The sequence below is a fragment of the Chiroxiphia lanceolata genome, chromosome 6 (assembly GCF_009829145.1).
Source record: "Chiroxiphia lanceolata isolate bChiLan1 chromosome 6, bChiLan1.pri, whole genome shotgun sequence".
Taxonomy (NCBI): Eukaryota; Metazoa; Chordata; class Aves; order Passeriformes; family Pipridae; genus Chiroxiphia; species Chiroxiphia lanceolata.
Window position 1 is genome coordinate 64,803,616 of NC_045642.1, and position 138,546 is coordinate 64,942,161.

At 51.6% G+C, this 138,546-nt stretch overlaps 6 protein-coding genes and 1 non-coding gene across 24 annotated transcripts; 3 read left to right on the forward strand and 4 right to left on the reverse strand.

Moving 5' to 3' along the window:
• Positions 1-473: 473 nt before the first annotated feature.
• On the reverse strand, positions 474-52,386 carry FANCM (FA complementation group M). 10 transcript variants are annotated; one of them, XM_032691838.1, is made up of 23 exons: positions 51,866-52,386; positions 50,725-50,897; positions 49,767-49,844; positions 49,344-49,502; positions 31,277-31,408; positions 30,334-30,466; positions 29,995-30,123; positions 29,437-29,538; positions 28,451-28,635; positions 27,569-27,775; positions 24,484-24,718; positions 21,519-21,676; positions 20,911-21,057; positions 10,017-11,940; positions 8,843-8,922; positions 8,687-8,758; positions 7,826-7,975; positions 6,311-6,467; positions 5,333-5,439; positions 4,196-4,744; positions 3,053-3,464; positions 1,688-1,979; positions 474-730 (listed from the first exon to the last, which is right to left on the reverse strand). In XM_032691838.1, exons 1-23 carry the CDS (start codon positions 52,293-52,295, stop codon positions 583-585), a joined length of 6,159 nt encoding a protein of 2,052 aa, XP_032547729.1. In that variant the 5' UTR covers positions 52,296-52,386; the 3' UTR covers positions 474-582. The 10 variants fall into 10 exon arrangements, 8 of the variants coding, with proteins under 8 accessions (XP_032547729.1, XP_032547730.1, XP_032547728.1 ...); XM_032691839.1 differs by having other exon boundaries at positions 3,053-3,446; positions 20,911-21,060; XM_032691837.1 differs by having other exon boundaries at positions 20,911-21,060.
• On the forward strand, positions 38,413-47,957 carry LOC116788764 (heme-binding protein 2-like). Its single transcript, XM_032691850.1, has 5 exons — positions 38,413-38,627; positions 42,004-42,095; positions 43,624-43,765; positions 44,212-44,395; positions 44,962-47,957. The coding sequence occupies exons 1-5, from the start codon at positions 38,432-38,434 to the stop codon at positions 45,131-45,133; spliced, it is 786 nt and encodes a 261-aa protein (XP_032547741.1). The 5' UTR covers positions 38,413-38,431; the 3' UTR covers positions 45,134-47,957.
• A 32-nt stretch (positions 52,387-52,418) lies between the features above and the next one.
• On the forward strand, positions 52,419-57,007 carry FKBP3 (FKBP prolyl isomerase 3). Its single transcript, XM_032691852.1, has 7 exons — positions 52,419-52,840; positions 52,939-53,040; positions 53,131-53,238; positions 53,744-53,879; positions 54,802-54,869; positions 55,619-55,716; positions 56,452-57,007. The coding sequence occupies exons 1-7, from the start codon at positions 52,730-52,732 to the stop codon at positions 56,504-56,506; spliced, it is 678 nt and encodes a 225-aa protein (XP_032547743.1). The 5' UTR covers positions 52,419-52,729; the 3' UTR covers positions 56,507-57,007.
• Positions 56,897-72,332, reverse strand: PRPF39 (pre-mRNA processing factor 39). 4 transcript variants are annotated; one of them, XM_032691846.1, is made up of 14 exons: positions 72,284-72,332; positions 68,650-69,002; positions 68,150-68,275; positions 67,439-67,557; positions 66,536-66,703; positions 65,645-65,807; positions 64,405-64,512; positions 62,298-62,462; positions 61,863-61,989; positions 61,504-61,772; positions 60,757-60,941; positions 59,398-59,472; positions 58,399-58,519; positions 56,897-57,550 (listed from the first exon to the last, which is right to left on the reverse strand). In XM_032691846.1, the coding sequence occupies exons 2-14, from the start codon at positions 68,977-68,979 to the stop codon at positions 57,500-57,502; spliced, it is 2,007 nt and encodes a 668-aa protein (XP_032547737.1). In that variant the 5' UTR covers positions 68,980-69,002; positions 72,284-72,332; the 3' UTR covers positions 56,897-57,499. The 4 variants fall into 4 exon arrangements, with proteins under 4 accessions (XP_032547737.1, XP_032547739.1, XP_032547740.1 ...); XM_032691848.1 differs by lacking the exons at positions 68,650-69,002; positions 72,284-72,332 and adding an exon at positions 67,685-67,847 and having other exon boundaries at positions 68,150-68,258; XM_032691849.1 differs by lacking the exons at positions 68,150-68,275; positions 68,650-69,002; positions 72,284-72,332 and adding exons at positions 67,685-67,847; positions 67,951-67,974.
• Positions 61,335-61,420, reverse strand: LOC116789117. The gene has a single exon (XR_004357900.1). It is a non-coding gene; the product is annotated as a small nucleolar RNA SNORD127 (small nucleolar RNA).
• Positions 72,333-73,150: 818 nt separating the features above from the next.
• TOGARAM1 (TOG array regulator of axonemal microtubules 1) lies at positions 73,151-102,939 on the reverse strand. Of its 5 annotated transcripts, none has more exons than XM_032691169.1 (21): positions 101,443-102,939; positions 94,823-94,979; positions 94,205-94,339; positions 93,257-93,553; positions 91,565-91,785; positions 90,299-90,516; positions 88,271-88,344; positions 87,000-87,083; positions 86,561-86,727; positions 85,601-85,787; positions 85,351-85,485; positions 84,439-84,658; positions 83,597-83,702; positions 83,029-83,264; positions 80,394-80,552; positions 78,975-79,101; positions 78,713-78,831; positions 77,857-78,046; positions 76,523-76,742; positions 75,939-76,025; positions 73,151-74,055 (listed from the first exon to the last, which is right to left on the reverse strand). In XM_032691169.1, exons 1-21 carry the CDS (start codon positions 102,910-102,912, stop codon positions 73,802-73,804), a joined length of 4,863 nt encoding a protein of 1,620 aa, XP_032547060.1. In that variant the 5' UTR covers positions 102,913-102,939; the 3' UTR covers positions 73,151-73,801. The 5 variants fall into 5 exon arrangements, with proteins under 5 accessions (XP_032547060.1, XP_032547063.1, XP_032547059.1 ...); XM_032691172.1 differs by having other exon boundaries at positions 84,439-84,583; positions 85,613-85,787; positions 88,244-88,344; XM_032691168.1 differs by having other exon boundaries at positions 85,613-85,787; positions 88,244-88,344.
• A 321-nt stretch (positions 102,940-103,260) lies between these two features.
• Positions 103,261-118,495, forward strand: KLHL28 (kelch like family member 28). Of its 2 annotated transcripts, none has more exons than XM_032691730.1 (5): positions 103,261-103,351; positions 106,805-107,703; positions 111,995-112,438; positions 113,846-114,054; positions 115,082-118,495. In XM_032691730.1, the coding sequence occupies exons 2-5, from the start codon at positions 106,805-106,807 to the stop codon at positions 115,243-115,245; spliced, it is 1,716 nt and encodes a 571-aa protein (XP_032547621.1). In that variant the 5' UTR covers positions 103,261-103,351; the 3' UTR covers positions 115,246-118,495. The 2 variants fall into 2 exon arrangements, with proteins under 2 accessions (XP_032547621.1, XP_032547622.1); XM_032691731.1 differs by having other exon boundaries at positions 103,327-103,410.
• Positions 118,496-138,546: the final 20,051 nt, after the last annotated feature.

The following is a 138,546-nucleotide window of genomic DNA, read 5'->3' on the forward strand; positions in this document are numbered from 1 at the left end:
GCAACCTGGGCCAGGGCCTCCCCACCCTCCCAGCCAGCAATCCCTTCCCACTATCCCATCTCTCCCTGCCCTCTGGCAGTGGGAAGCTGTTCCAGGAAAGTGGAACTCCCTGCAAAGAGCTGTGAGCGGGAAGGGATGGGAATGAAGATCCCGGTCCTTTTCCAGGTAGCCACAGTGTGGCAGCAGAGGCCGCGCGGGCGGTGCCGGGAAAGGATCCCCGAGCTCCTGCAGCCGGGGCAGAGGGAGCAGGACGGGAACGTGAGGCCCCCCAGGACCAGGGGACCTGCCCCGGGCCCACCCAGCAGTGCCCCGGTGTCCCGGGCACGAGGAACACCGGGCAATTCCCTTTCTTCCCAGGAAACGCGGGGCTCAGCGCTGCAGCCAAGGGCAGGAGCTGCCGGGGGGCTCCTTCCCCTGACCCCCCAAGGCTTTGCTTTGCCGAAGCACCGGAGCCACCGTGTTTTGCAAAGGAATCTCGGGGTGCTCCCAGCCCGGCCGGTGCCTCCCAAGCCCGGTGCTTGTGAGGGTTTATTGGGTTGGACACCAATCCCAGTAAAGTGCAGAGCAGGGCCCCCAGTCCCCTCAGCTCCGGGGGGCCGCGGGGCCCTTCCCGCCGGCGCGGGGGGGCTGCGGCAGCAGCTGAGGGTCGAAGCTGTGGCGCAGGTACCGCTGGATCTCCTCGGCACAGTCCCGGCTCAGCCGCGCGGCCGCGGCCACCGCGCTGGGGGAGCTGCAAGAGAGGGCAGGGGGTGAGCAGGGCCCTGGATACTCTGGATACAGCACCGGGAACACCCCGGGCTGCCCCGAGCACACCCCGGCAAGGCTGGGGAAGTGCAGGGAAAACAGGGAACGGCAAAGGGAAAGACGCGGTGGGGCGGCAGGAGGGAGGGTGAAGCAGAGCCCGTGTCAGTGCCCGGGGCTGCTCAGTGGGAGAGACGGGAAGGCATGAAGAGCAGGGATGAGACTGGGACAGGAAAGCTCCTGGGAGCCTTGGCAGGGACAGAAGGGATCTCTCCAAGCAGCTCTCCCAGCAGGAAAGGCACAGCAGGAAGGATCTCCCTGAACAGCTAACCCAGCAGGAAAGGTGGGGGGAAAGATCTCCCCAGTTACTACAGCCAGAAAGGTGCAGGAAGGATGGCCCTGGGAATCGATCCCAGCAGGAAAGGTGATGAAAGGAATCCTGTGAGCAGGTCCCCCAGCAGGAATGGGGCAGGCAGGCTCTGTGCCCCAGGAATGGGCAGGCAGGCTCTGTGCCCCAGGAATGGGGCAGGCAGGCTCTGTGCCCCAGGAATGGGGCAGGCAGGCTCTGTCCCCCCAGAAGGTGCAGGCAGGCTCTGTCCCCCCAGAAGGTGCAGGCAGGCTCTGTCCCCCCAGAAGGTGCAGGCAGGCTCTGTCCCCCCAGAAGGTGCAGGCAGGCTCTGTCCCCCCAGAAGGTGCAGGCAGGCTCTGTCCCCCCAGAAGGTGCAGGCAGGCTCTATCCCCCCAGAAGGTGCAGGCAGGCTCTGTCCCCCCAGAAGGTGCAGGCAGGCTCTGTCCCCCCAGAAGGTGCAGGCAGGCTCTGTCCCCCCAGAAGGTGCAGGCAGGCTCTGTCCCCCCAGAAGGTGCAGGCAGGCTCTGTCCCCCCAGAAGGTGCAGGCAGGCTCTCCCAGGCAGAGCCCAGGCCCAGGCAGCCCCGGGGTGTTGTTACCTGTTGGCCAGGTCACGGGGGCAGCCGAGGCAGTGGCAGAGCTGCAGGGCCCCCACGTAGCTGAGGGGGGGGATGCTCAGGTAGAAGCCCAGCAGGTCCCGCCGGGGCCCCTCCAGCTCCGTGGGAACATCGATGGCAGCTCCCTTCCTGTGCTCCAGCAGGGCCAGGTCCCTGAGCAGAACAGCAGTCTCCTGCTGGCAGGAGCTGAAGAGGAGGTGGATGCCAGCCTGGACCAGGGCCGAGAGCACTCCATCGTAGTACTGAGTCCGCTGGAAACAACGGGACGTTTCTCCTGTAGAGGGAAGGACAGGAAGCTCGGTGAAAATCCAGTGGGAGGACTCACAAAGCAAACCAGCTCCAGGATCCCTCACCCTGAGAACTCACAACCAGACACACAGAGAGGGAACACATCCCGGGCTGGACAGAGCTTGGAGCAACCTGGGATAGTGGGAGGTGTCCCTGCCCATGGCAGGGGGTGGAACAAGAGGAGTTTTAAAGTCCCTTCCAACCAAACCATTCTGGGATTCCATGAAATCAGGAGCGGTTTGGTAGAGCCACACAAGTACAAATGCACCTGAACACTGTTCCATGAGGGACCAGCAGCACCCTGGAACTGGTGTCATGAGAAAAACTGGACAAAGAGGATGGAAACAAGTGACACCCTCAACAGTGGGATAAAGAAGCAGTTCCAACTCAGCCCACTTCCTACAGCCCCCTCGGAGCAGCTGCATCTCCAGGGACCAATTCTAGCAGTGTTCCCATATGGGAACTATCAACAAGTGAGATCTGCCATGAAACCAAAGCTGCACCCTCAACAACTGGATTGCAGTGGTGGAGTTTCATAGCCCAGAACATCTGTAATGGAATCAAGGATCTGAGCTCCAGTTCTTCTGCAGAGCAGGTGCAGCAAGAGCTCTCAGTTACTGTCTAGATGGCCCTGGGAACAGACAGGGGAACCATCTGACTGTGTCATTTGGATTAGAACAAAGGTCTCTGCGTGGATAAGATTGTTGCTTGTTCCTTTATCATATGATCCCAGACTGGTCTAGGTGGGAAGGGACCTTAAAGCCCATCCCATCCCATCCCATCCCATCCCATCCCATCCCATCCCATCCCATCCCATCCCATCCCATCCCATCCCATCCCATCCCATCCCCTGCCATGGGCACCTTCCACTGGCCCAGGTTGCTCCAACCTGGCCTTGGACACTCCCAGGGATCCAGGGGCAGCCACAGTTTCTCTGGGCAACCTGGGCCAGGGCCTCCCCACCCTCCCAGGGAGGAATTCCTTCCCAGTATCCCATCTACCCCTCTGCTCTGGCAGTGGGAATCCATTCCCTTGTGCTGCCCCCCTGGGAACACCCACCTGGTTTGGCCCTGTCTGTCTCCAGGATCACACAGACCCTCTGGAACAGGCCCTGCAGGCGCTGCAGCCGCTGGCTCAGTCTGTTCCTGTTCCCAGGGCCCTGCAATTCCGACTGGAAGGTCCTTTCCACGGCCAGGCGGGTGCTGACGATGTAGTCGGAGGTGCCCAGGGAACAGACCCGCACGTGGAGCCCGTGCACTGCCCGCAGGGAGGAGATCACCTCTGCCCCACAGCTGATCTCCCTGCTGTCTGCCAGGATGCTCAGGGAAGGGCCCTTCCCCAGAGGGTCCCGGGAGAGCCTGGCTGAGGCCGAGGAGGGCTCTGTGGCTGCGGGACACGCTGGATCTGAGGCGCTCCCACGGGGGTTCTTCCCAGAGCTCTTCACCTGTGAGGGCTGGAGATCACACAGGGACTGTAACAGACCATGGAGGAGTTCACTCAAATTAATAAAAGGATGCTTTGCAATATTAACACTTTCAGAGTGACACTTTAATCCCCTGTATCCCCCTCCCAAATGAGCTGATCTGATTGTCCAGGAGTCAGAATGACAAAAGCAGCAGCTTTCACCAACAATTTGAGCAGAAGCTGGACCACGTACAGGACAGAAGTCAGGCTGGGAAGTGAGAGAGATCAGGAATCCAACCTCAGGCTGGAGGGAGTTAACTGAGGATGGTGAACAAGTATTTCACAAGCACAAACCCCACAGAATGGGTGGACACTGCTGTTCCACACAGATCCATGCTCCTCCATGGCTGTCAGTCCCAAGAGACCATCTAATCCCAAGTTTTTATTTACTGACTGCTGAGATACTCCAGGATACCCTGGGAGTACAAAAGCTGTAACAGCAAAGGGAAGGCAGCACCAGGAATGGTTCTGCTCCTGTGTCACCACAAGCTGTGGCTGCCCCTGGATCCCTGGAAGTGTCCAAGGCCAGGTTGGAGCAACCTGGAATAGTGGAAGGTGTCCCTGCCCACGGCAGGGGCTGGAATGAGATGGTTTTAAGGTCCTTTCCCACTCAGACCATTTCAGGTTTCCCTGACTCCTGCTGCTGTGCTGTAACAGCCCCCAGAACAGCCCCACCCCAGGAATCCCTTCCCAGCACGTGGGGTGAGAGGAAGGTCCCTGCTGTGACTGGACACTGACCTCACTGGGAGCCTGGACAGAGCCAGGGGCAGCTGGTGGGAAGGACGTGCTCCTGCTGGGATGGTCTGGGTGCAAATCCAGCCTCTCAGAGCCCGAAGCCTGCAGGCCAAGCAGCATGTCCCTGTCGTGCCCCCCGGGCCGAGGGGCTGGCACTGCCCTGGCACCGTGGCCGTGCCGTGCAGGGGGCACCGAGGGCCGGGGGCACTCTGTGCTCCCCTGTCCTGCCCTGGAACAGCCTGCTGTCATGGACTGCTCCCTGCTGACAGCCGTCTCCTCCTCGCTGGAGTCACTGAGGACAACGATCCGGGATGGTTTCCTCCTGTGCCCCGGGGCAGGCGGGCTCTGCTCCAGCCCGGCCTGGTTCAGTCTCCTCCTGCGCCGGGTCAGGTACCGGCCCGGGGCACCGGGGACACTGTCCCTGGTGAGGAGACCCCAGTTCACACACTCCTCCTCCTCCTCCTCGCTGGGCCCACTCTGTCTGCAGGCTTCCTCCTCCTCATCCCCCACACAGAAACTGTCCTCCACGTACTCCGCGTCCTGCTCGGGAATCTGCGGGAAAAACAATCCCAGTCAGCTGTGGAGCAGTGGAATGATGGTGCTGCTGCTCCCCATGGAGGCACTTGGCTCATCCAACCCTGGTGTAGGGACAGCAGGGGCTGAGGGGCTTCTCACACATGGAATGGTTCGGGTGGGAAGGGAACTTAAAGCCCACCCAGTGCCACCCCTGCCATCCACCTTCCACCAGCCCAGGTTGCTCCAACCTGGCCTTGGACACTTCCAGGGATCCAGGGGCAGCCACAGCTTCTCTGGGTAACCTGTGCCAGGGCCTCCCCACCCTCCCAGCCAGGAATTCCTTCCCAATATCCCATCTAACCCTGCCCCCTGGCCAGTGGGAAGCCATTCCCTATGTTCTGCCCCTCCATCCCTTGTCCCCAGTCCCTCTCCAGCTCTCCTGGAGCCCCTTTAGGCCCTGCAAGGGGCTCTCAGCTCTCCCTGGAGCCTTCTCTTCTCCAGGCTCAAGTCTTGTGTTAGAATTTGTTATTTACCAGAAAATGCCAACTACACCTCAGAGCAGGACTGGAACCTACCCATGGTCCCAGCCCAGGGCAATTCCCAAGGACAGAGGTCAGTGCACACCTGTGAGAAGATGGCTGAGCTGTTGAACTCCCGATGGACCATCCTGTACCTGCTGCCCAGGGCGGGGCTGCGCACGGACTCCAGGTACACTGCCCTCATCTCCGTGTCTGACCCGCAGGAACAGCAAAGGGAACACAGGGTTACTGCACAGACAACCCTCCAGTCACTCTTGTTACACTGTGTTTTCCATATTCAGTCATTCCTTTATAGCCTCCCAAAAACCTGTATTTCCCCAAGCAAAAATCTGCAATTCTCCAGCCACCTCTGGAAATCCCAAAGTACAACCCAAGGGCTCTGAGATGAAGGAGGGCAGGGAGAGATGGGATATTGGGAAGGAATTCCTGGCTGAGAGGGTGGAGAGGCCCAGGAATAGAATTCCTAGAGAAGCTGTGGCTGCCCCTGGATCCCTGGGAGTGTCCAAGGCCAGGTTGGAGCAACCTGGGCTGGTGGAAGGTGTCCCTGCCCAGGGCAGGGGGTGGCACTGGATGGGCTTTACGGTCCCTTCCCACCCAAACCAGTCTGGGATTCTAAATGTCCCCAGCTTGCTGTCATGAAAACTGCCATGGAATCCCAGGATATCCTGAGCTGGAAGGGACCCACCAGGATCACCCAATCCAACCCCTGTCCCTGCCCAGGACACCTCAACAATCCCCCCCTGTCCCTCAGAGCGTTGTCCAAACCCTCCTGGAGCTCTGGCAGCCTTGGGGCCGTGCCCACTGCCCTGGGGAGCCTGGGCAGTGCCAACCACCCTCTGGGGGAAGAGCCTTTCCCTGAGATCCACCCTGACCCTGCCCTGGCACAGCTCCAGCAGCTCCTCAGGCTGCAGAAGGTTTGCCCAGCTGGCAGAGCTCTGGGTGCCATGGCAGGAGCAGCCCCTCAGCCCAGGTGAAGGGGTCGCTGCTCATTTCCCCCTGGCCATGCCCATCCCACCCCATCCATCCCCCAAGGATGTGGAGTCCCACAGAGCCCCTCCCTCACCATTCAGGGCCTGTGTGACGTCCCCCTCATCGTTGAGGAACTGGGCCATGGAGGAGCTCAGCTCGTCCTCGGCGCCGTCGCTCTCGTCCGACGACAGCCCCTGTGCCCCGTGCTGGGACAGCTCTGCCTCCTCCTCCAGGAACTGCCTGGCTGTGGCCTGGGAAAACAGGGGGCCTTGCAGGGGGTTCTGATGCACTAATGCTGCCCTGAGACCCCCGAGTCACTGCAGGCCAGCATCTGGGTCACCACAGGCACCGGGCTCCTGGCTTGGGCAGGAGAATCCCGTGGCCTGTGTGCCCCTGGACAGGGAACAGCCCAGGCAGAGCCACCAACACGGGGGGCTGAGCTGCCCAACACCATCCAGGGGCTTTGCAGCTCATACACCCAGTGTGACTTTTTATTTGCTGTCAGAAACCTGGGTTCCTTTTGAAGGGCTGGATTCCCCCAAACCCAAATCAGTGGGAACTTCAGAGCCCGACCCCACCTGGGTTCACCCTTTTCTGCTCAGGTGCCAGCTCCTTAAATGATTGACTGGCTCCAGTGCCAGGGGCTGCTCTGGTCAGTCTGTGTTGATCTCATTGCAGGTCTCTCCTGACAGGGCTCCCTGACTGATAGTGGACTGGTCACAGTGGTTTTAATGCCTGGGATCTCCTGGGGATGTGGAATTCTGGCCTGTCCATCACTATGGATGTTTAGGCAAGGTCAGTGTGAAGGCACAGTAGGATTTCCTAAGCAGATACAACTCTTTTTCTAAGATCCTTTTGGTCTCACCTTAAAAAAAAATGTTTAAATCTAACTGAAAAATGGATTTTAATCCACCTCATTCTTTGTATCCCAGAATGTAAAACACTGATACTGTAGGGAAGGTTTGACAATGAAGATTATTTTTCAAACATCAAAAATATCCAATGTATTGTGCCCTGGAGCCCTGATTATGGCAATTGCTGCCCAGTGGAACCACAGCCACAAATATTTAAGAGCTCTTTACTTAGGATGATTCTTGGCCCTGCTTCCTCTCCTGCTGCAGTGATGGACCAAAGTATCAAATACTGAAATAAGATTTAAGATTTGGGGTAGAGGGACCACTGCTGCCTTAAATGTTCAAAGTTGAAGCCCTCAGAGTAGGGAGTAAATTCATATGATCAAGTATCCCAATGGAAATAATAATAATAATAATATTAATTTCTGGGCAAGACCCTGAGCTCCCAGAGATGACTAACCCTTGAATATTTCTGAAGATTGTAAAATGGACATTGTTATTTGGCTTCAGAACTGTGTCACCAGGGCCCTGCAGACTCTGACAGGCAGGAAGGGATGGCAGGACTCAGATCCAGTTCCAAGATTTCAGCTCCAGTGTTTGCAGAGCACTGGTGTGGAACAGCTGAGCCTCAGCCCTCCTGGACAGTGTCCTAACACCACAGACTGCCCAGCCCCGTGCCCACACCCCAACTCCAGTGCCAGCTGCTCCAAACACGACCTTCCACAGCCAGGAGACACGGGGGGTCACACACACACCTGGGCTGTGGAACTGCTCCGGAGCCGTTTGCCTCGTCCTGGCCGGGCTTTGTTCTGGGCTGTGGAGCTGCTCCTCGTGGTCCTGCTCCAGTTCTGGGCAAAATCCCCACTGTCATCACTGGACTCTGACTGGGAACAGGGAACACAGCCCTCAGAGAGTCAGGGGAAAGCAAGGAATGTTTAATTACAGTCATAAATCCCAGACTGGTTTGAGTTGGAAAGACCATAAAGCCCATCCAGTGCCACCCCTGCCATGGGCAGGGACACCTTCCACCAGCCCAGGTTGATCCAACCTGGCCTTGGACACTTCCAGGGATCCAGGGGCAGCCACAGCTTCTCTGGGCAACCTGGGCCAGGGCCTCCCCACCCTCCCAACCAGCAATCCCTTCCCACTATCCCATCTCTCCCTGCCCTCTGGCAGTGGGAAGCCATTCCCTGTGTCCTGTCCCTCCATGCCTTGTCCCCAGTCCCTCTCCAGCTCTCCTGGAGCCCCTTTAGGCCCTGCAAGGGGCTCTCAGCTCTCCCTGGAGCCTTCTCTCCTCCAGGGAACCCCCCCAGCTCTCCCAGCCTGGCTCCAGAGCAGAGGGGCTCCAGCCCTGGGATAACTCAGTCACCCTTCAACATTTGCTTTTGAAGGAACACCTGATTTCCTGTGGTTGATATTCTGTGGTTTGGAGCAGCCTGGGCTGGTGGAAGGTGTCCCTGCCCGGGGCAGGGGTGGTATTGGATGGGCATTAAGGTCCCTTCCCACCCAAACCCTTCTGGGATTCTGTGATCTTTGGAGACCTGGGGGAAGAACTGAGGCAGGGAAGCAAGGATGAGTTCCCATTATCTCCCCCCTTTCCCAAGGCACTCACTGACCATGTCCAGGGGGTGCCGACGTTTCCTGGGGACGCGAGGCCGTGGGTACTCAAAGTCACTCTCGTCCATCCCCTGTGGGAACAGGAATAACCATCATTGCTCACAGCATTTGTGCTTGGCTGCTTGAATTGCCTATTTTCTTTTTCTAAGACTCACATCAGGAGACTTCAAAACGTTCTTTTTTATCCTGTTTTTTCTCTGGAAAACGATCTCTTCCTCACTCTCACTGCTGGTTCCTGCAGCAAAAAGAGTAAACAACATTCACTGGGAATTGCAGAGTTCACAACACAATATTGCTATAACTGAGCAATCAAAACCTGCCTCTCTCACAAAAGTACCTCCAAAGGAGATTATTTATTGATCCGCAGGACAAATATTGTTCTCTTTAGCCTTGTTAATCAAAATAGATAATCTCCAGCTGGGATGTACAATAAATCCTGATTCCCTGGAGACTCTCGGGATGGGAGTGATTACCCTGGGCAGCACAGAGATGGAAAAAGGGAGGGGAAACATCAAACCAAGAGAAAAAGCCCTTGAAAGTTGAGTAAGAGTTACCCTTGTGGCAGCATTTTGTGACACAAATCCCTCTGGGTGCATGGAATGGAGCCAAGGAACGGTGTTTGTGAGTCCAGAGGAGGCACAAAGATGCTGCCAGGGCTGGAGCCCCTCTGGAGCCAGGCTGGGAGAGCTGGGGGGGTTCCCCTGGAGAAGAGAAGGCTCCAGGGAGAGCTGAGAGCCCCTTGCAGGGCCTAAAGGGGCTCCAGGAGAGCTGGAGAGGGACTGGGGACAAGGCATGGAAGGTGTCCCTGCCCAGGGCAGGGGTGGGACACCATGAGATTTGGAGTCCCTTCCATCCCAAACCATTCTGGGATTCTATAAGAGATCCCAGGCTTGTGCTGAAGTTGTGATCAGAAAATTTTAAATAGAAGTCAATTTTCATGTGAGGAAATGGAAAGAAATCCATCAGTAGAGTTTTCATTCCTCAGGAACAGTGACAGGAAAACATGAAGGCAGGGATTCAGGGATCAGCAGATCCAGAGGAGCACCAGTCAGATCCTGAGATTAAGAAAGGGCTTTGAAGGGCTTTGAACTCACACAATCACATCTCCCACGCCTTTAACACTTGTGAGGAGGTTCAGGTTTAATTCCCAGTCCTTCCTTGTGTGTGGGGTGAAGTCTCCTCATCCACCCAATTCCAGTATTGCAGCCATTATTCCTTCTCCTTTCAGCCCTCCCACCTCACTCACAAGACCAAACTGAGGATCCAAAAGGCACTGGATCCTGTTGACTAAACATGAAGGTATCCAAACTGTCCCACCAAAACCCCTACCTGCAGCAGGACACGCTCGGGATCCACGGAGGGTGGTGTCTTCCAGGTCTGCAGTTCTTCCTAAAGGGGAATCCGCAGCTGAACTCCCAAAGTTCTGCCCACGTGGGCTTTTATGGACTTTATCTCCAGGAGGCACCTCTGGAGTCTCCTCCCTGGCACTGGAGAAGACTTTCCTAGGAATCCTTTTGATAGCTTGGACATTCCCACCCTTCCTGCTTACTGGGGTGGAAAGTGCCGAAGGCAAAGGTTCAGGTGATGCCCTTCCCATTCTCCTGCCTCCTGATTTCAGGGAAGGCACTGCAGCAGGAGCAGCCTCTGGCCCTTCCCTGTCATTCACACCCCTGCTCTGGAATGACAACGGTGTGGAAACGTCTCTTCTCTCCAGACCTCTGCAATCCCATTCTGGCGAGGTTTCCAGCCTGGACCCACCCCTCAGGAATACCTTTCCATCCTCAGTGGATTTTGCCCCTGCACCACTCCCCGAGGCACCGTTTGCTTTGCTGGTGTTCCCAGTATTCCCGTTTTCCTCGGGGGTTTCACTGTCACTGTCTGTGATGGAAAAGCCCAGGTCGAAGGTGACTGAGAACAGCTCCTGGGAACAGTCGTAGAGATCCTCATTCTCCAGGCCCTGCTCGGGCACTCCCGCTGTTTCCATGGATTTACTGCTCTGGGGCTGCTCCCTGCAGGTGCTGGTGTTCACACAGGGCCCCTCAGAGGGAACCCCCTTGGATCCTCGCTCTCCATCTGTCCCGACGACGTTCCCACCTGGATCTGGCCTGGCTGGAGGCTCCCTGCTCACGGAGAACCTGCTGTCCCCGGTGTCATCCACAGGCTCATCCTCAAACAAATGGATGCTCTGCTCTCCAGCAGCCAGCACCTTCTCGTGGTCGGTGGCAGCACCTGCAGTGTGTCTGTGAACAAAGTGCCTGTTGGAAGGGCCGTTTGTCAGGCTGTGGTTTGTGGCTGGAGCGTTCCCTCGGACGGCAGGGAATTCCTCGCTGTCAAACAGCCCATCAAAGCTGTCATTCCAGGTGTGCTCCTCTTCAACAACAGCAGCCTTGGAAGATGAGGCAGTTTTGGACAAACAGGGACTTCTTGGAGCACAGAATTCCCTGGGGATGTTCGGTTTGGGATTTTCCATGAGCAGCAGTGAAGGATCAGCTCCCAAGGATGTGGAGAAGGCATTGCCCCGTGGTCCTGCAGAGTGACCCTCAGGGATAACCTCTGGGACAGGACATATTGTTTCCTCATTCCTCACCACGTTCTCCAAGTCCTCGAGTTCATTCCAGGAGGGAATGGGGGGAGGGGACTGTGACAAAAGCCTCTGCACACGGGACAATGTTTGTTCTAAGCCAGGAGGCTCCTGGGAGGGTCTCCCGAGTGACTCCCCGTAGGATTCAGGGAGATAGAACAAGTCTGAGGACAGTGGTGATGTCTCGTACCCCGAATCCCCGGGGAGCATCCCCAGGGATCCAGGAGCTTTGCCTGCAGGTTTGTCTCCCTTTGCTGCTGGACTGTCAGGAAGGTCAGTGCTGTCACTGCTGTCACACAGGTCAATAACTGCATTTAAGTCAAATGTCACCTCCAGCTCCTTGTCCCTCTCACTGCCCTGGTCGGGCTGTTCATCCAGAGCAAACGTTCCCAAGGGAGATGCCGAAGGATCCACCTCCACACTGGATCCAGGAGTTCTTTTGGGAGGCTTTGGCTTGGTTATTTTAAAGGTGGTGAAGAGCTCACTCTCGTCATCACCTCTGTCAGGCAGGAATGGCTTCATTTGGGATGTGTGTGCCAGGCCTTTCCTGGAGGATCGTGCTCTCTGATCCCAGCTGGACTTGGCCATGAGGAGATGCCTCTTATTCCTTGGAATATTTACGTCTTCCACACATAAGTGGGGCTGGAGCTCCCGTCCATAGCTGCAGTCTCCCTGGGCCAAACACAGGGCAATATTTACTGGACACACCCCCTCAACACACAGGGGCTCCCCAGCACGGGGGGATTCAAACAAGTGCCAAAGGTCTCGTTCTCCTGCAGAAATTCTCACTCACAGACTCTCAACTTCTTTTTTCCCCTGTGCTATTAATCCTCTGTTCCAAAGGGAACCAGCTCTTCTAAACACACCCCTGGAAAAAGCACCACGGACTTGGACACCACCCCCAGTGAGGGATCCACACAGGGACTGCCTGGGTGGAAAAGCTGGTTATTTACTGCCCTTCTCACCCTCTCTCTTAAATTAAGGTTTCAAAATTAAGGTCTGCAAAGGAGCAGCAAGGGCCCAAAGGGGCTCTGCAGGCAATGGTTTAGAATGTTCCTTCCAGGTTCCAACCTGTTTCACTAATTACAATAAAAATAAGGATGTAAGAGCTAAACAAAAGGAACAATCATTATATTATTATATTTTGGCAGTTCAGTAAGATGAATCCCTGGACTCCTCAAGCCCTGAAACGAAACAAGGTCCCTTGGGTGATAAAACTGACTTTTACAATAAGAGATTCCCTGGATTATCTGCCTCCTGACAGTCCCCAAAAGTTCTGTCATACATCACATACATGTGTGTGTGGGTATCCAGATATACACACACATATGACATATTTATTCCTTGGCAGACCAGGAGAGCCCCAGACTACACCCCTGACTTCTGAGAAGTGTTCATTCCAAAACAGTGAAGAAAAGAACTGCTGTGAAAGGGTTAAAGGAACATTTTGATAGGGCAGGTTCTAAATAATTCGTTCCCTCAAGCTCAGTCAGAACACAGACTCAAGGTTTGGAATTCTCTGTGTGAAATCCCAGAAGGTAACGGGGTTGATAATGGTGTGGGCACACTGAGCTGAGGAACAGGCACCTCCAGCCCTGAGGCATCACACAAACCAGACCTGCACTACAGGGATCAAGGATTAATGAGCTGCCAAACCACTAAAAATCAGGGAAAGAGGAGTAGGTGCTGCTCCTGCCCACCCACACACTCCTGACAGTGCCCAACACATCAGCCTTGGCCTTAGATTGTTCTGCAATACAAAATGAGTCAAACTGTAACCCCCAAACCTACAAACCCAAAACTAATCAAAGGACAGACCCCAAACCTACAAACCCCCAACTAACCCAACTACAAACCCCAAACCTATAAATAAAAAACTAATCAAAGTACAAACCCCAAACTAATCAAACTACAGACCCCAAACCTACAAACCTATAAACCCAAAATTAACCCAATTACAAACAGCAAACCTTCAAACCCAAAACTAACCCAACTACAAATCCCAAATCTACAAACCCAAAACTAATCAAAGTACAGACCGAGACCTATAAACCCAAAACCAATCAAACTGCAAATCCCAAACCTATAAACCCCAAACTAATCAAACTCCAAACCCCAAACCTACAAACGCCAAACCTATAAACCCAAACCAAACCCAACTACAAATGCCAAATATATAAACCCCAAACTAATCAAACTGCAAACCCCAAACCTAAAACCCCCAAACCTACAAACCCCAAACTAATCAAACTACAAACCCTGAACCTACAAACCGAAACCAAACCCAGTTACAAACCCTAAACCTACAAACCTGAACCCAGTCAAACTACAAGCCCCAAACCTACAAACCCCAAACTAATCAAGTTGCCCAGAGAAGCTGTGGCTGCCCCTGGATCCCTGGAAGTGTCCAAGGCCAGGTTGGAGCACTCTGGGCTGGTGGAAGGTGTCCCTGCCCATGGTAGGAGTGGCACTGGATGGGCTTTGAGGTCCTTCCATCCCAACCCAGTCTGGACTGTGGGATTCTCACAGGGCAGGAGGGAGCAGTGAGGGGTGACCACACTGAGAACCCCCCAGCCCCTGCACAGCCCATGGCCGTGTCCTGCCTTGGCACACCCAACTCCCGGAGCCTGGCAGTGCCATGGCCAAATTTAGCATGTAGGGCAGAGCTGAGTGCCCTGATTGCAGCTGACACGGCCTTATGTAACTGCTCCACTTCCAGGAGCATTCCAAGCTCTGCCTCCCAAGGGAGCACCGTGCCAGCCAGTGCTGCTGCAGGGAAAGGGCACACTGGGAATGACCACACTGGAGCCCCGACGGGCACGAGGGGTGGGACCTTAAATCACCTGCTCAGCCCCCCGGGCAGCCTGGCAGCTCCAGGGTGTACCAGCCACCCTGCAAATAGGTCAGGCAGGAGCAGCAAAACATCTGAGATTATTGGGCTAAATCGATGGCCCCGAGTCAGGTTAACAAGCAAGGCAGGTTTTAATAGAGAAAATAAAAAGGGGAAAAAAAAACTTTAGTACCTGAAATGTTTCATGTTTGAGATAGAAATCTATGTGTGATTATACACATCCTGTTTCCCAGCACTTAAATGTAAGGCAGCGACTCCCAAACCTCAAGTTCCCCTCTCTGTCCCCATAAGCTGCTCTGGGTGGACATTTGCTAATTCAGCTCCCTGCCAAGACCCCGGGGGTTTGGTATTTGGAAATTAAAAGATAAGTCTGGGGGCAGATACAATGCAGGTTTGAACAACTAAAACTTCTTTAGTGGAGAGCTGGAGGGAAACCATCTGGGGTTTCCACCCCTTGGTGTGTTCTGGGCAAGCATCTGCTGCAGCTCAAACACCCCCACCCCATTCCCAAAACCAGGTTTTAAGGGAATCCTGGAACTCCAGTGGAAGGTGTCCCTGCCCAAGGAACTTGGAGGTCCCTTCCATCCAAACCAGTCCATGATTCCATGAATTCTTTATGATCAGCCTGCACTCCCTTCCCCACAGGTCCTGTTTTCCCACTGTCCCAATGCTCCCTGGTCCAGCCCGGTCACATCCAGGTTGGACACTTTGGTGCCCTGGGATTCACCTCCCTCACAACAGGCCAGCAGTTATTTACACCTGCCAGGAGCTGCTTAATGAGCACAATAATCAATCCCTGGTCCAGCATTGCTTCATTTCCACAAGACACCCTAGGGGAAGAAACGCTGTCAAAAGCTGTTTTTTGGAAGTTTAAGTACATTACATAAGATGATCTTTAAAAATATATTTAGCTGAGTTATGGAAGAAGCCTGAGGGGCACAGAACCCCCAGTTTCCTTCCACGAAAGCTGGGATAATTCTCCTCCTGATGGTATCACATCATTGGTGTATCTACTAATTCTGTTGCTTTTTGCTTTCAGCTACACAATAAAAACACTCAAAGATCCGTAAAAGAAAAATTATTAGCAAAATACAGGGTATGTACCCTGCAAACAGGGGAACAGGCATCACTGAAGCAAGAGTGAATGTTCCAGCACATCAGGAAATAAATGAGGTTGCCCAGAGAAGCTGTGGCTGCCCCTGGATCCCTGGAAGTGTCCAAGGCCAGGTTGGAGCCACCTGGGCTGGTGGAAGGTGTCCCTGCCCAGGGCAGGGGTAGCACTGGATGGGCTTTGAGGTCCCTTCCCACCCAAACTATTCCAGGATTCCACTCCCTGAGCTTACAGTGCTGCCAGGCCAATACTAAAACCATCAGGAGAACAGGAATATCCAGGCAGGGGCAGTTCAATATTCTACATAAATGTGATTATCATCATGGAATCATGGACAGTTTGGGTGGGAAGGGACCTCAGAGCCCATCCAGTGCCACCCCCCACCATGGGCAGGGACACCTTCCACTAGCATAGGTTGCTCCAACCTGGCCTTGGACACTTCCAGGGATCCAGGGGCAGCCACAGTTTCTCTGGCCAACCTGGGCCAGGGCCTCCCCACCCTCACAGCCAGGAATTCCTTCCCAAGATCCCACCTATCCCTGCCCTCTGGCAGTGGGAAGCCATTCCCTGTGTCCTGTCCCTCCATACCTTGTCCAAAGTCCCTCTCCCTGTCAAAACATAAATACTCTTCCCAAAGCCATTTGTTTTACAGCAGCTCCTGCCAGAGTCCCAGGACTGTCCTGGAATTGCCAGCTCCCACTTGGCACATTTCCTGTCAAAGCCCTGCAAATCAATCTGCTCTAAAAGCTTAAGGAACAACCAACCAATTATTCACATTTATAAACATTTTGACAGTTGGAAAAACAACAGAGAAGGATTTTAAACCCAGCAACTGAAATGCAAAGTTACTGTACCCACCCAGCCATCCCTAAACCCACCAAATAACAATGGGACAAACTCCAAAGGCAACAGCAGGAGAACCAACACCTGCTGTGCCACAGAACACCTGCAATCCAAGGCCTGAACAACCCAATCCAGGTCTCCATTAATGCTCAGACTGAAATAATTTGGCAGCCAGGTCAGAAGAACCAATATAGAGAAACTCTCTGGACTGGAGAGCTGAGATTTTGGGGCTCACAGGTTCTCCCAGCTCACCCTCCAAACACAAACCAAACCCCCTCCCACCTTGTCTGAAATTATTTCTGCCTGGGGCAGAATCCTTTCCCTCCCTCAGAAGAGGATTTTAGCCAAACTAGTGGCAAGGAGGTCTTTAAAAACCAGGTGAAACTATTTCATTGTCCTTATTTGAACCGTTTTTAACTCTGCATTTGGGGGCTCCTGAGAAGTGAAGTCCCAGCTGGCTGGAAATGTTGTGTTTTCCCCCCAAAACCCGTCGGATTCAGAGCTCCCAGAGCATGGGAAGCCTTTCCAGGTTCAGTGGGGTTTTGGGGTCTCCTGGGAATGTTTTCCCTGCTCTCAGCTGGAGAACCCTGGGGCAGCCCAGGACTGATGACAAACAACACATGACTCCAGTGGCAGCTGTTCCAGGTTCATCCTGGGCTTGGAAGAAGTTTCCCAAGGGGTTTTTGAAGTGGCAAACAGAGACAAACCTCTGATGGGAGAATCTGGGATCATTTGGTCACTGAGCTCCCACTGCCAGCTTTGGACTGGGAAAGATCCAGTCACTCTCCCACTGTAAATTAGAATTAATGACCAACACAATGCAGTATTACCTGTCTCCCAGGAAAAACCACAGCTCTCCACTTCCCTATTCCCCGTCCCTCATCCTCAGGAGTTCAGACAAACACCACTGCCATAAAAAGGATTACTCTGCCCCAGCCTTGTTTCCAAACAGCACGGTTTAATTTTCAAAAAATGCTTAAAAGAGACTGAATTATTTTGCAGAAGGACAACTTGATTGGTTCCCTTGTCACACCAAAAATCCCCCTGGGAGTAAATCCCCCCCACCTGCCCCTGTGCTGCTGCAGGAACAAAGCCCACGGGCATTAAAGGCTTTGCTGCAGTGCATGTCCCTTTTCCAGGGATCATATTTGGGGTTTCTTTGACTTTTTTATTTTTTCACTGGGCCAACATCTTCTCTAAGTTTTTAAGAGCACATAAATACAATGTAATTTTTTCCCAACCATTTTTACTTCATCTATTTTAAAAACAAGCCATTAAATTGACTTTTTTTTTTTTGATCTGTTGTGCAAAAAACTGTTTCTTGAATCATTGAACGAGAACAAGGAAAGGAAAGCCAAACATCAGTAAATTTCTGACTGAATTTCTTCTCTAACAGAAAAAAACCCACCCAAAACCCCCCACAAATACCTCCTGAGCTGGCTCCTGTTGTGACTAATCTCTGACTGAGATTCTGCCCAAGAGATAATTTCATCAGAACCATCCCGATCATTTGGTCACTCACAGGAACATTTAGTGCCTCATTAAATAAATAATCAATAGACCTGTTTGAGGTTCACTATCTCAGGTATTTAAGGAAACAGCTTTGACCTTATTGGTGTTTATCCCTCTGCTATTAAGCACCACAAATAAACAGCAGCCAGGTCAGCTGGGTATGTTTAGCCAGGGAATATTTATAGCAGGAAAACCTGGATGTACAGCACATCCACACCAACCCTTCAGCCACACAGCCCTGGAATGCTTTGGGTTGGGAAAGGACCTTAAAGATGATCCCATTCCACCCCCTGCTATGGGCAGGGGCACCTTCCACCAGCCCAGGTTGCTCCAACCTGGCCTTGGACACTTCCAGGGATCCAGGGGCAGCCACAGCTTCTCTGGGCAACCTGGGCCAGGGCCTCCCCACCCTCACAGGGAGGAATTCCTTCCCAATATCCCACCTATCCCTGCCCTCTGGCAGTGGGAAGCCATTCCCTGTGTCCTGTCCCTCCATCCCTTGTCCACAGTCTCTCCCCATGTTTCTTGTAGCTCCTTCAGGTCCTGCAAGGCCACAATGAGGTCACCCCAGAGCTTCTCCTCTCCAGGCTGAACAATCCCAACTCTCCCAGCCTTTCACTAAATCCCTGCTAAACCAGTTGTTTTTCCATCCACTTTCCACAGATGGACTAACATATTGGGTAGATTTCTTTTTTTTTCAGGCTTCATTCCTGCTCGAGGGAGATGTCCCAGAGGCTGGAGGAACATCCCTTCCTGCTGCTCAGGTGATGGAATTTCTCCCACCCAACAGAGTCAGGAATGCAGCCAGGACAGACCAACCATAGGAAGATGCCTTGTGTGCAGAAAATCAAACATTGCCTACAAATCCCTAAATTTCTTTAATTTTGCCCTTCTTCTGCAGTTTTAATTAATACTTTTTTTCTAAGAACAAGCCCTCTAGGAAAAAAAAGAAAGAATATAGTAGTCATCATGGCTCCCCATGGGGCTGGCCATGGGCTCTGTGCCAGAACCAGCTTTGGGAAAACCTTCCTTCATTCTTTTAAGATACTGATGGGAACAACTTTATCTGTAACCCAGGAGCAGTGTGGGTGCCCACAGGCAGGAGCCACAGCAGGACAGTCCCCAGGGACAGGACTGTTCTCCTCCCTCCATCCCCTGTGACACACCCTGGGCACAGCTGGGTCTGGTTCTGGGCCCCCAGGACAAGGAATATTCTGGGACTGGAGCAAGTCCAGCAGAGGCAGCCAGAAGGGTCACAGGGCTGGAGCACGAGGAGGGAGGAGAGACAAGGGAGCTCTGTTCAGTCCTGCAGGGATCTGCTCCCCAGCTGTGCCAGGCTGGGAGCAGGGAACACAGAGCCCGCTCCATGGAGGGGTGTGGGGGCACCTGATGGGCACAGCAGCATGGAATCCTGGAATGGGCTGGATGGGAAGGGACCTCAAAGCCCATCCAGTGCCACCCCTGCCATGGGCAGGGACACCTTCCACCAGCCCAGGTTGCTCCAACCCGGCCTTGGACACTTCCAGGGATCCAGGGGCAGCCACAACTTCTCTGGGCAACCTGGGCCAGGGCCTCCCCACCCTCCCAGCCAGCAATTCCTTCTCAAGATCCCACTCAAATCTCCCCTTTTCCAGTGGGAAGCCATTCCCTATGTCCTGTCCCTCCATGCCTTGTCCCCAGTCCCTCTCCAGCTCTCCTGGAGCCCCTTTAGGCTCTGGAAGGGGCTCTCAGCTCTCCCTGGAGCCTTCTCTTTTCCAGGTTGGCCAGCCCCTCCCCTTTGGTGAATTCCAGTGGGAAGACTGTCAGTGCCTTTCAGAGAAGTCAAGGATTAATCCAACCTGCATCAAGAAGTCCCTGTGGGTGCTGACAGAGCAGATGAAGACCTGCTGCACGTTCCCTTTCTGTGGGGCACTTTTGGTGTCCCTGACCCTGGACAGTTGGGTTCAGACCCAAGAAAGCACCCAACAACTTGTGCAGTGCCAAACCTGGGTGTCAGTGTGATTCCAGGAGCTGCCTTTTCCCCCAGCCCTGCCAGGACCCTGTTTTTCCCTAGAAGGATCCAGCAGGGTGGAGTGATGGTCCTGCAGTAACCTCTCATGTCCCAGGGAGGCATTTTGGGCACACCAGGAACATCCAGCCAGGGATCCTCCTCTCACTGATGAGAGAGCTCAGCGTCTCCACCTCAGGACAGCTCAGCCAAAGCTGGCTGGGAGTCAATCCAGATAATGCCTGGAGCTCTCACTGTGGAGCAGTAGGAGAGGCTGAGGGAGCTGTGGAGGCTCAGCCTGGAGAAAAGGAGGCTCAGGGGGGACCTTCTAATTTCTGAACCATTTCTTTGCCTCCTGACTCCCTTCTCCTCTCTGTCCCTGACCTCTCCCTGAGCCCTCTCTCTCTGCAGCACATCCTTGACCCCAGCTGGAACAGGAACTCTCAGAGAAGTCAGGAATGTCACTGTTGTGTGAAGGAGCAGCTTATCTGAGCTCAGAAAGTCTATTTACAGCCTCCCTTTCATGCTCTTTCCTAGCAGGGAGTACAACTACAATGTTTCCATTCTCTTCCTCGATTAGTCCTGTTATTCAGGAAACTCTGGCAGCTTAGCAACACACGCTGATGACCCAAAAAACTTCCACACACTAAAAGGCAATATTTGGGGAACAGAGAAGAGCTCAAGTGGAGGAGACAATAGTGTGGGAACTGAAGTGTCCACCCACCTCCACACCCTTTTCCTTGGCTTTCATCCTGAAGGACATTTGCTATCCATACCAGTCAGCAAACAAAACTCCCATCTCCCAAATGGCTGTCACCCATGTTTGTTTGGCTGCTCTCCCCTCACCCTTTAATTCTTAGGAGCAATTAGGTTTTTGGTTAAAGCTTTCACAGAAAACGACCCAAAAATCCTCAAAACAATCCCCTTAGAACATGAACACATTCCTGCATCACTTTTGTGAGATGATTTTGATGTACCTACATGATACAGAGTTACTTCCAATCCTTATTACACTGGAATAGCTCTGATATCCCTCTTGGTGGCTTGGCTCCCTGGCATATATAGTTCTAGTATGTAATGTTATTCTGTAATAAACTGATACTTGGATCCATTAAAAAAAAAGACTGATTTAAGGGTGGGGGTGTTTTCTCCTCTGTAGGGAAACACCAACTGTTTTGAAACCACCTCTGTGGCAAAGATTAGGAATCACAGAATACCAGGGGGAGACACTTTGGAACGAGATCAAACACACAGAATTCATTTCGCCATTTCCTTTTTTTCCTAAGTTTTCATTATTTTTTAACTCCTCCGATTGTGCAGGTTCCCAGCCAGCCTTACCTGCTCCTGCCTCATGTGCTCCATCATTTCCATGGCACTGATGAAGTGGTGACAGGGCTCTGAGTGCCCCACCAGGGCCGTGGGGAAGGGCCGGCTCTGCCAGAGGCTCCACTCGCACAGGGACAGCTCCCGAGCCACCCCCTCCTGCTGCTGGGGGGGAAGGAAGGTGGGAAGAGACTGGGATCAAGGCACTGTCCAGCAGAACTCATGTGCTACCCATGTCAAGTGCTCTGTCAGCACTTGAAATGCAGAGAAGTATTTAAACATCATCACAAAGGTGTAAGTCTGGTCTAAAGTTAAAACTCCACGAGCAACCTGGGCTAGTGGGAGGTGTCCCTGCCCATGGCAGGGGGTGGGTGAGATGGGCTTTAAGGTCCCTTCCCACCCAAACCATCCTGGGACTCTATGAACACAGCATCCTGCAGAGACTTCTCAGGATATTTTTAATTTACAGACCCACTTCAAACATTCTTAACCTCAAAACCTACATGTCAATCTCAAAATGGCATTTTTAATACAGACCTCCTTCCAACTCAGAGTTATCTCTGTTATTTACAGTATCCTTTAGGCCTCGTGCAAAGGAAATATTACATTAAAGTCAAACTCACTGGTATTTCTTCCAGGTTTTCTAAGGTTTCAAACTGAGTTCGAGGCAATACTGGTTCCTTTATTCCATCACTCTCCTTAATCCTGTAGAGTCTGTCCCACGTTTCATATTCCTCAGGTGACAGGAACCAGTTCTCATGAGAGAAACTTTGCTTCTGGCCTAGGGGAGGAAAAACAAGAGCAGGAAAACGTTACCTGCTTTGGGAAAAGGGATGCACAGAATAAAAGGACACCAGTGAACAGAACAAACACCTTCCCTGTGCCACGAGCAACACCAGGAGCACAGGGTGGGACATCAGGGACAGTCCAACAGTGTCCATGTGTTATATGGACAAAGCTGTCTGGTAAAGAATCACCCAAGGACACAGGGAGACAGACAGACAGACAGAAATCACTGCCCAAAATAATGCCACATCCCCCAAAACAGCCGTGGGTGGGGATGGCAAAGGAACCTCCACAGAAGCAGTGCTGAGCGTGGGGCTGCTGTCAGGGCACGTGTGTGAAGCTTGGAGAGGAACAACGAAGTTAATTTGCCAGGGTCTCTGCAGACAGGATTTGGGATGAATGTGCAGCCCAGGCTCTGCTGGGAATTAATTCTGGATAAGAGGAATCAGCCTGTGTCTCTCAATCCTCTCAAGTTACAGTTGCCAGAGTCTGTGTCTGCACAGGATGAGACTCAAACCCAGATCCCGGAGAGTCCAGAGTCCTGCTCAGAAAAAGCTGGAAAAATGAACAAACACCAAAGTTTTTTAAAGCCATCACTAGAAGTCCCAGAAGATCAACACTGCTATGAAGTATTTTTTACTCCAGTGTAGGAGATGTTACACTCCTTTAAGATAACACCCAGTTCAAGGACCTGGGAGAGGAGGAGAAAAGAGACAGGCCTGAAGGAAAAGCAAATTAGGAACACTTTTCAGAGAAGTATAGAGAATCATGGAATGCCCTGAGCTGGAAGGGACCACAAGGACCATCCAGTCCAAGCCCTGGCCCTGCCCAGGACACCCCAACAATTCCCCCCATCCCTCAGAGCATTGTCCAAACCCTCCTGGAGCTCTGGCAGCCTTGGGGCCGTGCCCACTGCCCTGGGGAGCCTGTTCCTGGTGAATTGTTGCCATCCAGACACATCCAGGGAAACACTGGGAACAACAGATGACTTCAGCTCCCTGTGTTACAGCTCCAGCTCTGTGTGTCAAAGACAAGATGAGCCTGTGATACCATCAGCCCAGATAACACATGCTGCAACACTACCAAGAAGGCCTCCAGGGGCTGGCAAAATTCGGGAACAGATGCTTCCCAAAGCTCTGGGCTTCCTGCTTCTGAGCAGAGTAAGGATTTTGGCTGTCAAGAACAGTCCTAAGCATTTTCCTGGAAAGAAAGAAGGCGACACAGACACAAGGAGAACATTCCCATTCTGACTGAGACTGATAATGCTGTTTGGGTACATAGTTGGGAATTACCAAGTTCTGTGGCATTTAGTCCCTGGCAAAGCCTCTGACCCTCATGTGAGGCAGCACATGCTCATTATCTTCCAGAACATTTTATGTTATGGATGCAATGTCCTACCAAACACAAACATATCACTCAATCATCCCTGTTATTGTCCTGGTTCTTCCCCAGAATCAAAACATTTTCATTCTCCTTGAACGGGGAGCAGAGTAAGAACCAGCCTAGAGGGGGACAAGCAGGTGGATTCAGCCTGTGGCCAGCAGGGAATTTGTCAGTTCTCAGAATCACAGTCACAGAATCCCTGAGGCTGGAAAAGCCCTCCCAGCCCATGGATCCCCCCTGTGCCCAGTGCCCACCTTGTCCCCCAGCCCAGAGCACTGAGTGCCACGGCCAGGCCTTCCTGGGACACCTCCGGGGCTGGGCACTCCAAACCTCCCTGGGCAGCCCCTGCCAAGGCCTCACCACCCTTTCCAGGGAGCCTTTCCACCTTTGGAACCTCAATCCTGGCCACCTTTGGCAAATCAACTCACCCCTGGCCACCTCTGGTGCCTCTCAGCCCCCACCCCATGTGCCTCACCTGGTTGCCACAACAGGAATGTGGCAGCCCCAGCCCTGCCATGCTGCTCCCTGGGCAGGAACACGCTCAGCATCACCATCTGTATGCCCTCACTGCCTCACTGCTCTGTTCTAAAACAGACCTACAAACACTCTGAAATGATGATTTTCATTCCATGTTGTGCTCTGCTTATTTCCTTCCAGTTGTGTCCATTTAATCAGGTACTGGAATATGAAGTTCCCCAAGGCTTTAAGGAGTTGCTGTTGGTCTTTACAGAAAGCACTAACAAGCACTACAGAAAGCACAACAACTGCCAAGTATTTATAAAAAAGTAGGTTTTTTCTCCTGTCTTATAACCGTGTTCACCTTCCTGAGCATTTCGGTGCCATGTAACTGCACCAGCTGAAGAGTCATTCCTCCTTTTAGATTAATTTTCCTCCAAGGGTGTTCACAATTCATGAACACCCTGCCCTTGATTTCTCCTTTTCCTCCCTTTGCAATCCTCCTGATTTCAAGCACTGTTGTTTTATTGTCATTTATGAAGCCATAACGCCCAGAGAAGCTGTGGCTGCCCCTGGATCCCTGGAAGTGTCCAAGGCCAGGCTGGATGGGGCTTAGAGCAACCTGGGCTAGTGGAAGGTGTCCCTGCCCAACCCAAATTATTCTGGGATTCTTTGATTAACATTTGCCTCTTCTGTTCACAGCTGGAGCTCCTGACCTGCAGTCAGAGATTCCATGGAGTCAGTGAACCAAATGCCTGACTCAGGGTAGGGATATTTCAGGCCAGAGCTGTGGGACATCCAAGGAAAGGCTGAGGACCAGGCAGCAGTGGCAGCACAGTGTCCCAGGTGGCAGGAGTGGCCCTGCAGAGCCCAGAGCCCTGCGAGAGGCGGGTGGGATGTGTGTGACACAAACAGCCCGTGGCAGCTTACGCGGCGCTCAGAGCAGCACCATAATCCTCTTACCAGTGACACAGGAAAAGGGAGCAGATTTGTGCTGCAGGGAACTGCATCTTCTCTCCTTGCAGAGCCCTCTGGAGCTGCCTGGCTCGTATTTCTCAGCAGTGATAAACATTTTATGCACCCGGGGGTTGATGCCTTCTGGAACCATCCGTGGGCTGCGCTGGTAGAAACGCAGGGTTTTGTTCCCCGAAATGGCTTTGTGGATGCTCCTCTTGTTACACTGGCTCTGGTTGTAAGTCTGGAAGGAGAAGATAAAGAGAGAAATCATGTGTTGACTGCTTGTTTTGTCACAGGACTTGATCAAAACTCAAAGAGCACCTGAGTGTCTGTGGGGTTTCTCGTTATTTTCTGTTCTCTTGTCGAGGTGGTTTTTGGTTTGGGGTTTTTAACCAGAGCAGGAACAGGCACAGCACTGGGGAGAAAAAGGAGCACAGCCCTGGGCTGGGGGAGGTTCCAAGGTGCCATTGATACAGGGGTGATGGAAATGAGATTACATCAGAAACTGAGAAAGGAGGCCAAGCAGGAGAAAGGTAGAAGATGATTTGTTGATGTCATACATGATCTGAGTCCTTTAATTACACCCCACTTTATTGTGCAACAGAGAAACCAAGACAAGGCTGGAGAAGGCAAGGGAAGAAAGCAGTGACTCTGAGACTGTCCTGTGCTCTCCTCTGGGTCCCTGGGACAGGCCACTGCTGGGGACCAATGCCCTGAGTGGGACAGTGTGGCAGCTACGACCTGGCAGAGATCTCTGGGGGCAGGACCAGAGGAGACAACCCAAAGCCAAGCCCTCTGAACACACCAGAGGAGACAAACAGCCAGCTCTGATGAACAGCCCCTCAGGCACTACAACAAACAGCCTTTTCATCCTAGGGCATCTCAGGAAATCCTGGGACAATCCTAGAAAGAAAAGGTCTTTTTATGGCAAAAAAATCGTGCTAGCAAATTCCTTCAGAGCATTGTCACCGTGCTGCTGTTCCCCTTCCCTGCTCCCGGGGCAGCTCCGAGCTCTGCACCCCATCCCAGCAGCTCCAAGTCCAGCCAGGCTGAGCTGCTGTCCCAGGACACCAGGAAACCCCAATCCAAGCCCATTCCATCCCAGTTCAGGGCCCAGGACACACGTGATGTGACAGGTGACCCGGGAAACAGGGATCCCTGCCAGCCTCACACTGCCAGGCCTCCACAAACACCCTGCTCTTCAAAAGCTGGGTAATGGAATTCAAGTGGTTTGACAACAAAACCCAACAAACTAAACCAAGCAAAAAAACCCCAAACTCAAACAAACAAAAAAACTCCCCCAAAACACAAAGAAACAAAAAAACCCACAAATCTCCAACATTCCCATGAATTTTGAGGAGTCATAACATGACCATTCATTATTCAGCTGCAAGTTATGTGATGGGAAACAATCTCCACATTAACAGAACTGGAAGGAGACTCAATCTTAAAAAATCCCACAACTACCCCAAAATACACCCCCCAGCAAAAACAACAAACAAACCAAACCAATATTGTTCAGCAATTAAATTTATTTCCTGATCTCAAAATAAAAAAATTATCTACAATTACTGTTCTACCTGGGGAAGGTTCTGCTGTAGAGATTTCTGAGAAAATCTGGAGAACACAGTAATCCAGCTACTTAAGTGAAGCTCCAAGGAATTTAAAGGACTATTCTAGATCCCATTACAGAGCTCTCAGTAGTATCCAGCCTGGATAAGTAGCATGAGAAAACATCTATTCACAAACACCATTCAGGTTTATAATTTTTAACCCTCATCTCTTCAAAGCTGCTTTTTTCCCCCCTCAGGCAACATCCTCTGCAGTCTCACTTAGAATTAAATCCCTGCCACCTACAAATACAAACCAGAGTGACAACATCGACTGGAATACATGAAATAACACCAAGATTCGGAAATTTCGGGTTTACACTTGGTTTACACAGATCTTGCACTTAGGAGCCTGCATCCTCTCCCACCAGAGAGGTGGCAGCAGGGGCTGCCTGGCCTGGCCTGCCCAAATCCTGCCCTTTCCCACCCCTTGGCTGAGCCCAGGCTCTGCAGGGCCGTGGGATGCAGCTGGCACAGCTGCTGGAGGGCTCCCTGGCTCACAGCTGGGGTTTGCCGTGTCCCATGGCATTCCCAAGGGACAGCCTGTACTCAGGGATGATTAACCATGCTCCAGTTGAGTGCTGAGGTTCAGGAACTCGGCCAAAGTGGATTTCCCCTAAGCTGATCTGCTCAGACCTCACACGCAAGAGCAGCCACTGAGCACTGCTCTGAGCTCACAGTGTCGGCACCAGGTCAGAGCCAGTGCTCCCAGTGCTCCCAGTGCTCCCAGTGTCAGCATCTGATGACATGACAGGCTGGGAGAGCTGGGGGGGTTCACCTGGAGGAGAGAAGGATCCAGGGAGAGCTGAGAGTCCCTTCCAGGGCCTGAAGGGGCTCCAGGAGAGCTGGAGAGGGACTGGGGACAAGGGATGGAGGGACAGGACACAGGGAATGGCTTTAAGCTTGAAAAGGGGAGATTTAGGTGGGAGATTGGGAAGCAATTCCTGACTGGGAGGGTGGGGAGGCCCTGGCACAGGTTGCCCAGAGAAGCTGTGGATGCTCCATCTCTGGAAGTGTCCAAGGCCAGGTTGGAGCAACCTGGGCTAGTGGAAGGTGTCCCTGCCCATGGCAGGGGGTGGAATTGGATGAGCTTTAAGGTCCCTTCCAACCTAAACCAGTCTGGGATTCTGTGACAGTTTCCCAGGACAAACTGAACAAGGAGACTGAGGGCAGAGCTCAGGGGTCTGCAGCTTGTCCCAAGGGGCAGCTCTGATCTCTGCTACCTGTGACAGGGACAGCACCCAGGGAAGGGCTGGAGCTGTGCCAGGGCAGGGTCAGGTTGGATCTCAGGGAAAGGTTCTTCCCCCAGAGGGTGGTTGGCACTGCCCAGGCTCCCCAGGGCAGTGGGCACAGCCCCAAGGCTGCCAGAGCTCCAGGAAGGTTTGGACAATGCTCTGAGGGACAGGGGGGATTGCTGGGGTGCCCTGGGCAGGGTCAGGAGTCTGTCCCTCCCAGCTCAGCCCCCCCCAGGCCCCACTCACCCTCTCCTCGCGGCCCTGGGCCAGGATGACGACGATGCGGCCGTGGCGGCGCCGCCCAGTCCGGCCCATGCGCTGCACCAGGCGCACGGGGCTGCGCTGGGCGTCGAAGCAGACGATGAGATCCACCTCCCCGATGTCCAGGCCCTCCTCCCCCACGCACGTGGACACCAGGGTGTTGTACCCGCCCTCCCGGAACCGCCTCACCACCTGCAGGGAGAATTCAAATCCCAGTCACCAGGGCAGCACAAACGGCCCCGCGGGTTTTCTACGCTGGACAAATTAATTTAACACTTTCAAACGACAAAACTTAGTCTTTCTAAATCGACTACTACCTCCTGATCAAATCCCACCCACCAACGTGACCAACATCAGCACTTCAACTGTTCAATTCTAAAATGAAGGAAAACCACACCTTACTCTGACTCCACCCATGGCATTCTTCTAAAACTGATCTTCCCAACTGTGCAATTAAATATCTTTGGGGTTGTCTTATTTTTTTTTTTTTAACTTTGCTAGGTCAAAATTTAAGGACAGATCTTATCTTTCCTGCCTACGAGAAAAAAGAATTCCCTAAGCACATGTTTGAATATTCCCCCGGATTTTTAATACATGCGAGTCAAGAGTTGTTAATACAGAAAGAAATAGAATGCAAATATATATATAGTATATATATACACTATATAAATATATATATATATATAAATAGTTTATATTTACATATTCTGCTCAGTGAGTATAATTTTGGATACTCTGACAGGCACTGGACTCCACCAATGACAGTAGAAGTTCAGCCGCTTCCACACAGTGTGTACTCCTGGAGTTGTGCACACAACCAATGCTTTTCTATCACTATTTCCTGGTACAGTCTCCTCTTTTCTGTACCTCCAGCTGTTCCTTCTGGGTGAAGCCCTTGGTGCTCTTCCCTGTGGAGTGTCCCACAAATGTCATGGCGCGGACAGCCGGGCTGAGGCGGGACAGCATCTCCGCGATCTCCTGCACACTGTCCCGGAAGGAGGAGAAGATCATCACCCTGGTGTCCCCACAGGGGCCTTCACTCCCCTCCTGATCTGTTGGATCAGAAGAAGAAGCAGGATTTTAGCAGAATTAGTAATGAAAAAGGACAGGGCATCAGACGAGTTACACATTCACAGCTCCCGTCTCATTCCATGGGAAAACGGACGGAAAACGCTTAAACACACATCTCCCAGAAAAATTCCCTTTGGAATCAAAGCAGTGCTCTAATTTTGGAGAACTGACACCAACTACAGTAAGACTGTCCTACATCTGAGGTACCATCACTAAGGTTACTTGGGAAAGCTCAGGTTGGAGAGCAAGTGTGTTGGAATGAAGTTCAAGATTCCCTGTTCCTCTGGCCAGGCTCTGGAACAGGCTGCCTGGGGAAGGCTGGAATCACCACCCCTGGAAGGGTTCAAAAGGCCTGTGGATGGGGCACTTGGGGACATGTAATTCTTGGCCTCAGGCTGGATATCACAACTTCTATCCTCAAGCTCCTTAAATATGTTCATCTTAACTCTGCAGGAGGCAATGGCAGCAGAGCCCTGAGGGAAGGGTCCAGCACAAACCCTGTGAGCAGGGCAAGCAGGAGACAGGGAAACACCAGGAGAGAGTTTGCTATCTCTGTTTTACTCAGCTGTTGGAGTATTTTACATCAAATTAACAATGAGAACTCCTAGAACATTTTATCTCACAGAAATCTTATGGTAAAGTCCTTCTAGAGAGGACTTGTCCACACAGAGGATACACAAACACACAAATTAGCACAAATCAGGAGATGAATCAGTAGGATATTACTTGTTTCCACCCCCAGGTTCAACTGGTGGGGTACTTTTTGAGTTGTTGGTACTTACCAGAGCATCCCTTTTTCCAGGATTTGAAGTGTTCTATTACGATTTCCTCCAATTTCCTTAATTTTGGATGGCTGTAGATAAATTCCTTTTTCTTTCCCAGCACTGGAAAGGCAATAAAGCAGTGAAAGACATCAGTAAACCTGCAACAAGCACGAAGGTTTAGTGAACTTCATCTCCTCCCACTGTAACTATCCGAGCCAGACACCCAAATTCCTGACACTAATTCTAATTGCATCGACCCACAGCAATTAATAAACTCATGACAGAAGCACATTTGTAAAGCCCAGGTTTCTGAGAAAGTGCTGTTACTGTTGTTACAGTCACACTGGAAAAGACATTGAGTCAAACAGTAATATTATAACCTTCATTTTAAATCAAATTAAAACCTTCAAACACAGACAACTGGTTTGGAAGTAGCTAAAACCACCAAGGGAAGAGAGAGAGGGAGTGAGAGAGGGAGGGGACTGCTGGGAAGACAATCTGGAGTGAAGAAGAGCAGCCAAGTGCAGCACAAGTTTTAAACAGGATTAACTGTGTCCCCGAGAGGGAAATCCTGACCTGTGTCACTCCCACAGACACCTCCAGTCTCTGGAGCCACGGCTGTGTCTGAGAACATGGCCCGGAGGTGCTGGTAGAGCTTCAGGAAGTCCTCGTTACGCCCCAGCTCGTTCTTCGTGCGGGTCAACCCTTTGGGAAGAGTTGGAATACCTCAGGATTCAGTCTGCTTTCCCAAATGTACTCTGTCTTTAACACTGCTAATGTATTTCCAGTTGGGAGGAAGGGAATCAAACACCAATTCCATTTGCAACCCACTTATTCTATAAGTTGCCATACAGACGAGGTAAATGAAACGGAGGGGGTGGAATGAAAGGAAGGATGTCCCTGAGGACATTTCACCTTTGGCTCCATCCATAATTCCCCAAAGGTAGATGAACAGGGAGCGGACTCCCATCTGCAGCAGCAGCTCATACCCGTGGTACAAACTGATACAAAGGGCAAAGTCCCCTTCGATGATGCCTTGGTGGATTCCCTGTGGAACAAAACAGACTCATCACTGAGCAGGAAGTGACTGAGGAGCAGGAATCACACTGCATCTCCTGACCAGAACCAGACTGGGGGCTGGGAAGCAGAGCCAAAGCCCCAGCTGATGCCCAGTGAGCAGTTTGTCTATCCCAGCCCTCAGGGAACAGATTTCACACAGCCCAGTGGAGGCAATCCTTTTCCACCTCCAAAATACCTGTATTATCCTCCAGGATTAACTCATCTCCCCTCATCCTCTGACAGCTGAACCACCCACCCATCTGGATGTGGCAAAACAAGGGATTTCTGGCACATCTACCCAGGCTATGAAATGAAAGCAGGAAAGTTGCCTTGCTTACTGTGAAAGGGATTTCCCAATGTTCTTTCTAAGGTACACAGTGGTTTTTTAGGCAATGTTCTTTAAGATTACAAAATTTGACCACTCCCTGACAAGTTACAGAAAAATAGGAGCAGGAATGTAGCTTTGAGGGGAAAGTGTGAACTTTGCTGTGAGTAAGTACAATCTAAGTCCTCAAAACAATTTCACTTTGGAAATGGAGTCCTTAATCTTTTCCTTAACTTTACTATATTGGTATCAAGAAACATGGAACAGTTAAGTATATTTTACAGATTTCACAGATGATCTTTCAGGTCCCTTCCAACCCAACCCATGCTATGATTCTATGATAATTTATTTCAGGGCTAAAACCAGAAATCAAACCCAGAAATCTACTTAAAATGTCTCAGGAAATTTGGTACCTATGGATAATTACTATTTACCCCCGATTTTAATGACATGACATCAATAAAAGACACTTACCACATGCTGTGGAGAGGGGTTTTTCCTATACTGATCCCTTGCCAGGATGATCTGGTACTTGGTGAGGCTGGGAATGTCCCTCCTGGCCAAAACTCCCATTCGGATCAGGCGGCCGGCGAACGCCTCGAGCACCTGCAACCCCAACACAGCCCCTTGAACCTGCTGCCCTGAGGATCTGTGCCTCCACTGCACACACAGACACCTCCTGCCCCCAGGAGAACCCTGTATCCACCCTGTAACTGGGATGGGGAAACACCCTGAGAGCTGCAAGGGCACAGAGAGGGAAGGGAACGGGATGGACAGCCAGGCCTGGAGCTCAGGCTGCAGCTCCTTCTCTCACTGCTCACATCAACTTCAGGGGCAGTTTGGGCCCAGAACACTCGTGTTTCTCTTCCACAAGGCCAGATTAGGTGAAGGGCTGGCCAGGAGGTCAGACCCTGTGTGTGGGAGGGATGGGAGATGTGAGCCCAGAGGACCGAGCACCAGCAGCGTGTCCCGTTTCCCCTGGAATCCACCCCAAAACACAGTTAGTTTTCACCCCTCACATGTACCTGCTTTCCACATCGGTGTGACAAGCAGAATAACCTGCACTAATGCATCCTAATCCTGTTTTTCCTCTTTGTTTGCCAGCCTTAGGTGGTCAGGATTTTTGCACAGACTTAGTTTTGCATGAGCGCTAACTCGGCCGTAATCGCAGTAATCAGATTTGTCCCACAAACGCTGTTTACAACCTGTTGGTCCCTTGGCCAACGGCCCCAAAAACATCTCAGGGCACAACAACGGGCTCTCCAAAGGCAGTTCCCTGTGCCTGCATCCATGCACAATGTATTTCCCAAGTTTTCCAGCCACTCCAGCACGAGCACAGCTGCCCTGCACTAAGAGGGCTATAACGTAGCAAATGCCTGATCCCTGTAGTGTCCCTTCAGCCCCCTGAAAATCATCCAACTAAACCAATAAAACCAGGCCTAAGTCAGGCCTCCAACACTGATCCAGGCACGCCTGGAGCTTGTGAGGAGAGACTCAAACCAGAATCCCAGAATGGTTTGGGTTGAAAGGGACCTTAAAGCTCCTCTCGTTCCAATCACCTGCCATGAGCAGAGAGACCTTCACAGAATCACGGAATACCCCGAGCTGGAGGGGACCCACAAGGACCATCCAGTCCAGCTCCTGGTCCTGCCCAGGACACCCCAACAATCCCCCCCTGTGCCCCAGAGGATCATCCAAACCCTCCTGGAGCTCTGGCAGCCTTGGGGCCGTGCCCACTGCCCTGGGGAGCCTGGGCAGTGCCCAACCAGCCTTTGGGGGAAGAACCTTGTCCTGAGATCCAACCTGACCCTCCCTGTCCCAGCTCCAGCCCTTCCCTGGGTGCTGTCCCTGCTCACAGAGAGATCACTGCCTCCCACTACCCCAGGTTGCTCTAAGCCCCGTCCAACCTGGCCTTGGACACTTCCAGGGATCCAGGGGCAGCCACAGCTTCTCTGGGCAACCTGTGCCAGGGCCTCCCCACCCTCACAGTAACCAATTTCTTCCCAATATCTAATCTAAACATAATCTAAAATCCCAAGAAAAGGAGTGGGGATAATTGCCAGCATCAACAACAGCTGCTTTAATCCCCCAAGGAATCAGAAACGCAGGAGAACTTTGGAAGAGTGATGGAAAACTTGTGCCAGCAGCAGCAGCAGCAGCTGACCTGGGGAGCACCCATTGAGCTGGGGAATTTCCACCCTGCCCGCTCCATCCCAGGGGTCCTTCCCAACCAGCACTCTGGAGCCAGCAGGATAAGCTGCTTACAGCAGATAAGGGCTGCTGATAAAGGGAAATCATGGAAATGGAGCCAGAATTCTCAGTGTTTTGGTGCATCTCAGGTTGCTCCTCTTTCCTCTGAGGGTGGTGAGGCCCTGGCCCAGGTTGCCCAGAGAAGCTGTGGCTGCCCCTGGATCCCTGGAAGTGTCCAAGGCCAGGTTGGACGGGGCTTGGAGCAACCTGGGCTGGTGGGAGGTGTCCCTTCCCATGGCAGGGGTGGCACTGGGTGGGCTTTAAAGTCCCTTCCCACCCAAACCATTCCATGGCTTTACTCTGGCCTTGGCACAGCTCCCCACTGCCCATTCCATGTCTCCTGGGCAGTTGGACTCAGACCAGCTGCGGGCACCAAACCCCCACCTGAGGCCAAAGGGCTCCCAGGCACTTCCCAATCCCATGTCCAGGTTCTCCTGTATCCCCAGGGAACCTCGGTCATGGCCTCCCACAGCTCCCAGGGAAAGCAAAGCAAGGCACTCCATCCCGAGGCATTCCTTCTAATTAAGGCTAATGGATTAATTAGACCAAATAAACCACTAACACCAACAACAGGCAAACACAACTGGAAGTTACAGTAGTGCCAGGAATTTCTGAAGGAAAGGGGAAAAAAACCAAAGAAATCAAATGATGTTTTCTTAAAATACAGTCAAAACCATTCACTGAGGCACAGGGAAGGCTCAGTGCACAGGGGTCTCTTCTCATATTAATGAGAACAAAACTAAAGACATGGTTTGGTTCTAATAGTTTAAAACTCAGAACTTTGTGTTTACCAAAGAGTTTGTTATTGTTCTGTTGTTTTTCGAGCCAGGCTGTACCTGACAGTCCCTTTAAAAGGACAGAGGCAGAAATGTCTGTGCCAGCTTATAGAAAAAGACATTTATAAAATAAACAGAAATGTTGACCATGCAAGGAATAACTCAGTGCTTTTTACTTGAATGGATACCCCTGGAACAGCTCATTATCCTTCCATTAAACCCTGAACAGCTGGACATGAGGACACTTGAAATGCTGAGGATGAAGCTTAAACTATGTCTGAAGAAGTGGAAATGGAGTCTGAACACAAATGGTCCTCTAGAAAAGCAATTAATGCTTTAATTAAAGAGCAATGCCCAACAAGTATAATATTTCAGCTCTGGTTTGTCATTTCCTACACTTGTTGCAGAGTTGTTTTCCGAACAGACATTTTCATTAGAGGTACTTCTGTGTTTTATCCCTTGACCCAGTTAAAAGGTATAAGAAAATGATATTGTCCCTGTTTGCTCAATGTACACCCCTGTCTGATTTAATCACCTTCTGCAAAACAAACCCAGGCTGACTGTTATGAAAGACAGCGGGATCCAGTCACCTGGAGCTTCAAAACTACCCGGGAACAGTAAACATAACCTACTTAGGAGAGACACAGGACAGGCTCTGCTCACTCACTGCACTTATCTTGCCTCCCTACCTTCATTTCTAATTACAAACATAATACTTCTGAAAAAGTCCCCTCAACCTTTCCAAAACACTGCAGTGTCATGTTCCCCGTTTCACAAACACGTTGCAGAATTAATTCCAATTAATAGCTCGGGAGGACTCGTGGCTTTCTGCAGCTCCCTGAATGGAGGCCGGGGCTGACAGATTTACAGCCAGCACATCAGACACGACTGGCTGAGCTATCCCACCCTGCACTCAACTTGCCAAGAACACAAAGACATTTCTGTTCTGAGCTATCTCCCACAGCAAACCACAAGTTCTTGGAGCTTGTACCCGAGATGAGCTTAGAACCTGCTTTTGGAGCCGAGGACTTGTGTTACCAGACAAAGAACTGTTACTGTGCCAGCTACACCTCACTAAAAACTGCTTTTAATCTGTTTTCTGTTGGCACAATAAAAAACAAAGGCTCTAAACTAATGCCCTGGCCTAACTATTTTACTGCAGATTTGAAGGGTTCTTTACCAGAGAAAAACACATAAAAAGCTGGGTTTGTAGCACTTCTTTCCCAGTAGAGAAGGAGGGCTGGGAGAAACCAGCTGCTATGGAGGTTGTACCTTCCCAGATCGAGGACTCCAAGGGTTTCCAGCACTCCCAGGCTTCACTGACAGACCTGGCTGGGTTTTAAAAATCTTTCTGGTCTTAAATAGAGCTGCCCCTCCCTTCAGCCCCTTCCCCTGCACTTCCAACTCCCACAGCTCCAGCATTTTCAGTGCCCAGCATGGAATCCCAGACTGGTTTGGGTTGGCAGAGACATCAAAGCCCACCCAGTGCCACCCCTGCTGTGGGCAGGGACACCTTCCACCAGCCCAGGTTGCTCCAACCTGGCCTTGGACACTTCCCCAGACCCTCCCCAGCACACTGGGGCAGGTGCTGAACTGGTGTGAAGGAAATGAGTCCATACTGGGTGTCCATGAGGTCCCACCACCCCCCCAGTTCTGTGGGAATGTCCACATGGCCCCAACACTCTGCTCTGCCTTAGTGGGGTCACTCAGCCCAGGAGCAGGGAATTAGCACAAGCAGCTCCAGAACAAATCCAGAGCTCAGTTTTAGTTCTTCTCCCCGTAAAACTTCAGTTGTGACAACCAAACTGAGGGAGAAAAGTGCTATTTTGTTCAAGCTTCCTCCTGACATTTCTCACCTTGCCAGGAAGGAAAGGAAAACAACAGGGACACAGCAGGACAGGCTGTTTTTAAGCTGATCTTGTCGTTCTCCAAACCCAATACTGATCAGCCCAGTAATGATCTTGGCACTGCTCAAAGTTTTGGGCTAAGTTCCCATTAACTGGTTCAGACCCTCCACAGTGTCCCAGGGATGTGTTACACCCTGAGTACACACTGTTCTTCCCTGGGAGCCGGGATCCATCAAAAACATCCAATACTTTGTCCTCTTCCACCATCTGACTTTTCTGCTGGTACAGCAGTTTTCAGTTCTTAAAGGTTATAAAACAAGAAGATCTACTTTTCAACCAATTTCACAAAGAACAATTTTACCCTGTCACTTAAGAAGTTATAAGAAAAAAGTGGCTTTTCTACGTCAACCTGCCACTCGGTGAGAGTGACTGTCAGCCCTTTGCCACGGGACAGAAGGGAGCATCCCACTGAGGATGTTTCAAATCCGTAGTTTTTAAGGCTGAATATTAGTTTTTCTGTTCTATTCAGAGGTGTAACTGCCAGGAATGCACAGAGAACACAGCACTACCAAACCCATGTTACCTCCAGAGTGGCTGTTTATTAGCCAGCAGTCATACACAGAATTAACAACTTTGGGGACAAAACAGCAAATACAGCAAAAATCAGCTTTGTTCATCTCTAGTAACAGTGAGTTACTCTGTTATCTGAGCAGTGTCCAGACAGATCATGACACTTCTTCAGTACTCTATCAAATGCAGTAATTACTAACTCATCAAAACCAAAGACAAATTGAATATAGAGATCTTTAAAACAGAATTTTAAACTCCTCCCAGCCTCTTTTCTCATAGCCAGTGTTCTGTGGCACGTCTCACATACAGGGAAATTTAGCTGTGATTTTAAACAATTTTTCAGGTTATTTTTTCATTTTCTTTTCTCTCATCTCCAGTAATGATGATTAACAATCCTCCAAACAGAAATAACTTAGCTTAAGCAACTAATTTTCATTATAACTTGAACAAACGAGTTGGGACTGTTTTCCCTGAGAAAGTGCTGGAATTACTTAGGCAGGACAGGCAGAGGAAAAACCTCCACACCTTGCCTCAAACAGTGCTGTCTTCTCAGGAAAAACAGTTTCCTGGAAAAAAAACCTCCCAGAGCCAGAATGCCCTAACTTGTTAGGAACAACCCAGCTTCCAGAATTCTGTGGAAAATTCCTTACCCACAGCACTGCAGCTGTGTGAGGTGGAGTTACCTGTGGATGGATGGATGGATGGATCCCACTGTGCCTCCCCTGGGGGTCCCTGCCCACAGCAGCTGCTCCCCACTGGAAGCTCAGCTGGATGTGAGAGGAGAACCTGGGCACTGCCACAAACCCCCTCCAGCACACGGTCAGTGAACCCTGTGCTCTGCACTGAACCCTGTGCTCTGCACTGACCGTGAAATCACATCAGCTCACAGCCAGACACTCAGACAAGCACCACATCCAACCCTCCTCAAGGATTTGCCTTCCCAGGGATTTCAGCTCCGTCTGTGAGGCTGATTCACTGCCCACAACCAAGAGATCAAACCCCCCCCCAGTGGGGCTGAGCTTCACTCACTGCAACCACTGCTCTGAAAAAACCCTCTCCCGGGATGTTCCCACCAGCAGCTGCTCCTCCCTTTGCAAATTCCCAAAGGAGAACTCCATAGGAACGGCAGGACTGTGGTCTGTGCTGTCAGGAGCACAGTCAGGACTTGCAGTCTGAGCTTCTGAAGCAATTCACAGTTCATTGTAACAGCAAGCTCAGCCCTGGGCTGGGGTAACCAAAGGCGAGCCTGGGGAAAGGTACTGACCAGAAATGGGGGAAAAAGGAGGGAGGTAGATTAAGCATCACATCAGAGTCAGCAGTCCCATCCCCACAGTCCCATCCCTAACCTCTGGCTTTTCCTGTAGGCACAACAGAGCACAGGAGAGGACTGTTTCCTACTGTTCTAAAACTCTAAATGCCCCGAGATTCCCCTTCCCTGCCTGCACACAAAGGGCCACAACACTCCTTTCACCTTCAATTTGGAATGAAAGGCAACTCAGAGCCACGTGCTGCACACAGACCCCCGACTGACACCCAGCTCCTGCCTTAATTGCCACAACCACCCCAGAGCGGGGCTGCTCATCCCCCTCGCTCTCAGCAAGGGCAACGTTGTGCAGCTGAAAACTTCCAGAGCTGGACTTCGGTAACAAAATATCCCGTGGCTTTTGCACTCCTAACTGGAATGAGTTTGGAATCGTTTTATTCGGTTCAGAGACCTCCTGAACAAAACGAGAGATCTGTCTTTAAAGCGCGGTTTGAAAGCAGTAAAATAAAATCACGACAGAGGAGGACAAACGGCACATGCAGAGCAGTGGGGAAAATAAACGATGAAGAGAATAGCTGGGAAAGAGGGAATGAGTGAAAAAACACACACGACACAAAGTTCTTTAAGTTCTGCACTGCTCAGACCCTACAGCACGTGGTGGGAGAAGCTACGGAGCCGCAGGGCCGCCGAGGAAAGCGGCCGTGCGCAGGGAGCGGGTGTCCACCCCTCCATCCATGTACCTATTCTCCATCCATCCATCCCTCCATCCCCGCACGGTCGGGGCGGCCCTGCCCCGGCGCTGGGCGGGCAGAGGCGGGTGCTCCCGCCCCCAAATCCCTGGGCAGGGCGATCCCCTGATAAAGCCGCGGGCGCTGTCAGCGGTGCCATCCCGGCTGAGGCCATGGAGACGGGCGGGTGCCGCATGGGCGGCGCGGGGCCCGCCGCGATCACGCTGGAGGAGCTGGACGGGCTGGAGGAGAGCCCCGACTCGGCGTACCACAGCCACGGCAGCTCCCTGGAGGAGGAGGCGGCCGAGCGCATGGACGACGAGGAGCAGGAGCGGCTGCTGAGCTACTGGCAGAGCGTGGGCAGGGGGCACCAGGTGGACGTGCCCCGCGGTAAGCGGGATAAGCCGCTTAGGGAGCGGGAGGGAGCCGGGCTGCTCCGGACCGGGCGGGCGGGACAGACAGCCCCCGCAGAACGGGCTGGGAGCGCGGAGACAGCACAGGGCACGGCCAGAGCACCCGGGGAACTTCTGCAGCTCTGGGACACCCCGAGTCTGGGACTAAGAGAGCTAAAGCTTCGCCCGGGGCGATGCAGAGGTTCCCAGAACTCAGAGGCGGCTGTAGCGGCACCGGGCTGACCTATTCTGCCCTATTCGTACTAGAACGCATCAAGGCGAGTTTGCAGTCCTAATTAAATATTGAATATTTGCTACCTGCAAAAGCATTCTTGTTTGTAATAGCTCCTGTCAGTGCTTCAAAAAAGATGGTTGTATTTAAAGATGGCACAGAGTAAACAAGTAAAAGGATCAACTTTGCTTTTTTGACAGCGAGCCTCCCAGGCTTATCTTAGTCACAAATCGCTCATTTTCAGTTTTAAGAAAGACTGGAGAATCTGAAAGACTGTAACAAGTCAGGTAACTCCAAACAAGCAGCAGAGTCACTGCAAATTCAGCTCAACCAGAAACTGTAATTGCTCAGAGAAGCAGAGAGATCTGAACCATCTCTGCTGTCCAGGTAACTCACCTTCCCCGAGGTGGGAACCAGAAAACCCTGAACAACAGACTGCTCTAGACACCACCAAAATGAAATTACTGCTATTTAAAAACTCTTCCTGTAATCCAGTGCAGCAAAGAGAGTCCAAGCTCCTTTTCAATTCATACCTTGAAGTCTCATCTTAACTTCGTAATGGTTTAACACTGAAAATTAACGTGCTAAAAGAAGGGTAAGATGAGCCTGAACAGTTCTCTGCCTTGCCTTGTTCTCAGTGCCCTCAGAGGGGTCTCTGGATGCCCTGTGCCAGCAGTGCCATCCCATAGTTTCAACACACACTCCAGCAGCCCCGGGGCTGTGTCTGGAATCAGCACATCAAATCCACAGGGCAGGAGGGAGGGGGAGAGGAGGGAGATCCCCATTTAACACCCCGAGTGCAGCATCAACAGCTGGAGGCCAAAGGGCAGCAGCAAACTCGATTCCTTCCCACAGAATTCCCTGGTGGTGTGATACATTGTGAAACCCTGCACTGAAATTCCTAAGGTCCACCAGGAAGGATACAGAGTCCAGGAAATACGTCCAAAGTAGCATTTGACCACATTTCAGTTACTGTGTCATAGAAGGGTTGCTCTGTGACACTCAGCAAATGTTATAAAAAGTAATCTAGAGTAATAGAAGGTCTTTGTTCAGGTCCTGCCCAGGGCCCTGTGGAGGCAATGGAGGTGACTTTCCAGGAGGAGGAATCCCCCTGGCACTGGGAGAGGCCACCTCTCTTCACTCTCTGCTCCCTGTGAGCAGGGACAGGACCCAGGGAAGGGCTGGAGCTGGGACAGGGCAGGGTCAGGTTGGATCTCAGGGAAAGGCTCTTCCCCCAGAGTGTGGTTGGCACTGCCCAGGCTCCCCAGGGCAGTGGGCACGGCCCCAAGGCTGCCAGAGCTCCAGGAGGGTTTGGATGATCCTCTGGGGCACAGGGGGGATTGTTGGGGTGTCCTGGGCAGGGCCAGGGGTTGGACTGGATGGTCCCTGGGGTCACTGCAGCCCTGACTGCAGCAAACCCAGCTTTCCTGTCCCACTGCTCCCTGCCAGCCTGGCCCCAGCAAACCCAGCTTTCCTGTCCCACTGCTGCCTGCCAGCCTGGCCCAGGGCAGGCAGAGCCCTCCACATCCAGGCAACAGGAGGCACAAATTCACCAGCTAAGGGAGAAAACTCCCAGAAGGACTTTAACTGTAATCCCTATCCTGTGCATTCATATGGAGGGAAAAAGTACAACCCACCCATTTATCAGTAAAGTGATCTAAAAATAGAGTTAACTTTTCTTGAGTCCTAAAATGCTTCCTAATTCTTGGAAAATTAAGTGCTGAAGGCTAATCTACTTTTTAGTTTTTCCTCAGCCTCCAAAGAGATCAATTTTATATGTCAGTTATTAGTTACATTTTCAATGTTTCTCAATTACATACTTTAAAAAAAATGTTTCACATTATCTCTAATGTAGCTTCCTCACCTTTATTTTTTCCCTCTCCTTTGTTTAAAGATCTTTACTGTTCCAAATAGTCTTAAAGCTAAAGCCCTGCACTGGATGTCAGGACACAGAGGTTTGATTCCCAGCTCAGCTACAGATTTACCAAGTGACCTCGGCCAAGTTAATTCTCCTGCATCTTAATTCTCCTCTTCCCTGAAACATGGATAATGCTCTCTTCCCCCATTATCCTGCCTTTTCCACTTAAGATCCTGAGGCACTTAAAACACCCAGGAAAAGAGCTCTTCCAGCTGGAATGTGTCCTTTTCCTGCATGTCCAGCACACACCATGAGGGAGCAGGGCAGAAATCCACACCCAGGCTTTCAAAGCACAGAAAACTGAATTTCTAATCCTCTATCAAAGCACACAAATGCCTTTCTCACTTCAGCTTTGGAAGGCAAGGGACCAAGTCCTCTGGAAGAGAGGCTTCCCACACCTCAGACTAACCTTATATCCACAGCTTCCAAGCCTGTCTGTCAGGGATCAACTCCTAAGCAGAGTTTATTTAGGAACTTCAGCCAGGATTGATGTCAGGGCAACCACAGTTACAAATACACCCAATCCAACCACACTGAAATGGCTGAACTGTAGGAGAACAGAAGTCCTAGAAAATGCCAGTTTTATTTATGGAACTATCATTTATTTGCTCCTTTTATCCACTGGAGCTGGGCTGGAAACAGCAACAACACAGGCCTTGCACTCAACATATGTCCTGACTGATAATGCACTGAAACAGAGAGGTATCAAAGAGATGCATTTTACTTCTTTTAAGAACTATTAATACTTATATTTTTATCTATATAGAGAGATATAGATAGATACAAAAAGTAAATGCAGAAACATCAAACTCTGAGGTAAAATATTAGACATTAAACACCTGTAGGAAATGAGTTTCCACAGCACTATTCCCTTGAGCCTGTGACCAGGAGCAGCCAAGCCAATTTACCTCGTGTGGATCCACAGGATTCCAACACCAGGAGAGTTACCAGAGCTGGGAATGTCACCTGCACAGAGCCAGAAACTGGCCCAGAAAACTTGGGGAATTGCAAACATGAGGAGTGGGAGAGGGAGACCTTTTCCTAAGGGTACAGAGGCAGGAGCCAGGGAACCTTTCCTAAGAGAAGTTCTTTCCTTTCCTAGTGAAGAGCAAATGAAACTGGTTCCAAAGTCCCCAGAGCTTAACTAAAACGAGGAATCAACACATCTCAGTCTAATTTTTGCATCTCTAAGTCTGAAGTGGGATCTGTGTCCTTGTGTTGCAGACATGGCAGAGCCAATCCAGCAGCTGACCAGGAATAACAACCCCCAGGAGAGACAGACCATCCCCTTCACCCTGATCCAGCGCAAGGAAAAGGTACTGCTGCCCTCCCAGCTGGGCTGGGCACCCACACCTCACTGCCACAAACATGGCTCCTTATCCACCCTTTAACCACTCAGGATTGCCACAAACATGGCTCCTTATCCAACCCTTTTAACCACTCAGGATTTCCACAAACATGGCTCCTTATCCAACCCTTTTAACCACTCAGGATTTCCACAAATATGGCTCCTTATCCAACCCTTTAACCACTCAGGATTTCCACAAACATGGCTCCTTATCCACCCTTCAACCACTCAGGATTGCCACAAATATGGCTCCTTATCCAATCCTTTTAACCAGTTAGGATTTCCAGAAATATGGCTCCTTATCAAACCCTTTTAACCAGTCAGGATTTCCACAAATATGGCTCCTTATCCAACCCTTTTAACCACTCAGGACTGCCACAAACATGGCTCCTTATCCACCCTTTAACCACTCAGGATTTCCACAAATATGGCTCCTTATCCAACCCTTTTAACCAGTCAGGATTTCCAGAAATCTGGCTCCTTATCTGACCCTTTTAACCAGTCAGGATTTCTAACTGGTTTTTTTGCACCCCAAGTGCAAAGCATTGTAACTGTTTAACTCATTTCATTTGGAACATCTCACCCCTTTAACAAGTGACTTTTCCTTTTTGTAAAGTCAAAACTCTCAGGCAACTCAGAAGACAGCCAAGAATTACAGCCTTTGTGACATTTTATAACTGATTTAACAAAAAACATCCCATATTTTGACATTTGAAATAAAATGCCCGTCTTCTTCATTTAAATTGGTTCTTTAAATCTGCTTCTTTGCATAGTCATGTGAATAAAACCTTAGCAAAGAGTACCTGAAAGAGATTAATATCTGAATTTCAAACCAAAGATGTACTTTTATCTCACAGATCATTACCAAACAAAGCAGCAATTTGCAAACCCATCTCCTCCTCTAATAAAAATCTGAAATGGATGGGAGCAAATTGCTTCCAGCTCAGGAAATGTGCAAACAAGGGTCTAACCTTAAATCAGTAAACCCAGAAAACCTTTACTAACCACCTATGAAGACTCTTTGTCACATTTCTTGTAAATAATAAGTCACATTTATAAATATCATAATTGGAGCGTGTTTCATCTGAACAGTTTGGGACTCCTGACTGTTTTATGTTGCAATGAAAAGCAAATTCTCAGTACCTACTGTAACAAATGTAGCTGAAAAATAAGGTTGTTCGGTGTTAATTGCAAATAAGTGGTTAATACAGTTCCAAGAAATGTCAGTTCCTTATTTTGAAGGAGAACTACCCAGAAATCTGCTGAAATAAGTTGTGGTCCAAGGTCAGCAGTGTATCCCTTCCTGTGTTTATAGTGAATAAAGGATGGGTATATGTTGATATATTGAGGAAGGAGTGAAATTCAGGTTCCTTTCAAGATCACATCCCTGACAGCTGAGAAAAGATGCAGTTGTTCTAGTGCTAAAGGTGTATTTGTTTGTGGGGGGTTTCTAGCTGCTGATACTGAAATCCTAATCCTTCCCTTTGTGACTGCAGCTGGGAGATCTGCTCTATGAAAAAAGGCAGTACGGGAAGGCCAAGTGGGCCTGCATAAAAATGAAGGAGAAGCAGTACGAGCAGAGCATCTGCCTGGGCTTCATGAAGCTCATGAGGTACATCTGTGAGCAGAACTCCTCAGGTAATGGGCACCACGATTCTGCACTGCACTTGTACAATTAGATTTAGGCACTTAGTTCCCTAGTTGGGGAGGTGCTTTTATTAGCTTTCCCAAATCCACCACCCTGGCTCTAGCCTTTCCAGAAGGATCATAGAAATCATGGAATGGTTTGGGTTGGCAGGGACCTTAAAGCTCACCCAGTGCCACCCCCTGCCATGGGCAGGGACACCTCCCACTAGCCCAGGTTGCTCCAAGCCCCGTCCAACCTGGCCTGGGACACTTCCAGGGCAGCCACAGCTTCTCTGGGCAACCTGTGCCAGGGCCTCACTGCTGCTTCCAACTTGGAATACCCGGCCCCAGTGCCTAAAACATCCCATTAGTAACCCTGGGGGGTTTGTAGGACTCGGTGTGAGTTCAGCAGCCCAGCCCGGCACAGAAACACTCCTACAACCCCCTGTGTCCCCCAGGGCTGTACCTGGGCATCACCATCCCCATCGTGACCATCGTGCACACCGACGAGTCGCAGTCGGCCATGACCCAGGCGGTGACAGTCGCCTACTACCTGCCTGAGGTGCTGCAGGACGAGCCCCCGCACCCCTTCGACTCGGACATCATCATCGAGGAGTGGCCTTCCACCATCGTCTACAGCAGGTCAGGCACGGCAGGCTCTGCCCTGGGAACACTGGGAACACGGGCAGCTCTCAATCCGGGCATGGCACGTCTTTTAAACCAAGTTATAAAAGGTAGCAAGTGGCAAAACTTGTAAAAGCTGCCTGGAAATAATGGTGACCAATTTATATGAGACAAAGGCTCTTCCCCCAGAGGGTGGTTGGCACTGCCCAGGCTCCCCAGGGCAGTGGGCACGGCCCCAAGGCTGCCAGAGCTCCAGGAGGGTTTGGATGATCCTCTGGGGCACAGGGGGGGATTGTTGGGGTGTCCTGGGCAGGGCCAGGGGTCGGACTGGATGGGCCTTGGGGGTCCATTCCAACTTGGGATATTCCACAATCCCATGAATTAATTGGTATACCAGTGCATCTGTAAATGTGTGGTAAAACAGCATCAGGGTGTTCTGTGTAGTTGGAAGCAAAGAATCTGCCATGGTAGGGACAAAGCTAAGATCTACCACAGCATCACTGGTGACACACAGCCAAATCGTTTAGAAGGCTCCAGAAAACCTGGATGTTAAAAAGAACCTGACGTGAAGCTGATTGTTGCAGGAGCTTCAGGGGCATCACCAACGAAGACTCGATCATGAGAGAGATCAGCGTGCTGGCAGCCATCCTGGAGAGCCCCGAGCTGTGCCTGCAGGACACCTTCATCATCGCCGGCTACACCAACCCCGCCGCCGCCAACCGCCACAACGAGATCTGGTTCCTGCAGCGGCCCTGACCCGCCCGTGCTGCCCTGACCCGCCCCTGCTGCCCTGCTCCCCCAGGCACAGCTCCCAGGGCACACACACACTGGGTGCCCGACCCCAGAGAGTTCAGCAGCGGGGCTTCGAGCCCCTGTAGGGAGGCAATCCCCCAGCTCAGTCACCACACCCAGGTCACCCCAACACAGTCCCCTGTGTCACCTTGGACAGTCTCTACACAATTTTAATGAGGGTTTTAGCACTTTATAAGTTAGTTGACCTTATCTTTTGTTTACAAGATAAGGCAGGCAGAGACCTCTCCCCTCATCCACTTGCTGGCATCCCTAGGCTGCTTGTGGCTTGGGATGGTCCCTGGGGAGACCCTGGAGCTCCTGCTCTGGGCACCCGGTGCTGCACAAAGACCCCGCTGGGGCAGTCAGTGGGAACACACCAAACCCACCTCAACACGCAGAAAAAGAATGTCCAGGTCGTAGTTCCTGAAGGGAACTACCAGATTTAGCCCCCTGGGATTGACCCAAGGAGTCAGAGTAGGCCAATGCCGACTGCTTTGGATGTCCTCATCCGTGACACAAATTCCTAATGCTTACCTCACAAAGCACCCAACCAAAGGACTTTCAGTCTGGAGAAGAGACCAAAAAGGCACCACAATCCTAATGTTCATTGAAGTTTTGATAGCAAGAGTTACAGGTTACCTTAATCCCACACTCCCAGGAATCCCGTGACTGTCTCTGGCATTCCTAAATAGCCGCTGGTTATTTTTAACTCCAGTTTTCTGAACACTTTTTTCCTCATGACTTTGCTGGATGCTAAAACACTGCAGCGAGGTAATTAATTTGTTCAGTCCTTTTGCCACACCATTAATGTAATAACTGACACAAATATTCACAGAATCACATTAAAAATCCCAGCTAGAAGTGACCTCTGCAGAGAGAAGGGCCAGGCAGAGCCGGCTGCTCTGGCTCTCACGTGCCTGGAGTTTGAGCAGCTCCAGGGATGAGGAGCCCACAGCCCCTCTGGGCCCTGCTGCAGTTTGACCACCCTCACTGTGAGAATTTTTTCTTCCTAATATCCAGCTTCTGGTTTCTTTTGCCCTTCACCCCCAGGATAATCCTGCAGGTAGACAGCTGCCTGCCTGGCAGAGGGGCTGAGAGCAGCATTCCCACTGTTTCACACGGTCCAAGGGCACCTACTGCACTTTAGAACTGGGGTAGCAAACAGTTTTGCTCTCAAAAAATCCCTCCTGAATGTCTCCCCCTACTGATATGAAGGCAGAGTTTATGCTTAATAGAAGTAAGTGTCTTTTTATATAAAATTTATTGAGTATATCACCAGCATTATTTATTGATTGCAGGATCTGAGGTTTAAACAGAGCTTTTGTGCTCTTTAATCACAACCTACAGACCAGCAACCAGAGCCAGTGGCTGCTAAGTCCCAGCAGAGTGAAAAAATAACTCCAGGCATGGATTTATGGAGTACTTCTGGAAGAACCTGAAGCCTCCTGTTCCCACTGGCTTTAAGCTTAACCCAAAGCCTCTCCCTGAGCAGCAGGATCAGAGTGCAGCTGGCCCTGGCTTAAGTGGGACCAAGGTGCCCTCTGGTGCTTGCTGGGCATGGAGATACCTTGGGACACAGCAAGGAGAAGGGGAAAATGGAAAAAGAAAATAAAAAGAGAGAGAAAAGCCTCAGTTTTAACACAAACAAACCAACAGTCCTCATGGGGAGGAAAAAAAAAAACCCCAAACCAACAAAAATGCAATGAAGGATCTCAGCCTGGGAAAATTAAAAAATGCCAGCTAGCATTAAACTAAAAGCTCTTAGCTAACAGAAAACAATACAAAGCTTTTAAAAGTTCAGTTGAATAGAGGGCCCAGGGAGGAAGGTTTTGTCCTCAATCCCCTCCTTCCCCCACCAAGATTTTTAAAAGAGCAAATACAAGTAATTTTCCCCTTTGGCAAGATTTTATGCCAAATTAAAGAGGTTTCTACAGTCTGATTGCTTTTGCCAGTTAGAGAAATTATCTTACTGCTTTGGCACAACAGATGCTGAACAGTCCTTGGAAGCAGTGAAATCCTCCCACCATACAGCTCCAGTTTGTACATAGTTTACATTTAAACCTCTGCTGCAAAAAGCACTTGCTGTGTCTGGTGTCCCTTCCCATGGGCAGCCCAAGCCCTGCTGTGACTCCTGGTCCTACAAACCTCCCTGTCCCTGAGACAGGAGCAGTGTGTCTGAGTGTGCTGATCTCCCACTGCAGCCAAGCCTTCCCGCTGTTTCTGGCAGACTGTGAACTCCCACATAGGATTTATTTATTTTGACTCGTGTTAGATGGCTTCTGCTGCTGAGAAAGAAAACTACTTCACCTCCCGTTTGAAGATACACTTTATGGCTGTGGAACGTGGAAGGGGGCTGTGACTGGCCCTCCTGAGCACAGGGACCAAGAATCCCAGCTTTTAACTGGCACACAACAAGGTTTATTTAGTTGTTGCACCAGTGAATGCCAAGCAAACATTACTATGACTCCCATTTCAAAACATCATGTCAAGAATGATCACCTGGGAACAGGTATTTTATTATCCATCCGTGGCTCTCCTTTGGAAGCCACTCGTGGATTTTCATTTTTAATTTGAAGCTGTTAGATTTCCCCTGTCCAAAGGAGGTAATAAAACAGCATTCACCCCCATTTTTGGAAGATTAAACGATGTAGCCTTAACAGATGAGTGTTGTCCTGCATACTGTGTATTTTCCAAACAAGCATTAGTGCCTAAAATGTTTATTCCAGCTGTTGTGATACTCAGGGCCTTGCTTACTGTATGTAAACACACATAAACAGAGTTTCTGTGGCATTGGTGCACTGTGCTGTTTGACACTGGCCTTCATCCCCCCTGACATGTCCTGTTCACTGGTCCTGTCTGTCAGCATTAAAGATCCTGATTTCCTTGTGCAGAGCAGCCCTGGCTCTCACTCCTGGAGCAGACACACCTTTGGGTGGGAGCAGCAGGAGGCACAAGCTGCTGTGCTGATTTTACCAAAGCCACCTCAGCCCCGGATTGGAAATTGTCACTTTGAGAAACTGAGGAACAGGAACCACTTCCCAAAGTGCTGAGGCCTCCAAGGCTAAGGCTTGGCTTGTCCAGACAACACAAATCATCCTTTCACACCCTCTGCCTTGGTACAAACTGTACCTTCTAAGAAAATCAGGAGCAATTCAAATGCAAATACCAGATCAAAGCAAGGAAACAGCAACCACTGAAGCCACAGTGCCAACTCAGGCAAGGTCTGTGCAGCCAAACAAATCTCAAAATAAACCCCTGCACTCACCAGAGCACTCAGAGGCACCTGCAGTGATGCAAAACCACCTTTAAAGTTTCCCTTTAAAGCTTATGAGTGGAACTTCCTCATTGAAATAGCTCTCAGGTCACTGGTTTGAAAACAGCTGATGCACTCACAGGTTTGCCTTCCAGTGGTCTCCACATAACTACACCCAGATCATTAAAGTTTAAGCAAAACCACACTCTGAGGCCAACAGTCTGATACTAAATTAATCCCAGGGTTTTTTATGCCTCTTACTGAACACAGAGAACACATCTTGAACTTTTCAAAGCTGTATCTTATGTAACACCATTTGCCTGAAAATCTCTTCCTTATTTGAACATTACAGATTGGTAAAAAAAAAAAAGGGGAAAAAAAAGAAAAAGGAAAAAGCTCTCAGAATAATAAGAAAAGAAAATCAACCAACCCAAAAAAAACCAAACCCACAAACAAAACAAAACAAAAAAACCCCAAACAAAACTCCAAACAAACAAACAAAAAAAGATCAAAAATAATCAAGGGAACTAATTGCACTTACAGATGACTTAAAACCCTAAAGAATATTCTCTAACACAGAAAATGTTTCAGAAAATCCACATACAGACTTCATAAGGCATTCCCAACATCTGAATACTTTAATCCTACTAAATTCAGCCAAATGCAGAAACCCTCAGTTTAAGTCTGGTGCCAATTCTGCAAAGACTCCTGAAGAAGGATAAGGAAAGTAATTCCATTCTCAGTTTTTCACCTAAGCTTTTTAAGGTCACAGTGGAGTTGAGACCATGTTTTTTCTTTGCCTTGTGCTCAAAGTTAACTGCATAGGAAGGTGTTGCTTTTATGATCTACAGCAAGTTAGGCAGAGATATTCATGTATCTCCTGTCACTGGCCAGTGACCAACAAAGCAAAAACAAACTCACCTGGATGTAAGTGTTCTGAATTCCTACCAGCTCTTCCCCAAGTGGCACCACAATTTTTTCCACTTGTCTCTCGTGAGAATAAGGCTGGATTTCTGGGGAATCCTCAGCACACACCTCTATCCGAGCGATCAGTAAGTTGGAGATAACCTGCTGCACAGCCTGGCAGAGAGGCAAAAAAAGAAAAATTACTATTCCCATAGTTTAGCAGGGCTTGAACACATTTGTAAGGAAAAGGTACCCACTGCCCATGAGGGAAAACAAAAGACTCTCCACTTAGACACCTCAAGCCAAGACTGTAAATACATTCAGTTTTGATGTGGAACTGTAACATACTCCAGTACCTTGCACAGTGTTCAAACTGGTATTAAACAGAGTTTCTACTCCCATGTGATTATCTGAAGCACACAGGTGGGGTTGGCTCACCTTGGTGTCACTGCCTGGGGTGGCACTCAGGGCCAGGACCCGAAACTGGCTCGTGTATTTGCTCAGCTCCCTCACAACCTACCAACAGGGAAGTTGCTGTTAATACCTTTAAAGGAGATTATTTCCTTACACAAACTATACCAAGGAAAACACCCACCAAGAAGGAAAAGCTTAACAAAACACCCTGAAAATATTCGATCATAGAATCGTGGTAGGGTTTGGGTGGGAAGGGACATTAAGGATCACCCCATCCCACCCCCTGCCATGGGCAGGGACACCTCCCACTATCCCACGGTGCTCCAAGCCTCGTGCAACCTGCACTGGAGCACTTCCAGGGATGGGACATCCTGGAAGTGTACCAAGAACAACCTTGGTAAATTATGAAATGATCTCTCACTTGATTTAACAGAAAGGTTAACAGCACACTAACTCAGGAGAGCTGCCAAGAAGTCTGAAGAACAACTCTTAGAAAAAGTAAATCATGGATAATAAGTCCCATGAAATCTGATCTCCACAGGTATTACACACATATTCCACTCAATTTCTCCAGTATATAAAATTTACTTTTGAGATCACCCATTGTTATGAGATTAACCCACAATAATGCAACAAAGTCTTTGTTGATCAACACAAACCTCAATTTAAAAAACAAAACTTGAACTGATTTTACTCAGTTAAAAAACCTTACAAAAAGAGCCCACGCTTTTTTTTTTTTTAATTGCCTCAGCCAAAAAGATATTTCGAAACAAAAATTACAATTTAATTCAGGCATGAAAAAAATACCTTACAGCTACTACTTAATAACAAGGCACTGACAATGTACAGGAGTGTTTGATCTCTTTCAAAGTTAAGGACCTCAAGAACAACATCCCCACAGCAGTGACAGTGACACTTTATGGAGATTCTGACTTTGGGGTTTTTGTCACTGGGAGAGAAAAAGGGGTGTCTCCAGCATTACCTGGCAGTAGGCATGATTCCCAAGGGCTTTGTGGGCTTCGTCAATAACCAAACATTTAATGTCCACAGCGGGACAGGTGCCACGAGAAAGGTCATTGACCATTATCTGAGGGGTAAGGAAAAGGACTCTTTTGGTATTCCACAGTTCCCGGCGGCCCAGAGCTTGGGTTCCTCCTGGAAATAAAGGAAATAACATCAGGGAGCTGTTCTGCTCAGAGTAAAACACAGCCCATGAGCTGAGAGGGACAGCAGAAGCCAGCAGGGCTGGCAGACACAGAGAATCCCAGACTGGTTTGGGTTGGAAGGGACCTTAAAAACCATCTTATTCCAAACATTGCCATGGGCAGGGACACCTTCCACCAGCCCAGGTTGCTCCAACCTGGCCTTGGACACTTCCAGGGATCCAGGGGCAGCCACAGCTCCTCTGGGCACCCTGTGCCAGGGCCTCCCCACCCTCATTGAATACAACAACGAGGATGAATTTATTGCATTAAAACACTAAATCCAGAACCACGGAAATGAAGGCTGGGGAGCTCAAGATGCCCCACAGCTGCCCACAGCCCTAAACCTCACCCTACAGCACCTCCGGGAAAGGTTTGTGCCTAAAAACGGCTTATGGATTTGGTCATTAAGGCTATTGCTGCAGTGAGCAATAAGCTGCAGCTCGGGGGGGTCTGCAAAAACTTTATTAAAATGGTGAAAAAGGAAAAAGAGGGGGAAAGGGAAAGGGGAGAGGGAGGGGAAGGGATAAAGGGGAATGTGGGAAGGGGAAAGGAAGCGGCGGTAGGAAAGGGGAGGGGAAAAGCAAAAAAACCAAACAAACAACAACATCAACAAAAAAAACCCCAACAACAAAAATTAAAAAAAAAACAAAAAAAAACAAAAAAAAACCAAAAAAAAACAGGAAAAAAGAGCCATTATTCTTTGGCTTAAGCTTCACGCAGAGCACATTGCGTGTGAACACCCACAGGCTGCGACCCACAGGGCTGCACCGCAGCGCTCCACCACCCTTTACACGGGGGCTTTAACTTCTGCAAAACCAACAGTTAACCCTTTCAAACACCTCTTTATCACCCCCTCCTCCGCTGCGTCTCTTCACACTCCGCCCTTCAAACCCTCCGGGATGTCGCCGCAGCCCGTACCTGTCATCTCCGCCATGTCCCGCGCCGGGATGCCCATGACTCGGGCACACGCCTCCATCTGCTGAGCCACCAGCGGCTTGGTCGGGGCGAGGAACAGCACCTTCCCGGAGGGGAACCAGCGGTAGAAGTTATACATGACCACGGCGGCCACGAAGGTCTTGCCCAGCCCCGTGGGCAGGCACACGAGGGTGTTGGCCAGCAGCGCGGCGCCCGCCATGCGCTCCTGGTACGGCCGCACCGGCAGGTTGGTGGGGTAGATCCATATGGATCCCGCCGCCTCGCTGAAACCCTCCACGGGCACGGGGTCCGCCGCGGCGGCGGCTGCCAGCAGCAAGTCATCGTCGCCGTCGTTGTCCGCGCCCTCCTCTTCGGTTTTACCCTCAGGCGCCCGCCAGACCTGAGGCAAAGTGCGCTGCCGCCCGCCGCTCATCCTCCCTCAGGGAGCGGCGCGCCCGCCGCCATTTTGTCGCTTCCTCAACGCCGCCGCTTGAAAACGCCGCCGAGGACGAAGGGGAGGGACGGGAGGCGGCTTGGCCGCCTCCCGTCCCTCCCCTTCGCCCTCGGCGGGTGCCTGGCCCGCCCTTTCCCCCTCGGGCGGCCGCCAAGCCTGAGGTAAATCCCGCTGCTCCTCCCGCCTCGCTTCTCCCTCAGGGCGTTCCCCCTCTTCCCTGAGGCGGCGCCATTTTGTCCCTCCCTCAGCGCGGCCGCCTCAACCCGCCTCGGGAGCCTCCGCCCGAGGGCCTAGGGGAGGGTCTGGAGGCGCCTCCCGGCCCTCCCCTTCCCCCTGGGCGTTTATCCCCTCCTGCCTCCTGGGTCGCTTCCCAGCCCTCCTCTTCGGAGGAGGAGTAGGAGGCGGGTGGGAAAATGGCGGCGGCCGCGGGTCCGGCGCAGCCCTGGAGCGCGGAGGAGCTGCGGAGCGAGGCGCTGGCCAAGAAGGAGATCATCAAATTCCTGCAGGAGCACGCGGCGCAGGCGGTGAGTTCGCGGGGAAGTCTAAATAGTTTGGAGCGCGTATTGCGCGCGTCTGGAGAGGGGGGGGTGTGTTTCACGGCTCGCACTCGTGTGTCTGGCAGTTCCTGGCAGAGCACAAGCTGCTGGGGCAGGTGAAGAACGTGGCGAAGACGGCGAATAAGGAGCAGCTCATCGCGGCTTACACGCAGCTTTTCCACACGCAGGTGAGGGGACGAGGAGGGGGGAACGGAGCCGGGGGTGGTCCTGTGGGGGTTGGTGGTTGATGGATGCGGCTCTTCATCCTCCCCCCTCAGCGGTTCAAGGGCACGGACGGCGCGGAGAAGGCGGCGGAGAAGGCGAAGCCGGCCAAGGCGGAGGAGGCCAAGGGGAAGGCGGTGAAGGCTGAGGAGGCTGCGGAGGAGGTTTGTGCGACACTCCCACCTCGTGTTTGTCGTGTGGGAAACCAAATTAACCACGTCCCCTGTCTCAGGATGAGGGTTAGGCTGGGTATCAGGGAAAGGTTCTTCCCCCAGAGGGTGGTGGGGCACTGAACAGGCTCCCCGGGGCAGTGGGCACAGCCCTAAGGGAGCCAGAGCTCCAGGAGGGTTTGGATGATCCTCTCAGGCACAGGGTGTGACTCTTGGGGTGTCCAGGGATTGGCCTGGATGATCCTTGTGGATCCCTTCCAACCCCGGATTCTCCAAAGACCTGGTTACAGCAAGACCTCTGGTGTTTGCACCCTGCCTTAACCTTAGTCTGCTGCATTTTCCCCATACATTGCAGCCCTGCAGTTACCCACGAACACGCCCTTCACTAACAGTGCATGTCTTCTTTGATGCCTTAAACTAAGTGCTTGTTCCATCTCGAACATAGTTGATCTGAAGCTATTTAACCCACCCGTCACAACGCTTATTTTTACAACCTCAGGGGCCACCAAAGTATACAAAATCCATTTTAAAGAAGGGCGATAAAACCAACTTCCCGAAGAAAGGAGACACTGTGCACTGCTGGTACACGGGAAAGCTGCAGGACGGGACAGTCTTCGATACCAATATTCAATCAAGTAAGGTCATACACGGATGGGTGCACAGAGAAACTGTCTGGGGTTTGCTGCAGGCACTCGTAGAGTGCATTAGCTGGGCTCCTGGAGCAGATCTGGGCAGGTGTTTGCCTCTGGAAGTGTCCCTGTGGGATTCCTGACAAACTGCTTTGTTGTTGAGCTGCCGGGATGTCCCTGAGCCCCCTCCCGGATCCTGATTTTCCATGAGGTAAGGCAGGGCAGTATTTTAGGACTGGCTGGTGTCAAGTGACACTGCTGCATCCTGCCAGCCCTCCCTTCTGGCATTCTCCAGGCCTGGGAATGTGAAAAGCAGGGAGTTAATCAGGGCTGCAAATACTTGAGGGGAGAGATGAACTCGAGCACCAGCAGTGTTCTGAGTTTCTCTAAATAAACATCTTGGTGTCCTTCTCTAGTAAATCCTTAAACATGGAGGCACTGGAATGAGAGGGATTTGAGTACTCTGGTGTTTTTGTGACAGATCAGAGGGGCTAGGAATATGAAATCCTGCAGTACTAGAAAGGCTTTTCCAGTGTGTCCCACACTCAGAGGAACAGTATTCCAGAGTCACTGGAATGCTGTCTGGGACTCCTCATACTTGTTTTATGTTCCCTTTTGACTTCTGGTTCCTTAATGTGTTTGTGACTTGTACTGTCACCTTTATTAATTCAGAAATGAGTCTTTGGGGTTTGAAAGATGCTCATCAGCTTTAGCTCTTGGTGCAGCTTGAACAGTGAACGATGGCTTTGGTGCACAGCACTGAATATTAAAATAATATTATAACATTATAATAACATAAATACTAAAAAAAATATAATAAAATGATAAGAATGTATATTTATTTCTCCTATGTATTTATAATTGTAGACAGCAGTGTGGTGTGTGCTGGAATGATGTTAAAGCAAAGCAACACAAAACTCTCTTCCAGGCTCAAAGAAGAAAAAAGCAGCCAAGCCCTTGAGTTTCAAGGTTGGCGTAGGAAAAGTGATCCGAGGTGTAAGTACAGCATTGACAGCTCCCTCAGAATTCCAAAGGAGTTTCCTTCCCTGGGATTTATGACCGGGGTGCAGTTTTTGAGCTGCTGTTCTGTTCCTCGTGGAGGTAAAAATGCAACTTGCAAGGGTTTACATGGGCAGGATGTCCCATTATCCTGTGTCATTCCCCTGGGTAGCAGCCTGTGGAAAACACTCTGTGTTCCTTGGGACAAGCCCAGCCTCCTGCTCCTGTCAGTCTGCTCTGAGGCTGCCGGGATTCCTCTCCTGTCCCTGTTCCCTGGGAGCAGAGCCCGACCCCCCCCCGGCTCCCCCCTCCTGTCAGGGGGTTGCAGAGCCAGAAGGTCCCCCCTGAGCCTCCTTTGCTCCAGGAGCAGGAAAAAGGCCTTTCTGAGGGCCGGGACTGGCCCTGGGAAGGGGGCAGTGTCCCTGGGCAGTGTCCCTGGCCTGTGTCCAGCGCTGCAGGAGCTGCAGCTGTCCAGGTTTATCCCTGTCTCCCTGAGCCGGGATCTGGTGCTGCAGGAGCCGCTCGTGGGGACACTGGGAAGGGAGCGAGTCCTGGGGAGGGATCCGGGTCTGGAACAGCCTTGAACAAGCACGGATCCACTGATCCAGGCTGCCAGGGAGGCTGGGTTGGACAGGGCTTGGAGCAGCCTGGGCTCGTGGAGGTGTGGGATTGTGGGAATCCCTGGGAGCACATGGAAAGGCTGGGAAGTGCAGCTGTTGTGACACCCTGCTGTGCTGTCCTTGCAGTGGGATGAAGCCCTGCTGACCATGAGCAAAGGAGAGAAGGCCCAGCTGGAGATCGAGCCCGAGTGGGCCTACGGCAAGAAAGGGCAGCCTGATGCCAAGTATCCTTGTACAGAAAGCTGGGAATGCTGGGTGGGGTGAAGTGCTGGGACAGGGGTGAAATGGGGGGGTTCACTCATTACAGCAGGCTCAGAATATTCCCACTCTGAGGAAATTCAGTGCACTTGGAGGGTGGGTTGTCCTTTTGTTTGGAACTAAACCTTGTGCAGGGAGAACTTGCTGCTGTTTTCCACCTGCATTTTTAGTCCAGCTGAGCTTCCAAATGTTTATTAGTGACAGGGATACAAACCAGTGGAGTAGGGAGGCAGGAGGAGTGACCTGTAGGGTAACAGCAGTTAAATTTGGTTCTGGGATACAACTGGAGTACGGGATGGAGGGGGGATCCTGCAGTGTTTTACACATTCATGTTCCTTTTTCCCAGTGCTTTGGGAGGAAGAGGTGGTTCCCTGGTGCTGGAATCCTGTAATCCCAAGGGCTGCCTGGACACTGTTCTCCCCTGTAGCACAGCAGGACAGACTCCCAGACCTGGAGACCAGGCTTAGGGAATGAGGAGCAGGGTGTGTGAGTGGAGGTGCAGCCAAGGAACTGGCCCTGCGTGTCCCTGACAGCTCGTGCTGGGCAGCAGTGCAGGATCCAGCCCCGTGCTGGATCCAGGATGTCCCAAGGTCAGTGACATCACAGGGACACAGGAGAGTGGCTGTGACTCCCTGCCCGGGGAGGGACGGGGGAGCTGGAGGATTTGGGGTGTTTTTGGCTTCCTTAACGTGCCCCCCCAGGATTCCCCCGAACGCAAAGCTCTTCTTTGAAGTGGAGCTGGTGGACATCGAGTGAGGAGTGAATTCCCTCTGCTGCTGGGAACCCAGGGATGGGCCTTGGAACTCGGGGCTCCAGTTCCAGCCTGGCCCTGTGGAAAGGGAGCGCTGTCCCTGCCCCTCTGTACAGTGACACCACTAAACCAGTTTGTACCCTCGGTGCCGTCCCTTCTTTGTGTCTGAGCTCCCCCACCCTCCCCTGGGAGGGCTGCAGGGCCACAGGGATCCTGTGGAATTCCACAGCATTCCCACTCCTCTTCAGAGGTATCAACACCAGTGTCAGGCACTCTGCTCCCAGAGATCCACGCATTCCCAGGGTGTCCCTGTGCCACAGCCCTTCCTCGGAACACCTCGTGTTCCTACTCCTGGCTTGACCACCGAGGCAATCCAAGAAGGCTCAGAGCACGGCTGAATTCCTTGCTTTTATTACAAAAATGGGAATGATCACTTTGATCAAAATGAAAAAAGTTTTGCTCACACCGTGTACATGAAAAACTCCAAATACAAAAACCATCCCAAACACAGTTTGTGCTTTTTAGAAAACCAAGGGGGTTTTGTCCCACGGGTGAATTCCTGACCCCACAGCTCTGCCAAGGCCTCCAGCCCCGCTCCGGGGTCAATCCCAGCACAGTGCCCAGCTTGGGAAAGCTGTGGTGGCAGTTGGGGTGGGAGCAGGACGGCCTTGGCTCCAGCTCTGGGGCAAAACCAACCCAAAGGGCCCCAGCTTCACCCACCCAATGCATGGAATCGTGGGACCGATGGGAATTCCTCCGAAAGCTCCATAAATTAGTGCAGGGAATTAAAAAAACGCATTTATGGTAAATGAGAATTGTACAGAGACCATTTATCGGTTACCAGCACACAACTCTTCACACGTACCCCGTGAGCAGCAGCTCGGGTCACATGCAGAGGACCCGCAGCAGGTGGCACAACAGTTCTTTCACAGCCCAAAGTTAGAAAAATATATCTTTTTTTATTCCATCTCTGTCGATCTGCAGCACAGTGCACAGGCTCAGGTGGTGTGGTAATACTGTCCGTAGTTCCAGGCGTTCTGGTAGTTGTACTGCAAACACAGCGGGAGGGGCTCAGCCAGTGTCCCTGAGCCAGCACAGACCACCCCACACAGCTCCCACTGCTCCCAGCTGGGCACAGCACCCTTGGCAACGAGGGACAACGGCCCCGCTCCCCCGGGAGGGGTCTGTCTGCTTCCTGGAGCAGGGTGTGGAGGGCAGGCAGGGAGCTGTGATCACAGTGATCATGGAATGCCCTGACCTGGAAGGGACCCCCAAGGATCATCCAGTGCAACCCCTGGCCCTGCCCAGGACACCCCAACAATCCCCCCTGTGCCCCAGAGGATCATCCAAACCCTCCTGGAGCTCTGGCAGCCTTGGGGCCATGCCCACCTGGGCAGTGCCAACCACCCTCTGGGGGAAGAGCCTTTCCCTGAGATCCACCCTGACCCTCCCTGGCACAGCTCCAAGTCTGCCATTCCTGCAGTTCTGTGTGTGAGCATTTGGGGCATTTTTCCTGCCTAGTGCTGGACAGCTTCCCGGCTGGATGAGACTCTGGGAAGAGCACTGGACCTCGATGGGATTTAGGCATCCAATCCATTCCCAAACCACAGGGGCTGGTGGTTTGTGCCTCAGCTCCATCCCTGCCCTGCCCAGTCTAAACACCAGTTTTCACTAAACCACTTCAACACAACCTCCATGGATCTAAAAGACACGTGGATGTGGCACGTGGGGACATGGGTTAGTGGTGGCCGTGGCAGTGCTGGGGGTGGTTGGTCCAACCTCAACCATTCTATTCCAAACTGCCATGCCATGGAGGAACAGCGAGCTCCATGTTCCCCCGGGCTCTCCCTGCCCCTGCCCTGGCAGCAGGTCCCGTGCCAGCCCCGCTCCCGTGTACCTGGTACCAGGCGTTGTAGTTGTAGGCCGCCTGGTTCACCTGCATGTCCCCGTCCATCAGCTGCGCCGACGCCAGGGCCGGGTCCTCCGTCAGCATCTTCTTCTCGTCCGGCTCCTCGGAGCTGGGGGGGAATAACAGCTTGGAATTGGCATCCTGGATAAACTCTGGGGAATTCTCCACGTGAGAAGTGTTACATCACATTAAACAGCATTTCCCAGCTGGGCGCCCTGTCCAAGCAGGGACATGGCATTGTTTAGGGAAGGGCAGCGGTGCCTCAGAACAGCCTGGGTTTAAACTGTTCTGGTCCCCCCACTGGGACAGCAATGCAGGTGTCTGCTCAGAGACCCAGTTATTTACCAGCCCTGTTTAGCTCTCCTGTGAAATACAACTCGAAAAATTATTTTCCAGTAAATGTTTCCATCTCTGAAGTGTCCAAGGCCAGGTTGGACGGGGCTTGGAGCAACCTGGGCTGGTGGAAGGTGTCCCTGCCCGTGGCAGGGGGTGGCACTGGATGGGCTTTGAGGCCCCTTCCAACCCAACCCACTCCATGATTCTGTGAGTATTTAATCCAGCAGCACAGCTCTAATTAGTGCACACTTTAAATGATTTTAAAAAGTGATTTTGAATGGATATACAGGTATTTTGAGGCTTTAACCCCACTGGTGCAGGAACAGAGACTAAATAACCCCCCTGGTGTCTGAGGTTGTTCCCTGGACTCTTCCAGAGCACTCCATTGCTGTGTCCCAGCTGCAGCCTGGGGGGGGGCTGTGTGTTCCCAGGGGTGTAACAGTGTGTGTGTTGTCCCCAGGGCTGTCCCAGTGTGTCCCCAGGGGTGTCACAGTCTGTGTGTTGTCCCCAGGGCTGTCCCAGTGTGTCCTGTCCCCAGGGCTGTCCCAGTGTGTCCCCAGGGCTGTCCCAGTGTGTCCTGTCCCCAGGGCTGTCCCAGTGTGTCCCCAGGGCTGTCCCAGTGTGTCCTGTCCCCAGGGCTGTCCCCCCTACCCGTTCTCTGCCCGTCTCTTCAGCGTCTCCTGCTCCTTCAGCAGTGCCTGGTGTTCATCATAAGCATCCAGGAGCCTGGGGGGAGAGGAGGATCAAACCCTGCTCACCACTGTCATCACAACATTTCCCACCCCTGAGCAATCAGCTTAAAATCTCTGCTTCAAACTGCAGAAGTACAACATTCTAAACCAAACTCCACCACAAATTTCAAGGAGTGATCCACCACGAGATGGGAAAGCCAAAAGGCTCAGTTTGATTCCACAGCAGCTCAAATTCCCAACTTGCTCAACGTTCCTCACACTCGATGCAGTTTTTATGAAGTTCTTTTACAGAGGAGTTTTCCAGAAGTTACTTGTGATTCTGCTGCTCCTTCAGTGCCTGCTCACGACCCACAGCAGGACTGAGATGTGGGAATCAACATTTCAACACCAGAAATTAGTATTGTGTAAAACTATTCCAATTCCAGAGCACCACCTGCAGCCTTTTGCCATCCAGCATGGGAAGAACAAGTATGTTCAATGCTGCACAAAACAGTCCTGGCTAAAATTCCCACAAATAGTCAGATACCCTTTCCTCTGCTGCATCCAGATTTCCCCACAAAACCTGCTGCTTCTGTCAATACTGCTCTGGGTGAAAACAGTGTCTCGTGCTCATTCTGTGCTCTGGGGTTATTTGGGAGCTGCAAAGCTCACTGGGTCTGGCCTGTCCCAGATCCCAAACCTGCAGTGAGTGGCTGCCATGCAGAGGCAGCAGGATTTAAGGACAGATGCTGTTAAAAACATACAGAGCAGAAAAACTTAACTCATGGTTAGTCCTGACGAGTTACTGAGCTGCAAAATGTAAATAAAAACAGGAGCTTGTTTTACAGAGGAAAAAGTATAGTGTTGAACTAAAAACATGCATTGCTGGTGTGTCCTCCCACATAAGTGTAAATAGGGCTGAACACAGAAAAATCCCACCAGGGCAGTTTTGGAAACCTCAAGCAGCAGCTCCCAGGGAACAGTCTCAAATGACACCTGTGTCACAGACATGTTCACCTCCTCTTTGGGGAGCACCTGCCTTCACAGGGTTTAGCAAGGGGAAGCTACAGTAAGACCTGACAGGCAGTAAGACTTTGCTCTGTGAGGTGTTGAGCATTTCAGAAAACAAGGGATAATTTTCTGAAAAGAGATTCCTGTTTAAAAATCTATTCCTATTCAAAAATCTACTCCTATTTAAAACCTGGAATTTGGTTTAGAAAAGCCACTGTTCCTTAGCCAAGAGCACAAAGGAAATCATTTAAGAGATGCCACCAAGCCACCCCTGCCCAACTCCTCCCAGCACTGTCTCAGTGACCCCACTGCACACAGCACATCTTACTTGTTCACATCAGACCCAAAATCTTCCAGGAACTCCACTTTTCTCTGGGAGAAGGTGATCCTCATTTTGATAGACAAGGCTCCATGGACAGCCTTGTCAAAGCAGCTCAGGATGTTCTCCTCGTTCTGCTTCAGGTCCCCACTGTACTCCATCTCCAGCAGGTTCAGGTACAGTTTGGTGTTTTCCTGTGCAAAGGGTGTGTCAGAAGGTGCACCCCTGGCCCAGCAGGTATTCCACACTCAGTGTGTGTCACCAGTCACACACCACAACACCCACAGCACAAATACACACAACGACAGGCACTAAAGAGCTTTCCCTTCCCCCCTGGGCTGGTTTGTGTCACAGACAAGCAGAGGTGATCTACAGCACAAACCCAGGGGTGGCACTTTGCTCACAGCACCTGCAGTGCCAGGTATTCCTGTGCCCCCACAAACCCACCCCCAGTACTGCCCACACCAGTCCTGTTCACCCTGAGAGGTGAACACACTGACAACAGCTAAGATTCTAAGGAGGATGAGGGATGAGGCACACTGTGCTTCTGATGGGAGAAAAGAGTGCAAACTTCAGATTTGGGAACGTGGCAACATCAGTTTAGAGGGACTGTTGTCTCCATGCAGTAATGGGACATTACATACAGTTACAACTCCTGTCATCACCGTTGCCATGATTTTAAAACACGGTTCAGAAAGAGAGAAAAGCAGCGGGGTGGGTTGGGTTTTTGGTAAGACAGCAAGAGGGAACACATACTTTGTCAAGTTCTATGGCTTCTGACAGCACTTTTCTTGCCTTTGGCAGGTTCTTCTGCACTTTGAAGAGGTGCCTGGCCAGTTTGATGGCATAGAAGGAGGCCTCAGTGATGGACTTGGCGTTCCTGACAGCGTCCTCCAGCAGGAGCTCGGCCTCCTCCATGTTGCCGTGCCTGCGCTCCAGGCTCACCCTGCGCAGGCGGATCATGGCCAGCCCCAGGATACACTCCTCAAAGGTCTTCAGGATCCTCCTGGCCTCCTCAATGTTGCCTGCAACACCAGCAGAGATGGTTTCAGAAACGAGAGACCCCAAAGGCTGCCAGCAGCAGCCCCCCCTGCCCAGGCTGAGGCTGCCCTTACCCTGCTGCTCCTCGAAGGCCGCCCACAGCATGTGCACCATGGGCTTCTTGGGCAGGTGGATGGTGCAGGCCCTGCTGTACACGTGCCTCACGCCCTCAATGCTGTGGTTCTCCATGTATTTGGCATACTAGAGTTGGAAACAGAGCAGAGACAGCCCAATTTAAAGCTTGCATTTGCCTCTAAAAACATGCCAGAACGATAAAATTCTTTTGTTTAAACCCATTCAGCACCTTTATGGAACCACTAGACTAGTTTCTGTAAGGAAGGACGTAGAGAGGCAACGCAGTTGGCAAATGCAGCAGTCAAATCTGGTTGCAAGCAGACCATCTCCTAATGCAACAGATATAGTTATAGATGAACAACGTTCCACAGGGTACAAGGGTTAGTCACCAGGTCAGGTGTGCACTCAGGACAGCTGTGAGCTGCTTCCCTTACCTTGATCCAGAAGTCCTCATAGAGGGCACATGAAATGACACATCTCTCAAAGAGGACCACGACTCGCTCGTGAGTGCCATTCTCTATCTCAAACTCTAAGTACTCTTTCCAGTTTTTCAGCTGAATTTTCTCCAGAGGTTTTACATGAAAGTAAGGCCTCTTGATCTGCAAGAGTCACAGGACCAACAGGTGACTTAGGGACACACACCAGGGGCACTCACACAACGACAGCCACACAGCACTCAGCCAACACCAGCTACTGATCAGGGCTCCGGTGACACCCCACCAGCTGCTCACACCAGGGTCACCCCAGCATGGACCCAGGGATTCACTGACAGGGACAGCCCACTGGAACACTGCTTTCCTAGAAAGCTTTTTGAGTGGCAGGGTTTACAGGTGCTGGGAAAGAACCCCAAGTGGGTAATCCCTTGCCAACCTCTAACAGTGACATTATAAACAACAGTGAATATTCTCCATGGCCACCCATACAAGTGAAGCACTGTCACACATCCAGCCCGCAAATCAAACTCCAAACCAGGCTGAGAATCATGACAAGAAATGACAGAGCACTGAACTGAACTTCCCATTCAACATTTATGTCAAGCTGGTTATGCCAAGTCCATGAGTTTGGCAAGATCATGTTGTCATTGATGGCTACAACGGTGGGACAGAGCCCAGAACAGACAATTTAAACACTGCTCTGCTTGAATTTAAATGGCTTTGTCTGGCACCCTGCCAGAGATCCTTGGCTCTTCCTCACCATCTTTAATTTCACCTGATTATGTCTCCCCTGTACTGCAATCCCCTCCCAGATCCAAACCCACACAAATGGATGAAGGACTTACAAAAACCAAGGAGAAACATCGGGTTCTTCAGGGCCACCTGAAATTTAAAGCCAATCCCCCCTTCCTGCTCCTCGCTGACCTTTGCTACAGAACCCAGCACCCTCTTGCCATTTTGACCAGCTCACAGGCACCTTGTTCCTGCTAAATAAAACAGGTCTGAGCTGTCCCCAAACCTTTGGTGACATCTCTGCTCACCCACCTCACTTCTGTTCTTTACAGACACGCTGAACCTTCCACTTCCAGCTCCCCACAGACGCAGTACGTCGGTGCTGCAGAGCAGATGCTCTCTTGGTAGGGGAGCATTGCTTGTGGCCAGGAGCAAGAGGACACCCAGCTTCTCACACATTTCCTGCCCTAAGCCCACAGTTTCAGCTTTCTCCCAGGTTCCACAAATTTGTAGCTCAAGGTTCCCCAAGGCAGGAACCTCAGGACACGCTCTGCCTGCTCTGCTCCCCTCTGCCACAGGGAACTGGCACACAAGTCACTGATGATGGGATCCCTACTGTGGTTTGGACTTCCTGGGGCTGATGAGGCATCTGGCCCAGTGCAACCAAGTGTAGCAAACCACCCCCCAGTTCTGACATCACCTGACACATTAAGGAGTCTCTGTAAATCTGTCCCAACTGGGTAATGCAATGTACTCTTTAATAGAGAAAGTAAATTTAAAACGAGAACCATGTTTGTCAAGAAGAACATAAAGACTGAGGATGAAAACCTCAGGTTGTTTTTTTCAAATGTAATCCAGCTTAAATCTAAAAAGTTGTATATTTGCTGTGATGAAATGATTAGTTTAATTAATTATTTTTAATATATTACATGTAGGAGGTACGTGTTGAGCTGGCTACTGCTGGAAAACAAAAGTTGCCTGATTTCAGGGTTAAGTGTGTAATGTTAAAACACAAAACCATACAAATTCCATTCTCCTTTTAGCACAGGCTTACCTTTCAATTGGAATCACTTCATCCCCTTATGACTGTGCAACACCCCAGAAGAATGAGGCAGCACTAACTCACAGGACTTACTGGCTCAGTAAACAATACTCCACATTGCCTCTTTCCAAACACCACTTAAAGGTTTCTAAATCAGCTGACAGCTGCCTCTTCACAGGAAAAGCGGCAGAGAAGTGAAACTCTGTTCCAACTGAGTCTGTTCAAAGCCTCCCAGCAGTTTAAGCTAAGGCCCAACAGTTGCACACAATTCCCAGCTCCCAGTCTCGTGTCCAAACCTCTTGCTCACGTTGGCTCCCACAAACCCCAACTTACCGCTTCCTCAAAGGTCCACCTCTTACTGACTTCATGTTCATTGTGGTTAAAGATCTCCTGGTGGATCTCAATGATTCTGTGCCTCATGTTCTCTATCTCAGTGACCAGCTAGAACAGAATTGTTAAGAATGTAACACAGGCAGACACAGTATCCCCTTTGTAACTGCACTGTCTGTCAGAGCTGCGCAGCAATCCTCCCAGATCCATGAAATGTTGCCCTGAGCAGCCGGGAAGGGCTGGGATAATGCCTGATGGAGCCTTGGCCCTTGGCACACACAACTAAATTGGTTTTCTCTCTAATGCTAAAGCTGATCTGAGATTAAAGACGAATCTGGATGTCAACCTTGGATTCAGCATGTCTGTGTTTTCTCCATCAGCAGTTCCTTCAGACAGCTCCAGGCCTTCATGTGCCTGTGACAGCCCTGACCCTGCCCAGACACTGCTGAGCTTTCTTACACCCCAGATCGTGATCTGTCAACCTGCAACAATTAACATTCATCCCTGAAGTTCTGTGCATCACCCCTTTGCTTTCCTATCTCCACTCCTCCAACACCCATGGCCCCGTTAGCAGCCGAGTCGGAGGGCACGGTGTGCAGGGGATGCCCAGGGGAGCTGAGGCAGTGCCCCGTGTGCCAGCCCAGGGAGCCCAGCAGAGCTGAGGCAGTGCCCTGTGTGCCAGCCCCAGGGACACCCAGCAGAGCTGAGGCAGTGCCCCATGTGCCAGCCCCATGCACATCCAGGGGAGCTGAGGCAGTGCCCCGTGTGCCAGCCCTATGGACACCCAGCAGAGCTGAGGCAGTGCCCCGTGTGCCAGCCCCATGGACACCCAGCAGAGCTGAGGCAGTGCCCCGTGTGCCAGCCCCATGGACACCCAGCAGAGCTGTGCAGTGCCCCGTGTGCCAGCCCCATGGACACCCAGCAGAGCTGTGCAGTGCCCCGTGTGCCAGCCCAGGGGAGCCCAGCAGAGCTGAGGCAGCGCCCTGTGTGCCAGCCCCAGGGACACCCAGGGGAGCTGAGGCAGTGCCCCGTGTGCCAGCCCCATGGACACCCAGCAGAGCTGAGGCAGTGCCCCGTGTGCCAGCCCAGGGAGCCCAGCAGAGCTGAGGCAGTGCCCCGTGTGCCAGCCCTATGGACACCCAGCAGAGCTGTGCAGTGCCCCGTGTGCCAGCCCCATGGACACCCAGGGGAGCTGTGCAGTGCCCCGTGTGCCAGCCCCGTTTGATGCCCTGCAGGGCGTTACCTTGGCGGGGTCGGTGATGTCCTCGGTGCCGCAGGGCAGCTCCTCAGCAGGCTGTTCCTCCCCGCTGTGCCCGTTGGCCGCCGCCAGCTCCCGCCGCAGCTGCACAAACTGCTCCGTGGTCAGGAAGTCCCGGGGGAGGTTGTTCTGGATGTGCTCCTTAAACCTAAGGGCAGCCACAAACGAGTCAGCACCAACTTGGAGTTCGTGGTGCCACTCTCTGCCCGACCAGGGCACAGCAATAAATCCCAGGGGGGTTCTGCTCTGCCGCTCCAGAGCAACACCAGGAGTGCCCCTGCTGCCAACTCACACCCCAAACACAACTGTCACCACCCGTCAACCACAAAGGGGTCAGGCTGCAAAGAGAAACAGCAGCGTGGGGCACTTGGAAAGCCCTTGCCAAGGAAAACAGACAGCAAAGGACAAGAAAGATCTGTAGAAATAACAGGTAAGACTGTGTGTAATTTAACTGAGGTTGCTGGTTCCCCGCTCACCTCTCCCTACCAAAGCAGAATTCCACTATCTCAAACTTCACCAGTATTTCTCTTTGGTCAATTTAATTAATGTTTCACCACACGTGGGCATTGCATGAGGAATTAAAGCTCAAAACCACTTATTCTGATTTCTCAAAGACTTCCTCTCTTCTTCCTCACAATTCGAAGGCCTGTCCTTATTCCACAGCAGAACCTGTGAATTTACCTGAAACCAAATTCCTAAAATGTGCATCAGTACTTTAAACCAGTCAGTCCAACCAGCTGAGCACATCAGTAACTACATAAAGCTGAGTAACCTTTCCAAGTTCTCGTGCTGAGTGAACACTCCCACCTCTCAGAGGTAGGTTAAGGTGTGCTTAGGAAATCCATGGCATTAACCAAGTCTTTGCTTTCCCTTTACCTCTGGAAGTGGTGACTGTAGAGCTGCGTGGGGATTCCCAGGATGCGGTCATAGATGGAGGTAACTTCCCTTAGGTTTCCCTGGTCATTTTCCCAGTTTATATACATTTCCCAGAGTCTGTCAGAACGGAAATCTGTCCCAGCAGCCAGGACTGCATGTTCATAGGCTCTGGAAAAGGAAATCACTTGTTTCTGGATGCGGTGACAGAACAAAGAAGGAAAGTTCTGGCTCTTACTAAATGAGTATCCTCATTTACTTGAAACTACACTTGTACTAATAATTTAAGTTCTTCCAAGTATTTTCCAGCTATCTGCAGCAAAGTCTCTAAAGAGTCAGAAAGCTCACACTTATTTTTTTCCCCTCCAGCACTGCCACAACAGCACAAACAAAGGCAATGGCAAAAGCCACTTGCAGGAACACGAGGTATTGGGAAAATTCACAGTCTTTACCACTTCTCTCTTGTGCAGACTCTAAACCCACTACTGCAGCAGTTTAACACCCAAAAGCCGTGCAGCAACCCTGCAGCTCGGTTCAGTTCCAGTTCAAGTAAGGTTTCTGATCAAACCTTAGCCCAGACTCTTACTCTAACCAGCACCTCTGCCAGGCACAGCACTCAGACACATCCCAGCCACTGAAAACCTCCAAGGAATTAAATTCCAAAAATCTGATGGGTTCCAGTGCTGCACCAAGTATTTCTGAACATCTAGTCTGAAGCTCTCAAGCCACAACTTTTGCCCCTTGTAGCACACTGTGCTGTCTCCCCCTTCACATGGAATTTGGCTCCGTCATCTCCTGACAGTTCTTAAGGTACCACCAGGCTGTTGTTAGTTTTCCCCTTATCTAAATACATTAATCTGCTCCCAGTGCTGTGTAACTGTGGATCTCAGCCTGCTCCCAACTCACCCCCGGATGGTACTGTTAGTTTCGGGATCAGCAGGGTCCAAGGTCTCCTTTAGGAAATTTATATAATGTATCCATAGATCAACACTAAGAGGAATTGCCTGAAGCCCTCGGCGATACACCTATGAAGAGAACATGAGCTGTACTTCAAATCCTTAGTGGTGTCCTAAGAGAGAGGCAACACTGTGTTATCCGGTGAACCTTAGAAATACTAATTACTGGAATTTTGTTTAAATAATCTACCATTACCATTCGGGTGGAGGTTGGATAGAACATGGCAATGTTCTGATCTCCACGTGCAGAGTCTTGATCTTCAAAGCGCAGCGGTCCCTGCATTCTGACCAGGTTGTGTGGGCAGGCTTTGGGGTACAGACCATAGGGCACAGACCCATTAGAGCATCATTGACAGCGTCTGACCAAAAATGCAATAAGACGGAGCAATTGTGACCAGCAAACCAACTATATTGCTTTGAAAATGAGTAACAAACGGAAGTGACAGAAAAGCCCTGCCCTACTTGTTAAGCTGCAGTGTAATACAGAGGCTTGCACTGCAAAGCTTGACAAACTGTAGAGGTTTAACGCACCTGCCAACAAAGAGAGAGAACATTAGCTCCGGATGGCACAGTGTGACACGGGCACACACGGGGCAGGCACAGGCAGCCCGGTGCCAGGCTGGCAGGACTGGCAGGCCCTACGTGGTGCTGCCCTACGTACCTCGTCAGACTGCTTCACGTTGTCGTGCCGCTTCTCCAGGTCCGCGTACTTCTTCCAGTACCCGTAGCAGTACGGGTAGTGCGTGAAAAACCGGTCAAAGGCCTTCCTGGCCGCCGGCAAGTGGTTCTGTGGGGAAGGCACAGGGACGGCCATCAGCCCTTCCTTCCAGCACACCTGCCCGTTATTCACACAGCAACCATTAACACTGCCTTAAAACACCGCTCGTGCTTTGTGATCTCTGCTGACAGCCAGCAACCTGGGCTATGGAAGGTGTCCCTGCCAAGGCACGGGGTGGAACAAGACGGGCTTTAAGGTCCCCTCCCACCCAAACCAGTCTGGGATTTGACGGTTCTGTGACAACGCTGGCAAGGGCAGCTGCCTTAAGGCAGCATCCGTGACAGCCCGGTGACCAGTTCTACATTTGCCACTGGAAGCCCACGACTTGATTTAGTTTGGTGTGTTTATTTTGGAAGGCTGAGGAGAAAGGGGCAGGTACTAACCTCCTGCTCTACATACTGCAGTAGATACACCCATCCTGTGAAATCCTGGGGATTGTCGTCTACTACTTTCCAGAACTTGTCAAAATCCGGAGGGAAGCCGGCCTCAATGTCCGTGGTCTGTAAGCTCTCAATGTTTGGAATTTCGCTCTCCTGCGTGCTCTCCTCGTGGAGGTCCGGGGAGCTGTCCGGGGACTGCTCCATCTCGGTCACACTCATGATCTCGGTGCTGAAGTCCATGTGCTGCTCCTGGGCCGCGGGCTCGGCGCCGGGCTCGGGGCCATCACTGCTCACTGTGGGCTGCTCCTCCTCCGTGCCCTCGGCGCTCTCCATGGCGCAGGGGGTGATACCAGAGCCTGTGCAAAGCAAACAGCTCAGCACTCCTGGAGCGAGGACTGGCCCAGAGCTGGCTGGGAGGGAGCAGCTCAGAGCCAATCAAGCGCTCCGGGCACCCTGTACTGCACCACAACCCTCACTGCATCCCTTCGGGCACCAGCCTCATTCACCACCAAAGAAATGTTATAGCAGTCAGAGATTTGTACATCTGCTCATCCAAATTGGTGTGGGTTTTATAAAAAACTATCACAGGGAGCTACTGAGGTGTAAAAGTGAATCAATTACAGTTTCCCTGTAGGAGTCCAGTGGAAGTTTATTCTAAATAATTATGTTCAAATCCCAGAGAATCATTCAGGTTGAAAAAGCCCTCTGAGACCGTAAAATCCAAGTTACCCCTGCCAAGGCCACCACTAACCCATGTCCCTAAATTCATTCAGTTCTCCTACTTAGTAAAAATCAGTAATTTCTTTGCAAAATAAATAGGTGGTAAAATGTATCTTCAGTGCTTGGGTTAAGTGACGACTCTGTAAAGACAAGAATTACTGTCAGCACCAGACTCAGTTCCCCTTGGTGAAGTCCAAATGAGCCAACCAGCACCAGAGGGCCACAGAAATGCTCAGGTTGTCCCTGACACACAGCTCCTTGATCCCACCCACACCCAGTGCCAGGCATTTCCTCCCACCCCTTGGGACAGACTCCTTCTTCCTCCAGTCCCTCAGGACAGACTCCTCCTTCCTCCCACTCCTGCTTTTGATCTCCCTGCCAGGAGCCACTGCCCAGCCCTGCCCTCCTGCAGCAGTGCCAGGCCAGCCTGACCTGGCTGTGTGCCAGCCTGCCTGGAGCAGGGGGCACTCAGCCCAGCCTTCTCCGTGCCCACCATGGCTAATGGATCCTAGGGAACAACAACACCCAGGGCACAACAGCTCAGAGCTGGGAGTCCAGCTGGGATAAGGACAGTGGGAGACTGACACCCCAAACACACTGCACCACTCCTGTTCCTTTGCTTTCCTCGGAGGAGGCGGCAAACACATTTTGCATTTAAAGGAGAAAAGAGAAGTCTTCATCCCACATCTCTCCAGAGCTCTTTCCTATTGAAAGCCTGGACAGAGAACAGCCAGACCCCTGCTTTCACTTCAACAAACACATTGATAAACCACCAGTGAAACAGCGGGAGGAAAATCCTTTACAGAAAGGAAAAATCTCTCTCCTTTATCTTCGGCAGCTTCAACATCTGGGATGACAGTTCACGTTTTCCCAGGAGTTCACCAAGCCAAGGAACTCCAGCACAATGTTAAAGGCTCCATGTGGTGTACTCTGCTATTTTCTAATAACTGGTTTCTCAAAGTATTTCTGTTCTCCATTGGATACACCAGGTGGGAACCACGGGCTTGGAGCAACCTGGGATAGGGGAAGGTGTCCCTGCCCATGGCAGGGAGTGGAATGGGATAAACTTCCATCCAAACCATTCTGGGATTCTATTACTTTGACAATGAACAACATTTCTAAGTTAATACATTACATATCAGAGCAGTATCTGTGCCTTTACCAGTGCAACATGCACAGGGCTGAATCACTCAAACAGCCACTGCTGTTCAGAGCTTACCTGGGAAGGGTCATAAAATCGAGGGTAAGAGGAGGGTGTGACACAAACAGCAGCCTCAGCACTTGGAAACACAGTTTAGAGGATGTTTACAGCTCTAAAATTTGAGGTAACTAGTGACAGAGGTAACTAGTGACAGGATGAGAGGAAACAGCCCCATGCTGTGCCAGGGGAGATTTAGGTTGGATATTAGGAGACATTTTTTCATGGAAAGGGTGGTCAGGTGTTGGAACAGGCTGCCCAGGGCAGTGCTGGGGGATGGCTGGACTTGGTGACCAACCTTCACGATTCCATGATTCTAGGAACAAATGCAAGAGTTTTTAACATGGAATAATACAGGGCCTAAACTTATTCTGATGTGTAACAGATGTCTTCCCCCTCCAGCTGATTCAGAAAATGTATTCCACCTTAAAAAAACAATCCACATATTGCCAGATTAGGAGGGGAAAAAAGGAAGAGGGAGAAGCAGCACAAGATCACCACACGTGGTCTGAGCTGCACACGAGGTTACAAACTGACTCCAAGTCTGCCTGACAGCTGTTCCAGTCCCGTCCCTGGAGCTGGGGCCTATCCCAAAAATCTGATAGCAATCCATGGTTTGAACCAGCCAACGGGACAGGCCATGCCCGGGGCCACCAACTGCTCCAGCCCAGGGAGCTCCGTGGGTGGGCACAGGGCAGGGGCACACCAGGGAAACCTAATTCCAGGGGGTTTTTTACCTTAATTCCAGGGTTTCTCACCCTTATTCTGGGCTTTTATCGTAATTCCAGGAGTTTTTACACCACTCAGGCTAAATAACCGAACTGGCGTATCAGACACCTACACACATCGGTATTAAATAATTCATACCAGCGTGTTTCATTAACCCTGTTTCCAGCAAAGGACTATTGCACGCAGAACTGCCGCTTATAAACGGGAATGAACCAACGGGAAAGAGGCAGGAAAGGCTGAAAGGGGCAGGAGCGGGAACGCGGAGCCTCATCTGAGCTCTGCCCGTTCCCGGCGCTGATAAGGAAGGCGCTGCTGGAACCACCCGGGGCAGGGCCGGGAGTGCCCGGACCCGCGCGGCCGTGCCAGGACCGGGTTTGAATCACGGAATCCCAAAGCCACTGAGGTTGGAAAAGCCCTCCCAGCCCATGGATCCCCCCTGTGCCCGATGCCCCCCTTGTCCCCCAGCCCAGAGCACTGAGTGCCACGGCCAGGCCTTCCTGGGACACCTCCAGGGCTGGGCACTCCAAACCTCCCTGGGCAGCCCCTGACAAGGCCTCACCACCCTCCCCACGGATAAATCCCCCCGATGTCCCTGCTGGCGCGGTTGGGGCCGTTCCCTCCCGCCCTCGGCCCCTCTGGGCCCGAGCTCGAGATAACGTCACACACCCGAGCGGGGCCGGCACCGCGCGGCGGCTCTTCCAGCGCAGCGAGCGGGGACACGGGGACACACCAGGGACACACCCCACGACAGGGTTCCCCCTAAGGCGGACCCGAGGCCCGGCCGCGGGAGGCGGCGAGGCCCACGGGGCGCATGGCCCGGCCCGGCCCGGCCCCCGCGCCCCCCCGGCCCGGCTCTCTACGGCCCAGCTGTCCCCGGCCCGCCGGCCCGCGGCTCCTCCCGCCCAGCCCCTCTCCGGGCCCCGCTCTCAGCCCCCAGCCTCCCTCAGCCCCCAGCCTCCCGCTCCCTCAGCCCCGCTCCCTCAGCGGTACCTGCCGGCGCCTCCGCAGCCACCGCCGGGCCTCTCGCACCGCGCACGCGCACCGCCTCCCGCCGCGCCTGCGCACCAACCGCTACCGCCCCACACAACCACCCCCCCACCTCAGCCCCTTCCCGCCAAATGGCGCCGCTCCCCTCAGCAGCGGGGACGCGGAACTGAACGGAAATTAAACACATCCCTGTAGGGAAATAAATACAGCGCTGTACCGAAACACACCACAGAGGCAGAGAATAGTCAAGGATGCAAGAGACCTTTAGGATCATTCAGCTCAACCCTCCCCTCAGTACCAAGACCGTAACCCTGAAACCAGCGCCCAGCGCCACATCCCAGCCCCAAACACCTCCAAGGTGGGGACTCCAAACCTCCCTGAGCAGCCCCTTCCAGTGCCTGAACGCCCTTTCAGTGAAGACGTTTTTTCTAATGTCTAATCTGAACCTCCCCTGCCTCAAAAATAAGGCCATTCCTCTGCTCCTCTCTCTGCAGGCACTCCACCTCACTACAATGTCCTGTCAGGGAGTTGACAGAAGGTCCCCCCTGAGCCTCCTTTGCTCCAGGCTGAGCCCCCCCAGCTCCCTCAGCTGCTCCTGCTGCTCCAGCCCCTTCCCAGATCCGTTCCCTTCCCTGCACATGCTCCAGCCCCTCAATGTCCTTCCTGAATTGGGGGGCCCAGAACTGGACACAGGATTTGAGGTGTGGCCACACCAGTGCCAGCACAGGGGACAGTCACTGCTCTGGTCCCACTGTCGCTCATCCAAGCCAGAATGTCACTGGCCTTCTTGCCCACCTGTGCTCACATTCATCTGCTGTCACCAGCACCCCCAATCCCAGTTCTGCCAGCAGCCACTCCAACCCATTCCTTCAGAGAAATACACCCCTTTACAGAAATAAATCCCTTTATTTATTTATCCCGTCAGGTCCCATGTCCAACGCGTACAGAGCTTGTGATGGGGAAGGAGAAGGGACCACCAGAGTGGTGCCTCCTGCCCAGCCAATACTGCACAACTGCCTGAGGGGGTACAAAAATACGTGTTCTTCACAAACAGCACACAGAACGCTGTGGTTCTGCATCCCTGTGCCCAGGGTTCTCCTCCACTCATCTGTGCAAAGCACAGTGCTGATGTGACCGTGTGTAGTTATTCACCAGCAATCCAGGGGCCTGGGCTGGATCATCCAAAAGAAAGCACAGATGGGCTGGAGCGACTCCTCCATGGCCGTGCCGGTGGCAGGGAGGGAGCCGGCCCCACACTGCCCTGTTCAGCCAGGCTGTCCCAGCACAGCCCAGTTCAGCCCCACAGACTGTCCCAGCACAGCCCAGTTCAGCCCCACAGACTGTCCCAGCACAGCCCAGTTCAGCCTACAGGCTGTCCCAGCCCAGCTCCGTGGGCTCTCCCAGCAGCTCCCTCCAGCCCTGTGGATCAGCGACACAGGGATGTTCCCGCCTTGTCCCGCAGCCCCGTCCGCGTGCCCGGGTCAGGCGGCCGGTGGAGTTTCACCCTCAGCGCCGGTGATTTTATGTTCCTGTCTCCAGAAGCTCTTCCAAACCCTTCCTGATGTGGGCTGGCTGGGCTGCAGCGTGGGCCAGCAGGCTGGGCCCCATCTGTGCAAACAGTGCTTTGGCCAGTCTGGCCGTGGCTGTCCGGAGGCTCCCGCAGGCGCCGGGCACGGAGCCGCTGTTGGACGTGTTCCCCAGGAGGTGCCAGAGCACAGCCAGGACCTTCTGCTCCACAGCGCAGGGCTTCCGTGGGTACAGCTCCAGCACCAGGTCTGCAACACAGCAGGGAGGCTTTCAGAACTTAAGCACTCACTTAGAATACAACGTAGATGACTCCTTGCCGCTCTACACAAAAGCTTGGTGTTGCAACATCATCAGTGTTCCCCTAAAAAATTCCAGATTTCCATTCAGACACCCCTTTTATCCTCTTCCAGAAGTTCACATCCTAGCACTAGTGCTGCTGACAATTACCATTTTCCATTAAACTAAAACAAGTAAATGAAATAAAGGTTTTTTTCAAGTTTTTTTTTTAGTTAGGATTCTCAAAAGGGCCTTAATTTCTCTCAGAGGAACATCTGGTATTTCCAATTTCCCCTCTATCTCAGAAATAAGCAGTAGGTATTGGAGTTAAAGGAAAAAAGTAGCTCTGTATTGTAAATACAGAATCATAGAATGACAAAATATCCTGAGCTGGAAGGGACCCACCAGGACCACTGAGTCCAAATCCTGTCCTGCACAGGATATGTATAAAAAATATTTATATATATATATATATATATATATATAAATACATACATATATATATATATATATATATATATATATATATATATATATAAATACATATTTTATTTATATATATAAAAGATGAAGCATTTTTTTCACTTGCACAATTACATCCCAGAATTATCTAGGTTGGAAAAGACCTGTAAGATCCTCAGGTATGAATTCAGTGTTTCATTTGTAAATGTTTCCCCTCTGCCAGAACAGATTTTTCTGACATTATACAAATAACTCCAAAAAAATCCCAGTAATAGAGGAAGGGTTTAAAGGCTGCTGATGAACACCCTGGGGAATGAAATGTAGGGATATTTCAAGCACAGACTGCCCAGTGTGTTCTTTAGTTCCATTTCACACAGAACTCCTCTGAAAGGAAGCCAAGGAACACGTTTGGGTCAAGAGTATTTCCCATAAGGACACTCCTTGTCTACTTAAAACACAAAAAATTAGCATTTTTCAAGAAATTCCTGGCTGGGAGGGTGGGGAGGCCCTGGAATAGAATTCCCAGAGAAGCTGTGGCTGCCCCTGGATCCCTGGAAGTGTCCAAGGGCAGGTTGGAGCAACCTGGGCTGGTGGGAGGTGTGGCAGGGGTGGCACTGGATGGGCTTTGAGGTCCCTTCCAACCCAAACCAGTCTGGGATTCCTGGAAAGAGCATGAAAGAATTATCACTGGCAGAGGGAATGCAATTCCCTATTACAATTATAATACGCTTAAGCAATTTATACATCTTAATCCTTAAGATACTTAAATACATAAGGTATTTAAGTGCAAATTAAACCCTTAAGGTATTGATACATATTTATACATCCCAGGTATTTATAAATATTCTACCTGAAACAGTAACAACACAATAATAACAATAATTTATTAGTTGAATTATTATAATTTAAATTAATAATTAATAATTGTTATTGTATTATTTTTACATGCATAATGAAAATATAATATCCATATATAAAGTTGTGGTGGTTTGGGCTAGGCCAAAAGTATATAATGAAGATATTATATATCTTTATGTAATATATAAAAATATAAAATATATATGTCTATCATATATGTCTATCATATATGATATATATTTATATTATATATTGTGTGTAATAAAATATATACAATAAATATATAACAAAGCACATGTTTCAATTATAATAAACGAATAAATAAAATAAATAATTATTATTTTTATTATTACCATCCTTTGTTTTGTCAGCAATAGCTTCAATTTACATTAAAGAGGTGAAGTTTGACAACTGCTGCATCTTATGCCCCCAATCTACTGTGACAGAGGGGAAGATATAAACCACCACCCTCCTGCAATTAATTCCCCTAATTAAGATGGTAGCAGACAAACATGCAAAGCAAACACCCCTTTACCAGCCAGCTTTTCTGTCAGGTCTTGCTTGGCTTTCCCATTCAGGAACTGGGCCTTTGTGCAGAAGGGCTGGAGGAGCAGAGAGGTGTCTGAAGGCAAAGAACAAAACAGGGTTACAATCCTTAAATGGAAAATTCAGCACAGTGTGGGAAAATGTAAATAAGAATCTTACTGATACCAACTTCAAAAATCACAGTGATGGATTTAGAGGAGTAAAAGCATAAAAACATATTATTAATAGAATCATTGGAAGGGGCCTTAAAGCCCACCCAGTGCCACCCCTGCCATGGGCAGGGACACCTTCCACCAGCCCAGGTTGTTCCAAGCTGGCCTTGGACACGTCCAGGGATCCAGGGGCAGCTTCTCTGGGCAGCCTGTGCACCTTCACCACAAAAAACAGCAGCTCTGGGAAAAAAGCCAGACCACCTACTGACAAAATACAGGACGACTTGTGTGGCTTAAACCCAATGATTTGTTACACAGAGTAACAATCCTGTGAAACCCTTGGAAAGAGTAACACCTTCAAATTAGAAGGTAATTAAAACACTTGAAACTCTTTGAAGTTAAGAGAGAGTAAATTACTCACCTAAGTGCTGACACAGAGCCTGGATAACATTTGTGGCAGCTGCGTAAATCCCTGGATTTTTGGAGTTGAGGTTGTTGTCTACTATGGCAGGAATTAACATGTTGATCACAGGTGACAAATTGTCCTTGAGCAGTGGAATCATCTTGTGCATCGTCTCCAAAGCCACCTGGTTCACTTTGCTGTTGGAGTCGTGTAGGCGAGACTTGAAAGCATCAAAGATCTGGAAAAGCATCCAGACAGCACTCTTGGAATGAGGAACTAATGTCTGGGATGGACAGTACATTTCCCGAGTTATTGTTACACTTCAATTGTCCATCTTGGCAAAACAGGGCTCTGACATCTCCAGGGGCTGGAACTGGATGGTCTGTAAGGTCCCTTCCAACCCAAACCATTCTGGGATTCTGTGACGTGCAAATACCCAAGATCATTTTTTGAGCAAATAAAGCAGCATTTGATATATTAATACTTTAATTACTCAACCATCTCTCACCTCATCTGATCTGAATCCCTCCTGTGCAATGGACTGCAGGTAAACCAGCCACCTGTAACTCTCTAGGATTAAAATTTCCTGCAAGCCAGGATTTTTGGGAAGACGTGGCTCTGTTTAGCACAGACAGTGCTTGAAAGGTTTCAAACCATTCACAGCTCAGATACTGGGAAGTTCCACAGCAGAATTCCACACAAAGACACGGCACTGCTGGAGGATAAGCTTGGGTTTCCTTTCCTTGTATCTGTTTAATTTACAGCTGCTGGATCTCTTTTTTCTCCCAAAGAAAGGTCTCCTTTCCTATCAGACAGGATCCTCACCCTGAGCTTCTCCCACACAAACCAACCCACAACTCAACTTCAGAGAGAGTTTTTCAGATCTTGATTAATCCTCGCTGCTCTTTTTACAACCTAGTCCAATATTTTGATATTTACCCAGAAGTGGCATGAAAACAGCAGACAGGACTGCAGAAATCATGGAATCACAGGATGGTTTGGGTTGGGAGGGACCTCAAAGCCCACCCAGTGCCACCCCCTGCCATGGGCAGGGACACCTTCCACCAGCCCAGGTTGCTCCAAGCCCTGTCCAGCCTGGTCTTGGACACTTCCAGGGATCCAGGGGCAGCCACAGCTTCTCTGGGCAGTAGTTCAAAAGTGCTTTCTCTGAGTGAAAACTTCCAAATTTTTCCTCCTATTTACTTCCCTTATCCCTTTGTAGCTCCCCCAGAGCTCCCCTGCTCCTCAAAGCTCTCTGTTAATCATTCCTGTTCAAAGAGGGAGCCAAGATTTTTATCAGAAATCTTCGTGACCTTAAAGACCTTTGAAATCCAACCTTTTCCTACAGTTACCTTCACAAGGTTTGCAACCACCAGGCCTGGACTGTTCTCTGTATCCAGCAGCAGCTGCCTGATGCCAGTTATCCTCTCTCTGAAGTCTTTGGCATTCAACAAACCCACAATATCTTTAACATACTCTTCACTTTCCAGGGCACTACGAGGAGCTGCTCTCCTTGGGACCTCACGGGCCTCTGTGGTGTCCCTGTGGGGAAGGAACACGTTACTCAGTGAGCACAGGAGCAAGTTGGAACAGGAGTCTCATCCCAGACATTCTCTTCCCATCTAAGTGCAAATATCAGAAGGGAACAGAAAATCTTTCGCTTTAAATATAGTGATTTAAAAATAAACCACCCAATAGTAACTGTTGTTCCTGAAGTCCCATATCCATTCTGCTCCAAATGCAGCTGGTTTTGTGACCAGTAAGAGCTGGGAACTTCCCTCCCATCAACGGGTCAAAAGCCCCCAAAACTTACTGTAGCTTAACTCTTTATTGTCAAAGTACTCTGAAAACTGATCCCAGTGTCCAAGGCCAGGCTGGACGGGGCTTGGAGCAACATGGAAGGTGTCCCTGCCCATGGCAGGGGGTGGCACTGGATGGGCTTTAAGCTCCCTTCTGACCCAAACCATTCCCTGATTCTTGATTCCATACTGTGAATTCCAAGAGGTTTGTGTGCTGTGTGTATTTCACAGGTGGTCAAGAGACAAATTAACTTCAAAATTACCAGTCACTGTATTTAAGACTTTAACTGGGACAGGTCAGGGTTTTCCTTTTCCCACAGGAATGCTGAATTTTCCCAGCCCTGTGTGGATGTTTCCATACTCTCTTCCTGGTCAGTTCCTCCCAGGATAAACCACTGGAGGTCGTTACCTGTCCGGGACACTGAGAGCATCTCTGGAAGTGGGGGACGACCTCAAATGTCCAACACTGCCAGTCTGGGAACGTCTTCCTTTGGCTGAAGGTGTGTCCAGTGGCATCTCCCCCAGACCCTGCACAGAGGTACAACATTAATTCAGGGAATCATAGAATCACAGGGAATTCTCGTGGCTGCAGTGCTGGAGACTGTCTATAACTAAAGCCCCCAGAACACCTTCACCTGTCCCAGCTGTTAAACAAGAGCTTTCCCACACACCTTCTCACGTAGGCTGCCAACACAGTCCTTAATGTAAGGCAAGTCCTTGGCTGGGATGTACCTCTCCAGGGCTTTCTCAAACTCGGGGTGGGCCATCATGCTGAAGAGCATCCTCCGACCATAGTACCTGCAGGGAGCAGAGCAGGACATCCGTGCCCACAAACAGGGACTGGCTCTGGAACTTGGGCATTATGCCATGTAATTCCTAAATATAAAAGGGCAGGAAGATTGGGTCCAGGGAAGGGAATGGAGCTGGGGAGGGGCTGGAGCAGCAGGAGCAGCTGGGGGGGCTCATCCTGGAGCAAAGGAGGCTCAGGGGGGACCTTCTGGCTCTGCAACCCCCTGACAGGAGGGGGGAGCCAGGGGGGGTCAGGCTCTGCTGCCAGGGAACAAGGGACAGGAGGAGAGGGAACGGCCTCCAGCTGTGCCAGGGGAGGCTCAGGTGGGACAGGAGGAGGAATTTCTGCCTGGAAAGGGTGGTGAGGCCTTGGCAGGGGCTGCCCAGGGAGGTTTGGAGTGCCCAGCCCTGGAGGGGCACAGGGGGGATCCATGGGCTGGGAGGGCTTTTCCAGCCTTAACAATTCCATGATTACAGTATTGCTGTTGATATGTGTAACCAGACCCTTCTCAAGCTCCCACAAAGATACTGTGCTCAAGGATCACTGTTTAACCAACAACTGAGCAAATTAATGAGAAGAGCCTTCCCCTGCAGCTGCCTTTAAATGGGATGGTCCAGCCTTGTCCATCACAGTCTGGATCAGATCCAAGTGTGGATCTCAGTGCCATGACTCCCTCTGTGGCCTGTATCTCCTCTGTGCCCAGCAGAGCATGTCCTGTCAGCTCCTCTTCTTCCTGCAGCCAGGGTGTGTCCAGCAGCACCAGGTACACAGGAAATTCCCGCCACATCCACTATCCTAACAGTCCTGGCAGTGCTGGGATAACAGCTGGACTCAAAGCTTTGGTTGGAAGGGACCTTAAAGGCCATCTAGTTCCACCAAGGAAGAGACACCTTCCACTAGACCACGTTTCTCGAAGCCCCATCCAGCCCTTATCATAGACTCACAGAATCAGCTGGGTTGGAAGGGACCTCCAAAATCAAGTCCAACCCTTGATCCAACCCCGCTGCAGTTACTAGACCATGGCACTGATGCCACATCCAGTCTCTTTTTAAAAGCCTCCAGGGATGGAGAATCCACTACTTCCCTGGGCAACCCATTCCAATGTCTGACCACCCCCTCTGTAAAGAAATTCTTTCTAATCTCCAACCTAACCCTCCCTTGGCACAACTTGAGACTATGATCCTTAATGATCTTAAGGATCTTTTCCACCCTTAAGGATCCCGTGCCTCTCTGGGAACACACAGGGAGCCATTCCCAGCTTCCAGCCCCCCGGAAGGTGCCTGTCCCTGGGGTGACTCACCGTGTTTGCTGGGAGCTGTCCTGTGCAAACCTGGCACTGGCCGGGAGCAGCCGCTCGGCCGCGGGTCTGGGGCCCCCCAGGACGCGCTCGGGGCCCAGGCGCTCCACCAGCTCCGACAGGTGCTGGGCTGTGCATCTCCTCACGGCAGAGTGCAGGTGGCTGGGGGACAACAGGGACAGCTGAGGGACAGCTCGGGGTGGGGGCTGCACACAGCACTCCCTGCCCACCGCACCGGGAATCACCCCGGGAATCACCCCGGGAATCACCCCGGGAATCACCCCGGGAATCACACCGGGAATCACCCCGGGAATCACCCCGGGAATCATCCCCTGGCGTGGGCTGGGAGGGACCTCGGAGCCCCTCTCGTGCCACCCCCGGCCAGGGACACCTGGGGCAGGGATGTGGGCAGGGGAATTTTAGAATTTAATTGCTACTTTTCCTTAAACAACTGTACAGTATTTTAGAAAGCACATGACTTTGTGTTCTTTCCATCAGCTCTAAGGAAAACAAGTCCCTGTGCTCAGAGACACATCCTGTGGACTTCATATCACTGTAAAACTGAATAAAGCATTGGCTATTCTAGTTCTACTGACTTCTAAAGATCCTCCACAAGTCTAATGGCCCCTGTTTTGCCAAAAATAAACAGCTGTGCTGATGAAAACCAGAAAAAATGCCAGAATCAGCTTTCAAACTCGTGCAGCAAACAAGTCTTTTATGTAAATGCTGCTGTCCCTGCTGATCCCACTTGTGCTCAAGAACACAAGTCTGCAAATTCAAACCTCTCCAGTTTTATGTTTGGATTGCAAATCCTCCTTCGAGGAGTTTCTAACTCCTGTTGCACATTCTGAGGGGAGAACAAGAGCTGTGAGGCTGAGACCTCACTCCACGTAACAAACAAGCCCCTGCTCCCCAGGAATGGCCCTGCCCATGGAAACCAGCTGGAAAGCTTTTTGTGAGCACAGAACACCTTAAACACAGCTCATACAGGCAAGAAATAGGATTGTAAATTCCTGAAGTAAAATCCCTTTCAGCTCTAGCCCTGGAATCATGCTCCTGGATCAGGCACCTGCTCAGAGGTGAGTTCCCAGCAGTGGTGCAGTGTCTTTAGAGCAGCACCTCCCAAAAGCAAACAACAATGGGCTTAATTATTCATGGAATAATTAAAAATTATTATAAAAATTACAGAATCCCAGACTGGTTTGGGTTGGGAGGGACCTTAAAGCCCATCTGGTTCCACCCCCTGCCATGGGCAGGGACACCTCCCACTGGAATTATTCCCATATTCCCTGCCACAGCCTCCAGAGCTGAAGCTCCCATGCGCTGCAGGGCCTTTGCTGCTGGCACGGCCAGAGTTTCCTGAAGTCAGGACCAGCAAAGCTGCACCTTTAGGCCAATCCCTGATGTGTTGTCCATTAAAACATATTATATTCCATGAGTTAGGAAAGGCTTCTTAGCTGTGAACAGATTAATCCCTGCTCAAACACTGGCTTCTGAATTAAAGCCAGGGGTGGTCACTGCCTGCTGCTTCTATATTCACAGAATCATGGAATGCCACACTGGTTTGGGTTGGGAAGGACCTTAAAGCCCATCCAGTGCTTTTTCCATGGGCAGGGACACCTTCCACTGGCCCAGGTTGCTCCAAGCCCTGTCCAGCCTGGCCTTGGGCACTTCCAGGGAGGGGACACCCATCCCAAGGCTGAGTTTTGCCTTTCAGTTTAAAGCCCAGGGAACTGCAGTGGGGCTGTCAGGAGACTGAATCCATACATTCCACAACCACCAGCTTCCCAGGAAACAGAAGAGGAAAGAAAACATTTTGAACCAGGACTAAGTGTGAGGGTTTGGAGCTGTGCAGGAAGCCCAAGGACTGATTCAGAATAGAGCACCTGAAATGTGTCATGAGGAGAAATGCAGCCTGTGAAAAGTCACCAAGTGGTGACAGAGAAGAGAGGAAGCACCAGAGCTTGATTTAAGTACTGATGGACAGTGAATGAGGAAGGAAAGGGAAAACAGACTCAAGAGGGCATGGAAAGAAGGGAATTAACTCCTGCTACTGCCTGAGGGGAGCTCAGACCAGAACCAGAGCAGGCAGCCAGAAAGGGAGGCTCGTGTCTGAGGGACTCCAGAAAATAACAGCCACCAGCCCTGGAAAGGAGATTGAAATGCAGACACAAAGGTATGAACCAGCTCAGTCCAGAGAGGAACAGGAAACAAAGCAAAGTACTTGCAGCTAGAGATTTGTAAATTGTAAATCAGCTTTCTGAATAAAGAGGGGTGCTGAAATCTGGGCAAAGCAGCATTTGATTGCAGAGCAAATGAGAAAGGAGTGTTACATGAGCTTTACTAGGCAAAGCAATACAACAGTTTCCTAAGAAACACTGCAGCGACAGCAAATAAAGTTACTGAAGTGGTGTAAAATGGCCAGAAAATACACCAAGCTCCAAAATCGACTTCTTACATAAAGCACAGAAAGGAACAGGGGGGGCTTTTATCCCAGCAAACATTGCCCTGGGTAGAGATTTAGCAAAGCTGGCTTTTCCAATTTCTGTCCTTGTATTTTTGATTTTCCTTCAGAAAGCCCATAATAAATTGACTCTATTCACAAGTTATTTCTTCACAAAATCTGTATAGGAATTACCTTTGCCCTCCATTTATAAGAGAACAAAGTGCACGTGCTGGAGTCACATTATTAACCATGGCCTTCAGTGCCTTGTCTACCTCTTCCCTTATAAAAGTGTTGGATTCCCCAGCTTTGTGCAAAAGGACTTTTACTGCATTATCTAGTTCTTGGTCCATGCTCTTTTTCAGGTGGGTGAACAAATCCCCTAAACACACCACAGCAGCTCGAGAAACACCTGAGCGTAAATTCTTGACCTGCACACAGGAAAGACCCAAAAAACAGTGAATAATGGTGATAAAATAGACTTCAAAATAAACAAAGCTTCATGTTTCCCTTTGTCATTTTTTAAGAAACGTTAAAAGCAACGGAGAAATAAATTTTTAACTCGATTCACAAAGGGTGAGAATTAAAACAGATACTCATAAAAATGTTATAAAGTTACAATCTACGTGTTTTCAGTCTCTTTTGAGAGACTTTTTTTGAGGAAAACTCACCACAGTTGAACATAACAATTCACTTCAGAGAGCTACAGAATACATGTATACACACATATAGCCAGTGGAATGTTCTGATAGGAAAATTTAACCTCTTGAGCCACAGCCAAACTTGTTTCGTGGAGCTTTGCAGTCAGAACAGGGGCATGGTAGGCAGACAAGCACCTGACAAAGTTCAGACCCTCAATTTTCTTCTCCCTGGGTGCAAAAAAACAATATTTCAAGTCCAAACCACTTGCAAATTTTCATGACAATATTAAAATTCTAAGAAATCAAACAGCAAACAAACTGGGATTGTAAAATGAAGCAATGACACTCATGGAGTTATGGAATGGTTTGGCTTGGAGGGGACCTCAAAGATCATATTTCAAACCCCTGCCATGGGCAGGGACACCTTCCACTAGCCCAGGTTGCTCCAAGCCCCATCCAACCTGGCCTTGGACACTTGCGGGGATCCAGGGGCAGCCACAGCTTCTCTGGGCAACCTGTGCCAGGGCCTCCCCACCCTCCAGGGAAGAAATAATGCAGGAAAATGCTTTTCCAAGTGAGCCTTTCCTTTAATGTGGGACTGTTTCAGCCCAGCAGGCTCTCAGCTGTGCCCCACAGTTCTGTTCCCAGCTTGCACCAGTGGCAATGAAAGGATCTCTTTCCTCCCCCAAATTGAAGGCAGCAGCACTGGAACCACATTCCAGAGTGAGAAAGCACCAGGAAGGTGCTTCTGTTCCACAGAGAGCACCAGGAAGGTGTTGGTGGGGCCTCTCCAGAACAGTCCTTAAGCTCAGACATCTCTGCAGGTCTCTGCAAGCTCAGTTTAACCCCAGGCTGGGCTGCAAACCCCCCTTTCCCCCGTGTCCCTGCCAGCCCCCCTCACTGTGTGTGACATTTTCCCCCCGGCAGCAGCTCGCAGAGCCCCCCGAGCTCGGGGTGCACCCACCAGTCGTCGTCAGCCAGCAGTGCCAGGGCCTCTGCCAGGGCTGTGTGGGGCCTGGGGAAGGGCTGCAGCTCCGCGGGGTCCAGCACCTCGGGGCTGTGCGTCACCTGCTCCTTGGGCCGGCCCCGCGCGCCCGGCGCCGCCTCATCTGCGGGCACAACATCCACAGCAGTGACAGCACCCCCGGGGCTCCAGGGGGGCAAAAACACGAGAGAGGAGAAGCTTGAGGCAGAGAGGGCTGCTACAGGGAGCGGGTTTTCCAAGAGACACGGAGTCGTGGAATGGTTTGGGTGGGAAAGGGCTTAAAGCCCACCCAGTGCCACCCCTGGCACACCTTCCACCAGCCCGGGTTGCTCCAGCCTGGCCTTGAACACCTCCAGGGGTGGGATATCCGCAGTGATTTGGTTTCATTCATATATAAATTAATTTTTTTTGCACACAACCACCGCTATAAAGAGTCACAAACACAAATGCAGTGGGTTGTTTAATGTAAAAAATGAGGCACAGTGTCCTAAAACACAATCTTTAAGAGCCTCTTGAGAAATTCTGGAGACCTTGGACCACCATCAGTAGGGGCTGCTATTCTCAAAGTCTTTCTACTGCACATTTTAAAGGCAACTCAGTGCCCAAACCGACCAAGAAATGATGTTTCTGGGGACAGAAGGGACTCCATTTGTCATTAATATATTACATTATTCAAGTTGCAGAACAAATAAAAACCCTCTGATGTTTAAAACACCTTCCTAACAGATTATAGGTGAAAAATGATTAATTGAATCCCCAGTGATGAATTAAATCCCCTCCACCACCACAGTATTGGTGCTCCAGAGCACCTCAGGACTGTCCCTTGCACAAATAAATTGCATTTTGGTGCTCTCCCACTCCACATACCCAAATTTTACTGTCCCAGCTTACCAGAATCCAGCAAGGGTGAACACTTTGACCTCTTCAAACTGGATGTTCTTCTCAGAGAAGGATTCAAGGCCACATTTTCTAAGGACAAAGATCCGTTTCTTGGCGATGTTAAAATATCCCCACAGAGATTAAACCCTAGAAACGTCCAGATCACAACAACAACAAATCAGAACACAGTTAAAAACCAGCATTTCCACTCCTAATGCCCCTTCCAGCAGCATTTAACAGTGGATATTCATTTGAGACAAACCCTCATCCTCACTTTCTGCTGTCAGTCTCTCTGGTTCACTCATACTCAGTCTAAGCCCTTCCCAAGGGATCTCTTCCTTCCCTTCCAGGTCTTTGCCTTCCTGATGCTCTTTGTGATTGAGTTCTTTTTCTTCTTTTCTCTTCCTCCTCAGCTTATCCTGGGCAGATTTTGACATGGTCACTTTTATCTGCAAAAAATTCATGCACAAGTTACCCAATAACTCATCCCCCAGTTCCTGATGTTGGCAAGGTCAGCATGGAAAATCTGCATTTTCACCAGTGGGATCAGACCCTACTCCCTCTCTTGTGTTTGACACTTTTTGCTCCTTAGGAGCCTCAGCAACTTTTAATACATCCCTCCCTTTACTCCTTTCAATTTGACCCCCCCCAAGGATTCACATCTTCAGTGGAAATGGGAAAATTCAGACACTTTTTATCATTAACTTCAAGTTTTAGTCATGGTAAAATGTTATTTTAAAGGCTTGCAGAACAACTTCTGAGTTTCATGTCACACTTCACTCAGGTAAATCTCACTCCATTCACAGCTGTAAACAGTATTTAAGAAACAGCAGATTATGGGCAGATATTCAGATGGTTTGTAAAATATCTTAAGAATGGAGTTTAATAAACCCCTGGAGAAAACAAGACATGATCCAACCCAGCCCATCCCTCCTGCCACACCTCCATGTGCTGGGGGAGTCACAGAGCATGTTTTCCAGCTCCATCCCCTCCTGCAGCCCTTGTCCAGAGACTCTTTCTAAGTGGGAAGCTTCTGATGGGGCAATTTGCCATTGTAAAATATCCAGATGGAACCAAAAGGAAAATCAGGGAGCAGCAGCTGGATGGCCTGGGCTGTTTAATCCAGCTCTTGTTCCCCTGACACAGAGCCTGTGACTGTGTCCAGCTGGACTCACAGCTCCAAGAGCAGGATGAGATGGGATCAGAGCCCCGCAGTTCTCACCTCTCTGTCATTGTCAGCATGGAAATGGGAAGCACAGTTCTGCTGGAAGCTCCTCCCAGGGATCCCTGGGGATGGCTCAGTCTCCTCCCTGACCCCCTGGTCATCTCCATTGGCCACACACGGCAGGGACTGGCTGTGAGCACGGGCAGGGGGGCTCCCAAAAACACCTGCAAGGCAGAGCAGGGGATCACAGATGGGTTGGCTTGGAAGGGACCTTAAAAGTTCATCCAGTTCAATTCCCCTGTCATGAATGGAATTGTCTATCCAGGAACTACAACCCTTTCAAGTACATTTCTTCATATTCCCATTAAACTGGGAATTGTTCACCATCTAAAACCTTGTATGCAGTTTATTTTTCTTCTCCCACTCTATAAAGGCATGTTTTCCCTCAGTTCAAAAGCTCAGTGAGATACAGGAGGTAATTTTGGGTCTGTAATACCTTTACCAACAACCACCACGGTGTCTCCAGACAGGAAACCCAGATCATCCATCGGTGCAAAACCAGACACGGGCTCTGCAAGGCCTGGAGGGACAAACATCACCCAGTGTAAGTCATGGATATGCTCTGGGACTTGTTTTGTGACATTTTGGAAGAATACAATATCTTAGTTGATCACTCTCTTGAACCAGTGTATTGTCAAGTTACTGAAGCCAACAGAATTTATTAAATACTCCTCTGAAGGATCTTCACATCACACTGACATGAGCCCTCTGGAGCCAGGCTGGGAGAGCTGGGGGGGTTCCCCTGGAGAAGAGAAGGCTCCAGGGAGAGCTGAGAGCCCCTTGCAGGGCCTAAAGGGGCTCCAGGAGAGCTGGAGAGGGACTGGGGACAAGGCATGGAGGGACAGGACACAGGGAATGGCTTCCCACTGCCAGAGGGCAGGGAGAGATGGGATATTGGGAAGGAATTCCTGGCTGGGAGGGTGGGGAGGCCCTGGCCCAGGTTGCCCAGAGAAGCTGTGGCTGCCCCTGGATCCCTGGAAGGGTCCAAGGCCAGGTTGGAACCACCTGGGCCAGTGGAAGGTGTCCCTGCCCATGGCAGGGGTGGCACTGGATGGGCTTTGAGGTCCCTCCAACCCAAACCATCCTGGGATTCCATGACCTTACCAGGCTCTCAGCTCTTCACTCCCAGCAGGGCCAGGGCCTGATTAACGGGCTCAATAAGCAAAATAAATGTGCTGCTCATTATTTTACACTGAAGGTCAACTCCTCACAAAGGTCTTTTCATGCAAGGAATGCCAAACCATTACCCACACCATGGGCTGCCATGGACAGGCAGGATTTGCTCTCTCATTATGCTGTTCCTTGGGAATCCCATGGCCTAATCCATCATGTGCACACAGCTCCCCCAGCTCCTTTCCTCCAGCCAGCTGAATCCAAGCTGATTAAACACAAATAATCACAAGTTTCTGCCCATTACAGGAATCTGCAGAATTCACTGTAAGGGTAAAACTCACCAGCACCACTGAACCTCAGTTTCCCACCAGGAACTGAACTGCTTGCAAGCCTGGAGCTCCTTCTCACCTGAGCACCACTAAAACCCCAGTTGGACCCCAAAGCACCCAGAAATGACCTTTTTTTCAGTGCTGAAGGGACGTGAGCTCACGGAACACGTGAGAACAGCCACCTCCAGTGGCCATTCTGTGCCCTCAGTGACCAGGGTGTGCTCTGCCAGGAACACACCTGTGCTGCAGGGATGCTCTGCCACACCTGGCTCTCTGCTCCTCCCTGGAGATCCTTCTGCAGCATGGGATTTGCTGCCAAGCAGTGGAAAGGTGTCTGACCTGTTCAAATAAACACAGTTTATAGGTACAATTCTAGTCAGAACCCAGCTAAGAACACTTTACAGCAACAACAACAACAACAACAGATTTCAGTTTCTCCCTGGACAAATATTTCCAGTATTTCCACAAATGCCCACACTGAGTTGGAGAGGAAAATGAATCCAGGAGGAATTATTTGATGAGCAGGTCCATTATGAAGAACAACATAAAGACAACCCTTATGAGGAAACCTTACACCAGGAATAAATTTGGGATACATTCAAAAGGGAAGGAATTGCTTGGCCTGGGGACTGATGACACTGGTTCCAGCCTGGCACAGCAGAGTGACCAAATCCATCTGTCACTCCCAGGCATGAGCTGTTCCCAGCTGTTCCTGTTCACCAGGAAAATGCTGTTATCTACAAGAACAACCAATATTTCTTTTTTTTTAATGATTCTCTGAATATTAAAGATGATTCAGCCCAGAGCTCTGTGCCCAGTTGGGTGAGGGCACAGGGAAACAGGAGCTGCTCCATGTCTCACTAGGGCTAAAATACACACAAATAAACACTCTTTAAGATCCAAAAGAAGGTCCATGCTCCAAGAACATCACTAATACCAGTATCCAGCTCCCATGGCAGTTTATCAGCAGATAAACCAAATCATTCCAAGAGCAAACACACCCAAACCCCACATTCTTGCTGCCCAACCACAGATATTTTGTGAACAGACAAGGCCAATTTATTCCAGTGCTCACAAACCACCATCTGAGCTAAACTCTCTGGCATTTTTATGAACATTCCAAGGCTTTCAGTGTCATCTGGGATGGATTCTGTCACTTCTCCAAAGTCAGCCTCACTGCCTCTCCTCCTTGCTGGGTCAGAATCCCTGGCTCTGTGGATCCTGTAAAACATTAAGCTCAGCCTGATGGCCATGGCATGTTGGACAGGGCATGGCCTGGCCTGGCACAGCAGGACACTCAGGAGTTTAGAGCCCTGACTTTTTAGGTATTCCAGCACTTTACTGTGGTATTTTAAATGCTATTTATAAAACTGTGACTCAGCAGTGATGTATATAGGGAAGGGATGTGAATATAAAGTGGTTCTGAGCTGCACAACTGTGAAAACCTTCTGTTTGTGAATCATTCCAGTCTCAAAAACCTTTCCTTTTTTATTCCCTCTCCTTCCTTCTGTTCTATTAATACAGTTGTATGCCAGCCATATGGAAGGGAGGGTTGGAAATGGGTGATCTTTAAGGTCCCATCCAACCCAAACCATTCCAGGATTCTATGATTCTATATAAAGATGTATTTAGTACACACAAAAATAAAAGGTATCTTCGGATCAGAGCTACAAACAGCTTTATCATTGGCCCTGAGACCGGCAAATTCCTGAAAAACTTCTTTATTTCATTAAAAAACAGTTTATAGTGCTCATAACCAACTGGGTTATTGCCCTTTACAGGGTGCTATCAGACAACTCCTATTCAGAAGAGCTCTGTGAAGGCATTTTAAACTAACAATTATCTGTCAGCAATAAAATGGAAAGAGTTCTTGTTCACAATAAGAAACATCCACATTGTCTTGCCCTTCTCACAGAAGCCAACCCCTTCCTTCTTCAATTTCCAGGCCATAATAAGCCAACCTTATCCTTGCTCTTAACTCATTCTCCCCCTCCCTCCCCTGCTCAGCCACGGGTCATGTCCCTCCTGTAAAGTCTTCATCAAATATTTACTTCCCCTGGCAGTGCCTCCCTGCCCTGGGCTCTAAGGGAACTCCTTCACCTTACAAGCCAGAAAAAACCTGGAATAACGTAATCATGCAACTCTTGCATTTTTAGATATTAAAATTATTCACAAAGGAAAAAAAAATCAAGCTGTTAAGCAAAACAATTTTACATAAAAGGAATATAATTTAATACTATCATTTAAGCAAGAGCAGCAGGGCCCGTGTGAGGGAACACAGAGGGGCACTCACATCACTCTCCTCCTTCGGGGCAGGGTGGGCACGGGGGAGGGCAGGGATTCCTGGCTGTAAATGCCACTCTCCCTGGGGGAGGAGCCCTGGGAGGGGCAGTCCCCGGAGCCATCCAGTTTAACTGCAGGGTCGGGGCTCTCCAGGTCTGCGATGCTGCTGCTCAGCTTGGCCCTCTTCTTGGCCGCGCTGCTCCGCAGGGAGCGCAGGGAGTTCTGCATCTGCCCAGGAGGGAAAAGGGACAGGGGGCAGTCAGTGCACAGGGAGAAACCGTGTTAAGCTAAATAAAGTACATTTCTGAGCGTTCAGTCCAATTCTCAAGTCCCTGCTGGGCAATGTGACCATCATTCACTCGGGTTATCACATTAAAACAATCCCTTCCCTTGTTTTACTTCACGAGAGGAATTATCCTGCAAGCAAATGCAGCTTCCCAAGGATGCTGTATCCCAGCTCCACTTCCCAAAGCACCAGGACAGACTTGCAAAAGTACATCAACTGCTGTATGTTTTCTGACAGACTGAAGGGAGGGTGTGAGGGCTCACAGCACACACAGAGGGACCCCAGGCTTTCCCCAGCAAATCTGCACAACACACAGTCCCAGAACCATGGAATGGTTTGGGCTGGAAGGACCTTAAAGCCCTTCCAGTTCCAGGGACAGGGACACCTTCCACTGGCCCAGGTTGCTCCAAGCCCTGTCCAACCTGGCCTTGGACACTTCCAGGGATCCAGGGGCAGCCACAGCTTCTCTGGGCAACCTGGGCCAGGGCCTCCCCACCCTTCCAGGGAGGAATTTTTTCCATATATCCCATTTAAACCTATTCTCTTACATGCAGAAGTAAATGCTGCAATCAGTGCCCAGCAAGCACAAGATCCTACTCAAATAAGCAGGGAAACCTACAATTACTAGAGTTTGATGCTATTGCATGTCCTCCCTCCTTTTTTGCTCAATATATTTCACATTAAAAAATTCCTCCTCTGGCTGTCTCCCACCTCAGCTTCCTCTCAGTGGGGACCAGAGGATGGAAGGTACAGAAACAGAAAGGCAAAGCCATGGAGTCGCAGAATCCCAGGATGGTTTGGGCAGGAAGGGACCTTAAAGCTCATCTTGTTCCACCCCCTACCATGGGCAGGGACACCTTCCACCAGCCCAGGCTGCTCCAAGCCCCGTCCAACCCGGCCTTGGACACTTCCAGGGATCCAGGGGTGTTCAAACACTTCCAGGGATGGGGCAGCGCCGTTCAAAGTGTGTTTTACCACATTTAGACCCACCTCTTCCTGGTCCACCTCCTCGGCATCCACGTGCAGCTGTGCCAGCCCCGCTGCCAGCTCCCTGCCCAGCTGCCCCAGCCAGGCGTCCTCGCTGGCCCCGGCCCTGCCCAGGCGCGGGATGGGGGGCACGGGCCGGGCCCCGGGCAGGCCCCGCCGGGGCAGGGGGGGTCTCACCACCGTGGGCTTCAGCTGCAGGGAGGGCTTCTCCAGCACGTTCTCCCCTGGGGAACACACAGCCAGGTGTCAGGGCTCTGGAGGGGCGGCACGAACAGCCCCAGGACAAACTGCCCGCCTCGGTTCTGGGTCACACCACAGAACTGCTGCTGCCACGAAAGGAGTGCTCAAAACACACCTGTGCAGCCTCAGTTACCAATTTATTCCACTCCTACTGCCTCCTTCCTTAAAGAAAATAAAAATTAGTGTTTCATGCCTGTGCATACCGACATAGAATCACAGAACAGCCCGAGCTGGAAGGGACCCACAGGGATCATCCAAGTCCAACTCCTGGCCCCACAGGAAAAAACAGAACAGTATTTGTGATAATAAGCTCTTTAAAAGCTTAATAAGTCCCTTTAAAAAGTAATTACCTTTCTTAATGAAGAAAAGAAAGACTCACAGCCTAACAAACTCCCCTGTAATTCTGTAACAACAAAGTTACTCCAAAACACACACAAAAAAATTGCAATGCATGTGGAAAACACAGAGAAAATCAGCAAGTGACAACCACATCTACATAATAAAGGCATGTTCCAGGGACAGGTGACTCCCAAAGCATTCAGTTAGAGATTTGCTACATGTGCACAAAATATGGGTCTCAAAGAAGATGAAATTTCAAACAGATTTCTTTCATTTGATGTGGAAGCTGTCATTTTGTTTATAGGAGCCTCCTGAGTGATTAGGAATCAATTTGAACTAAACAAAGAGTAGAGACCCAAAATAAGATTGCCTTTAGTGAGTGTTTGAAAGAAATCAGCTGAATTGTTTAAGTAACTGTAATTAAATAATGTTAAAACTATTCAAGGTTATTATTAAGGTTCACTAATGTGTACAGGAGGATTTCAGACAGGAAATCAGAGCACAGACAGCAGTTTGTGCCACCTCAGTGTGAGATCAGCACCAATTCTGCTCATGAGGGACACAGCTGTTTGTAGCCAGGTTTTAACAAGCTGTTCTGAGTGGGGACAATCTGATGTGTCCACTCCCAAATGCAATTCCTGCTTGTGGAAGGTGTCCCTGCCCAAGGCAGGGGCTGGAACTGGCTGAGCTTTAAGATCCCCTCCAACCCAAACCCCTCTGTGATTCCACGATTCAAATAAAAGACAAAGTGCAGGAGCAACACTTTCCTTGCACGTGCATTAATTAGAGCATTAACAATACAGGTATTTCTTATTGGCTTTCTCTGGAAGTGCTCCATTTTGGGGGTTGGTTTCCTTTTCCTCTGAGGACAGCCCTTTCCCTGGGACATCACTGGGGAGGAGAGCAGAGCTGAAGCACACAGTGGTGCTTTATGGCAAAGGCTTCACTTTTTAGGAGGAGCCTGCAGGGCTGTGAGCAGGGCAGCTGGAAACCCCTCCCATTCCTGGCACTGCCCAGCTCCCTCTCACCTGCCACTGTGGGTTTTCTGCCCACTGTTTGAAACCCCTCAAAATCCAACCCCAAAGTGCCTTTTTGTTACACTGAGAACGTTCCTACCTGTGTTGTCTCCTGACTTTGGGCTGAGCAGCTGCTTCTGGGAGCCAGGCTTAGGCAGCCCCTCGAAGCTTTTGCGAGGCCAGGAGTTGGAGAGGTTCATGGCATTGTCCTGGGCCCTCCTTGGAGATGCAGCTGGAGAGGAGAGGTGCTTGGGGCTGGTCCTGGGGGAGGACAGGGGGTAGCAGGGCAGGATGAAGGTGCCCTGGCTGGCACTGAGGCCTTGGAAGGACATGGTGGGCTCTGCCTGAGTGCAAAACCCTCTCTGGGTCTTGCTGGGAAAATTTAGGCTGGAAGAAACTGGGCAAAGGAAAACAGAACAGTATTTGTGATAATAAGCTCTTATAATAATAATTTACAATCAAATAATGCACCACAAAAATAAATCACAGTGAAATGTCACACCGTAACAATTTACAAGGAAACAACACACCATAAAAATTTGCAATTAAATAATACACTACAGTAATTTATAATAAAAGAATACATCATAGAAATAATTAAATAATACACCATAATCATAATTTGCAATGCAGTAATACACCATCTAGACTGTCAGAGCCTAAAGGTTGTACCCAAGCAGGCAAATCAGGTACCTTCATTTTGTACTTTGCATTGCCCATCCAAACATGAGTTCAAGCCTTAAACTATTTCTCAGGCTTGTTTTGGAGAACTATGTTTAAAATAAAAGGATGACACGAGTAGGTCAAACACAGTTCTGATTCTCTTACAGAAAGGGTGGTGCTGTAACACCCTGATAGAGTCAAATATCAAAGGTGGGAGCTGTAAATTAACCACTAATGAAAATATACAGGAGGAGGCACAAATGTGTCTGACCAGGGACTGGAAAGCCTTTCAGTAACACTTGTTATTTCTTAAGGTAGCAAAGAAATAAAGAGATAATTCCAGAGTGCCATGCACTGACTTAGGACACTGTCACAACCCACATACCTTTGTCCTGCTGACAGTTGTTCAGTCCCAAAAACTGTAACTCCGAGTCCACACTGCCACTCTTCCCACGTGCCTGTGGGTATCCAAGTGTCCCACACTTCCCTGAAATTTGGGGCTGGTGAGAGCCCATAGCACCTTCCAAGAGCAAACACAAATGAGTGGCTCAGAAACACGTGCTGTTCAGCAAAGAATGCACAACAACATTTCCTGGGGAATTAGGACTCTGTGCAGCTCTGAGTGTAAAATCCAAATACACTGAGAGTATTTAATTCCAGAGTCTCTAAGCAACCCCCTAATACAGCTCAGAGGGAAAAAGGGAAAGGACTGGCAGTTCCTCCAGGGCCCTGCTCCAACCAGGAATTGTAGGGGGGCAAAAGAAACCCCGGAACAATCCCCTCTTTGAGCGTGTGACAATAAAGGGAAATAAACACCCAAAAACCCCAAAACACAGCGAGGGAGCAGACTTGGCAAGGCCTCAGGGCTGCTCACAAAGGCCACGGGGACAGAACAAATCAGGTCTGGTCTTGCCCAGGCTCTTGAGGAGCCCTTTGGCTCCTGAAGCACCAAAATGTGTCTGTTCTGTCAGGGCAGCTCGAACCCTGCCCTGCTCACACTCACCAGCACAAACGGTAGAATTCCCAGAGTTCACTTCCACACCGGTCTGGAATAAAGTCCTGGAAGCCCTTTTTCTACTAAAAAATAACTCCTGGCTGGCTGGGACTCCTTGGGAGGGCTGGAGCTTCGGGGAGTGAAGGAAATCACTGGATGCAGAGAACTGTGGGCAAGAGGAAAACAAGCTGTGGGTGAAAGGAAAGCACATTTCCCTGCCCTGGGCAAACAGCAGGGGCACAGACAGCACTGAAAACACCTTGGTAAGGGTTGTCTTCTCCCAGATATTCAAATATTTGAAGCATTAGAAAGCATTTCAGTCGTTTTCCAGGTCTTAAAATAACACAGGTTAGCACTATTCACACATTGAGGGGGAAAAAAACCCAGCAAAATAAACTGGTCGAGAATTGTACTATTTTAAGAATTAAATTTTAGGAATTAAATTTTAGGAATTAAATTTTAGGAATTAAATTTTAGGAATTAAATTTTAGGAATTAAATTTTAAGTAGAATTAAATTTTAAGAATTAAATTTTAAGTAGAATTAAATCTCAAAAATTAAATCTCTCAAAAATTAAATCTCTCAAAAATTAAATCTCTCAAAAATTAAATCTCTCAAAAATTAAATCTCTCAAAAATTAAATCTCTCAAAAATTAAATCTCTCAAAAATTAAATCTCTCAAAAATTAAATCTCTCAAAAATTAAATCTCTCAAAAATTAAATCTCTCAAAAATTAAATCTCTCAAAAATTAAATCTCTCAAAAATTAAATCTCTCAAAAATTAAATCTCTCAAAAATTAAATCTCTCAAAAATTAAATCTCTCAAAATTAAATCTCTCAAAAATTAAATCTCTCAAAAATTAAATCTCTCAAAAATTAAATCTCTCAAAAATTAAATCTCTCAAAAATTAAATCTCTCAAAAATTAAATCTCTCAAAAATTAAATCTCTCAAAAATTAAATCTCTCAAAAATTAAATCTCTCAAAAATTAAATCTCTTAAAAATTAAATCTCTTAAAAATTAAATCTCTTAAAAATTAAATTTTGAGGGCTTTTTTTTTTACTTTTTTTTTTACCATAAATTTTGACATTTTGAATTATGTCCATTAGATGTGGGAGTGTTTAAATAGACAACAAAATCCCAGAACGGAACAGCTACTTGAGCTGGGCAAACTTCAGGTTTAGTCAAAAAGCTGGAGCTGAGGATATCAGCAGCTTGTACTGAGAACTGGGCAAAGGTTAGGGGAAAATCTCACTAATAGCAGTATTTAGCAAAGAAAAGGTCATGCTTTAAATGAAGTTTCCTGATTTAATTAGTGAAATCAGTGATTTGCATCATCTCCAGGCTGCATTTCCTCCGCTCTCCCCTTTCACAGACAAGGCTGCACAAGGAGAAGTCTGAGCAGAAATGGAAATATTTATTCAGTATTGGAAAGAAAAGCACCATGTTCAGCCTGAAAACCCCTTTATTCACATCCTGCTGTGTGAATGGGGCATTTGTAGTCTAACAACTACATAATACATTGATTTATAAAAATAGTTATTTTTCATTTCACTGAACGCCTCAGTTCACCACACAAATGGGATCCTCTGACTGGGAACTTCACAGAAACTCTCGGAATATCAAAGTGCAGTTCTCCCTAATTCCATGATCTCCCCAGTCCACAGCCTGGCCCACACAATCCAAGTTGTTTCGGACAGTGAGAGACCCCCAGAACAGCTCCCAGCTCTGCCAAACCCTCCCTGCTCCAGGAGAAACCTCGGGGTGACTCCACAGATTGTCCTCCAAGTTCCGTGTCTGGGTCAGACAAACAGCAGCCAAATGCTCTGGTTCAGTATCTTTAAAGGGTTTAATTATTGTTGAAATGGGGTTTCACAAAAATATCACAAAGGAAAGCGCAGAACTTCAAACCTGGGAGGAGAACCATGACCACGAGCACACACTAATTGGTTTAAAGTCCTTATAATATTTAATCTATCACACAGAAAAATAGGATTGGTTATGGAATATAGACAATATTAAATAAGTAGTTAAATAATGAAGTTTGAACAAAACCTTTGGGTCCTTTCCAAGTAAAGAAGAGACACAACATACACACCTAAGCCAAGAGAAATTCCAGCCCCATATCTTGCCAACAAGGAAAAAAATAAACCTCATAATTCAAACTTTTTAATTACATATTCCTAATTCTCCTGAGACTGTTCCCATTATAAATGGAAAATGAAGTCACATGAGGTACCTGTTGGCAGAAAATAAATAAGTGAAGCCTGGTTTTCCATTCAGTGCTTTGAAAGCCAAGCAGTTCCCAGAGGGAGCTGAGCTCCAAGGTCCACAGCCATGTGGACACTGGTTCTAGGGGGAAACCCTTCCCTGAGCCTGGGAGGGGGGGGGTTGTAGTTAACAAAAATGGCCAAAATTTTATCCTCCCTTCCAAAACCATGCTGTGATTTCCTGTTGGCATTTCCCAGGCTCCGATGGGATTCGTGTCCAAGTCTCCAGCCTGAGGCACCCTCAGCAAAGCCACCAAAATGCCCCAAAGCTCAACACTCCCCATGAAAATCTCCTCCCTGAGAGCCGGGGCTAAAGCTGCTTAATCAGCCTGCAGGGATTAGACTCTCACTGAAGTATTTTAGGACAAGTGCTTAAAGCACAGCACGGTGGGGGAAAACTGATGGGGCCTCCACAGCAAGCAGGCCCTGAGGGACACCAGGGGCCCTTCACACAGGGGGACAAAGAGCAGCAGGAAAACGGTGAAGGGTTGGTTCTGGGTTATCCCAGATGGGATAAAAGAGATGAAACCTCGGCATTCCTGCCCCTGGGATCAGCAAACAGCATTTCCCATCCATGGACCTTCCAGTCCACAATTAAATGTCACTTGTCTGAGTTCCTGTGGCCTGGTTTCAGCTGGGATGGAGTTAATTTTCCCCTCAGTAGCTGGTGCAGGACAAACTTAGGCCCCATTTTTCCACATGGACAAAGCAATTTATGCAGAAGGAGTAAAGTAAAACACTGCCATTATTGTACAACTCCACTCAGCTGTTCCAGTCCCAGCTACAGGGATAAAAACTCTGCTCCCCTGTGCACAAATTATAATTACAGCATTACTAATTTGCTAAGCATGGGCTTGAGGGCAGTGGGAAGTAAAGGCAAACCCAAAGCTGCCAGATGTTCCAGTGGAGTAGATGACAGATCCCAGCAAAGGGATTTCTCAGAAGGGTTCCTATAGATTCCACCAGTACCACCATTGTCAGGTAATATTTGAATCCATCCACCAAAGGAATTATTAACTTGGTTACCAAAGCACTTGAGAGTGACCCATCATGGAATCACAGGGTGGTTTGGGTGGAATGGACCTTAAACATCACCCAGTTCCACCCCTGCCATGGGTGGACACCTTCCACTAGCCCAGTTGTTCCAGACCCAGCCAGACAAAAGGTTCTCCTGATCCAACATCCAGCAGTATCAACCACAGGCTCCCAGGGAAAAGACCTACAATACACAAAGACAGAATGATATCTCCCCAAAATACTCCTGCAGCCTCCAGAAACACCAGAGCTCCCGTGCCAGTGCCACCCCAAGTTCCCAAGAACAGGCAGCCTTATCCCACTGACTCTGTGTCCCTCTGATCCTTGCTAAAACAGAGAGCTGTTGTTCCATAAACCTGATTTCACACTTGCACACCCACTGAGGTCCCCACAAAGCCCAGCTCTGAGGTTCTCTGTTATGGGATCAGGATGGAAATGAGGAGAATTCCACAGTGTTGCCCAACACCTCAGTTATGGGAGATCACAGAGGTCACAAGTACTTTGTGACAGGGCTGGAAACATCGGAGAGGTGTTCAAGTGCTCTTGTTTCCCCCAAAAGGCACCTCCAACAGCAGATGCAGGGTCTGTGTTTCACAGGGGGTAACTCTTGCCCTACAATAATCCCTAGGCATGGTGTTTTCCATACAGCACACTGAATTTCCAAGGAAAACACGGGAAGGCTCAGCTACCAATACGTCAGGGAGAACTCTGTTAGCTCATTCTGGGGTAACCACCTTGTCCTTCACGTTACAGAGTCAGAGAAGATGGGAGTTCAAAAGGGAATGTGGGATTGCTTGCAGCATTCCTGGACTCACTAGTGTGACCCCTCATGGATGGCAAGGCTGGGAAAACACTGGAGAACCAGGAGGTTTGGTCACAGCAGGCTGAGTTCAACTACTTGAGAAATGTTTCATCAAGAACCCAATTAACCAGCACTGACAGAATCATGGAATGCTTTGGGTTGAAAGGACCTTAAATCCCATCTCATTCCACCCCCTGCCATGGGCAGGGACACCTCCACTATCCCCAGGCTGATCCAAGCCCCGTCCAACCTGGCCTTGGACACTTCCAGGGATGGAGAATCCACAACTCTCTGGAGAAGCTGCCAAGCCCTTGGAGTCACTGTGCTTTATCTACCTTTTATTTTTAGTACACATTAACTTACACATGTTTTACTTCACATCTTATCTGATCAGGAAAGTCTAGACATGGCCTTGGACAGCCACTGTGTAACATGACCCTAAAAATCCTGGCAGGAAAACTGCTTTAAACATTAAGCTCCTTCCATGCATCCCTTCAGCCACGGAATGACTCCAGAAGTTAATTTTTAAGCAAATTCATTTCAAAAGGAATGTCTGAATTAATAATTAATATTTTAAATGTCAAGTCGAGTACCAGAATTCCATGCATGATAAATGAATTTACCTCACTGGAGGGTGTTAAGGGGAGATCCAGGGCTGCCTTCCCACACACACACTGATTTCAGGATGCCCCCAGCACAGGAGCTTTATTTATACAGCTCATGGCAATCTCAGTTCAGAAGGGCTGCCCCAAGGATGGGAAATTCTTGGGAAGGAAATCTTGGTTGGGGGTGGGGAGGCCCTGGCCCAGGTTGTCCAGAGAAACTGTGGCTGCCCCTGGATCCCTGGGAGTGTCCAAGGCCAGGCTGGACAGGGCTTGGAGCAACCTGGGCTAGTGGAAGGTGTCCCTGCCCATGGCAGGGGTTTGAAATGTGATCTTTAAGATCCCTTCCAACCCAAACATTCCACGATTCTGTGATTGACACCATCTCTAAATGCACTTTGCATATCAACAAAACAGAATCCATAAGTGAACTGCTTTCTCTCCCTCTCTCCAGGGTTGGAAACCTCGGGCACTCCTCCCACTTTACAGGGATAAACACAACCACGTGCACAAAAGGTTAGTTCCTTTTAGAAAAGGACCATCTCCAGAGCACCTTCCCCCATTCCAAGCTCCAGCCAGGCTTTGGTGCCTGTATTAACTTGCTTGGTGTTCAGAAAACCACACAGAGCAGCAGCACAGGGCTCAGCCCAACCTGCCTGGAGAGCACTGGCAACTGATATTTCTACAAGCTGTCTTAGTTTATACTGCAAAACTGCTTCAAAAAGAAAACCCTTCTTGCTCTGGAGGTGTTTCCTACATATCTTGGTGTCCAGAGCCTGTTTGTAGGTATCCCAAAGGAACTCAGCTGCCTGATTCATCAACTCCAAAAGACACAGATCTCTTTAGGGGCCTGAGTTAAAGGTAACACAGACACCAAGGAAGGGATGAGCACATCTGCATTCAGGCCTAGACATGAACTTTGGGGTTTTACAGTACAGAAACATGAACTCACATTTATTTATGCTCTGAGTTTCCCAACAGCCTGGCTGCAGAGGAGCACTCACTGTCCATGACCTCATCCAGCACAGCAACAAGTTACCAAGCAACTGGGAATTAAATTCTCACTACGTAAACGTGGCAGGAGGAATCTCCTCTGCACAGCCTTTGATTTTCTGGGATCTCTTTGCTTCAGCTCAATCACAGGAGATTGAGACATGATAAATCAAACATGTCCACTTATAAAAACCCCAAACAGTACAGAAAACCCACCACACAGCAATACCACACGTGGGGGTTGTATCCAAAACACGTGTCACAGCACCACTGCCAAAGGCAAAACGACCTGGACAATATTCCAGAGATTCCTTCCCTTTCCAGCTGCTGACTGGGTAAGTGATAAAATCAAAGCTCAGTCAGAATTTCTGTTCCAGCCTGACCTACATTTTTCCTAGTGAGATCAGCCTGAGCAGCAAGAGCCACCCAGGCACTTGGCAGTCTCCAGGTTTATCCCAGGGCAGTCAAAGAGCCCTGGCTCAGCCCCACTCCAGAGCTCTGCCTGCAGCTGAAGGAATGGGTCAGTTCTCCCCCAGACAGCTTCAGGACACTCTCAGCAGTCAGGCAGGTGCTCTCAAACACTAATATACAAACAAAGGCTGTGTTTTCCCCACTCTTGTGCTCATTCCCTGGGGTTCACCTGTCACTGCTGACATGCCAGGCACATGTCACTATGGTCAGGCCTAAGAAGTGCCTCGGGGAGCCCAGTAACATCAAAAATTACGTTTATTAAGTGATAAGTTGTTTGGTTAAATCTGACACAAGGAATTCCCAAACACGCCCTCCCAGACCGATGCGAGGGTACAAATCCTTGCACGTAAAACATCGGCCATCCCTCCCAAATAGCTGCCACTTAACAAGCCTCTGACAACTTTCCAACCTCCCCTTGGAAATGCCTTAGGATGAAGGATGCCAGGGAGTTACATACCTGCTCCACACCCTTCGGGAACGGCATCCTGACTCCCGAGCCACCTTCCCTGTCTCCAGCCAGCTCGGATTCCCACGGCAGCTTGTTCTTCCCTCTCCCGGCGCTCAGGACTCTCCTGGGGCTCATCCCTCGCTCGGCACACTTGCAGCCGGGGCCGTGCGGCGCCTCTTCCCCGCCGGGGCACCCGCAGCGAGCGCTCTGCGTCCTGCCGCCCATCAGCAGCCACTCGGTGTCGGCGCCGGGGGGGTGGCAGCGCCCGCGGCAGTGCCCGGCGGAGGGCAGGGGCAGGCCGTACTCCACGAATCCCTGCTCGCCCAGCCTGGGCAGCGCCTTCCTGGCCAGCCGCGCCCGCACGGCCCGCACGGCCCCCGCGCCGCCCGCCCGCAGCTCCAGGGCACCCACGGCGCTGAAGAGCGCCTGGGTCCCGCCGGCGCCCATGGCCGCGGCCAGCGCCGCCAGCGCCTCCAGCGCGGCGTGCCGGACCCTGCGCTTCGCGTCCAGCAGCGCGGGCGCCAGCGCGGCCGCCAGCTGCGGCAGGTCCAGCTGCTCGCCGGGGTAGGTGAGCAGCGCGGCCGTGCACGTGTTGAGCAGCTCCTCGCGGAGCCGGGCGCTGCGGTGGCGCAGCAGCCGCTCCTGCAGCAGCAGCCGCAGCACGGCCCGCGGCCCCGCGGCGCCCATGAGGCGCAGCAGCAGCCGGGCGCTGTCCCGGCGCATCGCGGGCTGCGTGTCCCCGAGCGCCCGCGCGGCCGCGGCCACCAGCGGGGCGAGCACGGCGGGCACCCTCCGGCCGAGCCGCAGCGCCAGCAGCCGCGTGGCCTCCAGCGCGCCCCGCGCCACCGCGAAGTTGGGGTCGCGCAGCAGCGCGTCCAGCAGCGCGATGAGCCCGCGCAGGGCGGCGGCGGGCGCGGCGCTCAGCGCGGCCGGGCTGCAGCCCTCCAGCGCCCGCCGCAGCTGCTCCACCGCCTGGGCGCGCCGCCGGTAGTCCCGCGGGTCCAGCAGCCGCGCGCGGAGCTCGGCGGGCACCAGCGGCAGCTCCGCACGGCCGGGCGGGGGCGAGTCATCCCCGTCCTGCTGCGGGTCGAGCGGCTCCGAGCCCGGCTCGCCCTGCGCGGGGCCGGGGGGCTCCGCGTGCCCCGAGCCCTCCCGCGGGCCGGGCGGCGCCGAGCCCGGGTCCTGCCGCGGGGCGGCCGGGCCGGGGGGCTCCGTGTCCTTCGCGTCCCCCCGCGGGTGGAGCGGCACCGTGCCGGGGCCCTCCCGAGCGGGGCCGGGGGGCTCCGTGTGCCCCGAGCCCTCACGCGGGTCGGGGGGCTCCGCACCCTCCTCAGCGGGGCCGGGGGGCTCCGTGCCGGGAGCCTCCTCAGCGGGAGCGCCGCGCTCCCAGGCGCGGGCGCGGCCCCGCGGTCCGTGTGCGCTGGATCCCGGTGCCGATGCCGGTCCGTGTCCCGGCCCGTGCCCGCCGGGCTCGCCCATGTCCCCGGCCCGCGGCCATGGGGCCCCTCAGGCCCCGCCCGGCAACGCCGCCGTCGCCAGGGGGCGCCGCGCACCGCGCCGACGCGGCGCGCACCACACCGGGGCCACCCGGGGGGGGGACACGCACATATCTCCGCGCCGTCTCCTCACGTCGCGGAGGGTGAAACGGGGCGCGACTGCACTGGTGATGGAGTGCAAAGCGGTTCTGAGGGAGCGACGAGGACGGGGCACCGCTAGGGAGCGGTGGGGAAGCCAACCAATAATGCATCCCCCCCGCGCGCGGTGCAGGTGATCCCGGCCGGGAAGGGGCAGGGGTGGGTGTGAGCGGCGTCCCGGGCGCTGATTGGCGGGGCGGGCCGGGCGGAAGTGACGTTGCGGGCGGTGAGGAGCGGAGCGAGCGGCGCTGCGGCCGGGCCGGGCCGGGCCGGCACCGGGACAGGTGGGACCGGGATAGAGCACCGGGAGAAATCTCTGGGATAGAGCACCGGGAGAGCCGCGGTACAGCGGGCAGCGCCGCCTCCTGGCGCGGGGTGCAGCGGGAGCGGGCTCGGGTGCTCGGGGGACCCGCCCTGGGGAGACCCCCGTGTGCGCCGGCAGCGGCGGAGCCCGGCAATCCCGGAAGGGTTTGGGTTGGAAGGGACATAAATCCCGTCCCGTTCCACCCCCTGCCGTGTTCAGGGACACCTGCCACAGGTTGCTCCTGGTCCAGCCTGGCGCTGCCGGGGATAAGGGGCAGGGATGAGGGCACAAGAGCCGGTGGCGTTTTCATGGAATCACGGGATGTTTCGGGTTGGAAGGGGCTTGGATCCCGTCCCGTTCCACCCGCTGCAGGGGCGACACCTTCCATAGGTGCTCCCAGCCCCGTCCTCCCTGCGGGGACTGTCCCAACCCTGCTCTCTCAGCCCCGGCGCAGGCTGGGTTGGATTTGGGCACCAGCGCTGAGCACGAACACACGGAGAGCGTCAATTCCGTGAGCAGGGCGCTCTCTGTTTGTATTGCTTTTTTCTTGCCCTTTTTGTGTGCGGGGTGTTGGACCCGAACCCAGCCCGGTTCTCAGGGTGTGGTTGAGCTTTGTGCTGTCTCGGGACTCCCAGAACCAGCCCAGTGGCTTTGCTGCCCCGCGAATTCCGGCCTCTAAATCGGGGTTTGGCAGGCACTGAAATTCCCCCTCGGGGCACAGAAGTGCCCGGAGCTCTCGCTGCTGTTTCCTGCTCTGCACACACGTTGCGTTTTGGCAGAGTCAGATCCCTCAGTGAGCCAGCTCTGCCGGGTAACCTCCTTATTTCCAATAACTTGCTGTTCAGGATGAGTTTTAAGCCCAACCTGGGAGAATCTGACAGCTCAGAGCCCCGGGGTGACCACTGATGTGAGCTGGGAGCACAAACCCCTGTACTGGGGTACAGTCCAGGGCTGGGTCGTGTTCCAGCTGCTGGTTCTTGCTGAGCAGTGGAATAAATACCAGCAAACTGTGGTGTAGGTGTGCAGGGGGTGTGAGAGGTTCTACCAGGGTGCTACAAAAACTTCTATTGCTGTAGAGAGACTTAAATATAGTTATTTATATAGTTATAAAGCTGAGCTGTGACCATTCCTTTTCCCTGCCACGTGTCTGTGTTTGTGCAATCAAGTTTTGACCAGAGCACAGACACAAAGGGGAAATAAAGTGTTTTGGCTGCTGAACAGCTCTTTTTTTTAATTTATTTTTTTAATTCCTCCACTTTGTGTTGCAAAACTCTGATAGGGAAAACATTGTATATTATCATGCCTTTTACAGGTGTGCTTAAAATACTTCCTTTCAGTTATTTTTTTCTACTGTAGCACTATAATAGGAGAGCTTCTGTATCTTTCCATAGGTAGGAGGTTTCCCTCCCTGCCTGTGATCCTTTACATCCCTGTCAGTGCTTTCTACTCTGCATTTAAACCTTGGCAACCCCTTTTGTTCTTTCAGATGAAGCACTTCTAAGTGGGCTCCCTGCAAGGGAGGTGTCAGTTAAGGAGCTCTAAAAATGATGAACTTATTGTTGAGAGAGAAGGAGTGAGAGCTGAGAGCTCATTTATCAAATTGCCATGAAATCAGGTGCTCAGTGAGGGCTGGGGGGGAACAGTGGGGCTGTTTCTCGTGGTCCAGGAGCTGACACATCCCCCCCTCCACCTCTGTGCAGGGATGGGGCTGAACAAAGTGGTGGGCAGCACCTTGGAATTGTAATGCTGCTGCAATTAGAGCAGGTATCCAAGTGCTTCCAGTGAAACCTTTGGGAAGGAGGGTTTTGTGGAGCTGTGGGGAGGAGCAGGACCCTTCCCTCTGCACCCCCGGTGATGGTGGGAGTGTGGGTGGCTCTCAGGACTGGGAGGGGGTGAAGTGCTGGTAACTCCAGGGTGTCCACCTGGGTCCTGCTCCCTCAGAAGCTCTGGGAAGCTCCTCAGCAGCTCCCACCATTATCTCCTGTAGGAGGAGGCAGGCCCAGCTCCCAGTGTTCCCCAGCTCCCAGTGTTCCCCAGCTCCCAGTGTTCCCCAGCTCCCAGTGTTCCCCAGCTCCCAGTGTTCCCCAGCTCCCAGTGTTCCCCAGCTCCCAGTGTTCCCCAGCTCCCAGTGTTCCCCAGCTCCCAGTGTTCCCCAGCTCCTAGTGTTCCCCAGCTCCCAGTGTTCCCCAGCTCCTAGTGTTCCCCAGCTCCCAGTGTTCCCCAGCTCCCAGTGCTCCCCAGCTCCCATCGTTCCCCAGCTCTGGTCTCTGCCACTTCCACAGGGATTTTGTGGCAGTGGAAGCCGTGAGGTGAGGTGAGGTGAGGCTCTCCTGAGCTCCATGCATCCAGGACACAGGAGCCTCTGCTCCTGCTTTTCCTGCCCCCCTGGCTCTGTGGGGCTGGTTTGCAGAGGGAAGGCATGGAATGGGAATGGAGAGCTGGGCCCTGAGAGGGGGGGCCCTGCCACAGCCTGGGAGAGGGGGTCACAGCAGGGCTGGGCTGCTCCCCAGGAGCACTGAGCAGGCAGGAGTTGGGCTGCACAAAGGAGTCTTAGAACTTTTAAAACTTGGTCTAAATTAAGCCAGTTCTATTCTTCAGTTATCTCTTTATTTTTATTTTAGTCACTGTTCAGTTCTCTCAAATCCCTGATGTAGAGCCATGGAATGCCCTGAGCTGGAAGGGACCCCCAAGGACCATCCAGTCCAACCCCTGGCCCTGCCCAGGACACCCCAACAATCCCCCCCTGTCCCTCAGAGCATTGTCCAAACCCTCCTGGAGCTCTGGCAGCCTTGGGGCCGTGCCCACTGCCCTGGGGAGCCTGGGCAGTGCCAACCACCCTCTGGGGGAAGAACCTTTCCTTGAGATCCAACCTGACCCTGCCCTGACACAATTCCAGGCCATTCCCTGGGTGCTGTCCCTGTCACAGGGAGCAGAGATTGAGCTGCCCCTCGGGAGGAGCCGCAGCCCCCGCTGAGCTCTGCCCTCAGTCTCCTGTTCTGCAGCTGAACAGCCCAAGTGCCCTCAGCTGCTCCTTGTATGGCCCCTCCAAGCTCTTCACTGTCCTCATGTCCCTCCTTTGGACACCCTCCAGCAGCTTTAGATCCTTCTGATATTGTGGTACCCAAAACTGAGGCTGCCCCAGTAGAATCCTGTCACGTAGTCCATGTGTCAGATAACAGGCATTTTACTCCATAACAAAAAAAAGTGATGGTTGAGTTGTGTTTTTGATGTGGAGATGGATCTGGCACAGGCTGTTAAGGTCCTGGATTTAACTCGCGTGAAACAGCATCGCACGTGAGGGTTGAAAAGGTGAGCTGGGGATCAATAAACCTGGTCAGATAAAAGCAGAAATGGTAGCGCTTGTTAAATGTTACATGTGGCACGTGTGTGTGTGTGTGGGTGGAGCCCCAGTGACCGTCCCTGTGTCCCTCAGATGGACCCGTCGTCCCCGCCGTACCTGCTGGCCAAGCTGACCCCGCTGCACTCGGAGCAGCTCCTGCAGGGCCTCAACGTGCTGCGGCAGCACCGCGAGCTCTGCGACGTCGTGCTGCGCGTGGGCGACGCCAAGATCCACGCCCACAAGGTGGTGCTGGCCAGCATCAGCCCCTACTTCAAGGCCATGTTCACCGGGAACCTGTCGGAGAAGGAGAACGCCGAGGTGGAGTTCCAGTGCGTGGCCGAGGCGGCGCTGCAGGCCATCGTGGAGTACGCCTACACCGGCACCGTCTTCATCTCCCAGGACACCGTGGAGTCGCTGCTGCCCGCCGCCAACCTGCTCCAGGTGAAGCTGGTGGTCAAGGAGTGCTGCGCCTTCCTGGAGAGCCAGCTGGACCCCGGCAACTGCATCGGCATCTCGCGCTTCGCCGAGACCTACGGCTGCCACGACCTGTACCTGGCGGCCAACAAGTACATCTGCCAGAACTTCGAGGACGTGTGCCAGACCGAGGAGTTCCTGGAGCTCACGCACGCCGAGCTGGACGAGATCGTGTCCAACGACTGCCTCAACGTGGTGACGGAGGAGAGCGTGTTCTACGCGCTGGAGTCCTGGATCAAGTACGACGTGCAGGAGCGCCAGAAGCACCTGGCGCAGCTGCTGCACTGCGTGCGCCTGCCCCTGCTCAGCGTCAAGTTCCTCACGCGCCTCTACGAGGCCAACCACCTCATCCGGGACGACCACACCTGCAAGCACCTGCTCAACGAGGCCCTCAAGTACCACTTCATGCCCGAGCACAGACTGTCCCACCAGACCATGCTGATGACGCGGCCCCGCTGCGCCCCCAAAGTGCTCTGTGCCGTGGGGGGCAAGGCCGGGCTCTTCGCCTGCCTGGAGAGGTAAGGAAGGGATGCAGGGAGGGGTGGCCATGGTGGTTGTGGTCACCCCAGGGCTCCTTGTCTGCCTGGAGAGGTAAGGAAGGGATGCAGGGAGGGGTGGCCATGGGGTCTGGGATCACCCCAGGGCTCTTTGCCTTCCTGGAAGGGTAAGGAGTGGATACAGGAAGAGATGGCCATGGTGTCTGGGATCACCCCAGGGCTCCTTGTCTGCCTGGAAGGGTAAGGAATGGCCATGTGGAAGGATGGTCATGGTGTCTGTGATCACCCCAGGGCTCTTTGCCTACCTAGAAGGGTAAGGAAGGGATGCAGGGAGGGGTGCCATGGTGGTTGTGGTCACCCCAGGGCTCCTTGTTTGCCTGGAGAGGTAAGGAAGGGATGCAGGGAGGGGTGGCCATGGTGGTTGTGGTAACCCCAGGGCTCCTTGTCTGCCTAGAAGGGTAAGGAATGGCCATGTAGAGGGATGGTCATGGTGTCTGGGATCACCCCAGGGCTCTTTGCCTTCCTGGAAGGGTGAGGAGTGGCAAGGGGGTGATGGCCATGTGTGACTGTGATCACCCCAGGTCAGGGTAACACACTCCTTGGACAGCTGTGATTTCAGAGTACTCACAGCTGGAAAAGACCTTCAAGTCCCCCCATATTTGCAGGGTGTAGTTGCTGCTTTCCTTCATGAGAACTCTTAAGCAGGGTTGGTTTTTTTAACAAGCACAAGCACAATTCAAAATGCTTTTGTATTTCATGAGTAACCTGAAGTGCTGCAGGGTTTTGCTTGTGCCAACACACATAGCTGTGGAATCATTTTCATTCTGTTGATTGAGTTAATAACATGGTTAATTGAAGTTTGTGTCTTGCTTCTTTATCGTTTCAGGTATTTTCATTTTATGTGATTTTCCCCTGATTTATTATTATTCAAAAAAAAAATCACAAAAATTAACTTAATATGCTTCCTGATAACTCAAAAATCCTTGGAATTTAAACAGACTTATTCAGAGGAGAGCAAAGGAGAAGAAAAGGAGGCTCAGAGGGGACCTTCTGGTCTCACAACCCCCTGACAAGAGGGGGTAACTGGGGGGAATCAGGCTCTGCTGCCAGGGAACAAGGGACAGGAGGAGAGGGAACGGCCTCCAGCTGTGCCAGGGGAGGCTCAGGTGGGACAGGAGGAGGAATTTCTCCCTGGAAAGGGTGGTGAGGCCTTGTCAGGGGCTGCCCAGGGAGGTTTGGAGTGCCCAGCCCTGGAGGTGTCCCAGGAAGGCCTGGCCGTGGCACTCAGTGCTCTGGGCTGGGGGACAAGGTGGGCATCGGGCACAGGGGGGATCCACGGGCTGGGAGGGCTTTTCCAGCCTCAGGGATCCTGGGAAGGGGCTCTTGATCATGATACAATCCTGATTTCAGCCTGTAGGTGCCCTGTCTGTGCTGGCAGGAGCAGGTTAAGTGCCCATCCTCTCTTCCCTGGATTCCAGAAGGAACCTCCTGTTCCATCACTGGGGAGATCCCTGAGGCTCAGCATGGGAGCAGAAGGATTTGTAACAGAGAGAAGAATAATTTTGTTTCCCCAAACTGGTGTGGCTGGGTTTGCTTTAACATGGCATTAACATTTCCAGAACTGGGAGTTAAACTGTCTGTGTGTCTGCTTATATCCATTTATACAAATATACATATATACATATATGCATACACACAAAGTGCTTTGATGTTGAGTGCCCTTATCAGCTCCATGAATGTTCCCTGTGCTCAGGGACTGCCTGAACTGGTTCCCCAGCTGGATTCTGGAATGTTCATTTACTCCAAGATACTCTTTTCCATGACAGTTCCACATTTGCTGATATGAATATACTCTTAAAAACTTGGGAAGAACCATATGTTCCTTTTCCCTGTGTTCAGAGAGATTGTCGAAATTATTTAATTTTTAAGGTTTTTCAGTTAATTTATAGGGACCAACATTAAACTACATGTTAGGTTTATAGATTTAAAAAATAAAGGGGGTTTTGTGCTTCATAAAAAAATCTGTTTGAGTGAATAAACTTGTCCTCTGATATTCTTCAGCTCTGCTTCTCTCCCAGCCCCTTCAGTGACTGTAACAGTGTTACCTAGCAGTGCAATTTGGATTATTTTGATTTCTTTTTTGCTTCTTCATAACAAAATTCCTGAGAATGTATTTAGTCTACATTCTCTAACACCAGCCTGGTGTTTCAGCAGCAGCTCCTGCTTCTGGGTTTTTAGTGCCTGTCAGCTCTCCAGGGACCTCATGCTCCTGGATGGTTCACATTTCCTCTCTACTGGAGAGCCTCTTAATTATTGAAGTCATTTATTAATTAAACGATTTAGGTGGATTGACTAGACTTTATATCGAGTAGGCTCAGGCCACCGTGTTCTGAGTATAATTAGAAGGAAATGCATTTTAAAGACACATTTTCAGGTTACTTTGTTCTCCGCTGACATTTTGTTGAAATTATAGAGCGCACGTAAAATGTGTTTATAAAACTGCAAATTATACTTTCCAAGTGTATGTTTGTGCATAAATATAGAACGTGTCTCCTCCTCTCTAATTTTCTCTTCTCTTCTCTCTTTGATCTTGGTGGCTGTTCTTTTTTTTTTTTTTTTCTTTAAACTTACCCTTCTCGTCCCTTGGGTTTTTAGTTGGGTTTTCTCATGTGATCCCTGTTTTCCCGTTCCAGCATGGAGATGTACTTCCCCCAGGATGACTCCAATTAGGTTTTCTTACCTGATCCCTGTGTTCCTATGCCAGCATGGAGATGTACTTCCCCCAGGATGACTCCAGCTAGGTTTTCTCACCTGATCCCTGTTTTCCTGTCCCAGCATGGAGATGTACTTCTCCAGAATTAGCTAGTTGGGTTTTCTCATGTGATCCCTGTTTTCCAGCATGGAGATGTATTTCCCCCAGGACAATCTAGTTGGATTTTCTCAAATGATCCCTGTTTTCCTGTCCCATCATGGAGATGTACCTCTCCAGAATGATCTACTTGGGTTTTCTCAAATGATCCCTGTTTTCCAGCATGGAGATGTACTTCTCCAGAATTAGCTAGTTGGGTTTTCTCATGTGATCCCTGTTTTCCAGTATGGAGATGTACTTCCCCCAGGATGACTCCAATTAGGTTTTCCCACCTGATCCCTGTTTTCCTGTTCCAGCATGGAGATGTACTTCTCCAGAATTAGCTAGTTGGGTTTTCTCATGTGATCCCTGTTTTCCAGTATGGAGATGTACTTCCCCCAGGATGACTCCAATTAGGTTTTCCCACCTGATCCCCGTTTTCCTGTCCCAGCATGGAGATGTACTTCTCCAGAACAATCTAGTTGGGTTTTCTCACATGATCTCTGTTTTCCAGCATGGACATGTACTTCCCTAGAATGATCTAGCTGGGTTTCCTCACGTGATCCCAGTTTTCCTGTCCCAGCATGGAGATGTAGTTCCCCCAGGACAACTCCAGTTAGGTTTCCTCATGTGATCCCTGTTTTCCCATTCCAGCATGGAGATGTACTTCCCCCAGGACAACTCCAATTAGGTTTTCCCACCTGATCCCTGTTTTCCTGTCCCAGCATGGAGATGTACTTCTCCAGAACGATCTAGTCGGGTTTTCTCCCATGATCCCTGTTTTCCAGCATGGAGATGTACTTCTCCAGAATGATCTAGCTGAGTTTCCTCACGTGATTCCTGTGTTCCTGTCCCAGCATGGAGATGTACTTCTCCAGAATTAGCTAGTTGGGTTTTCTCATGTGATCCCTGTTTTCCAGCTTGGAGATGTATTTCCCCCAGGACAATCTAGTTGGATTTTCTCAAATGATCCCTGTTTTCCTGTCCCAGCATGGAGATGTACCTCTCCAGAATGATCTGCTTGGGTTTTCTCACATGATCCCTGTTTTCCAGCATGGAGATGTACTTCTCCAGAATTAGCTAGTTGGGTTTTCTCATGTGATCCCTGTTTTCCAGCATGGAGATGTATTTCCCCCAGGACAGTCTAGTTGGATTTTCTCAAATGATCCCTGTGTTCCTGTCCCAGCATGGAGATGTACTTCCCTCAGGATGACTCCAATTAGGTTTTCCCACCTGATCCCTGTTTTCCCGTTCCAGCATGGAGATGTACTTCTCCAGGATGATCTAGCTGGGTTTCCTCACGTGATCCCTGTGTTCCCGTTCCAGCATGGAGATGTACTTCTCCAGGATGATGTATTTGGGTTTCCTCACGTGATCTCTGTGTTCCCGTTCCAGCATGGAGATGTACTTCTCCGGGATGATCTAGCTGGGTTTCCTCACGTGATCCCTGTGTTCCCATTCCAGCATGGAGATGTACTTCCCGCAGAACGACTCGTGGATCGGCCTGGCCCCGCTGAGCATCCCGCGCTACGAGTTCGGGATCTGCGCCCTGGAGCAGAAGATCTACGTGGTGGGCGGGATCGCCACGCACGTGTGCCAGGGCATCAGCTACAGGAAGCACGAGAGCTCGGTGGAGTGCTGGGACCCCGACACCAACACGTGGAGCTCGCTGGAGCGCATGTTCGAGAGCCGCAGCACGCTGGCCGTGGTGGTGCTGGCCGGGGAGCTCTACGCCCTGGGCGGCTACGACGGGCAGTCCTACCTGCGCACGGTGGAGAAGTACCTGCCCAAGGTGAAGGAGTGGCAGCTGGTGGCCCCCATGACGAAGACGCGGAGCTGCTTCGCGGCGGCCGTGCTGGACGGGATGATCTACGCCATCGGGGGCTACGGGCCCGCGCACATGAACAGGTACCTGCTCCCGGGACAGCCCTGCCAGCTCCACTTAAACCAGCCTCAGTACCCTGGGGGCGTCATAAACCCTCCCTCTGCTGTGTCAGCCTCGTGGTTCAGCTGGGAAGGCGTGTTTTGACTCACTCGGGGGTTTGGGTTCTTTTGGAAATCCTTGGGAAGGTGCCCGGTGCTCCACGGCAGAGCACCGAGTGCCACGGCTGGAGCTGTGCCAGGGCAGGGTCAGGGTGGATCTCAGGACAAGGTGCTTCCCCCAGAGGGTGGTTGGCACTGCCCAGGCTCCCCAGGGCAGTGGGCACGGCCCCAAGGCTGCCAGAGCTCCAGGAGGGTTTGGATGATCCCCTCAGGCACAGGGTGTGACCCTTGGGGATGAGCCTGTGCAGGGCCAGGAGTTGGACTGGATGGTCCTTGTGGGTCCCTTCCAACTCAGGATATTCCATGATTCTGTGAATAATTTGGATTAGTTATTCAAGGAGTGAATCCTACACCTTGCAGGCTCCTACAAGCTCTGGCATTAAACCAAGCTCAGTGCTGGGTAATTAACCACCTTTTCTCCCAACTCTGTGCTGCTGCTGATCTTCTCTCCCCCTTTTTTTTGCCCCGTTGTGCTCCTGGAGCTGCACTTGGACAGGGAACAGCTCAGTGCCACAAGTGTGTTAATGACTGACCATCTGAGCAGCTCCAGTGATCACAAAAATTAATAATGATGACAATTCATTTCCATTCAATCCCTCTACTACCCTCAGTGCTTGATCAGCAGCCTCTTTACTGCTTTTCCTGAGGAATATAAATACACTCTCTACTTTCCCCTCTGAATGTTATTTTCAGGCAAACCTCAAGGAAGTTTTTGATTTGCTGTGTTACCCAAATAGATGCATTGTGGATCTGCATTGTGTTCAGTTTTCCATTAGTTGATTTTTAAAAAAATTAACACCAGACATCCTGGAAAGAACTTTCACCTCTGAGGGAGCTTGGGTGGTTTCAGGGTGTGACCTGAAGGTCCAGGGTAGGGGCACGAGGACATCAGAGAGGCTGAGCTGCAGTCAGTGTGTCAGGGGGAAACATCACAGAATCCTTTAGGTGGGAAAAGGCCTCTGAGATCATGGAGTCCAAACTTAGACTGAAGATGTTATAAAAATATGTTAAAAAACTGTTTTTTGGCAACCCTGTTGGGACCCTCCACCCGCTTTGGTTGTGGAAGGACCCTGGGACAGGATTGGTGCTTCTGAGGTGGTAACACACAGTCTGTTGGTGCTGCAAAGCAGCTGCACCAGGGGATTTGCCATCAGCTCCAGCACCTGCCTTTGTGTTTCACTGTTCCTGTGCTGACCAGGACTGGCTGTGCCTGTGACAGAGGCAGGTTTCTGTCCCCAAAGCCTGGCTCACAGGCTGTGTTTGTCCCTGCAGCATGGAGCGCTACGATCCAAGCAAGAACTCCTGGGAGACCGTGGCCTCCATGGCTGACAAGAGGATCAACTTCGGCGTGGGGGTCATGCTGGGCTTCATCTTCGTGGTGGGGGGACACAACGGGGTGTCCCACCTGTCCAGCATCGAGAGATACGACCCCCACCAGAACCAGTGGACGGTGTGCCGGCCCATGAAGGAGCCCAGGACAGGTGGGACATGCGGGGGAACTCAGGGGTCCTGTCAGGGATGACCTGTCTCAGCTGATAGAACCTGCAGTTAGTCTGCAGAGCACTGCACTTCATCTGGGGGTGAAGGTCACTTAGTCAGCTCTGGGAAAGAATCTTTATTTACCTCTAAATCCAGCTTATTAATACTGAGCTGTAGAAAAAAAAACATGGAGTAATATTTCTATTCTACCTCCTGCATCTGCATTGATTTTGAGGCTGTTTCAGCAGTTCTGTGGTCACTGTCCTGCTGTGTTTGATGAGGACACTCAGAGGTGTATTGCTGTGGTGCAGCTGCAGCTCCTCCTGAGGGGCAGCTCAATCTCTGCTCCCTGTGAGCAGGGACAGGACTCAGGGAGCAGCAGGAGCTGTGCCAGGGCAGGGTCAGGTTGGATCTCAGGACACGGTTCTTCCCCCAGAGGGTGGTTGGCACTGCCCAGGCTCCCCAGGGCAGTGGGCACGGCCCCAAGGCCAGAGCTCCAGGAGGGTTTGGATGATCCTCTGGGGCACAGGGGGGGACCCTTGGGGATGTTCCTGTACAGGGCTGAGGGTTGGACTGGATGGTCCTTGGGGGTCCCTTCCCGCTCAGGGTATTCCATGGTTCTATTCTCCAGTCTCTTCTGCCTCCCTGCCAAGGTGTTGTGGGACAGGAGAACATTGTTTTATCACAGAAAAGGACACGAGAGCAGTAAAAACAGAGTGTCTGACCTGGGCAGAAAGGGCTCTTCCCTGACACCCATTTTCTTTAGGGACACCCCAGAGAGGAGGCTGTGAGGGCCCCCCTGTTGAGGTGGAGGGAGGGTGGTTGCAGCCAGGAGCAGAGGTGCCCATGCCAGCCCTGTCTCAGGAGCAGAGGTGCCCATGCCAGCCCTGTCTGAGAGGTGCCCATGCCAGCCCTGTCTCAGGGGCAGAGGTGCCCATGCCAGCCCTGTCTGAGAGGTGCCCATGCCAGCCCTGTCTCAGGGGCAGAGGTGCCCATGCCAGCCCTGTCTCACGGCGTTTCCCCCCGCAGGGGTCGGGGCGGCGGTGATCGATAACTGCCTGTACGTGGTGGGGGGGCACTCGGGCTCCTCCTACCTGAACACGGTGCAGAGGTACGAGCCCATCTCGGACACGTGGCTGGACTCTGCGGGGATGCTGTACTGCCGCTGCAACTTCGGCCTCACCGCGCTTTGATGGAGGGCAGCACCCGCCCCCTCACCGCTGCCGAGACGGAGCCGGAGCTGCTTGGAAACGATCCGTGCTGCGGGCCCGGAGCTGCCAGCTGAGGAACCTGCCGAGGTTGGGATTAAAATGAGGATTTGTTTTCTTCCCATAATTGGCCTTTGTTCTTTCAGCAGCGAAGGGATGGAAAGCTGCTTCACCAGCTGGCTTTAGCTGGCCCCCTGTCCGCGGCAGTGGGGTTTAGGGAGGACTGTCCACGCCTGGGATCCGGTTGGAAACTTGTCCATCTAACCCTTTCTAGAGCTTTCCTCTCTTCCTCCTGCCTCCTCTGGAATATGAAGTTTACTGTGCTTGGGGTGAGAGCTGTGTGAGTGTGTGTGTGAGTGCAGGGTTTGCTGAGCGGTGCCTGGCTGTGGCTGCACACCGAGGAAGCGCCAGTGCTTCATGGGTTTTTTATGACCAGTAACTCAAGGGCTGCCTTGTTTCTGTATCTCAAGGTTTGTAAATAATAAATGCCATAGGATGTTGCCTGTACACTCTCCTTTGTTACCTGCTCGCTGGTAGGAGGGCTGGGAGGATCATTAGGAACTCCTTAGGGACATTTACAGGGCAAGTTTCTTGCCTCTTCACAGCGTTTTTGGGTCTGATGATGAGAAATTGCATTTTTAACTTTCCCTCCCGTTTTCTTTCTGTGGAGAAACGACTGCTAGATGGTCTGACTTCATCTTGCTGCGTGTTTTTGGTTGGAATACAAGGAAAAATCCCAGCAGCAGCATTCCCAGCATGATGCACAACAACCCCCGGAGCCCAGCCCGTCCCCTCCTCCCCCCGAGCGCACTCGTGTCCGTGTTCCCTGGGACCTCCTTTTTTAAAGAATGTATGATCTGCTTCCTCAGAGTGTTCCCATCTACAAATGGTGCTAAATGTGGGGTTGGCAAGGGGGCTGTTCCTGGCTTCAGGAACACGTTTGGGTTGTTCCAGTTCCTTCTCTGCTCCATCCCCCCGTGCCTGCGGAGCTGTCCCGGATCACACAGCGAGCTCCTCCCTGGCTGCTTCAGTGGGGTTTTATTTCACATCTGTTTGTTGTTCCCATTCTCACAAACAGGGAGATCCCAGCTCGGGTTCTTCACACAGTTTTGCCTTTAGCACCAGTGCAGTGAGTTCAAAGCCCAGGGCTCATCCCAAACCTGTGTCCTGCTGAGGCCGAAGGTCATCCCTGGGATTAACCACAGTGTCACTGTGTGACAGCCCAGAACTCGGTGAAAATTGGGCCAGAGGGATAGAACCCAACGCTGTGAGTTAAAACCTTTATTTAAAATAGAATTAAAATCGAATTTTAGCTAATTTAGACTATTTTGGGTTGTCCTCTGACCACGGTTACCTTGGATTTGTGTTGCTCTCTGTCTGCCTGTTGCCAGGCCTGGTACTGAGGAGTTTTTCTGCCTCCAGAGTTCCTTTCCCTTTGTTGTAACATGTTAAATTAATGTTTGTTTCCCCTTGGTTTTCAAGCCCACGTAGTATTATTTTTGACAGTGCAATAATATTTGAAATAGTTGCTTTAAAAGCCATTTCTTTATAATTCTGCTGAGCTGGGGGGGTGTTGAGTGCACTAGATTTATCCTGAGTTCCTGTGGAGCTGCTTGCAGCCAGGGAAGCAGTGCTGGTCCTGTTCTTCCATCCTGGACACTCAGATTGAACTGCTCAAGGAGGCTGTTTGACCATAAAACATTGCTCATAAATAACAGGTTTTTGCAGAGACTATAAAATCCTTCAGGTCTTCTTCAGATTTGATAGAATTAAGCAGGACTTCAAATGTATATAAGGTAAACTGCATTGAAAACGCTGAAACTGTTGATTTAACCCACTAAGGATTCCAGTTATAGCAATAATAACCTGATTTAGTTATTCCAGGGCATCTCTTGGTAGGACACGAGGAGCTGCATGGCTGTATTTGCATGTCTGTGTGTGGAGTGGAGAAGAAATCACGGAATCATGGAATGGTTTGGGTTGAAGGGACCTTAAAGCCCACCCAGTGCCACCCCCTGCCATGGGCAGGGACACCTTCCACTGGCCCAGGTTGCTCCAACCTGGCCTTGGACACTTCCAGGGATGGACCAGAATGAAAAACCCGTGGGTCAGGTGGTTATTTGTATAAACATCTTTCAATGGCAGCATTCAAAGCACTTAAAGCTGCAAAGATGTTTTATGCTCATTCCCCAGGCAGTGGGACTGTTAAATCCCTGAATGGTTTGGGTTGGAAGGGACCTTAAAGCCCATCTCACCCCACCTTCTGCCAGGGGCAGTTCTTAGGGAATCCTGTCCCTTAAAATCATGCCATCCCCATTTCCCATCCAGGTGCTGCTTGTCCTGTCCCTGAAGTGCTTTGGGTAGAGGAGGATCAGACACAACAATCAGTGTAAATCTGCTTTTAAAGATCAATAATCTCATGGGAATGTCTGTCTGCAGGTTAAAAATTAAGGACTTTCAACTAAGATGTCACAACAACTCCAAATTATCATCCAGTTCCAGTTCTGACTCTCTCCATTTATCTGTAAAGCACTTTACAACGGGTTGCAGTGAGTTTATACGTGCACATACAGCTCCTGAACTTCTGCTTTTTTTAAGATATTCATCTGTAAGCTGCTTGACAGTCTCTCTTCCTAGGAATGCTTTCCTTTCAGGAAGCCTAGTTGGAATTTCTCGAGGGGTAAATGTGTCCAGTCCACATTCCAAACAGGTTTTTTTCTGGGGGGGTAACGTGTTATTTCCATGGAGTTCCCATCCCTAAGTCCCCGTCCACTGTATGAAACAATGCAAAACGCCCCAACTTGCCTTAAATTCTTCCTCTTGACCTGAAATGCAGAGAACTGGATGATAATTCCTACTTTTTTGCCTTATGAGCTGTGCTGTATTTTAAACCCAAGGATTTTTAGCAGGATTTAATAACTGTACAGAGAATAATGTACCAAATGGGACTCGGCCTCGCCCCGAGGGCTTTCCCTGGGAGTCAGAGCTGATCCCTGTGGTCTGTGCCCATGGAGTGGTTTTACCTGTGCACCTCATTTCTTTTTCTTCAGCAGCAACGTCCCGAGTTTGTTCTTGTTTACAAAAGTGGCATTTGAGTCCCACGGGAAAAGAACTGTGAGGTGTTTTGGGGTCTTTGGTAGTTCCCAAGGTGTTGCTCTTGTGCTCTGTAAGTATTTGTTGTAACTATTTCATTGAATGTGAAGCCATTTAGTAAATAAACCTGGGGAAAAACTCACTTGTCTGATGGTTGGTCGTGGAGCTCCCACCTCCATCCCTGCCACACTTCCATGCTTCCTGGCCCTTCTCCCCCCTGTTTTTCCAGGCAGTTTGTGATCAAATCTCTTTTTCCTTTTTTTTTACCCACACACTGCTTTAATTTACTATTTATGCACTTCCACAAGCTCCAGCACTCACAGGATCAGAGCACACTGACTGTAAGGTGGATTGTTGCTCTGCAGAATGAGACATTCCCATGCTGAGGAAAGGCTGGGAGAGCTGGGATTGTCCAGCCTGGGGAGAGGCTTCAAGGTTCCTGACTGTGGCCTTCCAGGTCCTGAAGGAGCTACAGCAAAGATGGAGAGAGACTGTTTACAAGGGTCTGGAGGGACAGGACATGGAATGGCTTCCCACTGCCAGAGGGCAGGGTTAGGTGGGATATTGGGAAGGAATTGCTGGCTGGGAGGGTGGGGAGGCCCTGGCCCAGGTTTCCCAGAGAAGCTGTGGCTGCCCCTGGATCCCTGGAAGTGTCCAAGGCCAGGTTGGAGCAACCTGGGCTGGTGGGAGGTGTCCCTGCCCATGGCAGGGGGTGGAACTGGGTGTTTTTTAAGGTCCCTTCCCAACCCAAACCATTCCATGATTCTGTGAGTATTTGTCATTGCTATTTGGTTTTTATAGAATTCTACACTTGAATATTTTCATGAAAATATGCAAATGGGCAGGGACACCTTCCACCAGCCCAGGTTGCTCCAAGCCCAGGTTGCTCCAACCTGGCCTTGGACACTTCCAGGGATCCAGGGGCAGCCACAGCTTCTCTGGGAAAGGATGTGTTGGGATGTTACAGCTGGGGACTGAAGGGCCCACAGGACCTGGGGAAGGGGAAAGGGACAATCCTTCCCATGCCAAGTCGAGTTGTTCAGAACAAGTAGAAGAGTGTTTAAGGAGAACAGAAACAGCCTTTCCCTTCAGTTCTCCAGAGGAGAGGACAAGTTCCGTGTCTGGCAGGTTGTGTTCTTAGGTGGTGCCATTAGGAATTCCAGTCCTGTGTGCTTTGAAGCAGGGAAATTATATTTCTCTCCGTGCTGTTACTTGAGAGCTGGAGCTGAGTGCAGGCTGAGAGCTCTGTGTAACTGGAGAGGGAGTGCAGACACCAAGAGCTCAGAGCTGCACAGGTGGGGCCATGTTTTGGCTCTGGCAGCTCCAGCCTGCAGAGGGGTTGCTCAGCCCTTTGCCAATTTTAGGATGCAGCAGGGATTTTGTTCTGAGGTGGGCCTGGGTTTGCCTGGCAGAGCCCCCCACCCTTGAAGGACAAAGCAGAGCCAAGAGATCCCTCTCTGCACGTTAAAGGTGTGGTTTAAGATTCCTGGGGGATTAAAGGAAACACCCTGGACTGCTCAGCTGCTGTGGGCAGTAAGGGGACCACCCCAAGAGAATGGGAAGTGCCGTTAAATCTCTCTCCCTGTGTCCCAAGGGAGGCACCACACTGTCCTTGCCATCAGCACAGGGTTCCAAGGAATGTGCCAGCCAGGGGAGAAGCTGCCTGTGAGTGGGTATCCCACTGGGATCCATGGAACATGTTGATTCCCAGGGTTTTACAGGGCTGTGAGCAGAGCAGGGACAAGCTGGAGCCTGGAAGAGCTGGGGGTGTTCAGCCTGGAATTCTGTGACCCCCACAGCAATTGCAGCAGAGCCCAAAGCTCCAGGGGCACTTTGGGCACCTGAGGCTTTGAGTGTAAGAAGTATGAACATGATATAGAACACTCTTCATCTCCCTCTCCTCTCACCCTCCCTGCCTGGAAGGTGGTCTGTGCTCTCCCATGTTCCTGCTTCCACACCACGGGTGGTTTGGAGCTGAGGGATGGGGGTTTCCAGCATCCCCTGATGACTCCAACATTTCTCCGTGCTGGGAGCAGAGCAAAGCAAACACTTCAACTCATTATGCATTTCCTGGCAATGCACATATTAGGAATTTGAAGATATTAAGTTTTTATTTAGGGTGTTTAGGGAAATACATCCATCTGTTCATCCCTGAGACAGACGGGGGAGGGAGGGATGGCTGAGGCTTCAGGTGCATTTTCTAACCATAAAACTGAGCTCAGCCCCCTTCAGCCTCTCACCTAAACCAGCCTGAAACCCTAATTCCAACCCCCCTGCCATGGGCAGGAACACCTCCCACTGGACCAGGTTGCTCCAAGCCCCATCCAGCCTGGCCTGGGACACTTCCAGGGATGGATCAGAATAAAAAATCCTTTGGTCAGGTGATTATTTATAGAAACATCTTCCAGTTGCAAAAGTCAAAGCACATCCCATGGCTGGAGTCACCGAGCTCCAGCACCATGGACAGCACAGCCCGGGATGCCATTCCCATGGGAATCCCGTCTTTCTCTGGGGAGGCCCAGGCTGACTGCGGGGAGCCTGATGATGAAATCCAGCAGCTGATAACGCCCTGCAGGGCATCAGACATGAACTGTGTAGCAGCAGATGGAAAATCCATGGAAATCCTGCTCCTTTGTGGCAGCATCACTGCTAAAAAGCCACGGGAAGAGAGGCTGGGAGTGATGGGCAGGAGAGAGAGGCTGAGGCTGGGAACTGAGACAAGTGGGATGGATAAACCTGGCTTTCCCACTGTCCCTGCCTGGGTCATGCCCATCCAGGCTGGATCTGCAGCTCTGGGGGTGAAGTTGCCCAGAGAAACTGTGGCTGCCCTATCCCTGGAAGTGTCCAAAGCCAGATTGGAGCAACCTGGGATACTGGGAGGTGTCCCTGCCCATGGCAGGGGGTGGGACTGGATGGGCTTTAAGGTCCTTTCCCACCCAACCCATTCCATGGTTTGTGACTCTCTCAGCATCCTTGATGCTGCAGGTCACAGTCTGAAGCTCAGGGGGGGTTTGGGTGCCTCTCTGAGAATATGAGAGTGTAAAAATGAGTATAAAACGTTCTCCCTCCACCTCTCCCCTCTCTGTGGCTCAGGGCATCCATCTGCTGCTGAGCAGAGACCATGGTGAGCTGTGTTCCACAAATCCCCTGGGAAGCTGCTGCCTCCCAGATGGATCCACAGGGACGTTGGCTGCTGGAGGGGACAAGTACACTGTGCTGTGTCCAGCTCCTGCTGTACAGAGACATTCAAATTGCACTTTTGAGGCATATTTTGTGTTTTACAACCCAGGAGACAAAGAGGTGCCTGTTGGAGGTCAGACAGGCCCTGCATTGCCCTGTCAGCAAACCCAAACCAGCCCTCCAGTGCTTTATTTGGGGCACTCAGGGAAAGGTTTTTACCCCTTTTATTCACACCTACAAATACTTTTCCTGAGGGAGACTCATCCTGTGCCTTGAGGGTGCTGTGCCAGCCAGGATGGGTCTGTGTGCCCACAGGAAAACCCCCCAGAGGTTGGGCCCTGGAGGCTCTGAGCACCTTGCACTGCCCTGACTGGGATTTGGGGGCCAGCCCCCAGCCCGAGGGGAGCAGGCACAGCCAGGGCCCTGCTCATGGAAGCAGGGGGACCACGTTTCCATGGGCAGCTCAGTCATGGGGGGATTTGGGGGCGCTGTGCTCTGCAACCCCATTCCTTCCTCTACATCAAAATTCCACAGGCACATCCCAAACAAACAATGAATTCACAAATGGCTCCACTGTACCGAGTTTTTAAATGAAAGTTGAAAAACTCTGGTTTGTGGTGTGAGGGAAGAGGCTGGGCTGGCTTTGGGATCCCCCTCCCAGCACTCCTGCCCATCCCATGGTGCTGCTGATCCCAGGTCAGGCAGGAGGGGTCCCACAACCCCTTACCCACCTCCCTGGGGTGCTCTGGGCACCAAGGGGCTTATTCAGCCCAACAGCAGCAACACAGGCAGAGAGATTTCTTCTCCAATTAATTTTTCCTTTTTTCCCCCTTTTCCCAGGCACTACTGGAAGGGCTGCTCAGTGACACCCACGTGTGTCCCCTCTGCTCAGTCACACTGAAGAGCTGTGGGCAGGGGAGCAGATCAGGATGTTATACCCCCCTCCCAGCCAGGAATTCCTTCCCAATATCCCACCTAGCCCTGCCCTCTGGCAGTGGGAAGCCATTCCCTGTGTCCTGTCCCTCCATGCCTTGTCCCCAGTCCCTCTCCAGCTCTCCTGGAGCCCCTTTAGGCCCTGCAAGGGGCTCTCAGCTCTCCCTGGAGCCTTCTCTTCTCCAGGGGAACCCCCCCAGCTCTCCCAGCCTTTCCTACAGGAGAAGGGAGATTCAGCTGCTCCATCCCCAGGGGAGGGAGACTGGGCAGAGCCTGGCAGTGCCCCCACGCCCGGACATCCCGCTGGTGCTGCTCCAGCCCCCCCCGGCTGTGGGGACAGTCCCGTCCTTGCCGGGCTGTCCCTGCCCCGGGCCGGGGGTCGCTCCCGGGGCCGCTGGAGCTGCCGAGAGGTCGCAGCGCTGCCTCGTCCTCCCATTCCGGGGATCTGGGGAGAGCGGAGCCGGCGCGAACATTCCTCGAGGAACGGGCTTTCCCGGGCGGCTGTCGGGCAGATGCAAAGCCGCTCTTTCCCGGTGTAATTCCCGGTGTAATTCCCGGCTCCGGCGGCGCTCCGGGAGCGGAGCTGCAGTGGGGCCGGGCGGGCACTGGGTGTCAGTGTGGGATCGGGGATGGGCACTGGGGTCAGTGTGGGATCGGGGATGAGCACTGGGGTCACTGTGGGATCGGGGATGGGCACTGGGGTCAGTGTGGGATCGGGGATGGGCACTGGGGTCAGTGTGGGATCGGGGATGGGCACTGGGGTCAGTGTGGGATCGGGGATGGGCACTGGGGTCAGTGTGGGATCGGGGATGGGCACTGGGGTCACTGTGGGATCGGGGATGGGCACTGGGGTCAGTGTGGGATCGGGGATGGGCACTGGGGTCAGTGTGGGATCGGGGATGGGCACTGGGGATCAGTGTGGGATCGGGGATGGGCACGGGGGTCACTGTGGGATCGGGGATGGGCACTGGGGATCAGTGTGGGATCGGGGATGAGCACGGGGGTCACTGTGGGATCGGGGATGGGCACTGGGGTCACTGTGGGATTGGGGATGGGCACTGGGGTCAGTGTGGGATCGGGGATGGGCACTGAGGATCAGTGTGGGATCGGGGATGGGCACGGGGGTCAGTGTGGGATCGGGGATGGGCACTGGGGTCACTGTGGGATCGGGGATGGGCACTGGGGTCAGTGTGGGATCGGGGATGGGCACTGGGGTCAGTGTGGGATCGGGGATGGGCACGGGGGTCAGTGTGGGATCGGGGATGGGCACGGGGGTCACTGTGGGATCGGGGATGGGCACTGGGGTCAGTGTGGGATCGGGGATGGGCACGGGGGTTCTGTCCCCCCCCGGCTGCCCTGACACTCCAAGACCCCGAGAGCCCCCTGCCTGAGGCTGAATCCCAGAATCCCAGAGTCACTAAGGCTGGAAAAGCCCTCCCAGCCCATGGATCCCCCCTGTGCCCGATGCCCCCCTTGTTCCCCAGCCCAGAGCACTGAGTGCCACGGCCAGGCCTTCCTGGGACACCTCCAGGGCTGGGCACTCCAAACCTCCCTGGGCAGCCCCTGCCAAGGCCTCACCACCCTTTCCAGGAGGAAATTCCTCCTGATGTGAGTGCAACAAACACAACCAACACCACACTTGCTTGGCAATTCTCCCTTGAGCCCGTGGGCATTGATGGTGGATACCCCTGTCATGGAATCATGGAATCATTTAGGTTGGAAAAACTCTCCAAGGTTTTGGAGTTAACCCAGCACTGCCAGGGCCACCACTGCCCCCTGTCCCCAAGTGCCACATCCACAGGGCTTTGAAATCCCACCAGGGATGGGGACTCCCCCCCTGCCCTGGGCAGCTGTGCCAGGGCTGGACACCCTTTCCAGGTAAAAATTTTCCCAATATCCAATCTAAACCTCCCCTGGTGCAACCTGAGGCCATTTCCTCTTGTCCTGTCCCTTGTTCCCTGGGAGATGAGGTGTCACCACCATCTCAGGCACACGCTGGCCAAGAGGCTCCTCAGTGGCCCAGACACCTCCCACTAGCCCAGGTTGCTCCAAGCCCCATCCAGCCTGGCCTTGGACACTTCCAGGGATCCAGGGGCAGCCACAGCTTCTCTGGGCAACCTGGGCCAGGGCCTCTACTTCCATTTGAACTTCTATTCCACCCATCCAGCACTGGAAATCCCATGGAACACTTGGATGCCTGAACTTGTGTATGCCTGTGCATACACAAGGCATGTGCTGAGCTTTCTCTGCCTTCCTGTTTATTTTAAATCCTAAATGAAAAAGTACTTTACCTACTAGTGCAGATTAATTTGGAGAGCTGGAGATAATAACACTTTTTAAATTTTCCCTGAATTTCCCAAAGGGTTTGTGGTGATTCAGATTAAACTAATTCAGCTCAGGCTGATGCCCAACCAGAAACAAACACAGGCTTTTTTTTTTTGTCTTCTCCCAAGTCCTCACTCGGTGCAGGGAGGAAGCTGGAAAAATGATAAATCCAGTGAAGGATGGGGAAATCCTGGGAGAGGGAGGTTCTGCAGGCTGGATGTGTCCAGACCCAAGGGGTTGGATTTGGGTCCCCCTCACTGGCAGGGTGGGAATGGGAGGGAGGGGAGGAGTGAAAGGGGAGCAGGATGATCCCTGTGGGGTCTGGTCCCTGTGGGGTCTGATCCTTGTGGGGTCTGGTCCCTGTGGTGCCTCATCTTGGCTTCTGGGATAAAGCATCCTTCTTTCCCAAAACCCTTCCTATGACCATCCCATGCCTGAGTGTGCAATGAACATTTGCAGGAGTTTCTCTAATTCCCAGGAATCACTTCAATGTTAAAATACTGCCTTTGACAGGATGAATCCACCCAGGAAGTGCCCATCCCTGGAAGGGTTCAGGGCCAGGTTGGATGGGCTTTGGAGCAACCTGGTCTCGTGGATTTATGACTCAAAGCTGGGTTTTCCCAAACCCATCCCAAAATTTGCATGAGCAGCTCCTCGGGTGAGTAGGGAAGGCTTAGATGCTCCATCCCCATTCCGTGGCCATCCCAAATCCTCAGGAAGGTTGGCAGTGGCTCTCTGAAGAGCCAAACGTGCTGCTGGGGATGGAGAGGTGCTGTTGCCCACTCTAGCTCTGACAGGTGGGATTGGGGCTGGCAGGACCCTCTACCTGCCCCCAAACCCCCCAGTCTCAATGGTCCTGCACAGGAACCCCCAAATATGTGAGGATTTGAAGCCGACAGAGTCTGATTTCTGTGTCGTTCCTAAAAAGCTGCCGGGAGAATGTGGAGATGAAGAGCCCACAGTTAATCCTGGGAAGTGTCCAGTGATCCTGTTCTGAGTCCCTCTCTGCCTTCCCACGGCTCCTTCCTGCCCAGGGACATCCCATTTTATCTGCTCTCACATTATCACCGGGTGAAAACCAGCCCAGCTGCTCTAATTCGAAGTGACAGACCCCACTGCACAGTGTCATCCCGAATTTCCAGCAGGAGGAAGAGAAACAGAGTGAGGAAATGGGGGGAAAAAAGCATTTTAATACTCCCTGGAGAGGCTGTAAGATGAGCTGTGATACAAGGGGAGTCTGGGACACGTGGAGCCAGTGCTGGGCTCTGCTCAGCACCCAGCTCTGCTCAACACCCAGCTCAGCTCAGCACCCAGCTCAGCTCAGCACCCAGCTCAGCTCAGCACCCAGCTCAGCTTAGCACCCAGCTCTGCTCAACACTGAGCTCCCCTGGCCCAGCTCTGGGGGATTCCAGCTGGGACAGCCCAGCAGGGATCTGCAGGGACTGGGGATGGGGGGCAGTGGGATCTCCAGTGGCTCTGGCAGTCCCAGGAGTTGTGGGGTCACTGGGAAGTGATGGCTGGGGGAGCAGATGGGGGCTGAGCCCGGTGTCCCCCACGCCTTGGGGACCCCCTGGGAGGGAGCAGAGGGGGTCTGCACCACCCTGGAACAACTTTGGGACAGCCCTGGGGCACGGACATGCTGGGGGGTGGGATGTGGGACTCACACATGATTTACTCTGAGATGTTCAGGGAGGAACCAAAGGGATGGAGACGGGGGATTTGGGGAGGGGGAGTAGCAGGGTGGGGGGCACAGGGGGTGAAAGCTGTTCTGGTGGGTGCCCAAGGCTGGGTGAGGAGCTCCCAGGGCCTGTGCTGGGGGGACAGAACCCAGGGTTGATGATCAGCCCCCTCCTGCCGTGAGAGGGGAGTGTTTCCTCCAGGGAATCGCCTTCAGGGGGGATCTGATGGCAGAAAACTGACGTTGTTCTGCAGGAAGAAAAGAAATAAGTAATCTTATTTGAGGAATATCCTTTTTAAATTGCTTTTTAATTATTAAATTTAATTAATGAAAGTTCTATTTTTTAATCAGTAGAGAAGAAAGGCCCTTCTCACTCAACAGAGAACTTGATTAAAGGTGGAAATTTTTGAGAGGGAGGAAAACTGTGCTTAGTAAACAGATGAGTTTTCCTCGTTTTACAAAAGAAAACTTCCATCACCTTGTCCAGAGGAGGCCACGGAGATGCTCCAAGGGCTGGAGCCCCTCTGCTCTGGAGCCAGGCTGGGAGAGCTGGGGGGATTCCCCTGGAGAAGAGAAGGATCCAGGGAGAGCTGAGAGCCCCTTGCAGGGCCTAAAGGGGCTCCAGGAGAGCTGGAGAGGGACTGGGGACAAGGCATGGAGGGACAGGACACAGGGAATGGCTTCCCACTGCCAGAGGGCAGGGATAGGTGGGATATTGGGAAGGAATTCCTGGCTGGGAGGGTGGGGAGGCCCTGGCCCAGGTTGCCCAGAGAAGCTGTGGCAGAGCTGAACTGTAAAGTTGTGATGAGTAGAGTTCCAGGGAGTGACAGTAGAGCCCTGGGGGGGATTTGGGGTGTTTTGTAACAACCTCAGGACAATTCACAGCATTAAACTTGAAAAACGTTCTTGTGCTGGAAGGAGATGGGGATTTTCCCTGCAGGTGAGAAGGACTTTGTACACGGTGTTCTCGGGTGGGAGAAAGACCCCATAAATCCCTGCAGCCCCCCGGCATTACCGTGCTGCTGGTGTTTGAACGGGGCATCCGTGGGGCAGAGGGAGAGGCCGGTGGTGGCACCGACCCCCCCCGGTGCCGGGGCTGGCACGGTGGGAATGGGAGCAGGAGAGGGGGAGGTCCCGCTCCCCCCTCGGCCGGGCAGGGGCTGCCCCGCTCCCCCAGCAGCTCCCTGGCACCGTCCCCGCTCGAGCAGCGGGAGGATTTTGGCAGCTCCATGATCTCGGTGTCGGGGGAGGGGTCCTGGGGGAGCCCCCCCGGCCCTGTTCGTTCCCCGGTGAGACTGTCCCGGGTTTAAAGCCGCTGGGACAAAAGGATTGGAGGCTCCGGAGGGATCTTACATGTATCCCGGTGACATTTGACATGCTAATCTTATGGAAATGGATTAATTACAAATGCTATTTCTGTAGGCTTAACTCCCGATCAGAAGGTCAGTGCTGGGGGATAAAAGCTGATGAGATTGTGCTGAATAATAATGAAACCGCGGGATTTCTCCGGGATCCGGCGCTGGATTGACAGGGGGAAGCGATGAGGAGCGGGAGGGAAGCCCGGATCCTGCCCCCGGTGCTGCACAGGCTTTGGAGCAGCTCCAGGGCGCGGGGGAGCGGGATCAGCTCCCGCCTGCGATGCTGCAACACGTGGGAAGAGCCGGGGAATCCCGAGGGACACCCGAACCCACCCCGGGATGGGGGGATGGATGGGGGGGATCACCCTGGGGAGCACCGTGGGCTGGGGTCCTTCCTACGGCCGAGGGATCACCGCCCTCAGCAGGGAAACAGGGCGGGATGTGGGGTGTGGGATGGAGGATGGGGGAGTGGGATGGGGGATTGGGATGTGATGTGGGATGTGGGATGCGGGATGTGGGATGGGGGATTGGGATGTGGGATGGTGAAATGGGACGCGGGATGCGGGATGGGGGGTTTGAGGTAGGGGATTGGGATGCGGGATGCGGGGGGTGGGATGTGGGGGGCGGGATACGGGATATGGGATGTGGGACTGGGATGCAGGATGCGGGATGGTGGAGTGGGATACGGGATGCGGGATGCGGGGTGTGGATGTGGGATGTGGGGTGCAGGGGGTGGGATGTGGGGTGCAGGGGGTGGGATGCAGGATGCAGGATGTGGGATGTGGGGTGCAGGGGGTGGGATGCAGGACGCGGGGGGCGGGCGGGAGGCGGGTGCAGGGAACGGTGGTTTCCGGGCGAATCAGTTCGGTAACTGCGCTCTCGCCCTGTGCTTCCCTTCTCCCTCCCTCTCCCCCCGCCCCCAATTCCCGGGGATAACACCGGCAGGCGGGCGCCGACATTGGCTCTGCCGCCGGAGCAGCCACGGAATTTGCTTTTAGTCATTCCCATTCCAGTTTATCCGGCGTCTGCGCGGCGGCAGCGCGTTCCCATGGGAATTGCCGGTGCGGGCAGGCGGCAGGAATGGGATGGGATGGGATGGGATGGGATGGGATGGGATGGGATGGGATGGGATGGGATGGGATGGGATGGGATGGGATGGGCTCACGGGGGAGCGCTCGGGAAAAAACCCCGCCGAGCCGGGACCCTCGTGGTGCCGCTCCGGCTCCGAGCCAGGAAAACTTCCTCTTGGGATCACGGGTGTTCCCATCCACCCTTGGCATCACCCTGGATCCCCTGATGGATCCGCCAGAGTGGCAGCACCCCGTGCCCGTCACTGCTCTGGCGTGGGGCCGGGGGGCTCCGTGCGAGCAGGAGGGTGAGGTCTGTCCTGAGCCACGTGGGAACAGCCGCGGGAAGCAGGGCATGGAGTTCCGGCAGGGAAGCTCCTCGGGAAGGAGCCTGTGGCTCCCAGAACCCTCCCGAGCACGGGACAGCTGCTGCAGGGGGGCTGTTCCTGCAGCACTCGGTCCTGCCGCTGCCAACCCCTGGAGATGGGAAGGAAAAGGACCTGGCTGGGACCTGCTGATGCTCCCAGGAAATCAGGGAATACAGGAAGGTATTCCTGTACCTCCTCAGGTACCCTGGAGGCTCCTGGAGGTGGAAAGTCCTGCAGGTGGAAAGTCCTGGAGCAAGAGGGTCCTGGAGCTGGAGGGTCCTGGAGGGTTCTGAAGCTGGAGGATTCTGGAGGCTGAGGGTCCTGGAGCTGGAAGGTGCCTCCTGCAAGGGGCAGAGCCAGGGAGTTATTTATTTCACGCGGTTTGTGGGACCGGTGTTTGCTTTGTCGGGCGTCAATAAAACATTTCCTCGGATTGCTGGTGCTCGTGTCCTGTTAGAACCAGGTCAGAGGGATTCGGGAAGCTGCCTGTGATGTGTGTGACCCTCCGCTGGGAGGAGCTGGGCTCTGCCTTTGGGAATGAAGCAAGGGATAACTAAAGCCTCCCTTCCTCCGCCCTCGGGCCCGGGCGCTGGGGATGCGCAGCAGCCTGGCGGGAGCCCTGCAGGTGGTAGCAGAGCTCCACTGCAGCACAGCAGCGCCCGGCCCGGGATTGAACCGCTCCCACATGTGCCTCTGGCTCGTCTTTCCAGCAGGGAAAAGGTGCCTTTGCTCGCTCCTGCCCGGCAGAGTGTGCTCCCCGTGCTGCACTTCCCAGCGGGATGCGGGGAGCAGGTCCTGGTGCCGGATGGATGGAGCAGGACTGAGGAAGGAGCTCCTGGCCCAGACCCCAGACTGATGGAGAGGGACCAAGGAAGGAGGCCCTGGGTTGCTGGAGCAGGACTGAGGAAGCAGGTCCATGACAGGGAACCTGGATGGATAGAGCAGGGCCAAGGAAGGAGTTCCATGGTGTGGTCCCTGGATTGATGGAACTGAGGAAGCAGGTTTGTGTCATGGACCCTGGACTGGTGGAGCAGGATGAGGGAGCAGGTCCATGGCAGGGAACTTGGACTGACAGAGGTGAAGATCCCTGGCCTAGACCCGGGATTGGTGACACAGCTGCTGAGGAGCAGCCAGGATTGACCTGAAGGGGTCACTCAGGGTTTTCAGTGACAACTCCTGAAGTCCCTCAGACCCAGCCAGAGCAGATTTACAGCTGAGCAGCTGAGCACTGCGAGTATTTCCCACAGTGAGAAGCGCTGGGAGAGGAGAAGGCATTTCCAGGAGCAGGTGACTCCCCCTGCCTGTTTTCAACAGCATTACTGAGGGGTTGTTTGGGATTTGATATCCCAGTGCTGGCAGGGAGCTGCACAGAGCAGGGCTGGCTGCAGCAGGGGTTGGATTTGCAGGGGTAGGGACAGACCTAAGCCAGCAGTGAGCTCAGCCAGCCCTGGATTTCCTGGCAATGCTCCCACTTGGAGCATCCCTGGGGGCTCAGATCAGGTGGGGGTTCAAGCTGCTGCCCCAGGGGAACACCAAGAGCCAAGAGCCAAGCTGGGAGAAAACCACATGGAAAACCATGAAACCTCCCCAGGGGTGGTGCTGGAGGTCCCATCAGGTGGGTCCCTCCTTCATCCTCACCGGGACACCCATGGGAGCTGGGATGCACCCAGAGCTGGGGGAGTGTCTGTGCCCATCAGGAATGTGGGCATTGGCTTCCTGGAGGAGTGTCTGTGCCCATCAGGAATGTGGGCATTGGATTCCATTGCAATTACAAAGACTGGGATTCTCCTTACAGCAAAAATATTAGGGTAGTGGAAGAGGATCTCATTTGGCAGGAAGGATGTTATTAGTTTGAAAGGAGGTTCTAACGAGAATAGGAAAAATAACCCCTGCCAGTGTAATAATTACAGATCCTCCACTTGTCTCCATTGGAACATTTTAATGACTTTTAAAGCAGAATCACTTAGTTGTTTTTTTTTTTTTCCTTTCCGGAACATCTAAAACTCAAAAGGTCTTTTCCCCCAGTCTTTTGTTTTCTTAGAAAAAGAAAAAAAACCTGGAAACCACAAACTGAAGAGGAGAAATAAGATTCCTGGATCAGTGAGAAGTGAGACAGGAATTAAGGGATTTGAGGGATGTGCTCACCCCACCCACCATGGGCTGGACAACCTTTTCCAGGGAGAAATTCCTCCTCCTGTCCCACCTGAGCCTCCCCTGGCACAGCTGGAGTCTGTTCCCTCTCCTCCTGTCCCTTGTTCCCTGGGAGCAGAGCCCGACCTCCCTGGCTCCCAACCCTGTCAGGGAGCTGTAAAAAGTTGTAGTTGTGCTCAGGATGGACCTTTCAAAAGCAGGGATGACAATGATCAGCCACGGGAAGGGCTCCAAAGGCTCCAGACCAAGAGCTGGGATGTCCCTTCTCCCAACACTCCCCACCCTTCCTTGGGCACATCAGCTCCTGCTGCCCTTTCCCAGGAATATTCCGGGCAGGGACCCCCCCCCCCACGTGCTGCCTGGGAGGTGGCAGGACAGCAAACAAGATTGACTTGCAGCAGGATCAGGATTTGATGGCAAACAAATTGGCTCCTCCGTGTCCTGTCGGTGGGAGCCGCGTTTACAGCATCATGTTTATTAATAAACCCGGATCTCTCCCCAGCGTGATCACAAACCCCCTGCTTGGGATTCACTTGGTGCTGCATAATTTGACATTCTCAGAGCAGGAAAACCGTCAAGAACTGGGCATTTCCAGAGACAAGGTTTGGGTGGGAAACTTCTTGGCAAAGCCCCTCGGCAGCTGGATGTGACCTCGGGGTCCGTCAGGTCACAAATTCCTGCCCTGGGCAAATGCAGGGGTGAAAAACAGCCCTTTACCTTCCCAAAAAGGTTAATGGTTTTGTTTGAGTGCCTGCTCAAATATCTGGGTGTTCTGGGATGTTCCTCCAGCTTCCACTGGTGGGGGCAAGGCAGGAAAAAATTCCAAGACAGGCAGAAAATGTACATTTTCACTGCCAGAGCAAGCAGGGGGATGAGAGCTGGGAATGTCCCTGGAGCCATGGGGATGGTGGAGGAGGATCCAACACCCAGAGGGCCCAGCAGGTGACACAGTCTTGGCTTGGATCATGGGAATTGGTGCACACAGGCATCATCACTCAGAAGCCTTTCCCTCCTTGTGTGGTGAGGTGGAGAATCATGGAATCCTGGAATGGTTTGGGTGGGAAGGGACCCTAAAACCCATCTCATTCCACCCCTGCCCTGGGCAGGGACACCTCCCACCAGCCCAGGGTGCTCCAACCTGGCCTTGGACACTTCCAGGGATCCAGGGGCAGCCACAGCTTCTCTGGGCAACCTGGGCCAGGGCCTCCCCACCCTCCCAGCCAGGAATTCCTTCCCAAAATCCCATCTCAATTCCCTCTCTTTCAACTTAAACCCACTCCCCTGTCCTGTCACTGCTTGCCCTTGCAAAAATTCCCTCTGCAGCCCTGGGAAGGTGCTCTCATGACTTCCCAAATCCACCAAGAACCTTTGATTCCTGGAGAAACAAAGGGCTGCCCAGCCATCCAACTGAACAGGCATTTCCTGCAGATTCTCCCCAGAACAGACAGAAGCAGTGACAATGATTACTTGTTACATCATTAATATTTAACAGCTTGCCACAATAAAATATTTAAACTCAAATATATTGATTTTTAGCACGTTAATACAGTTGCAGCACAAACAGGATTAGCAAGGTCTCACATGCAGGACTTTAATTAAATCCATAAACCACACTTTTTTAATAAGCTCACACACGGAACTTCATTTTAAATAAATGCTTTAAACCAGGCAGAGTGGGATGGGAGACTCTGCAGGACATGGGGAATCCTGTCTGATTCCCAGTCTGGCTGCTGAGGATTCCTGCCCACCCAGGGACCTCGGGTGACATTTTATCCTGCTCCGAGTGGGCACCTAAATGTTGCCCTCAAGAAAGAAACAAGAGTTTTATCAGGAAATAATATGAGTTTAGGTTGAAATTCTGTGTTTTCTGCCTTACAGGGGAAGGTGTCCCTGCCAGGGCAGAGGGTTGGAATTGGATGATCTTTAAGGTCCCTTCCAACCCAAACCATTCTGGGATTTTATTTACCTGCAGGGGAAACCAGTCCCAGGAAACAATTAAATCGTGTTGCTGGAAGAGCCTGATTGAGGGAGAGAAACCTTTGTGGTCTCTGACAAACAGGCACAACACAGACTCCTTTGCTTCAGGCTCGTTGAAAGCAGAGTTAAGTGGTTAAATACCAACCCAGCAGCTCCCCCCTGGCTTGGCTGTGCCCCCCAACAGACACCCCGTGTTTGGGGGGGTGCCCCTGCCCGTGGGTGAGGGAGGGGACTCTGCCACTGAACCCCCCCAGTGCCAGGGCTGAGGGGATGCTCAGCACTGGGATTTCACAGTCAGAGTCACCCATCTAGGCTGGTGTTTGGAGTTTCTTCCCCCAAAATATTAGTAAGACAAAGTAAAAATATGATTTGTGTCACTGATCATATTATATAATCAATACATGCATATTTATACAGCTCTGCCTGCACAGTCCTGCTGTTCCTGTGCAGGAGCTGCTGTTCCCTCGTTCCCACCTCTCCTGTGTCACACCAGGACCGTGCTTTTCCTGGCTGGAGCTGCCCCTGGGAAGGGCAGTGCTGCTGGAATCCCATCCTGGGGATCAGCTGCTCCCAGTTCCGGGTTCCTGGCACTGTGGGATTTGCCAGAGGTTGGGCAGGGCTGGTCACAGCTCCCTGTCCTCCCCCAGGGATGGCTCTGGTGGCCCAGAGCTGCCACCATGGTCCTGCCACCCCAGGGGAGATGCCCAAATATTGCCCTGGATGTCCCAGTTTTCCATGGAGCACCATCTGCTTGGAATCCTCCCTGGGAGCTCTCGAAGAGGAGGAACCAAGACAGAATCCTGGAATCCCTGGAGCTGGAAAAGCCCTCCCAGCCCATGGATCCCCCCTGTGCCCACCTTGTCCCCCAGCCCAGAGCACTGAGTGCCACAGCCAGGCCTTCCTGGGACACAAACCCACCCAAACAATGAGTTTTGTGCCCAAACTCTGGTCAGTCCTGGACAGGACGTGTCCCAAGGGCAGGTGGGACCAGAGCTGTGGGTGCCCACGGGCACAGCTGGTGCTGGAGTTTGGGATCTGGCTCTGGATGGCCTGGCAGGGAGCTGTGGATCCAGAACCACCCAGCCTGAGGTGCTGCTCCAGCTTCCCTCCTCCCTCCCTCCTCCTCAGCAAACAGGGCTCACTGGGAATATTTGTGGTTGCTGCTGTTGGGTTGGTGTTTTTTTTTTTTTTTTTTTTTTTGCCTTTGCACTTCTACTACTTAAAAATGCTGAAACTAATTTCGCCTCCTGCATTTATTCCTACCCCGTTCCTGAGTGCCCAGGCTGCTCTGCCAATTACCTCCAGCTCAGGGAGAGATTTTCCAGGGTAATTAAAGGAAATAACGCAGCAGCCCGAGGCAGCCCCCGGACCGGAGCAGAGGGAGGGGGGCAGGGGCAGCAGGGTTTTCCCACCTTTCCTGCCTTCCAGGGGGCTGCAGGGGCTGGACCGGTGCCCACTGTCCCTGGAGACCCTCTCCGAGGGTGATCCCACCCGGATGACGGTGGGGAAGGACACAGACATCACTCAGGTCCCTGCTGTGACCCGAGCACTGACTTGTCCCCATGGTTCGAACTCCCAAAGCCCTTCCCGGCTGCTGGGATTGTTTTGGAGCGTTTCCTGTCCCAGCCGTGGCATTTGGGAGGAGATCACCGGCCAGCCCTGTGAATCCCACCCACATCTGCCCTTCCTGAACCTTAACATTGTCAGGAAAACCATCTGCAGGCATCACTGGGTGGGTGGGCACTGCCCGGGTGCCAGCACAGCCTGAGCCCCCTGTGATGGGCACTTGGGCTTTGTACCAGGTCCAGCCCGGGGGGAGGGAAAAAGGAAAATAGAAAGAGGGAGCAAAAACCTTCTTGTCATTGCTCATCCAGCTGCTGGGGATTGGTTTTACTCCAAAAATCCCATTTCTTATGGAAATGAAGGGAGATGGTGGTTACGAGCAGCAATTCCTTCCCAATCTCCCATCTCTCCCTGCCCTCTGGCAGTGGGAAGCCATTCCCTGTGTCCTGTCCCTCCATCCCTTGTCCCCAGTCCCTCTCCAGCTCTCCTGGAGCCCCTTTAGGCCCTGCAAGGGGCTCTCAGCTCTCCCTGGAGCCTTCTCTTCTCCAGGTGACCCCCCCAGCTCCCCCAGCCTGGCTCCAGAGCAGAGGGCCCCCAGCTCTGGGAGCATCTCCAACAACTCCATGTCCTTCTGCTGTTGGACCCCAAAGCTGGATGCCATATTCCAAGTGGGATCTCACCAGAACACTGTGTGCAAATGGCTTGATTTGGGAATATACAAAGCTGTCTGCTCACCAAAAAAAAAAAAAAAAAAAAAAAAAATTAGGGAAAAAGAGCATCAACTGTACAAAATCACATTTTTCGACTGGCTGTGGCCAAGAGCATCTTCTGGCTTAATGTGATCATTTATAATCTGAAGGCAGAAGTCTCATGCAATTTGATTTACATGAAACGAGTCAGAAATAAATTTTCCGAAGCCGGAGAGCTCTGAAATGTCAAACCCAAATGAATTGCCTCGAAGGAAAAGTGGTCTGGGACTGTCACTGGTACCTGCACGGCCCCATGGCCAGTCCAGAAGGCTCTTCAAGATGGAATTAATTAGTGGTGCTGAGCAGTGAAGGTGCACAGATGGTGCTGGAGGTCTGCAATATTCCCTTTGTTATTACCTGCTGAATGCGGGGAAGCGAAGCTGGTTATGGACCCAGAGGCAGCTTCACACCTGATATGAGTGGAATCAATTTAAAGATAAGTTTTATCACATGAACTGCAGAGAGAGACTGTTTGCAAGGGCCTGGAGGGACAGGGCACAGGGAATGGCTTCCCACTGCAAGAGGGCAGGGACAGATGGGATATTGGGAAGGAATTCCTGGCTGGGAGGGTGGGGAGGGGCTGGAATGGAATTCCCAGAGAAGCTGTGGCTTCCCCTGGATCCCTGGAAGTGTCCAAGGCCAGGTTGGAGCAACCTGGGCTGGTGGGAGGTGTCCCTGCCCATGGCAGGGGTGGCACTGGATGGGCTTTGTGGTCCCTCCAACCCAAACCATCCTGTGTTCCAAGATCCTTTTGAGATTCCCTTGCCCACAACCAGAAGAAGCAGATCCCAACCTGTTTCCCGCAAGCAAACTTTAAATTAAGTGCACCAGAAGGGTGCAATGACTGCTTCCCTTTTTATACTCTCAGCTTTTATTTCTGCAGGTCCTTTTGGTCCCAGCTGTTGATGGAGTGCTGGGCTATCTGCTGCAGATGACTTCAGGCAAGTCGTGTTTGCCACGGCCACGCTCGGAGGAGCCACTGCGGGAATATGCAAAATAAATGTTATGAAAGCAACATGATTAAATTTTCTGACAGTGGTTGCCACGATGTTCAGAAATGCATGAAATGAATGAGAATTGTTCATGGCTTTGTTATCTGTGCCAGGTTGCCAGGGAGGGAGGGAGGGGGGAAAAAAAAAATCCTGAAAATTGAAATAATTTTTCAATATGTTAGATAAATATCAGGGCTCTGGAAGGGGTGTGTGAGCAGGCAGGAGGAGGCTTTCAATTAAAATTATGGGAAGCTGAACCCAAAGGGTGGCACAGGGCTGGTGTGTGCAGGCAGGGGAGGCTGCTCAGAGCCTGCCCATTGCCAGCAGCTGGTGGTGGGACAGGCTGGAAGATCCTCCCAGCTGTGGGGATCCCACCATTCCTGTATTATTCCATCCCTGGAAGTGTCCAAGGCCAGGCTGGACAGGGCTTGGAGAAACCTGGGCTAGTGGAAGGTGTCCCTGCCCATGGCAGGGGGTGGCACTGGATGGGCTTTAAGGTCCCTTCCAACCCAAACTATCCTGGGATTCTGGGACTCTTTGGAGGAACCAGTTTATCTTGTCCATGAAGAAACATTCCAGCCTGGCCTGGGGTCCTCCAACCTGGACAGTTTAAACCTCAAAGTCTGCTTCTTACTACATCTCCACCAGAGTGTGGTTCTTGTACCTCTGCTGGCCACAGAGGTCATCAGAGAATCATCATCCCAGGGTGGTTTGTGTTGGAACAGACCTTAAAACCCATCCAGTGCCACCCCTGCCATGGGCAGGGACACCTCCCAACTACCCCAGGTTGCTCCAACCTGGCCTTGGACACTTCCAGGGATCCAGGGGCAGCCACAGCTTCTCTGGCCAACCTGGGCCAGGGCCTCCCCTCCCTCCCAGCAAGGAATTCTTTCCCAATATCCCACCTAAATCTACCCTTTTCTAGCTTAAAGCCATTCCCTGTGTCCTGTCCCTCCATCCCTTGTCCCCAGTCCCTCTCCAGCTCTCCTGGAGCCCCTTCAGGCCCTGCAAGGGGCTCTCAGCTCTCCCTGGAGCCTTCTCTTCTCCAGGGGAACCCCCCCAGCTCTCCCAGCCTGGCTCCAGAGCAGAGGGGCTCCAGCCCTTGGAACTTTCCCTTCCTACATGGGAAAGCTCAGGGGAGCAGGAGAAGCCCCCAGACAAATCTGTTTGCCCTTCAGGCTCCTGCTTTGCTCTAAGCACATCTAACCAGGCTGCCTGGCTCTATTATTTCTTTCCCCATGAACAGCCAGCTCAGCCTCAAATGCATTAAAATTGAAAGTGAGTTTTGAATGCAGCCCAATATTTTATCTGCAATCCTGTATCGTGTGTAATTTGCTTGGCCCGGAGCAGAGAAATGGCTCTTGTCGACTGCACAGGAAATAAGGCAAAGATAATGCCAGGGGTTTTGCTTTATCCCCAGTGATGGATGCTAAGCTGGCTCAAAACCTGGGCTTTAACTGTCCTCAGGAGCTGAGCCAGAGGTGCCAACAGCCCCGGGATCTGCGCTGAGGCACAGCCCGGCCCGGGGGGATGTGACCATGGAACTTCAGGAATAACCCAAAGCCCCTGGGGCTGGTGGGCATCACCTGGAACAGCTCTGGACAAGGCTGTGAGAGGATCCTTCACCAGGACAAGGTTCTTCCCCCAGAGGGTGGTTGGCACTGCCCAGGCTCCCCAGGGCAGTGGGCACGGCCCCAAGGCTGCCAGAGCTCCAGGAGGGTTTGGATGATCCTCTGGGGCACAGGGGGGGATTGTTGGGGTGTCCTGGGAAGGGCCAGGGGTTGGACTGGATGGTCCTTGGGGGTCTCTTCCAATCAGGACATTCCCTGATTCCATGAGTAGCAGGAGGGAG

What these genes read in the sequence shown, in the direction of transcription:
- FANCM (XM_032691837.1), bottom strand. Translation starts at nt 52,295, where the DNA reads ATGAGCGGCGGGCGGCAGCGCACTTTGCCTCAGGTCTGGCGGGCGCCT. An exon ending in CCCAGGGCCGCGAGGAGAGG is followed by an intron (nt 24,719 to 27,568) that starts GTGAGTGGGGCC and finishes TTCTCCTTCCAG; the next exon opens with ACTTACAACCAGAGCCAGTG. An exon ending in GACAGACAGGGCCAAACCAG is followed by an intron (nt 1,980 to 3,052) that starts GTGGGTGTTCCC and finishes TTCCCTCTACAG; the next exon opens with GAGAAACGTCCCGTTGTTTC.
- TOGARAM1 (XM_032691167.1), bottom strand. Translation starts at nt 102,912, where the DNA reads ATGGGCGAGCCCGGCGGGCACGGGCCGGGACACGGACCGGCATCGGCA. An exon ending in ATGCTGACAATGACAGAGAG is followed by an intron (nt 85,788 to 86,560) that starts GTGAGAACTGCG and finishes AATTTTTTGCAG; the next exon opens with ATAAAAGTGACCATGTCAAA. An exon ending in GTTTGGCTGTGGCTCAAGAG is followed by an intron (nt 83,265 to 83,596) that starts GTTAAATTTTCC and finishes TCCTGTGTGCAG; the next exon opens with GTCAAGAATTTACGCTCAGG.
- KLHL28 (XM_032691730.1), top strand. Translation starts at nt 106,805, where the DNA reads ATGGACCCGTCGTCCCCGCCGTACCTGCTGGCCAAGCTGACCCCGCTG. An exon ending in GGGCCCGCGCACATGAACAG is followed by an intron (nt 112,439 to 113,845) that starts GTACCTGCTCCC and finishes TTGTCCCTGCAG; the next exon opens with CATGGAGCGCTACGATCCAA. An exon ending in CATGAAGGAGCCCAGGACAG is followed by an intron (nt 114,055 to 115,081) that starts GTGGGACATGCG and finishes TTCCCCCCGCAG; the next exon opens with GGGTCGGGGCGGCGGTGATC.
- PRPF39 (XM_032691846.1), bottom strand. Translation starts at nt 68,979, where the DNA reads ATGGAGAGCGCCGAGGGCACGGAGGAGGAGCAGCCCACAGTGAGCAGT. An exon ending in TACAGTCACCACTTCCAGAG is followed by an intron (nt 65,808 to 66,535) that starts GTAAAGGGAAAG and finishes GGCTGCCCTTAG; the next exon opens with GTTTAAGGAGCACATCCAGA. An exon ending in GGTGGACCTTTGAGGAAGCG is followed by an intron (nt 62,463 to 64,404) that starts GTAAGTTGGGGT and finishes TGACTCTTGCAG; the next exon opens with ATCAAGAGGCCTTACTTTCA.
- LOC116788764 (XM_032691850.1), top strand. Translation starts at nt 38,432, where the DNA reads ATGGGCGGCGCGGGGCCCGCCGCGATCACGCTGGAGGAGCTGGACGGG. An exon ending in TGATCCAGCGCAAGGAAAAG is followed by an intron (nt 42,096 to 43,623) that starts GTACTGCTGCCC and finishes TTGTGACTGCAG; the next exon opens with CTGGGAGATCTGCTCTATGA. An exon ending in TCCACCATCGTCTACAGCAG is followed by an intron (nt 44,396 to 44,961) that starts GTCAGGCACGGC and finishes TGATTGTTGCAG; the next exon opens with GAGCTTCAGGGGCATCACCA.
- FKBP3 (XM_032691852.1), top strand. Translation starts at nt 52,730, where the DNA reads ATGGCGGCGGCCGCGGGTCCGGCGCAGCCCTGGAGCGCGGAGGAGCTG. An exon ending in CTGAGGAGGCTGCGGAGGAG is followed by an intron (nt 53,239 to 53,743) that starts GTTTGTGCGACA and finishes TTACAACCTCAG; the next exon opens with GGGCCACCAAAGTATACAAA. An exon ending in AAAGGGCAGCCTGATGCCAA is followed by an intron (nt 55,717 to 56,451) that starts GTATCCTTGTAC and finishes GTGCCCCCCCAG; the next exon opens with GATTCCCCCGAACGCAAAGC.